At 32.1% G+C, this 102138-nt stretch overlaps 11 protein-coding genes, 3 long non-coding RNA genes and 1 other non-coding gene across 16 annotated transcripts; 6 read left to right on the plus strand and 9 right to left on the minus strand.

The window, feature by feature from the left end:
- Window positions 1–317: 317 nt before the first annotated feature.
- LOC101264677 (mannan endo-1,4-beta-mannosidase 2) lies at window positions 318–5024 on the minus strand. Of its 2 annotated transcripts, XM_004248122.4 has the most exons (6): window positions 4780–5024; window positions 4063–4508; window positions 2934–3131; window positions 2020–2142; window positions 1100–1311; window positions 318–924 (listed from the first exon to the last, which is right to left on the minus strand). In XM_004248122.4, the coding sequence occupies exons 2-6, from the start codon at window positions 4450–4452 to the stop codon at window positions 513–515; spliced, it is 1335 nt and encodes a 444-aa protein (XP_004248170.1). In that variant the 5' UTR covers window positions 4453–4508; window positions 4780–5024; the 3' UTR covers window positions 318–512. The 2 variants fall into 2 exon arrangements, with proteins under 2 accessions (XP_004248170.1, XP_069146203.1); XM_069290102.1 differs by lacking the exon at window positions 4063–4508 and having other exon boundaries at window positions 4780–4975.
- Window positions 5025–13758: 8734 nt separating this feature from the next.
- LOC101264375 (uncharacterized) lies at window positions 13759–15447 on the minus strand. Its single transcript, XM_004248121.5, has one exon. The coding sequence runs from the start codon at window positions 15270–15272 to the stop codon at window positions 14751–14753; it is 522 nt and encodes a 173-aa protein (XP_004248169.1). The 5' UTR covers window positions 15273–15447; the 3' UTR covers window positions 13759–14750.
- Window positions 15448–17200: 1753 nt separating this feature from the next.
- LOC104649465 (uncharacterized) lies at window positions 17201–17827 on the minus strand. Its single transcript, XM_010328771.2, has one exon. It carries the CDS (start codon window positions 17825–17827, stop codon window positions 17201–17203), a length of 627 nt encoding a protein of 208 aa, XP_010327073.1.
- A 1134-nt stretch (window positions 17828–18961) lies between these two features.
- On the minus strand, window positions 18962–20898 carry LOC101264072 (uncharacterized). The gene is made up of 2 exons (XR_011212200.1): window positions 20595–20898; window positions 18962–19712 (listed from the first exon to the last, which is right to left on the minus strand). It is a non-coding gene; the product is annotated as an uncharacterized lncRNA (long non-coding RNA).
- Window positions 20899–22101: 1203 nt separating this feature from the next.
- Window positions 22102–26878, minus strand: LOC101263763 (uncharacterized). Its single transcript, XM_004248119.5, has 3 exons — window positions 26374–26878; window positions 24789–25079; window positions 22102–23564 (listed from the first exon to the last, which is right to left on the minus strand). The coding sequence occupies exons 1-3, from the start codon at window positions 26530–26532 to the stop codon at window positions 22377–22379; spliced, it is 1638 nt and encodes a 545-aa protein (XP_004248167.1). The 5' UTR covers window positions 26533–26878; the 3' UTR covers window positions 22102–22376.
- Window positions 26879–30792: 3914 nt separating this feature from the next.
- TRNAL-AAG (transfer RNA leucine (anticodon AAG)) lies at window positions 30793–30873 on the minus strand. Its single transcript has one exon. It is a non-coding gene; the product is annotated as a tRNA-Leu (tRNA).
- A 4251-nt stretch (window positions 30874–35124) lies between these two features.
- LOC101263470 (uncharacterized) lies at window positions 35125–37582 on the plus strand. The gene is made up of 2 exons (XM_004248118.5): window positions 35125–36925; window positions 37210–37582. Exons 1-2 carry the CDS (start codon window positions 36821–36823, stop codon window positions 37348–37350), a joined length of 246 nt encoding a protein of 81 aa, XP_004248166.1. The 5' UTR covers window positions 35125–36820; the 3' UTR covers window positions 37351–37582.
- LOC101263163 (GPI-anchored protein LLG2) lies at window positions 36763–42781 on the minus strand. Its single transcript, XM_004248117.5, has 3 exons — window positions 42598–42781; window positions 42418–42474; window positions 36763–41476 (listed from the first exon to the last, which is right to left on the minus strand). Exons 1-3 carry the CDS (start codon window positions 42677–42679, stop codon window positions 41106–41108), a joined length of 510 nt encoding a protein of 169 aa, XP_004248165.1. The 5' UTR covers window positions 42680–42781; the 3' UTR covers window positions 36763–41105.
- A 9941-nt stretch (window positions 42782–52722) lies between these two features.
- LOC138339132 (uncharacterized) lies at window positions 52723–55686 on the plus strand. Its single transcript, XM_069290455.1, has one exon. The coding sequence runs from the start codon at window positions 52723–52725 to the stop codon at window positions 55684–55686; it is 2964 nt and encodes a 987-aa protein (XP_069146556.1).
- A 7441-nt stretch (window positions 55687–63127) lies between these two features.
- Window positions 63128–65978, plus strand: LOC138339037 (uncharacterized). The gene is made up of 2 exons (XR_011212059.1): window positions 63128–63770; window positions 64946–65978. It is a non-coding gene; the product is annotated as an uncharacterized lncRNA (long non-coding RNA).
- Window positions 65979–77844: 11866 nt separating this feature from the next.
- Window positions 77845–82223, plus strand: LOC101261858 (uncharacterized). Its single transcript, XM_004248112.5, has 2 exons — window positions 77845–78181; window positions 81775–82223. The coding sequence occupies exons 1-2, from the start codon at window positions 77944–77946 to the stop codon at window positions 82086–82088; spliced, it is 552 nt and encodes a 183-aa protein (XP_004248160.1). The 5' UTR covers window positions 77845–77943; the 3' UTR covers window positions 82089–82223.
- Window positions 82224–86341: 4118 nt separating this feature from the next.
- On the plus strand, window positions 86342–88420 carry LOC101262152 (E3 ubiquitin-protein ligase RMA1H1). The gene is made up of 2 exons (XM_004248113.4): window positions 86342–86651; window positions 87590–88420. Exon 2 carries the CDS (start codon window positions 87614–87616, stop codon window positions 88277–88279), a length of 666 nt encoding a protein of 221 aa, XP_004248161.1. The 5' UTR covers window positions 86342–86651; window positions 87590–87613; the 3' UTR covers window positions 88280–88420.
- Window positions 88421–91442: 3022 nt separating this feature from the next.
- On the plus strand, window positions 91443–92689 carry MKB1 (RING-finger E3 ubiquitin ligase Makibishi 1). The gene is made up of 2 exons (NM_001366012.1): window positions 91443–91482; window positions 92025–92689. Exon 2 carries the CDS (start codon window positions 92039–92041, stop codon window positions 92615–92617), a length of 579 nt encoding a protein of 192 aa, NP_001352941.1. The 5' UTR covers window positions 91443–91482; window positions 92025–92038; the 3' UTR covers window positions 92618–92689.
- A 664-nt stretch (window positions 92690–93353) lies between these two features.
- Window positions 93354–96701, minus strand: LOC101261554 (uncharacterized). The gene is made up of 4 exons (XM_004248111.5): window positions 94760–96701; window positions 94339–94611; window positions 93678–93797; window positions 93354–93597 (listed from the first exon to the last, which is right to left on the minus strand). Exons 1-4 carry the CDS (start codon window positions 95888–95890, stop codon window positions 93541–93543), a joined length of 1581 nt encoding a protein of 526 aa, XP_004248159.1. The 5' UTR covers window positions 95891–96701; the 3' UTR covers window positions 93354–93540.
- A 2736-nt stretch (window positions 96702–99437) lies between these two features.
- On the minus strand, window positions 99438–100249 carry LOC101261367 (uncharacterized). Its single transcript, XR_183153.5, has 2 exons — window positions 100095–100249; window positions 99438–99908 (listed from the first exon to the last, which is right to left on the minus strand). It is a non-coding gene; the product is annotated as an uncharacterized lncRNA (long non-coding RNA).
- Window positions 100250–102138: the final 1889 nt, after the last annotated feature.

The following is a 102138-nucleotide window of genomic DNA, read 5'->3' on the forward strand; positions in this document are numbered from 1 at the left end:
ATATTTTGATCATCATTTTCACTTAATTTTATCACAGAAATTTACACAACTTATCTAGATGTCGATATCAATTAAAAAGACAAAATTATAGAAATAAATCTCTACGAACATGTCTAACGAAACTGACTGGCGAATTACAACACTGCTGAAAAATTAGGTCCGTCAACTGCATTGGACTTGTTCGTTTGACATGTTCCAATCGTTAATTTCCTTCTTCTTCAACAACTTGTTATATATTATTATTGCGTTTCTTTGGCCTTCGATGAGAGGAGGATAGCCCAAAACCCCTAAATATTAAGTTTATCAAATGAAAAAAGTTTAGAAAAAAATTTGCTCTACATTTACTTTATGCAAATTTGTATACATCTATGAAGTAAGAAAAGAAAATACAGTGTAAAACTAACCTGCAGCTCCTCCCTCTATAACAAATCTCAAACAAGAAAAAACACACACAAACAGATTCTTCATTGTATACATCAAATTTCTTTCTTTCTCTAAGATCAATACATGATTTATAACCTCGTCGATGCACAAAAATCCTTCAAATGTTCCATTTGTGTATGCAGTAGCCCGTGTTCTTTAGCGAGCCTACATGAGTGTTCAGTAATTAGCTCGTACGTTGAAGGCCTCTCCCATGGAACAATTCCGAAATCATCATTATACAGTTCCATTCCTTCAACCAAGAACTGCCAGAAGAATGATCCTGCACCTGACCTGTTTCTTTTAGCAGACTTGTATATGAAATCAAGAACCATTTTGTAGAATCTGTCTCGTTGAGCAGGTTCAAAGTCCTCGTTCTCATTTGACAAACCGAATTCAGTGAACATGATTGGTTTTCTCAGTTCCTTGTCACCGTCTTCTATGTGAGAAAGCATCCATTTGGCTGCAAATTTTAGTTTTTCTTCGAAATTTTTATCATGGAACCTACAGAATGGAAGGATGTCAAACAGGACAAATGCTCTGAAGCAGCAGCCTTCAATAAGAAAAGGGGAAGTTCGGTAGTAAAAGAAGTTATAAAATTGTTAGGACTGCACGAAAAAAATTCATCTTTTCATGTTTGTCACAAATGAAGAAAGTTGAGTATGATAAAAAAGCTCACCAATGGTCTGGATATACATGTACAGAGGCAAAATCAATTGTCGAGAGCATGGAGTTGCGTATGAAATCTGATCCAAGATCAGCAGCCCAAAATTCTGGATTGCCAGTTGATCTTTTGGGACTTTTACGGCCATAAAATCCTTCTAGGCCTACCGTAAGCAGATGTTTCCTATCGATCGACTTCACAAATGTTGACATCTCTTCTATCCAGTCCTGCAGAATTCTTTGACATGATTAATTCATATTCAGGTGAAGGTAAAGAGGCATAAGAGAAGTTCCCTTTTTCATAATTAATTAGTCAAACAAAAACAAGATACCATCAGATTAAACACTCCAACTCGACCTCACTGTGTCTCGTGAACACCAACACAGACGTGTCTAAATGATTAATTTTGTAAGTTGGAGCATTCAACTGACTCAATGAAGACAAGTGAGGTGTCTAGACTTGCACTCTCAAAGTTGGAGTGTCTACTTATCAGCTGAAGCAAAGTTTGAGTGTTCGTTTTCGTATTATGCCAATGCTATAATACAACGTTTAGGAGAGATTACTAGTGGATATCTTCTGGTAAGTGTTGCTACAAATCAACATAAAGCAAGCACAAAATTTTGACCTCGTCTTTCATAATTCGTACGAGAAGAAATGTTAGAGGCAAGAATTGCAAATTGGAACACTGGTTTCCATGTGCAAGAAGTATACACAGAAGGACGATGATTTGCTAATGGTAAACGCTTATAATATTACAAACAAAAACTACGCCTCAACTCCGAATTGGACTTCTTTCATTCCACTACTTGCTAAAATATCAAGTGATCGCCCAAACTTCAGAGAGCAGAATAACAGAAATGAACAGCTACTCAAATGAAGACTACTTTTCTGTTGAGTACTATGACATCAAAATGAGATGAGAGTCTAAAACTTACTTGAAGTGTGTCACCAGAAGGATCAGTCATGCAGCGAGGCTCGTTTATTAACTCCCATGCAAAGATAGTAGGATCATCCCTGTACTCAATCCCAGTGTATATGTTTCTCCTAGTTAGCACTGTCTGTGAGTATGAAAAAAGAACGATGACACGGGTCAGAAATTTACAAAAATATAATTTTAGCAATAATAACTGCATAGGAAAAGACAAAACGATGGCTTCAATCATGGCATGGCCTAACGCGAAAGCTATTCATTATCTCCTTAGAACATGTTACGACAGGCAATAATAAAACAACTGAGTAATTATGTACACACAATAAGCTAGCCAAAAATAGGTAAAAGTACAAACCAAGATTTTGCACATATGTTGCTCGGACTCTTCAATAATACCGTTGGGTGTGTGTTGGATCCTCCAAAAGATATGCATTTTTGGAGGGCTGGACACACGTGCAACAACATTTTGGGAGGGTCTGAGTAACAGAACTTTTCACTTCTTTTTATAATGTAATGAAGTTATGATGGGCATAAATATTGGTAATATGTCAATCTTCCTTCCACGCATCCTTCAACATCCATCAAACCAAAAGTATATCTTTATATATCCTCTTCTTTAATTACAACTTTTTTTTCATTTTCATCTCGTATTCTTGCTTTTAGTCTTTTCAGACATAGATCTCCTGATTTCATATTCGGCGAAACTATCAGAGTGGAGGCACTAAATTAGATAATTACATGTGATTCATTGACTCCATATGCAACACTTGTGACAGAAGAAAATAACAAGATTTATCTCGATCAAATGTATATTTGCTTGCTCCCTGTTCAACATTAGAGGTATGCTATATCCGGAAACACACACGTAGAGCAAGACACAAGATTTTCCCCAAGAAACTTCTTTTCAAGGAAAATTACCTTGACATAATTTTTGAAATATCGACGGATGGTAGGGTCATAAAAGAATGAATCGTTGGAAGAGCTTAAAGCAACACCTTCTTTCTCTGCCCACTTCACATACTCTGTCTTCCCCCCGAATGCGTGCAGGTTGTTAACCAAGCTAAGCATCAATCTAATGCCATTCTTTCTTGCTTCTGCAATAACATGATCCAATGCCTGCAACAAAACATATTCGCATCAAGTGAAAACTGCCAGACAAAGATATAAATGCAGATGATTCATACACCATATAAATCTTAGTAGCGGTATGCCTAAATTAAAAGATTAAAGAATCAAGCATTGATGGTTGTGACCAGGTAGGCTGCCTAAAACTCACACCCTTGGAGTGTGGCCCTCACCTAGGTGTGGCCCGCATAAATGCAGGATGCTTCGTAAACCAGGCTACTTCTTTTAAAAGATAGCAAAGTATGCCTAATTTACAAGATAAAACAATCAGCCAATGATGGTAGCGTCAAGGTAGACTGCCTATATCACACCCCTTTGGGATGCAGTCCTTGCTGGACCCCACATAAATGCGGGAAGCTTTGTACACTGGTCCTCCCTATTCCTTCTTAAAATATATTAACATTAGATAAGATCAAATAACTAAATATTTATGTACTTGACAAGAATTTAGAAGTCCTATGACAAAAGTTCCTTTATACAAATATGGTACTACAATTCAAAGTAAATGGTCTTGAGTAGGAGTAGAAATAATTATGGAAAGATTGCTATAAAGGGTTAAACTACTAATATAAAAGAGAGCAGTAATATAACACAAATCGTACTAACAACTTTTACTTACTCTAAACACACTTTCAACAAATTAAGTCATATAGTACACTCACTCCGTTCGAATTTGTTTGTGTTACTTTCCTTTTTTAGTCCGTTCAAAAAAGAATGCATCTTTCCTTTTCTAGCAACTCTTAAATTTCATGTTTAAAACCACGAGATTCAAAAGTCTTGTTTACTTTCTTGAACCCCGTACCAAGTCAAAATCGGGCAAGTTTAATTTACTCTAAACACACTTTCATCAAATCTACCAAAGCAAAAGACACAAGTAACAATTATAGAAATAGTACTTTAAAACAAAACAAGTTTTACTTACTCTAAACACTCTTTCATCAAATCTACCAGGGGAAATCTGCAGAGCATTGTATCCACCATCATTAAAAGCCCAAGTTCTACACACACTGAGCCCCATCTTAGCACCAGCTTGTAAAATCCCTTTAATCCTTGGTCTATTACTATAATCCACAGCATGGTCCATTAACCAGTAAGAATTCCATCCATTTATATAAAAAGCTTTACCATCCACAAAGAATTGAGTTCCATTTCTCTCCACAAAACTTAACTTTATTTCTTCTCTGTTGAAATTGAAACCCCACAAGTTTCCAAATGCCAAATAAAGAAAAGTAACAAACAGTGCAAACCCAATAACTGGATAAAACAGGCCACCATTTCTTACTAGCTTTCTGCTCATAGGTGATTGAACCATTTCAAGAAATGGTAAAAATTGGAGAAGGCTCTTTGGAGATCCAACTTGAGAAAATGCTGAAACCCCATAAACCAAGATTGAAACTTTATGTTATAAATACAAGAAAGTACTGAAAACCCATAAACCAAGATTGAAACTTTTATGATATAAAAATATGAAAAATGCTGAATCCCCATAAACCAAGATTGGAACTTTATACTATAAAAATGAGAAATTTATGACACCCATAAACCAAGATTGAAACTTTATGCTATAAAAATGAAGAATTTAATGTAATACAGAATACCAAGATTGTATTTTTTAGAAAAAAATTTAAAAAAATTGTACCTGGGATCTCCTTAGCTCCCCCAATTTATGGAACTTGTGACTTTCTTTTTCAACAACAGTCAGATCCCTTGTGTGAAATAGTGACAAAACCATTACTTTGAAGCACAGACAAAATTTATCAATTTGAAAAATCAAGAAACCCAACATGAAACTTCATCACATGTGGGTGGGGGGGTGGGTTTGGGGGGCCTAACTTGATTTTTGTTTCTGATAGGCGTTACATACGTGATTTATGGGTATAGTGTAAGATAAAAAGAAAATCTAAACTATATAAAATATTATTCTATCTGTCTCAATTTATGTGACTCATTATTTTCTAACGTTATTTTGAAAAAAAATCAGCATTATTCAATAATAATATATTAAGTGAAATTTTCGTAAGTAAGGTTTGAAGTAGATAGAACATACACAAATCTTATCACAACCTCAAAATATCGTAGCTTTAAAAGTATAGATCGAGTTTCAAATATATTGTACATGTATGTTATATAGTTTGTGTGGTATTCACCTCGGTTTGTGAAAAATACTTGTCATGTTTAAAAATTTTATTTATTTTGAACTAAGAAAAAGATGTTTGAAATTCACTTATTTTGAACGGAAACAAGTATTAATTAATAACAATAAAATTTGAAACCAACTAAAATATCAAAGATATATTTATTTTTTCTTAAATATCAAAGATATTATGATTTGAATTTAGAATTAAAATTCATAAATTTGAAATGGGTGGAGATGTAAGAAAGCGTACCTAACATGTTATAAATCCAACAAAAACTCTCAAAACATTTCTTTACATGCTTATTTATATAGTTTTACCTTCAACATTAAGGGATAATACATAAATATCCATTTAATTTATATCGGAAATTTTAAAAATACGTTTATATTATATTAAGGTCTTATTATTCTCTAAATTTATTTTATTAATAATTATTTGTCCTTTTTCAGCCGACGCGGCACTATTTTGTGGGTCCAACGTTGGTTGACTTTTTTTTCAAGCTAGTGTCACGTAGGCTGAAAAGGAGTAGAAAATTACTTATAAAATAAGTCCAGGAGATAATAGGACCTTAGTATAATATAAGTGTGCCTTTAAAATTTTAGACATAAATTGAGGGGGTACTTGTGCATTTTCCCTAAAGATTAACAATCGATAAACTTCTTTGGAACTTTATAAAAATTTTATACTTTCAAAAGAAATTACATTTTAATGACAAAATGAAATATATCTTTAACTAATTCTTCATTTTGTAAATTGACAAATATTTTTAATAATATAAATGAATAATATGAGATGGAGGATATATATAGTAGTATTAATTTCTTTATTTTATTTGTTTGTTTGTAAATCATTTGCATTTCAAAGGTTTTGATACTTTTGTTTGGTTATAGCTTTTTATGAGATTATAATGAAATGATAAATATTATTATATAATTTATTTAAAAATTTAAGTTTGATCTTCAAATCATTTTTAGTAAAAGTTATTTATATTTTTTAAAAAAAATTACGTGAATCTAAATTAGTCTGAATTTTACTTTTTCTATTTTCGTTTTGGCAAAAAAAATTTGTTGACATTGGTACTTGAAGTCTTGCTTCAATCATGGCCTATTGTAGGCGTTTTTTCTTTCTAGTTATTGAAGCAAATATCTTTTCCACTAAAGAAAATTATACATTTTTTATGGTTTCATATTCTATGAATTTAAAAAAAAAATTATTTCATAATGTATTGTACTCTATTGTACTATATTATATGGTAGATACAATGTTTTGACTAGACTATATAGTTTGTTGTTGTTTAATAATATTTTAATTGTTTGATTTGATCGTATCGTACTGTATCGTAATTTATAAATTTACTAAAATATCCTAATTATTTTAAGGTAGGAGGCTTGACTAAATTCAAATAATTAAGATAAAGGGTAAAATAGTATTTTTAAAATATTATGTAAATATATAATTGAAAAAAGAAATTAAGTGACAATGGGAACACATCAAATTGATTGTGAGTATTTTAAATAATAATCAAAACAAACATTGTAGATATAATAACAATATAATGTAATACAATGGATAACAAAAATTCAAATATGGTGTTAAAGTTATTCAAAATAATAATATTTTTGAAATAACTGAGACAGATAATATGTCTCTTTCACAAAATATGTGAGTATATACTAATTGCCATTCGAAATAACTTTGAGAAGTTTTTTTTTTTTTCATATGTTTTAAATCCTTAGAAATAATCAGCAATTTAAATAATTATTTGTGATAATAAATCCAATATTGAAAACTATAGTCCACCTATATCCATTGTTCAAATGGATTAATCATATTTAAATTTCTAATCATAATGGTTGATTTTGTTTTATTCCAACTCAAAGTATCAAATAAATTCATAATTATTGATTGAAAATCATAAAAAAAAAATCCAGCTTTTGTGGGTCAGATTTTCTTACCACTTTTAAATGGGATATAATATAATTAAGGAGTAATAGTATTTTTAGTCATCAATTAATAATATAACATTTAATTAAGCATATTAAACCTTCTACTGATCATGATCGAGGGAATTTAATTTAATCCCTTTGTGTGAGAATATTTGTAAGTTTATCGTGATTATTTATCATTTCACCACTTAATTATTTTGATAATAATATAATTCTATAAATTATACAATAATTTGGGTGTAATGACACGCTAGGTCATTTTGAGAACTAAAACTATTTCGACTCCTCTCAAAATAAAATTTAAGAGGTATTTTAAACTATTCGGTAAGTAAGAGTATATAGTTGCTAAAAACTTTATTGAATAATTAATATAGTTAATAGTTAGTGGGTCATATCTATAATTCCTTTATTATCTTTTTTTATACTTGACCCATGTAATTAAATTAAGTTAGTGGGATTAGTCACTTTTAATACTTAATTATTATTATTAGAAAAGAAGAGAATAAGGGTTAGAAACTACCACAGCGTGAATGCAAAACGTGAGGGCCAAACGAGAATATGCAGGTAAGCGCGGTTGAAAATTTTCTTGATCTTTATATGATTAATGATGAACGTATATCTACAAACTCGCTTACTTATGAATGTTGTATCATTGGTAGATTAAGAATGTTTCGGAACTTTGCGAAGGGGAAGAAATCATCTTAAGGATTCGTGATACGAGTTCGGCATTTAAGGCATGTTAAGACTTTTTAGACTTGTTGAAGGACGTTTTCCTAATTATAGATTTAAAATGAAATAGACAAAGGGTAAGGGCGAAAGATGGGGGTCTCGTATGAATGGTGTGACAGGCATTGGTACGAGTACTGGGGATATAAAGGGAAAGTTTATTACTATAGAATGCAGGTTAGAACCCGAGAATGCCAAAGAATATGGGCATTAGCTGATTTATTCTTGACTTGAATTCTTTGTGTGATTGCGTTTTTCTTTATTGCACCCATATAGTTGTGATAACTGAGGTGATTATGTATTATTCTGATATAATTGATTGAGGTGCATCATCATCCCCTTTATTGAAATAACATTGTGTACATACATTGACATGAGATTGAGTATAAGTTGGGCACGTGGAGATCGTTCGTGCTGGAGATAGTGAGATGTTAAGATTGTAATTTGGGCACGTTGAGATCGTCCGTGCGGAAATTGTTTGATTTTATGATAATGCGTTGAGATCGTCCGCAAGACACGTGGAGATCGTCTGTCTCAGTATATGGACCTCGCGAGTCCCGCATGGGTCATAAACTCTCGATGTACTTTCGAGGAGTATCATGTATATACGGTTGAGAGAGTACTTGGAATCTGAGGCATATCATTTCATGGTGTCACATTGCATTGCATCTCATTACATCCTTCAAATTTTTTTTTTTGTTGATTATGGATTTTATTAGTGGTTGAAAAGTACGTGATGTTTGATTTCCTCTATTTGATGGAACTTGACTGGTAAATATAATATATACTTGTATACATAAAGAACTGATTTTCTTACATAAACTCCTGTCACTATTTCTTCGTTGTCCGTCAATGAAATATACTGGTAAACATGGTTTCGTACTCATACTATACTTGCTGCACTCTTTTGTGGTGTAGATTGAATTCCAACTTTGGGCACGTTCTTGGAGCTTTGAGTATATTTTGGATTGTCTTGGAGTTGTGGTGTGCTGCTTGGATATTTTGCGGCCCACACCTTCAATTTTACCTCTATTTATTAGGTTATTTTGATATTCTGATAGTATATTTCTTATGTTTAGTTTTTCATATTAGTTTGGACTTGTATCTTATTGTAGAAGCTCTAGTATTTATGACACTAAATCTTGGGGTGATATTTCTATTTTCCGTATTTATTTTTAAATACTTAGTATGTTAGATATTAGTTTGATACTTACCTTTTCATGTTTAAGTTGGATTGGTGAAATTTATTAAATTGGCTTACCTATCGGTTGAAAACATAGGTATTATCACGACTCGTGATTTTAGATCGTGACATTGGGATCAAATCAAAAATAATATTGTCCTTATAATAAATAAAATATTTTTTAAATAGAAATATACTTGCCAAACTAGGTGTGATGCTTCTCCTATACTTGCTATAAAAAGTATCATCATTTCTAACAATAATTTTATCATCATGAATCTTACAGTTGCAACAAAAACATACTTTATTGTTAAATTAAATAGGTTGTATATGCTGCTTCAGCGGACCTACGTGGTGTTCGCCGGGTGCTCGACCACCCATTAACTTCGTTACAGAATATATATATATATATATATGTAGGTATAAAATTAACATAGAGCAACTAATGAATAAATGATTTAGTTGCCTCAATGGCTCTTGGATGGGTACTTAAGACTTTTTTAGTGTTATTGTATCAAGGTTCGAATCTCATTGTTAACATATATTTTTGTCTTTGTTAAAATTTGAATATGAAACCTCATAATATTCAACTTATGTCACTGATTTAGGGGTGAGACTCGACAGTATTAAAAAAAAGACTGCGTCTTAGGCCCCCAAATTTAAAGAGCCACATTTTAAATAATAATAGGTTATAAGTTATTATTTTTAAATAAATGTTGAATATTATCGGTAGAAAAATTAAATTTTTCACGAAAAATGAAGAAATTATAGAAGAAATTTAACATATTTAAAGTACTATATCTCATGAAAAATAATTTATAATAGGAATGATTATATTATCAATTGAAAACTAGAACAAATCAATTATATAAAGTTATTGACGATTCAAGTTTAAGGTCCCATTTAAATTTTTATTTTAGACCACTAATATATTTGAGCCGCTCCTATACTGATTATTAAGTCACGCCCTTAAATGCTAGATTTTATATATATATATATATCTTTTTTGACCAAAAGAAAAAAGGTCTAAAGCCAATGGCCACCGACAGCAAACTTATTGTAATTATTGGTTATTTGATAAATAAATAAGATAGCGGTCTAATATATATATATATATATATATATATATATATATATATATATATATATAATTCATGTGTTTTTTATAATTTTAATGGGTCATCAAATGGTTTATATATTTTGTATGAAATAATAAATAGATTACATGGTAACTAATTTTGTATTATTAATATATGTATAAATTATAACCAATTATCAAATGACTTTTTGTTTTTTTCTTTTTCTCTTCTAAAATAAATGGATAGATTCATATATTTTACCTTTTCTATTTGGTAAATAAATATCTTTTTCATTAAAGAAAATTTTACTTTTTTTTATTGTTTCACATTCTATTTTTTAAAAGTAAGAATTTATTTTTTATTTTTTTAAAAAAAAGGTGAAGGTGGGATGAAAATAGAAGGAAAAAAAATTAAAAAGCGAAAAATAGAGGTGTCAAAAGTGTGGTATGCCAACAAGTAAAGCATATTATATAATAATGATATTTATAAAGTATATTTATTTTCAAAATGAGATATTGGAGTCGGAAGAGTGAAAAATGTTAACAAAAATTTTAAAACGGTATATAAATTTTTTTTATAACTAAAATGGAAAAATTGCTCACTAAGTAGCAATTTTGTCCGTCGAAAAAAGTTAGAAGCGATTTGTTAAATTTGATTTTTTTTAAAAAAAATAAAATAAAATATCTCCCGAAGGAGCACTTTTCAAAATATATATATTTTTTATTATATTTTTGTTATGTTGCTGCTGAGGCAGCGACTTGAGTTCAAATTTTTTTAAAATTATTTTTTGTTTCTTTTTTTAAAAAGTTGAAATAATTCTTTTTTAAAAAAAATCAAATCGCAGCGGTTTTTTATTAATTTTTTTATTTATTTTTTAAAATCAAATCGCTGTCAAGGTAGCGATTTTAAATCAAAATCTTTTTTAGCAATTTGATTTTTAAAAAAAATAATAATTAAAAACCGCTGCGATTTGATTTTTTTTTAAAAAAAAAAATATTTCAACTTAAAAATAATAATAATGATTTTACCGTTTTAGTTAAAAAAAATTTATATACCGTTTTGAAATTTTTATTAACATTTTTCACCCTTTAAAGCTCCAGACTCTAATATATCCCTCACGCAAAGTATGTAATTGCGTACTAATTATAAATTTGAAACAACTTTGAGGAGTAATTATGGCTTTTGATCATACTATAAACATCTATATTTTAAATTCTTAAAAATAATCAGCAGTTTAAATGATTGTTTGTAATAATACATCTTCTTGATTTGACAATACTGAAAACTATAATCTACCTATATTCACTGTTCAAATGGATTAATCATATTTAAATTTCTAATCATAATAGTTATTTTTGTTTTATTCCAACTCAAAGTATCAAATAAATTCATAATTATTGATTCAAAATCATAAGAAAATCCAGCTTTTGTGGACCAGCTTTTCTTAATTAATAAAGAATTAGTATTTTTTTAGTCCTTCAATTAAATGATAAATTTTAATTAATCGATATGATATTTGATCAACTATTTTAAACCTTCAATCAAATGAGTTGTAATCCTTTTGTGTAAAAATATTTATAAATTTATCATAATTATTTATTGTTTTGCCATTTAATTACTTTGATAATAATGTAATTTTATAAATAATCAAATTTAATATATTAATGGGGCCAAAACAACATACTTCATAATTAAACTAAATATTAAATACATTTAGTCATATATCACAAAAAATCAAAACAAAAATTATGTATAACTTGGAAATAAAAAGTAATATTATCCTTATAACGAACAAATAATTCTTTCATAGAAATAAACTTACCAACACAAGGAATGATGATTCTCCAACTTAGTTGGATTTTAATATAGGTATCGAATATTGGATGAAGAAAAAAATATAATACGTAAACATGATTTTTAACTTGGCTTCAGCGGACAACTATATGTCCTTTAACTTTTAATGTGCACTAGTAGACTCGTAAATTTGTATAGAATTGAATGAGTAGACACACTTGTCCTACATGTCATAATACACCTAGTACGCCACGTGGAACACGAAATTATCGTGTAGAGTGCGATGTAGGACGAAAGTATCTATTTATTCAATTTATACAAATTTAAGTGCCTACTTGTGCACATTCAATATTAAAGGTCAGTTATTCGCTATGTCAAATTAATGATCGTATTTATGTATTATGTCTTTTTTTTCTTAGAAATTGTGCATACTCTGTGATGTTTGTTGAAAAACCTATGAACTTTAATCTTAAATTTGTATTTTAAAATTTAAATTTGAAACTTATTTTCAATCTATTTCATTAACTTTAATCATGAGAAGTAATATTTTGTCTTTTAAAATTTAAATTTGAAACTTATTTTCAATCTATTTTATTATGGGTTGTGGACTGTGGTGAATTAAATATAATTCCCATATACTTGCAAAATATTTGTTGTTTGATAAATAAGAAACTTCTTTTTGTGTATGACATTTTAGGAGTGTTTTTTTCCTCAATATTTAATAATCGTATTGAAATTCAATTAATCTCAATTTCCATATTATAGAGTTATCTCTAGACGTAATGTTTTTAATATGATTTTTTTATTTTCAGAACTCGAATTTGAAATCCACGATGCAATTGCATACAAAAGCAGTATCACTTGTATAAAGCTATCTATATTGTAATACAAAGTGTTCGAATATAAGTTAAATCAAAATAGTTTGTACTCCCTTCCTTTTAAACAATTCCGAATCTCATGAAATATGATGAATTGAGACGGTATTTTATAGATACATAGTAATATCTTTAATATATATATATCATTTTTTTTCTTTTTGGATCGCTTAAAAGGGACAAAATAAAGATCTCGTTGCTTTTTTCCTTTTGATTAGGTTTGATTCATCCTTTTCGATCTCGATTGAGGCTATCTCAAAATTCATAATGTTCAAAAAAAATTCTTACTTTTTACTTTTTTTCATTTTATTTCATAACAATTGGTGTTTTACCTAAAACACCATTTATCGTAGGATTTGCCTCGCGAGTAGGGACTAATTATTTATCGTATCGATCTTTCTGACTCATTATGTTTCCGTACCTTTAAAAAAATAAGGCGGAGGAATGACTTATTCCATAACATAGTAGGCTTTTTCTTCGGAATAATGAATTAGATTATCATTATGTGCACGTCTCGAAAAGACTTTGGCGCCTTCCTAGACAGAGCTGACACAAAAGGGACTCGTATGAGAGTCATTGAAAGATTTAGAATTTATAAACTTCAAATCCCGACTTCATCTATCAGAATGACCATACCTCACTACTAATTAAGGAGGCAAAGGAATTTCCAATAAGCTTTTCAAATTCTGGTTTCTGAAGAAGGCATCAGCACCAGAAAAATTTACAATTTCAGCTATTCAAATGTTGCAGAAACATTACATGAACCGATATGAAGTCCCAGATCATGCAACGACGCGTAAATACTCAAAAGGAAGGGTTACATTGTTACCAATAATGTGTGCAAAATATCTCGATACCTTTCATCAACACAAGTATCTGGTAAAATACCATCCGTTTTCCACTATATATTTCATAAACGAACATCACATACATTGCAGAAACATGTACCATTTCTCTACTGTTTACACAAAGCTACCAATTCTAACTTATGCTTATACACCCTTGTAGCTAAATCCATAATCAAGACGAAAAGTAGCTTCAAATTAGCTCAAAGTTTGAATCTTTATCGAATTCTGATCAGTCACCAAATCCCTCAAAAATCAGGCTGTGTCGTCCAGAGATGTCTTGAAAGGGCAATGTGTGGCAAAAACAACCGGACTTCCACACGATTAATTACTTCCCGTCTATCAAAGGCCTCCTCCTCCATATGCTAAGACTAGATTATCAATATCAAGATCATAGTATACAAAGAACGATTACTAGAAACGTAATCATAGCGTTGAAGGAATATACTAGTCGAAGTTTCCAGCAAGCAAACAACTGTCTCTACTAATATCTTTGCAGCAAAAGTCGATAAAACAGTAGAGTGAGGACGGATTTTTTGGCAAAAGCAAGACTAATATGGTGGTAGCTGAAGAATTCCAAATAGGTAAATTGGTCCGGGAAGACGGGGAAAAACATCCATTCCTATAGGTTTCTGAGCAGCGAAAGTTAAAGATAGAATAGCTCATCACATTCTGAGGTGGAACAAGATTCAAACCCCCTCCAATAAAATAAGAACCATGATAAGGGAAGACGGGAAAAAAACATCAATCGTTTAGGTTTCTAAGCAGCTAAAGTTAAAGATAGGCTAGGTCTATCTATCACATCCTGAAACTGAAGAAACACAAATTACCAATCTTTTCTTTCATCTCGAGACGAGCTAATTCGAACCCCTCCAATACAACAAGAACCACTGATTTACAATGGGGTATGGGAAAGTATTACTATATGATGAATCGAACTCTTACCAATAACCTGAAAGTTCAGATAGTCAACCAACTGATCTATTAAGATTTGTGTTGTGATCATCAACTCGATTTTTTGAATTCAATAATCAATACCATCTTCTTTATTCCTTCTAACAAGTGCAAAATACCCAAGAACAGCACAAATCACAGCAACAAGATTCCCTTCTCTAATCAAAACCCTAACAACAAACCCAGAAATCTCAGCCGTTAACTTCTTCCCCTCGATAACCAAATCCCTTCTCCCTTTACCTGCAAATGTCAACAAAACCAAAATAGTTATCCAAGTTACAAGTGTTGCTGGAACCACAACGATCAGAGCTGCTACAATCGATAAAACCCCAAATGCAAGCCCTAATATCATAGATCCGTAGAGAGCTGAAGTGGGTGTCAATTTCATGGTGGATTCGTACCAAGAAAGTACTGAATTGAGGAAATTCCAGGAAATTGAGAGTAAAATTGTGTAAACAGTGAGAAAGAGGAAAACCCATGTTCGTCTTTTGCTCATAAGTTTCTTCAAGAGAAGCATGAAGGAGCAACAAGAGGTTGATGATGGTGGAAACAGGGGAGGTTCTTCTTCTTGTTGTTGTTTAGTTTCAGCCATGGAGATTTGGATTTGAATTTGGATTTTGGATTTTGAATTTTGCTCTTTTGTGGCTCTTGTTTTGTTATTTGATGTATTTTGTGGGATACAAATTGGTGAATTTGAATAGGATTCTGTCTCGTCAAAACGATCAATAATGTTCTCACTTATAATATAATTTCGACACTTAACATATCAATTGATCTTACTTATCAATTTAAAAGGAGATAATATATATTTAACTTCTAATATATGTTATTTTTCAAAACTTAAGTGGGTTTTTCTTTTATGATTCGGTTGTTTTGAAATATTGTTACAATCGAAGAAATCATTATAGTTAAATATACATAACTTTTTAAGTATATTTTTTCAATAAGAACGATCTTGACCCTAGTTCCGTCTCTATCATAGAGGAAGGTGTAGATTACGTAGTTTTGATCAAGACAGATTCAAGATTTTAATTTTTTAAGTTTATGGGTCATAATCTTTTAATACAAATACACGAATACTAAGAGAGAAAATAATGGTATTGTCACTCTTTTGGGAACATTTACTTGTTAGACTCAATGTGTGTTGGTTCATTTCTCTTGTTGTTCCCTAACTTTACACCCTGTTAGATTCCTTGCTTAGCATGCCAAAAGCTAAATATAGAAAACACAAATGAAGAGAATGCATTAAGTTTATATCTATGTAATTTGAAATACATTTTTTTTTTCTTCGAGCATCTCAATATCAAATATAAGGACAAGTCACATAGCCCCTAACTCGAGCAATTACTCACATATCACAAGTTTTCAATAACAACAATCAATTTCACCCCTGAGCCTCCACACACGCTAAACATCATACAAGCTAAACAAAAATGTCTAACACTGAACAACCTCTAAAACATATACTACAACTCATTCCACAATTGACTCCCTAACCATATGAACTCAAAGGCCAAAACTTCACTCAAACAACTCTAACGAAGCACAAAGCTTCACTCAACAACTCCAACGAAGCACTTCTTCAACCACACAATCATCAAAATGATCCGCTCTAAAACATATACTACAACTCATTCCACAATTGACTCCCTAACCATACGAACTCAAAGGCCAAAACTTCACTCAAACTCTAACAAAGCACTTCTTCAACCACACAATCACCAAAATGATCCACTCTAAAACACATACTACAACTCATTCCACAATTGACTCCCTAACCATACGAACTGAAAGGCCAAAACTTCACTCAAACAACTCTAACGAAGCACTTCTTCAACCACACAATCACCAAAACGATCCACTCTAAAACATATACTACAACTCATTCCACAATTGACTCCCTAACCATACGAGCTCAAAGGCCAAAACTCCACTCGAACAACTCTAACAAAACACTTCCTCAACCACAATCACCAAAGCAATCCACAACTATTAAGAATGAAAGGAGTTCATCAAAAAGAGCCCAATGATACTCATATTGTTACAATTATAAACAAGAAAAGTCTAAAAATCTCTTCAAAATCAGAGGATGGAATCAAAAAAATTATTTGAATTACTACAAATTTGATGGCATCTTCTTATGCCTCTGGCTTGAAAAGTTGAAAAATCAAAAAAGCTATAATTTAAGCATGGTTAAAGATTATAAGATTCAGAGAACATCTCAATCTAAGGCTCATTAAAGATCATAAGATTCAAAGAAAATCTTAATCATTAAACACATTTTCAAGATTATAAAATTTCTCCCATTTTTCTTATTATAACATATGATCTACACAAAGAACCATAAACCAAAGACAATCAATTATAAAGCATTCAACAACTGGATTGTTTCAATTTTCATTCAGTTTTTATCAAGATTAGCAACTTACTACAATAATTCAACCTACATTGCAAAGCTAACACACTTATATAACTGTACTATTGAAGGTTTCGTTCATTGACACAAATTATCGAACACCTTCAAGGCAACCGACGTTTCGACAATCTTGGTGAAGTCCTTGCTGCATTTGGTGTCACTGGTACACTCTTCTTCTCAGATCCCTTCACTCCCTTCTTCAATTTTCTACCTCTGGGTTTCAATTTCTCAACTACAGCTTCTTTGTTTCTACCACTCCTTGTTCTTCCCATAACTACCCCATCACTCTTCTCAGCAACTTTATCAAAATCATCATCCAATTTCCTCGCTAGACCCCTTTTTTCCACTCTCCCCTCTACCCCCATTTCTTCATTTTCATCATCAGACTCATCAACCAATCGCATTTTCCTCTTCAAATTCAATGGAGCAGGAGGAGGAGATGGACTTACATGAACCACCCGTGACGACACCGAACCCTTTTTCACCGACTTCTTCTCCATCTTCTCATGCTCAGCTCTGAGTTTCTTGATGTTACCTTCGATCCGTCCCTGAAGACGGAGGCGTTTGAAGCTCAAACCCCCCATTGACCAGTGAGCTTCCTCAGCCCATGACATCAACGGATCCATAACGGACACCGGTGGATCGACCCGTTCTCCATTTGGGTTTTCGTAAAACCTCGGCCTTGGTAAACTGCTGCCGTAGAATTTTCCTGGACCCAATGCTACCACCATGATAACCCTAAAACTTAACAAAAAATTGGAATGAAAACTAAGAATTTGTGAGCGAAGAATCTGAGATTGAGATGAAAAAAATTGGGTTCCGCAAGATTTATATATAGTGCTTCACTGTGAGCTTCAATGGAGGGAAAATATTTAGCGGGAACGTTTGCCGCCAAATATCTACCGCTCTGTTGTAAATTTTGAGTTGAAATTTTTGCGCCAAATTTTAGGTGAGGGAGAAGGTTAAAATTTGGATATTTACACAAATGACCTCTTATGTAGTTCCGGTCCTCATTTAAGCGATCGCGAAACATAATCTACAACATCGATATAAGTCTCAATGGTACTGAATCGCCCTTGATCCCCTCGAGTTTTAATTCATACCGTACTAACAAGTTGACTCTCAAAAACGCTTAAAAATATGGATTGATTTCTTAAATTTGTCTTTTAAGCCTTTCAATATAAGACCATGTTAAAGAACTTTCCCAAGTTCTACGAGTCTCAACCCGAACCATTTGATGAGGTTCAAAAATATAATTGGGCTAATGTTCCCGAGCGCTTCGAGTTTCAACCCGAACCATTTGATGAAGTTCAAAAAGCATAATTGGGCTAATGTTCCCAATGATCATGGGCCGGAAATTGAACATTGCTTCTATAAGCCCATCCATGTCATGATCCACAATTAATATCCAACTAATTAATGTTAATCAAAAATTAATTTGACTAATTACGCAATAATAGGAAACTGAATTAGAAGATGAAATACGAGCAAATTGTTTTTTATGGTTTACTAATTTGAAAACGCGTGATTTATTAGAGCAGTTCAATAGTCAAGAGATTACCATTTGAATCGTAATATTACGCGTTTAAATTTAAAATAATCTAAGCTTATTAACTCAATTTAGTCTATCTTCTTCCTCTATAATTTTGTGAAAACACACTTTGTTTCAAAAGATTAAAAACGAGAATAATATACTTTTTTACATATGAAATTGATGCACCAGAAATTAATGTAAAATGTAAATTTATTCTAATTAGAAGAAATTTTCTTAAGATTAAAGTTTAAATAAAGATATATAAGTGTATATAAATTACAAGTATGATACAATACATACTTAAATGCAATAAAATATTGTAAAATTGAACTCATACACACAATTAATTGGTATTTATATTAGTAGAAGTTACAAGTTCACGTAATCCCAAAATCAAGTATACGTATTAAGAAATTTACCAAATATTTGACTATAAATTCAATCATTTTTATTAACTTGAGATATCTGCAGAAGCTCATGAACTTCACATCATGTATCTATCTCTGCTTATTTAACGAGACCATTTTGGATCGTACATGTAACAAAATGACCTCTTTACTCTTACACACGACATAAATTTCATAAACATACGACATAGAATACATCAAACTCATCTGAACTCAATATAAACCCACACAACAACTTATATACTAAGAACCATAAAGCTTGAACTCGCAACGCTTTAACTTCAGATTTCTCACATGGTCATTCAGTTAACAGTTATTAGCTCATGAAATAATCACCGTTCTTCTGAGATAATAACTCTTAGTTGAGCGACTATCTGAGATATCGAACTCGTTGTTTTTACATAGCATGGTTGTCTATTTTTTCAAATGATTTGAGAAATGATAGTGCAGCATCTCTTGCCTTTTCTGGTGTGGGAATTTTAGGTGTAATTTGCTCATATTCTGCTTTCCATTCTACTACACATTGCTCATTGCTCACATAAATGAAAGAGAAGGTAACTCTGTATGGATTATACATTTTACTTAATTCACCATTAGTCACTTGATATGTCACTGACCTTCCTTCTTCCACCTTCTCTATCTTTTCTATTGATTGTTTGACATACTTACTTAATGCTGCATGAAATAACGCGCAGTGACGGAGTCAGAATTTTTCAAAATATAAAGAGGTAAGAAAAAAAAGCAAAGATATTAAAGGGATTCAACACGTATGGTTGACTGTTGCATAAAATATATTTGTGTTACAAAGGGCATAGCGACAGAATCAGAATTTTTTACTAATGGGGTTTGATATATAAAGAGATAAAACACACGAAGATATCAAACGAATATAACATCTACTGTATATACGTATAAAAATAATTCCAATTGTAATTTTTCGATGACCTGATTTCACCCTTACAGGAGCTAATCTGTATTGTTACTTATGAGTTCACGTCAACCTAGTAATTATTGACCTAGACTTATTATACATATCTTTGATTTAGATGAAATCATTGATAAACTTCAAATCTTGAATCAATTTCTTTTTTTAAAAAAACATACTTCAAAATTAATATCAAATCTAAACCAGACAAATAAATTGAAATTAATTAAGAGTAACTGTTTATCCTAGATTAACTTAGATGATGGGGTAAATAATCAACACTTCACAATTATTTACACCAAATCAAATAATTTATTTGTATCCGTTAGTACAAATTAAAGTAAAAATACATATTATTCAAACCATGATTACATTTAAAAAAAAGTCATACACACGATACATGTCTTTCATTCGGTGGTACTTAGTACAAACATTTAAAAACAAATTCAGAATTTCAAGATTACAGGTTCCTATAACGATCTTTAAGTCAATACTATAATGATCACTGAGTTCACAATCTAATATTTAATGAATATGTAAGATCCGAACAAAAATTACTAAATTCACGTGAATTTATAATCGGACTAAGACGAAGATCACTGAGTTCGATTTAGATTTTATTAAAGACTCACCAGGACCAAGCTTGAAACATCTGAGACTGCCAGGCTCTCCTTTTCCTTTAATATATTCAGCTTTAGCAAGCATTTGTGGATTAATTCTACTAATTTTATCATTATCTCTATACATTTCCCATGCTTTTTCTGCAGAGATGTTGAGAAAAATTTCACCTTTCATTTCTCTCATTTCTCTATCCAACTTATTTTTTTCTCTTTCTTTTGTGTCAAGTTCTATCAATATATAGATGAGATGTAAAATATTTTTAAAAAAGGAATGATAAAAATATATTTGAAGTATCACTTTACCGGGTTTTTAATTATTTTTTTTAAATTTGAATTATCATTAATTATTTATCAAAACACATCTTGAAACTGACTGTATCATGTGTTGGAATACGATCATCGAAAGGCGTGTGCATGTGACAACTTAATTTGCGCATGAAACTTCGTTCACATGGTAATTATCTCATTAATTTCAATCAAGGCATGTTTTGAGAAAATAATTGATGACCCTTTAGAAAAGGAACTTGATATTTTAGGTTAAAAATTCACAAAATAAAAATAAAAATGAATCTTTGAGTGGGTTTTTTTTTTTTAATCATTCTCTTAATTTTAATTATAAAATTCCAATTAATTTCTTTAAACAACCACATGGAGTGCCATTTGGCACCAGTATAAATTTTTTTTAAAAAATGAGTGCAGATCACACATATATCACGTTAAGCGATGCGTGTTTTGATAAACAGTTAATGATAGTTTAGATGAAAAACACAATACATGATAGTACATATAGAGCACTCGTAAAATAGTAATACTTTAAATATATATTTTCGTTACCTCTAATACTAAAGTTTATATTAGTCCAAAGAACAAAATTATGTTCTTATTGAAGAAAAAATTTCAAAATTTTTGCTTGCCTACCAACAACTTTTGGCAAGAATCTTTACATTTTCTGTCCACTATGTTTTATCCTTTGATAGAGCACCAGATGCTAAATCTTCTAAATATTTATTTAATAGGTAACAATATCTTTGAAAAAATGCAGGAAATAATGCATACAATAGACGCAATGTGATCAGATCTTTTAAAAAACTTTAACATATAACGAGAGCTTTAATGCATCGATAAGTTTCCAACTAGGTGCATAGGGCAACTATAAAGAATGTCTCAAAATATTAGTTATAAACTCAGATGCCCTAAAGAATTTATTCCCCAATTACTAGTTGCTAGTGAGAAAGAATAAACTGGAATTTTTCACTTTCTAATAATAGCTAAAGTTTTTATATTATAAGATAAATTTACACAATTCAATAATACTAAAGAAAAAGGTCATACAGCCCTCTGGTGGAGCTTAACTTTTATGTTAATAGTGTTTTCTTACCTTCCTGAGCAAGATCACGTCCTTCATTACGAGCTGTACACATATATGTCGTAAGCATAGGTTCCACCGCGTAGCCAGTTGGCCCAGATCAGACCAACCCTTTTCGCGGTGAACAGAGAAGATTAAATCAAAGGACAAGAATGAGAGAAGATGGTTCAATCTTAAAAAAGAGGTATTCATCAATTCTCCTACATTACAATGTTGAAAACATTTTTGCCTTACAACAAATAAAACTTCAGAAGTAAGACATGGCAAATCTACAATACACAGCATGATAGCGCTGCATACATCATCGTCAACTGCCTACTTATATGACCCTTATTCAGCAAATAGATAGTATTCGAGTCAAATTGTACTTTCACTATTTTCAGAAGACCCTACATGAAAACATGATTAGAAAGGTTATGGATAATGACCTAACCCGACCATCCTCTCTGAGGACCACCTGAAGAATGTCCATTCAGCCTGTCGAGCACAGTATTGAAATCAACTGTCTGACCACTTTCTTCGAGCCTTTGGATAACATTAACCACATGATCACCCCTGTAGCCCATGCTTGCCAGCTTCTCAATTAATTCATTGTAAGGATGAGTGCGCATCAATTGAGGTGGACGAAACATATGATTGGGGCTCGGGGAGGACTGTGCGTTCTGGGGAGGGAAGCTGGAGGGAGGATAACCACTTTGTGGGAAATTTGGTGGTTGTGGTGGATGTCCCCTTGGGCCTTCACTGTCGTACATCAAATATGCATTTCCTGCAGAAAGAGATGGATGAGGCCCACTAGCGGCATACCCATCCCCTGGAGCACCAAAAGAAGGCTTGAGATGCTGGGTTGGAGGCTGTGACTGAAGTGGCCTGCCAGACCTATCATACCCATAGGGTATTGCTTCTGGACGGCTTGAAACTGATTGAGGGATCGTGGAAAATGACACTTGCATTGGCATGCTATTGGGGACAGGTTCAGGAGAAGAATTCGGTTGACTGGGTGGATAAGAAGGATAAACAGCAGGTGATGAGGGTCTAGCTTGCTGTTGCACACTTGGAAGCTGATGCTGCTGGGATGCTTGAACCTGCTGAGGTACCTGTTGCGCCCATTGCTGCTGCTGATATTGGGGCATTGACTGGATTTGTGGGGTCTGATTCCCCGGAGGTGCTGCTGGCTGGGGTGGTAACCTAGAAAGATCTTGCATTTGAGAAGTACGATACTGGGGGTCAGATGAAAGATATTGACCTTGGGACAAGTGAGTTGGAGCTGGTGGATTTGACATCTGCACTGGGGGTAAATAGTAACCTTGCGACTGCGTCATACTTTGAGATGGAATTGGTGGTGGAGGTGCCTGTTGTGGCTGTTCGACGGGTTGGTTAGTAAGAGGAGCCCGGGGTGCTACTTGATGCGGTAGAGCAAGTGCCAGTTGTTGTCCATTCACATCAGTTGAGTTGTCACCTTTATTGGAATCAGATACAGGTTGAGCATTTCTGTCCTCATTCTGCTGAGAATTGTTAGCTGAAGCTGGTTCTTTCGGCGCAAACTGAAGCTTAGCCAGCTCCTTCTGAGTTTCAGCAAGTTCTTGCTTATCTCTCAGAATCTGTACAGATCTGTGGACCTACAGGAATAACAAACAGCAAAGAAATTAGTCATCGAAAATCTATTAAAGTAGGAAAAACAGTGAAGGCATAATTCCAGAGAGCAACTTAACATTGGACAAGAACAAATTCATACTATTGACTAGGAGCATTAGAAGGCTAGAACGTCAATAAGTGTATTTGAAATTCAGGCAAAAATAAAACAAAAGATGTGTGTTTTTGCAGAGAAAGATGGACGTAAACTATACTAGTGAATCCTTATGATAGGCATCCCCAATAATGTGGTGTTAGTTTTTTTTTATTTCCCATCCGGTTTCCGGTACCCACATTGGAGTCCTACTAACTCCAGATTCACGCCAAGAAGTCCCACGCTGGGGTAAAGTGCTCCCTGAGAACGCGACTCCGTACCATGGGGGACTCGAAGGGTGAGATCTCTAGTTAAGAATGAAGGAGTACTTACTACTCCACCACAACCCTTGTTGGTGTGGCGTTAGTTCTAATCACACACATGGACTCCTACTTAAAATAAGGTCTAACTTGATCTGATGAGGTAAACTTTGCCAATTGTCCATACCAGATGAACTGTTAGCATTGAAAACTTCACAAGTCTACTAAACCATATAAAATTCTCCATTAACAGAAAAATATGTTCCACAAATATTAGAACAGACATGAAGCCGTACATAGCATGTAAAAGCCAGAAAATGAGAATAGGAAGTGATAAGTCTCTAATGTCATCAGTTGCGGGAGAGAAATCTTTGAATGGACTTTTAACTTTTAGCTAAAACTTTGTCAAACATAATAGATAATCAAAAAGTCTCATCACATTATAACTTAACTTACTAGAGGACTATCCTACTTAATAGGGCTTGGGATGGTGAGAGTAAAAGGCATATCATCTTTTATTTAAAAGGAAGAGGAACTTAAAAGAATAGGATTATGCATATTATATATACCATGTTACTAGGAGTACCCTACTTTATAGGGCTCAGGATGGTGAGGGTATAAACAGCATATCATCTTTATGAAAAAGGAGGAGGAACATACAACATTATTTCCATGTGAAACATAATATGTAAGCAATGCAATACAACCCATAATTTCAAAGCGGACTTTATCTTAGCACATACCACCGATAAGAGAATAACATTTGACTTGTGTAAGGGGTATATCTAAAAGAACAGCATTTAGCAGCCAGACAAAACCTTTAAATGCATGCCATGCAAGGAAATCAGTGAACGAACCTCTTGAACATGCTTCTCAAGAGCCTTCAGTTTCAAATCTGCCTCACCATGATCTCGAACTAAATCAGACCGCATTTCCCCAATGGACTTATCAAGGTTGTAACAGTACAGTTCCAACTGCGACAAGCGTGAACTGATACCCTCTAGAAATCTCATGAGATTATCCGTATATTTTTTCATGGTCTTCTCAACAGTACATATCATGTCTTGATTGAAGGAAGATTCCTCTGGAGGGCTATACGTCGAAGTGGGAAACATTGATGATCTTGTCATTCTGTTTTTGTGAAACTCCTACTCAATACAAGAGCATAATTTAGTAAGAAGTCAAATAGAAGTTGATTAGGTAAGATTGAATGTAATGAAGTAGAAAGAAAAAGTCTTCCTACAAAGATCTAAAAAGCACTATGGTTGTTTCATTACCGGCATCAAGAAGACGCAAAGAGTACAAAAGAAGATAAGTTAGCTCCATTACATGATAAAAGTTAAGACACGGGAACCAGACACAAAACAAAAAATCTAGAAAAGACTTAACATGAGTTACATGACTATGGATAGTCTAGAATGGTAAGATTCTTAATCAGAAAACTAATACCGCTTGTCTATGACCCCTGAAAGAGCTGCTAATCTGTTATAATTTCTACCAATGAGCTACATCAAAACTATGCCTCCAAACATTTTCCAAAAGGTTTACACCAAATCTAGAATCCAGATGCAAAGCCAGATCTATTGAGGATACTGTGTGAATTGTAAAACATGATTTCCTTATTATTCTACATGCAGATTGACTTTAGCTAACCTGTTTTTGCAATCTCTTGTCTTCGGATTGTTCATTCACAAAAAGAGAGGCAGATATAAAGATAAAGGAGCTTAATACAAAAAAGAAGAGAATGTATAGGAGAGGTCAAGGATCTCCGTCATCATTAGTTTTAGGTTACAACAATGATTTATAACTCCTATTAGTTGCTCAAAATGAGTGAAGATACACTAATATCTTAGGTCCCTCACCCTCTAAGATCAAACTACATAGTTAAACACCACAGTAATTTATGTAAAGCCAAGTGAGCCAGCTCTTTTCAACCTTTAATCACTTTGAAAATCCACACTTACAATAGACTGCATCAGGATAACTCTCATATAGGTCAAAAAAATTGATCAGTGCAGCTGCTAAAACATAGTAAACCATTGATGGACTACTAGATATCTAGCAAATGTAAAGCTAATATTTTAGTAATACTTCTAAAAGAAACAACTTTACTGAGTTCTTCATAAATCATACATATTAAGCGAATTTTTTAAAACTACTAAGAGTTAACAGCTAATAGTCAAGCTGTGAACAAGCTAACCAGACACCACAATTATCCAAGGATTAAAAATCAACAATTTTCAGCAATACCCATCTGCAATTTCTCAAGCTTTATCTCATAACTTCCAAAACCCCTAGTGGGTATCAATCAAAACAACACAATGAACACTTCCACCTTACAATAATTTTCTCATATGACTACCTCAACTTTCCACCACAGAGTTCGATTCCTCATCTTGTAATCCCTCTCCGATTAAAAAATAACAAAAAAAACACAGTTACCTTAGCAGAACTGGTAGCAATCGCAGGATCAGAGAGGGTTCCATTGGAGGCATCTTGATGTGGATAATCTTCATAAGAACAGAGAATATCATCAGACCCAAAATCAAAACCCTTCGAACCCGAAGAATTACTCGGCCTACCAGATGATCCAGACGCCATACTTCACGGATCACAAAACTAGGGTTTTCACTTTTACTGATCAAACAAACGAAGAGAAAAAATTATCTTCTAGGTTTTGTGTGTATAATATATATAGAGAGAGAAACTGGAGAAAAGGATTATGTTGTTTATATAGAGAGAGAAAGGAAAAAAAATTTTGAAAATTATATTATTAATTTTTTTGACATGCAAAATGATTTGTGTTTATTTAAAATGAGATTAATAATAATATTAAGATATGTGAATATAATAAGTAGATGTAAATTCGAAGAAAAGAAATGTGAGTTGAATTTGATAAAAATATTCAACGTAATCAAATAGTTTGATAGTTTGAGGTTTTTGACCCAAAAAAAAAAAATTGATTGCATTAAATATTATATATTGATTAAACTTTTCAAAAGCTGGGATAATAATGTGTAACAAGACAAAATAATTACTTTTTTGCTTAATATTTCATATTTTTAATTGAAAAAAGGTGAAGAAAGGCGAATAAAATTTGTATATACGTCATAAACATATAATTGTATATGTATCGTTTATATATAAGAGAGGAGAGAAGAGATAGTGTATGTAATTATAATTAAAATTAAGTTGTAAGTGGTAATTAATAAAAATTATAGCTATGTTAGTTAATTAAAGTTGTCAAAAAGGGTCGACCCAACACCACCCAGCTCAAGCCTTGCCGGTCAAGAAATTTGAAAGATTAGGGCGAATCAGCCCTTCATTTGGAAGGGCCTACAAAATACTCAACCCAACCCAATCTTAGAAGGCCCAGGTTGCGGGCAAGCTAGCCCTTCTTTTTATTTGTATAAACATAAAATTCTATAGCATCACGAAAATGAGAAGATTTTCAAATCAAATATGGCTAACACTAACAAAAGAATCTAGTTTAATTAGTATGTATATATGATACTAGATATGCAAAATACATGTATTTGGTGGGATGCATCCAGATACACGAGCGAGATAAGAGAGTGGCAAGCAAAATCGTGGGGAGATGAGTAGAGTGTATCTAGAACAAATTAACTTATTTTTGCTTCTGTGTATATAGAAATACATTATTGAACGTATCAAAATATGATAAGATTCATAATACTATAACATAACGTGCATTTAAGTAATTAACTCATATGCTAGCAAGATTATTGCAAGTTATCCTTAAATTATAATTTTGCCACATTGGCCGACCCCGATCAAGCCTCTAGGACCAAGGGCTTATATGGGTTTGATTTATAAGCCTTAATTTTAAATGGATTTGAAAAGTTTTATCCTAACTTTACCCAAATAACAATTTGGGTTTGGCCGGCCCATGGGCAAAATCCATTTTAACGGCTCTAGTTAACAATTTACTTATTTGCATAACTTTTCCTTTAATTAGTTGATAGGACCTTTAGTAACTCGAATTTGAGTCGAGACAACATATACGATATATTATTCAAATAGTGACGATAAACATAATTTAATAGATATTCGTAAGGTAAAGCGCCGCGATTCTCTCCATCCGATCGATAATAAGAGCCAATACCTTCATGTTCCTTTACTGTTCGTCCCGGAGGAGCACCGAAGAACTTTCTTTCATCCCAGCGCATTAAATTGAAAATCTATTAAATAATTTTCTACCTTTCTGATATTTATTTTCTAAATAGAAAGAAATAGTGTTCAATTTGGGTTTGTGTGATATCCTCTCTATTTTACAAGATTTCAAAATGTTAGAATTTTTTTTTTAAAATAATATTATCATCGACTACTCTCTAGGTTTTCAAACTGATTTAATTTAATTATTCAAATGCCAAACTTTTACATGATATTTTATTTGTAAAAATAACTTTAATCATTAATTGAACTTTTTTTTCTCCAACTACCATTAATATATATATATGTTATACAAAAGTCAAATTAACGTATTTATTTATTTTCCAACCGACACCTTTTTTTTAAACGTGAAAATCATGGTATTAGAATGATGAGTTAGCTGGTATGTCACCTTAATTTTTTTTTGTTTTTTCAAAAGAGATTTTATTTTGATTTTTTTTATTCTTTATATTTATATTAAATTCTGATTAATTCAAAATTTGAGTCATGAGGTTCATTCGATGAGTAAGTTGTTACGATGACTATATGTAGAACAAGCAAATAAAGAAAATAAATTTATTTTTAAATTTATCTCGAAAAATTAATTACACGCTCAAATTAATAAGTGACTTATTACATATCTATGCTACTAAATAGTAAATTTTTTTACTCCTAAGACGTGTAACACTACTATCACAATGAGAGGTGTACCACACTTGCGCCACAACAATTCATGTCACTGCCACATCGAATGTCATGTCAAATTTTGACTAAGATTTTTTAAATAATTCAATTGTTTCTTCTTCAATGAACACCACCGTGAAATCACTATCGCTATCGTCAAATTATTACCAAATCTATATATTTCACCAAAAAAATCGTCATAGTCACCATAATTTTCACCACCTACGGTCAAATTCACCATTGAAATCATACTATCACTATTATCCCCTCAAAATTATAAAGATCTCTAACAAAATTCGACACACATAAACAAACTCATCCCCAAAATTACATCATCACCATCAAAATGTACAAACCCACCACCAAATATCACTATCACCATTTCAATATCGATTTTTTTTCCACACCGCCTTCGGTTCCTACTTTTTTGTCACCAACAAATCTATCATTATAATTTATTTTTTAAATTTAATCATCAATTTTATCAACCACCAACAAATTGAAAGAGAGGAATCAAATATAAGAAAAATGATAAAATAGAATAAGATTTATTTTTTTTTGGGAGGGGGGGGGGGGGGGGGGTGAGAGGAAGAGGCAATTTTGGTGGAGGTATAGTGGGGTGGATGAAAACTGGGTATGAAAAAATAAAGAAAAAGAAGAAAAAGAAGGTGTTGAGTGGTAGTGAAGGGTGGAGGGTGGGGGTCGGGTGATAGTAAAAAGAAGAATTTAATTTAGGGCCTGTTTGGATGGACTTAATAAAAGCAGCTTTAAAAAAATACTTTTGAAAGTGCTAAAACTTATTTTTAAAATAAGCAATTATGCGTTTGGATAAAAGTGCTGAAGTTGTTATGCCAAACGTGAAAAGGAAAAAATAGAAGAAAGAGATGATAGGGTTATATGGGTAATTTGGAGATTGTATAAAAATATTAAGGGAAAAAACATAAAAATGTGATCAACTTAAAACAGCTTATAAGCTAAAAAAAAAAAAAACACCCCTACCCCAGCTTTTAACTTTTGGCTTAAAATAAGTTTTTTTTTTAACTTAAAATAAGCTATTTTGAGTATTGCCAAACAGTTAAATAAGTCAAAAACCAGCTTTTAAGTCAGTTTGACCAGCTTTTAAGCTGAGCCAAACAAACTCTAAGCCAAAAACCAGCTTTTAAGTCAGTTTGACCAGTTTTTAAGCTGAGCCAAACAGGCTCTTATTTTCTTACTTTATTTACTGCCAAACATGTTTTTTCTTTACCACGTCAGTTTTAGGGGGTAAAAATTTGTTTTTAGATAGTAAAAGTGCGTAATAGGTTGTCATGATAGTTTTAGCGTGTAACTGACTTTTCGAGACAAATTCAAACATGAATTTACATTGTTTTTAAAATGACTCTGCAATTATCCAAAGCGAATTTAACATCTGATGTTTCTAAGGTTGACACGTATCTCAAATTAAAAAATAAAAAGAAACAAAATGAATGAATATCCTCTCCGTTGCACATGACTCCCATCTATTTACCAATTTTTCAATACAAATATAAAATTTATGCCCAAAAAAAATTGATTTTTTGTGAAACCCCTCAAATGACTTAAAAGTTGCCCCTGAGAACACCACCCCTCCTGGTTACACTATGTTATGTTAATGGGATTTCTTTTTGTTACGGAAACGATTCCTAATATGATTTTATTTTCTTCGAATTTTATAATTTAAATTTGAGATCTTTGATTAAAAATTAAAAAAACGTTATCACATTTTAATCCTTGTTTGTGAATAATTTGGATTTTATTCTTTTTTAAGTCATTCAATCTAGTTTTTTTAACTTATTTTTCAGTATGAGGAGCAAGATACACTGAAAACATGTGTCCAACAAGTATAAGTTTTATTGCAAATACGAATCAATATTTATGTATAATGATGTTGAAAATTCAGAGAATTCTGAAGGTGATAATCTTTTTATTATATCTGAAAACTTAAAAATAAAAATAAATGATGAATTTGTAAAAAAAAAAAATGTGTGTTGAGAGTGGGATTTGAACCCACACCCTTTCGGACCAGAACCTTAATCTGGCGCCTTAGACCAACTCGGCCATCTCAACAATTGATGTATAATACAATAAAATCTAATAAAACTCTTTTTTAATTGCATGATATTGTTATTAGTTTTTGCCTACTTGGAATGACAAAGTTATCTTTATTCGAGAGTGTCATTTAATATGTTCGTTAAAAAGTTATAATTAGTAGATAGGGGAAATTTTTTGTTCTATTTTATGTATAAGCTTCTTATGTACAATTACTTCTTATAATTTGACTTTCTTCAGTAAAAATCTCAATTTCTTTGTTTAGAATGTTTATCGAAAAGTAACTATACTATAGAATGTTTAGAATGATAAGATGACCCGATAATATACACAGGACACCACGTAGGACATACGTCACATAGGACGAGCGTGTCTATTGTTCAATCTTATACAAATTTGAGTGTTTACTCAAAGTTGGAGAGCATAAATGTATAATGAGATAAAAATAAACGTATATTTATATATGATGCCTACATTTTTTAATTATACATATTTTTCACTTCATGTGTTACCAATTGATTGTGTGGTGTTTTAAAAAAATTATCATCCAAGCATCAGGTGATCCATTAGGTGGATTAGGAATCATAAGTTTTAAATTTAAATATTAATAAAGATATATTAAGTGATTTTTTTATTTCGATATATATATATATATACAAATTGATCTCTAACACCATAAATAATATTATTATAAGGAAATTTAAAAATTTATTTTTAGAAAAAATAAATAGTGGTGGTTGAATCTTTGTTTAGAGAAAGGAAGGGTAACAAGAATCTTGTTACGTTGAACTAGTGATTTTCTATTGAAATAAGTTATACTTATCGATAATATACAATTTTTTTAATAATGCCAATAGTATTACAATTTTTTTAATTAAAATAGCCATTAAATATTTTTCTCAGAAAATATCTATTGACAGATTATAATTTTTAATAGTATATATATATATATATATATATATATATATATATATATATATATATATATATATATATATATATATATTATCACTTTTAGAAAGGTGTATATTATGTTTGTAGCACTGAATATAGTAAAGATATTACTTTATATCTTATCCATATTATTGCTACATTTTTTAGAGTCTTTTGACCAGAAATATATATTGTTTTTTTAATGAATGGTTGTAATATGATGATTGATGAGATACAATATTATCGTATATAGTTTTGTTAACCACTGAAATTATATTGTCACCTAAATCAACATTACAAATAAAAAAAAAGAGTTTTACATATATATATATATATATATATATATATATATATATATATAATGATCAATGAGATACAATATTATTGTATATAGTTTCGTCAACTATCACTGAAATTATATTGTCACCTTAATCAATGTTACAAATAAAAAAAGAAGAAAAAAGAGTTATATATATATAATGATCGATGAGATACAATATTATCGTATATAGTTTCGTCAACTATCACTGAAATTATATTGCCACCTAAATCAATATTACAAATAAAAAAAAAGAAAAAGAGTTATATATATATATATATATATATATATGTCTAATTAAATTACTTTACTCGTAATTTAAGTGTGTATTAATCCATCATGTATATAGTAATTTCTTTTTTCTCTTCTTTTTTCTTTCAAATTATTAATATCACTTATTACGGTGATTTGATTTTTTTTTTAAAAAAAACAAGACTTAATTAACATTAAAACATTACAAATAGTCAATTAAATAGTATAACAACGAATTAGACAAATTTGAAAAGATCCACAAGAAGAAGGATGAATAGTGTACAACTTCAACTAATCGAAGGTTAAATATGCTTAGTTAAAACTTAATAAAAGCAAAATCAAATTTTACTTATAATTAACGAACTAAAAATGTAATTATCCCTATTTTTATGTGATTTGATAATATTAAAAATTTTATTTATATGGTCAATAACATATGTGATTTGATAATATTAAAAAATTTATTTATATGGTCAATAACATAGTTTATAGAAAGATAAATTCTGTATAAATAAAAGCTACTATTAAGGGTTATGACAGATCGGTATATCGTCTCCATCTGATGATATATTTTTTAAATTAAAAATTGCTTTGTAAATAGACTTTTTACGATATAAATTTAAATTTATCGATGACAATCGATAATATTCCCCCACCCCCCACACTCTTTTTCATTCCTTTTATATAGGGACCCTTGACTACTACTATTAGGTTTGTTTGTCAACTCTTTCGTAAATTTGGCCGACCAAAAAAAGAAATATTATCTCCATGCCTCAACTACAATATGATTTGATTCGATAAGATTTAAATAAATGGTTGATAATGAAGTCGGTGTGACACGTGGCACATCTCCATGTGTTTTATTTTTATTGGTGGATTAAGTTTACTTTCTCAAATTAAAATATTTCTTTATCACGAGAGGGTTCATATCACTTATTCGATATTTTGATATTTATAATTTTGCTTTATTTCGATATATCATTTAGAATCGAGAAAATGAAATTCTCTTAATTGGGAAAGCAAGTGGAATTGCAAATAAAAATCTCAAATGAAAATGTATCTAGAAGAATTTGAGAATTATTCATAATCTTTAATTATAACTAGCTAGATATATTCTAAAAGAAAAAAAAAAGACCTTGGAATAAGTTGTTAATAAAAATTAATGAGATGGAAGAATCAATACGTTAATTTCAAAGAAAGAAGGTTGATAATTAGTAGCTAGAATTTATATTCTTCAACGCACAAAGGGTTGAGAATAATGTTTAATGCCTATTTAGATTAATATTACGTAGATCATAAATAATATATAGTTGAGTGTACACTTAACAAAATAGTACGTCAAAAATAGTAAAAATAAAGGTAACGTTGTTTTCTAATAGGAAAAATGCACAAGTATTCCTTCAATTTATACACGAAATCTCAGAGACACACTTATACTATAATAAGATCCTATTATCCCCCTGAACTTATTTTATAAATAATTTTTTTTATCCCTTTTGGGCCTACGTGGCACTAGCTTGACAAAAAAAGTCAACCAGCGTTGGACCAACGAGATAGTATCACGTAGGCCAAAAAGGGATAAAAAATTATTATAAAATAAATTCAGGGATAATAAGACCTTATTATACTGTATAGATTGAGGGGATACTTGTGCACGATGAATTATTGGTCATTTTTTTGTTTATTTACTTTAATTGACAAATACATATTACATTTTGGAAAGTTGCGTTAGAAAAATAAAAATTGAGTAGTATTTTTTTTTATAAGCACATGATATAAATACTTTTTTCCCAATGCATGCATCCTCAACTTCATCAAATTTATCTTAATATCCAAAATTTAAAATCCAAAGTTTTAATTATTCATCTAACAATATGGTTAGGGTGCATGTTGCATTATTTAGGTGATTATAAGAGGGTGCAATGAATGAGAATGCACACACTACGTTAACTTTGATTCACAAATTTTGAATTGACAGAAAATAAGATACATTTTTAAAGAACTTTTATTTTTAATATAAATATTTTTACCAATGAAATATATATATATATATATATATATGAAAAATTAAAAAAAACGTCTTTCTCTTTATATAAAACAAACCCTAAATTATTTACGGTGCACAATCCATTTTTGTTGTCATCACCCTTCTTTAAAGTAAAACCAATCAAGACCAAACCAATAATCTCAATTCGTAGAAGAGTTGAGATTTTCATTCTTATATATTTCAATATACAATAAACACTATTCCATAAATTAGATAAAAAATATATAATTCTAATTTACGAGATATGAACATAATAATTTCTCTTCCTCAAACTTTTTTTTTTTTTTACAAATCCTTAGCAAAGTAGGGCATGTAAGTAAGTTTAACATATATACACACTTCATTGACCAATTTATTAACATAATAATATTTAATAGTATTCTCTTGTAATTAATTGCTTTAATAAGTAATTAAAAAATATTAAACCTAATCATTACAAAAAAAAAATTAAAATAGTTTGATTGGGTGTACATGTCAAATGACAAGATCACATGCAAGCCGGTGTTTTTATTAAAAAAGGACAGGCAAAACATGTTTCATGTTTGAAAGAGATATATATTATATAGTTTCTCCGATTATTTTATGCGATTTTTTATTTAAAGTTATTTTTTGTTTATATTAACTTCTTCATATCAATAAATAGGAATGAAATGTACGCATACTTGATCGAACTATAATCAAGTCAAATAAAATAAAACGAATAAAGCGTAACATTTTTTTTTGCTATAATTTTGGACAAGTCAACTTGTTATAAGTCATTTCTACAAATGAACAATTTTCCACAAAACATGTGAAACACAGCAAAGCTGTCGTGGACAAATTAGATCCATACACGTGTAAGATTTGATTTTTTTTCATCAAATCAAACTATCACCACATATTAAACATATAAATTTAAAAAATATTATCCGAAAATATATTAAATCTTGAAAGCTTATATAAAAATTCTATCCAATTTCAAAAGTTTGATTTTATAGTCTTCTCTCACATTGATTTTTAGTCGTGTGTTATTTTTATATGTACCAATCTGAAGAGGAAAAAAATCACTTTTTTATTCAATTTATAAATGATCATACGTATTTTCATCCCTAATTCTTCACGGTTATAACTATATATATATAAAACTTAAATATATTTACCCTTCTAGAAGAAATTATCACGGACTTACCATTACAAAGTACCAATGTTAGTATTTTGTTTGGTTATTTAATTTTTTTAGATTAATAAAAGACAAAAAAAAGAAAAAAACTTGTGGATGGGGTTTTTTGTTTATATATAGTACATAGAAAGGGAATTTGAAGAAAAAAAGAGGTTAATAATAGTACTTTTGGATTTTTTTAATTATGATATTTAATTTCTGACATTATAATGACTAAATATGTTTAAATTTTAATTATTTAAAACATCATTCTTGATTTTTTAGTTTTTACATATTTTTTAGTTTGATTTGTTAATAATTTTATTCGTGCATCTCAAAATATTTATCACTCATATTAAATTATTGCAAAATACTTAGTCCTTATTATATATTTGTGGCAAATATTTTTCAATTTAAAAGTTCAAAACAAATCTTACGTGGGCTGATCTATTTTAATCCTATCCTCTTTACGCTATCAAAATGCTTATGGTAATTAATTAATTTTTTAACCTTTTATAGTAATTAATTAATTTTTATAGGCTCTCAAATTATGTTATACTCCATAATAGAGTAGATATTTTGGTAAAAACAAATATTATCTTAAATTATAAATAAAGATGAAATAGTCAAACATTTTAATTTATTGTTTTTACCTTTTATAGTAATTATCTTTATCTTAATTATGATATATAATAGAGTAAATATTTTAGCGAAAAGAAATATTATCCTAAAAATAGATAAAGATTAAATTGTCAAACATCTTTCTAATATTGTTTTGTCCTAAAATGGTTAGTCACTATTTGAACAGTCAAAGAATATTTTTAAAAAAATAAAAAAAATCTATTTTCACATCCCTAGACTAAAATATATCTGCTTCCGGACTTGACGAGATATAACGAACATAACCAATACAGAGCATAACGAGATATTGAATCATAATCTCACTCAAATTACGAAAAACTACATTATATACCAAATGCTCGACCACAACTACACACGCAAATTTTTTAACGTGTGGCTTGTTCGTGCATCTCGATGCATTATAATACGACACGAGAGGGACACAGAAGTCAATAAAAGGCCAAGTAATATAAACCAAAGATCGCGCGAAAAGATAATAGTTGCCGCGTATTTAAAATGTGAATACATGCCAGCATGTCATGGGTCCAATTCATTCAACTTACCTATAAATATCTCGAATAATTTTTCATTCTCAACACATAAAAAAAATAAAAAAAAATAAAACTTTTTTTTTTTTTACTTTTGCTCCAAAAAAATGAAGAAATCAAATATTTTTGCAGCTTCCATAACTGCAGCTTCTTCTGCAGTTGCTATTTCTTCTTCAAATTCTTCATCCAGAGTTCGAATTTCTCATCATCAGGTAAATAATTTCTTCCCTTTTTTATGAGTTTTTTTTTTTTTTTGAAAAAAACGATTTCGAAGTTTTTAATGATTGAATTCTAAATCTAATATTAGTTCATATCTTTTGTGGATCTGTAACTTTACCTACTCAATTTTTTTTATTTGGTGATTTTCTGTTAAAATTTGAAAACAGATCTGGAATTTCAAAGTAGATGAATAATTTAGTTCCAATTGTTTAAAACTGAATATATATGAGCTTGCGTAGAAAAAAAGCTGTTATAATTTTTTTTTTGGTTAATTCAGGATGAAAGTTCAATGAAGAAGAAGAAGAATGAAGAAAATTCATTGAAGAAAAATGGAGAATCAAAATCTTCTTCAGACAAATTTGCACCAAAATTTGATGGATTGAGATTTATTGAGACTTTGATTACAGCTCACAGATAAGTTAACAAGAGGGGAAAAAAAAAGAAAGTAATTTTTGACAGCTTTATTAGTGAAAATATTATCTGAGGAAAAAATGGAATATATGAAGGTGAAATTGTATGATATTAATTTTGTTTATGGGTTTTGTTTTTGCTTAATTGGTGTTTAATTAGGCAATTTGATGACTGTTTTTTTTTTTTTTTAATTTTAGTTTATGAGTACTATGAATGAATGAAGAGATTGAAGGAACAAAGAGGGATTTTGCTTTACTTATTTGTTGTATATGAAATTGATTGGTGGGATTATAATTTTTTTTCCATTTTTTAGAAAAATATTTGATTTAATTTTATTTGTCTATAATTGATTATATATATATATATGGGTAAAATATCGTTTAATTTTATAATTTTAAATTTCTTAGATATAAATTTGAGATAAAAAAATTATAAAAAAATTGAGACATTTTTGTTGAAACAAACAGTAAAAGTAAAGGAAAACAAACTTTTCACCTGGATAAACTTTTAAAAGTATGTTTATTTTGATAAATATTTTCTATTAGAATTTTTTTAAAAATATATATATGTGTTTAGAAAATAATAATTGTGATTAGCTAATCAATTCAATATTGAAGCATCAAATGTATAAATTTGGTCATATATTTACTCATGATGTCTTTGTCTTTTCTGACATATAAACTCTAATCTCCTATATATGTTTAAACTTTCACCTATTTTAATATTTTCTCTGTTTTATTTTATGTGATATTATTTAATTCGATAAGAAATTTAATAAATAAATGAAGATTTTGAATTGGTTTTTAAAATGAACTTATTTTTCTCTTTCCTCATAAGTGTATTAGATTATTGTTTTAAAATTAAGTGGGACAACGAGGGTAAAAGAGGAATTATATCTTTAAATACTTGTTATATAAGAAAATATGAAATTTTTTTTGGGACTGATAAAAAAGAAAATTATGTCACATAAAATGAAACGGAGGTAGTAATGTTAGATTGATATAATACACTCTCAACATTTCATAGTTTTTTATTTTGATTTTTGATTTGATATTCGAAGCCCATGTTGAAGTTATTCTACAATTTCCCTTTTGTTATTAGTTATTACATTTCAAAGTTTTTTGTTTTGGTTTCCGATTTGATATTCAAAGCTTACATGAAGTTCTGATTAATCTGAGTCGCGCACTGTAAGGCTTGTTTGAGGATTACACTCTCAACATGATTTTTTTTCATACTCAATGCTCGAACCCAAACCCCTCTAATTAAAAGTGAAACAGTCTCACCACTATATTTCTACCCATGTTGATTACACTCTATAATTGTAAACCTTTGGATATTTTGATCGATTAAATTAAAACCGATATGACATTATATTTCATATCTTATAATAGGGATAATAATATTAATTATCATACATAATTGGTGGATTGTTATAATATTCTTTACCTTTAATTTTGTAATAAAATAATTGGGAGAAATAGCATAATCAATTACCAGAAATACAAAAGAAAAAGATGTAGCAGATTTTGTTGAATTTGGTGTAATAAATTATTATTGTGACTTGTTTTCCAAGTCAAAATGGCGGCGACGTCACCCCTAAAAGCATAATATTTTGAAAAATAAAAATGTCAATTTTATATCTCAATTTTATCTAAATTTAATATTTTGACATAAAAAATAAAGTTATATGATTTTTTTTCTTTTCAATTCATAATTTTTAAAATATTTCAAATAACAATAAAAATATAAAAGATTAATTTATAAAATTTTTAATATTGAATCCGACTCGATTCGAGTATAAACTAGCTCATCGAATATTCTGCATATTCTCAAATCTCAATCTTTATAATGCATTTCTCATCTGTTTTCCAATAACTTTATCTTTGGGTGAAGTTTTTTCCACTCCTCTTTTTGTATTGTAATGGGAATTTTATTTAAACTCCGCATTCGATGATCAATAAAACAGATTGAAAATTATGAAAAATTAGAATTTAAAAATACGCGTAAATTTATTATTTATTGTTATTAAAATGATTATTTCTTATACTTAAATTAATATTTTTTTCGTTCGAAACTGTTTGTCATGTTACGCTTTTCGAAAGTCAATTTGATTAATTTTCAAAGTTAAATTAGATCATATTAATTCGATATTTTAAATAAAAAATTAAATATTCTAAACCTATATGAAAAGTACTATAAATTGTAATTTTTTGCATATTAATATGATGAAAAATACATCTTAAATGTTAGTCAAAATTTTTATAGTTTGACTCTAAAATTAAAAACTATGACAAATAATACCAGACGGAACGAGTATATTATTTTGTTATAATTACTATTCTGAATGATTTGACATAATTCCATAGTATGGATCATAGTTTCGTCACTTCAAACGTTGTCTTATGTTAGGACTTTTTTTCTTGAGTCGAGAATTTATTAAAAACAAATTCTCTATCTTTAAGATAGGAGGAAAAAGTTTAGTAAACACTCCTTTTTTTTTATTACTCAAATTTTATTTTGTGAAATTATACTGTATATTAATTATATCTAATAATAAATTATCAAATTCTAAAAATAATTGTGACGATAGAGTACACTACTTCACAAAAAAGAGGATGACATAATTAATTAAAAAAATTACAATTACATTTATATGGATATCGAGTCAACCCAATCCGACTCGACATTGATTCATAGTTGAGAGGGATTAACAATCTCTCCATTTACTTAAATGTTAATTATCTACATATAATGACATAATTTTCTCATAAAATAATTTGATTTCGAAGAATTTTATATAGCTAAAATCCATTTGCATATGTAATCAATCTCTCCAGGATTCATTAGTCACGCTTCAATATCAATATCAAACGTAAAGTACGAAACAAAAAAAATATGTGATCTTAAGGGTGGACAGCTAGATTAAAGTCACACTATAATTATGAGATAATAGTTATTATCTTAAAACTATGCTATCAGTTAAAAGTTTGACTCATTTATGTTATTATCATTAAAAAATAGACTTATTTTTTAACAATGGTTTTGCAAAATCATTTTTGACATGTGGCCAATTATAATTTGGCCACGTCAATTTTTTTAATAAAAAAAAATCATAATTCTGAAATTGACTTAATTTTTTTTAAATTTTTTTATTAAATAAATTAATGACGTGGCCGAATTATAATTGGCCACGTCATCAATTTTTAAATAAAAAAATCAAAATTCTGAATAAAAATTGATTTTTTTTGATTTTTTTATTAAAGAAATTTGATGACGTGGTCGAATTAGAATTGATCACGTGTCAAAAATGGTTTTGCGAAATCACCATTAAAAAATAATAGCATGAATGAGTCTTCTTTAACGGCAATGACATAAATGAACTAAACTTTTAACTGATGACATAAATAAACTTTCTCTAAAAGTTCGATAGCATATTTGAGCCTTTTAATCACTATAAACTCCCATAAGAACAATAAATAAAAGGAAGCAAGAAATTGAATTAAATGAAACTACACCCTAATAACCCTACCTTGAAAATTGGTGTTCTTCAATTTTCGCACCGCTTGCCCCACGGGACAAACGAGGTCAAACGTTCAAAACCATCCACCTCTAAAACTATTTTTATAAATTACCCGTTAATAAAAAGAATTATTACATATCCCAAATATAATGTTATATTTGAAGTAAATAAGAGTATTACATATATATATAAAAAAAAGAACCAAAATGAAAATTAAAAAGACTTATCCATCATCATTCATTTCATATATTCAACATTAATATAACTAAAAAAGTGGTTATCACCATTAGAATCATTGAACATTTAGTACCTTTTGAAGAATTCCTCTTTTGTTCATCACTTTTGGCTTCTGGCTGAATAACATCTTTGCAATTTAGGCCTTCTTTGTCCTCTTTGCACATATTTGCAAATAGGCCAGGTGGATATTTGCCATATAGATTAATGTAATTAAACATAGTTGTAGCACATCCATTTTGCACATCATTTATTTCTTGTGTATGTTTGCATGCTAATTGTTTGAATGCATTGCAACATATTGATGAATTGTAGTGAGGTCCTTTGCATTGGCTTGTTATGATGGTGTAGTTTTCCCTTTCAAAATCAATGGGACAATCTTTGAGAAAAAAAAAAGAGAAGAAAAAGAAAGAAGAGAAAAAGTCAAGATCGTGACAAGTCAGAGTTTTCACTGAGAAATCAGATTTAAAATATAATGAAGTAAATACAGAAAAAAGCTATATGTAGACTCAAGCAGGGATGTTAAGCTTAGTCCATAAAAATACAACTCATTCAACTTGAGCCGGTTAATTGTATTGAATATGTACTTATTTAGGGGCTAGTGCACCAATCATTGATTCGAGGATCGTTATGTAAAACACATTCAAAAGTTATAAAATACTTAATGTGAACATATTTTAGAATAAATATTAGATCTACGAAATTGAAGTTGAAAATTCTAGTCTGAACTTCAAAAGAAACTTCAAATTGCGTGTATAATTAAAACCTCGAACAAGTAAAAGAGGTCAAAACAAAAATTGATTGTGTTTATAGGTAACATCATTTAATAAAAAGCCAACAACTACAATTTTTCGCGTCAAATAACTTCTAACCTTTACTACAGGTTAAATACTTCAAACTTTTTTAAATATAATTTGAACAATAAATATAGAATCGACTATCAATGCAATTTTTATATTTATTCATGGGTTAATTAGGGTTACGAATCAAACCATTTTGACTTGAACAAACATTAGGTGCATTATGACTCAAACTATTTATCAATTCGAATCATTGTATCCAAATATAGTTCATACCATGTAACTCGTTCATTTGACATCTTCTCTCAATTTCATAGGAGCAATAAATCTCAAAAATTAATCAATTTTTCGAGCTTTCAAGAACGAACGTTTTAATATATATTTTAAAAGAAAAAACAAGCCTAAAACTTATAAAATCATAAAATTAATTGCATTAACATAAAATTTTTTAAGAACACATAAGAATTAAACAAGATATATAACAATAATAACAATAAAAAGGGATTAAATTGATACTAACTTCCTTGTTGTTGAAGAAGGGCACGTCCCGTATGAACACGAGCCTCAAGCACATCATCTGTTCGAACAACAATAATAATTACGTTTCAGTCTTTAATAAATAAAAAAAAAAGAACAATTTTTTTTTATTAATAACCAAATTTGAATATAAAAAATAATTTTAAAAAATGTAGGAATTTACGTTTGATATATAATGGAGAAGAATATGACAAGCCAACAAGAAGGAAGAAGAGGAACAAAAAGAAGAATTTTTGGAAGCCCATTAAAGCTTCTCTTCTTCTTTTGGCAAATAATTATGAATTTTTTTTCTTAATTAACCTATTTTTTTTTATTTTTGCCAGAATTTTCTTCAAATAATTATTTTTTTGAATTTGTTTTTTTTAGAGAGAGAAATGTTAAATGAATAAAGAGCGGAAGCTAATGAAAATAAAAGAGAAATACTAGGAGAAAATAAAGGGCTTTTAAAGGCTCTTTAATTTCTCTATTTACAAGAATTAAATGTTATTTTAGTTAGTCAAACGATTCAAACCTGTCTCTGAACTATAGTATTATTTAAGTTAGATAATGTTGTGTATATATAATAAAAATTTGAAATCTTAATTATATCGAATAAATTGTTTTTTGTTTTTCCAAAAAAATCTTGTTTTATCTTCGTTTGTTATTAAAATTGCTTGATTCTCTCTTATTTTATTTTTCCCTTTAGTTAATTTAAAAAAGAACGATATATTTTTATATGTTTAACAATTTAATTTTAAATGCTCATTTTCACTTGTATATTTATAATTTATTTTAGATTTCAAAATTTCAAATAAAATAATTTAAAAATTATGTTAAATTAAATTAATCACATAAATTAAAATGAATGTACATAATTTATTTGCAAACTTTAAAGGTAAATTCATTTAACTTTAACTAAAGGTAATTAAGTATCAATAATTACTATAATAACTTTCAAAAGTCGATAAACGTATGTCAATCTAATTAATTCAACTCTATAATTTTCTCCTCTGTTGACCTACGTTACTAATTTATCTCAACTAAATTTAAATTAGTTAAAAATACCCTCCATTTACATTTAATAGTTATTCATTTCAAAAATAAATTTTCATTTATTTAAAAATTTCGTAATAATGCACGGTTACTATAATTTCTATCATATCTTCTGCTGTTAGGATAATTACTTTGTGCGTAGTGGATAAATCTCCACTATATAATACTTGCAACCCACTCGATACACGAAATATAAACTGTATTAGACAAGAAATTTTTCTTTTTTACTTTTCACTTTTAACATATAAAGAAAAAAATATATTTTTTAATATTTTACTAAGATTAAACATTAAATAGTAAAAATAGTGTGATAAAATATTTATATTCATAATTATTTTTTTTGATGAATATATAATATTAAACTGTTATAAGTAAAACTGTTAGTGAAAAAACTTACAAGATAATAAAATTGCAAGATTACAATTGAAAATAAAATGAAGAAAGTAATCTGAGGCGCGGATATTTCGCTCTCTTTAAAGAGATTCAAGCCCACTGCAGCAAATGTTTTCACCGGTCCAGCAGTAGTCCTCTTTAACTTGTCCCCTCCAGGATACAACAGCCTTTACAAAGTATAACTCAACAACTCTGGACAAGAGTTGAGTCCAAAGCTCCACAAAAAAAGAACACCTCCATTCAACTAATAAGAACTCTCTTTAGACTAACTCTTTCACTCTTTGTTTTCTCTTATGAATTGTGTGTATCTAAAACCAAATGAAGACTACCACTATTTATACTACAAGAAGTCTTTCTAGCAATGAATAGGAAGATAATGGAGGTAGTAAATAGTGAAGATAATGGCCTTAGGAGTTACATAGGTTACAATGGGAGTTACATAGGTTACATAAGTTACAATGGGAGTTACATAGGTTACATATGTTACAAAGGGAGTTACATATGTTATATAGGTTACAAAGGGAGTAATGGAGGAATTAAGAATGAAATACATTGATGGATAACCAATGCTAATGGATGATGTAGAAGTCATCCATTTTTATAACTCCAAAATAAAGCAATTTAATATGTTAAATATTAATATTAAAATGCTAATAACCTAACAATCCCCCACTCATTTTAATATTTAGATAAGAGAGTATATCAGCTGAAGGAAGACTACTATGCATAATGAAGGTGTGCTCTGCATTGAATCTCCACTTAGTGAAACAGTAACTTTTACTCCAGAGTCGTAGTGGTCTCAGACTTGAACTATGACTGCTTAAGGGAAATAAAATATCACTGCTCACACATAATAATCAAGGTGTTGACATGAGCTTTAACAGCCAGCACGTTATGGCCATGTGCTATCCCGGTTTCATGAGTGCATTTGAGAATAAGCCCCATTCTCATAGGAAGCGACCTACTTCCACACATCACATAGGTATCTGTCGAGAGTGCTCCTGTAAGATTAACATTCCACCCATACGGGCTACTGATACTCATTAAGAGTTTTATCAACTCAATCTTCACAAACTACAGGAAATAATGCACTCACATCATAGGGAGGGGAAAAATAGTGCATTTTTCACAACAAGTCATCATATGATTAGTTTTTCCCTTTGAACCTGGTTATAAGATCTCTAGTCCCCAAGTTGGGTTTCCTCATATATGACTCAAGAATTTGTAGGCTTCAATCCCATCCCCCTCGATGTGCTCCAAACCTTTTCTCTTGTTAAGGCCTTTGTAAGAGGATCTGCAAGATTATCACAAGATTTGACATAATCAACATTAATGGTACCATTTGTCAAATACGATCTTACATTACTGTGTTTCCTCCTTATAGGTCTGGATTTACCATTGTAATAACGGTTTTGAACTCTACTAATTGCAGCGGTGCTATCACAATGAATTAAAATAGGAGGAATTGATTTTTCAAAATAAGGAATTTGAAACAATAAATCTCTTAACCAATTCGCTTCCTCACTAGCTGAAGCTAAAGCAATTAGTTCAGCTTCCATGGTAGAGTTGGCAATTATAGTTTGCTTTTTTTGATCTCCAAGAAACAGCACCACCACCTAAAGTAAAGACATAACCAGTTGTAGAAGAGGAATCACCTGACAAAGTGTTCCAATCCGCATCACAAAAGCCTTCAAGTACAACAGGATATTTTTTATAGAACAAACCACAATTTTTCGTTCCAATTAAATATCTCATAACTCTTGTTATAGCATGCCAATGTTCATTACCTGGCTTGCTTGTAAACCTGCCAAGTACTCCTACTGCATATGCAATATCAGGCCTAGTGCAATCAGTCACATATCTCAAACTTCCGATTATACTAGCATATTCCTTTTGATTTATTACATCATTTTCATTTTCAACAGGAAATAAATGAACACTTGAATCAAAAGGAGTAGCAACATGCTTGCAATCATGAAAGTCATATTTTTTCAAAATTTTCTCAACATAATGTGACTGGTCAAGGAAAATCCCCTCACATGTTCTTGTTATTTTTATTCCAAGAATAAAATTTGCCTCACCAAGATCTTTCATATCAAAATGGCTTCTAAGAACATTTTTAGCTTCATCAATAACATTCATGTTAGAGCCAAAGATCAACAAGTCATCAACATATAGGCAAAGGATCACATGTGAATTATTCCAAGACTTATGATATATGCACTTATCACACTCATTTGTCTTAAAACCATTTTCAATCATGCAGGAATCAAACTTTTCATGCCATTGCTTTGGTGCCTGTTTTAAGCCATATAGGGATTTAGTAAGTTTACATACTTTGCTTTCTTGGCCTGCTTCAACAAAACACTGTTGACACCCAATTTTGACCGACCTTTGAACTTTTTAGAAATACTATTCGATTAAATACGTATTTTAAATTTTAGAATTTTTAATCGACTTTGCTTGAAAGTCACATATTTTAGTATGTTTTATTCTATAAAATTATCGTAAATATTATTAAAATATTTTAAAATTATTAATGAATTTCAAATGTTAAAATTTAAATGATTTTCAATTACATAAAAAATATTTAATATATGTAGTATTTTAATTAAATAGTAATTCCTACACTTTCCTTAAATTTTAAATTCTAGCCTATTTATTCAAATTTCTTTCAATTCTAGCCACATGAATTAGAGTTTTATTACAATCATAGCCTCTCTTTCATTCCAATTCTAGCCAAATGTTATTGCAATTTTAGCCATTCCGTATCTAACTCATCTAATTTCAAGAAATCATCTTTTGATCTCATCCGTCCATCTTAATTAATTCCTAGATCTAATCCTAACCCTCCATCTCTATCTAATCGACGGTTGTGATTAAATTCCCTTTTCTTCTTGATTCCAACACACTAAAAAAAAAAAAAAACAAAAAACAACAAAATCAAAACCTAAAATTTCTACTCCCCCCTCTCTCCATCCGTCTCCCCTCTCCCTTCTCTCTTCCTCTCCTCCATTTTTTTCGGCAAAAGCCATCATCGTCGGTGAGCTCTCCCTCTCGCTCCTTCTTCGTTTTTCTTTTCTCCCTTCTTCCCCCTCCTCTCCTCCCCTCTTCTTCTCCTTTTATCCTCATCTGACCAGCAGCCTGCGAGCCCCGCCAGCAGCAGCCGGCAACGCAAGGCCACAGCGAACAGCAGCCGCCTCTTCTTTCTCCTCTCCGACGCACGCAGCAGCAGCAACCCACCAGCAGCCTGCGCAGCAGCAGCACCTGGAGCGGCGCACGACAGCAGTCAGGCCACTCCGGCCAGCAGCTGCGACCAACAGCAGCAACTGGCGCCCCTCTCTTCTCTCTCCCTTCTCCAGCGCTACTCTCTCCCCCCCTCCCGTCTCTTCTCTTCCCTTCTTCTTCTATTTTTATGCAGGCACCAGCGCCTCCCGCCAGCAAGCAGCTCACTCGCCCTTTCCTCTTCCGGTGACACAACGGGCAACAATTCAGGCTATGGTCAGCAATGGCGTGAAATCCGAACTTAGTGTTTGAGAAATGGCGGATCTGGACAGATCCGTCTAGGTTTGTTCTAGTCAATTAATTGTTATTCATCTCTTAATATTCTTAGTTGTTGGTCCTTGGCATGCTCTGGATTTCTATACATCTACTTTATGTGAGTAAAAATGTTTTGAACTGCATTGTAGAAGGAGCCATGAGTTTTTCTTTTTTTTTATCTTAAGCATGTTTCGTTGTAAGTTGCTGATGTTTGAATGCTCTTATATCTATATAATTGGCTTCATTATAATTTGATGATATGCAGAAAGAAATAATATGTTCTTGATTTAGAATTGTGGACCCTTGGTTTTAAATTGATTAACTTCTTAAACTAATATGATGCAAATTTTCCCTCAACTTTGATGCCTACGGATTTGTTTTTGATATCAACTTAGTAATTTTGTATGATCCTTTTGTTGAACTACGTGACTGATGCACATGATGAAATTGTAGGTTCTGTGATCTTTGTAATATTGATACCTCTCCCTTAATTAATTACTCTTGCCCGACGAATTTGTAATTGATAGCTTATTAATCAATTTCTTGTTTTATTCGGTTGTGTATATTTTTGACATGTTAATTTTGGTTTTAGTATTTTTGAATTTGACTCATATTTGGCTCTTCATTATTTAAGGAAAAATTATATATCTCTTCCCAATTTTATATTTTACTTGCTTACATGGTAAAGTAATATTATTTTTTGGCTCTTCTTTGGGAAAATATATTCTCTTATTTATTTATATTTGGTAAAATATATAAAAGATAAAGGATAATTTCTTATTTGTTTATATATGGTCAAAAATAATTAATTATTTTCTGATTTTGGATTCATCTTCATTTGTGAAAATATTACTCTATTAATTTATTCTTACTTGTTTATATTTGGTAATGAAATATTTTAACATATTTTCTGATTTGGATATCCTTTAAAATAAGGAAAATTGTATTATGATTGATTCCTTGAAATATTTATTTCCCTTATTTGTTCCCCCTCCTCTACTATATAAAGAGACTCCTTTTATTCATTCAAAATATACCCATTCACTCTCAACCAAAAATTCTCTCATCACTCTCCCTTCTCTCATTGCTCTCTTGCTACTTTAAACAATATATTAATATTTCGGCAAATATTCAAGTGCTTTTCTCCGCTATTTTCCTGCTTTGTTCGAGTACAAGGTGAATCATTTTGTTTTGTTTAACAGGTTTCATATTTGAAGTTCAAGTTGAAGATTAACTGAAGAAGGATTTGTTTATTTGTTTGAATGTATATATGTCTATATATTTTATTTTTTCCGCTATTTTATTTATTCGAATGTTGTAACAATTGTAACCCTAAGATCATATAATAAAGTTATTTGGGGGTCGTCTAGGGGAGGGGGATTTATATGCTTACTTGCTCATTATTTTTTTTTTTAGAAATCATGCCTATAGGTTTGTCTTTAACCACCTAGATTTGATATTTGTAGGTGTTATAATCTAATCAATTTTCAATTTGCTTGACGTTTTTGTTAACAAGCCTTAAAAAAATAAGAACTAGAGTCCATTAATTTTTAAATGTTAAAATCAAATCCTAATAAATCTAGTAGGTTGTTAGATGTTAAAATATTATAAATTCTCATTTGTCTTATCATGTAGAAACCATGTCTAAGGTTTAATTTGTTCATACCATTTACGAAATCATGCATATATATGTTACTTTTTTTGAACACCTAGAAATCATGTCTATAGGTTTGTAAATAAGAGAATAAAATTTGTTTGTGCATATTTGAGTCCTCCCCTAAAATTAATTAATATTATTTAACTAGTAATCCCATTTGTTTTCCACATTCGTGATGCAATATTTTTTTCTTTTTTCTTAATACTAACTTAGAATCATTTCATGCATTTAACTTGGCTTTAAAAAATATTTCAAAACCTTGTAACATAAATTTTTTTTTTAAAAAAAGTCATTATTCAATCTTTCTTTAAATTTTGGATTGATTATGACTCTACTTTATTTTGAAATAAATTATAAAATACTATCTCCTAACCTATCGTTAGTGGGAAAGTCAAAGGAACTACGAGGTCTAGTTCCAATTTTTTAAAACCGATGCGTCCCCGGAAGTACCACTTCCCATGAATTTCAAAAAGAATTATGTGCATTTATATGTAATTGTTTATGTGCCTACGTGTGAACTAAATATTTTAAATCATTTTTCAAAACATAACTATTTTTAGACCGACCTCAAATCAAAATTGTTTCTATGGTGGAGGAGCACGATCAATAATATCGTGGCATCATCCCTATAAAGAAACAAACATTTTTTAAAAAAAAAAAAATAAAAAAAAATTAAAAAATTCCTATTCAAAACTTATCAATTTTCAAACTTTATTTTCGCACATATTAATTGCTTAATATTTGCCAATTTTGTTTATAACATAGTGTCGTATGTCAAAATAAATATTTATTGCCATCACCTAGCTTTACATATCTAAATAAGAATAATAGTCTTAATTGTTTCGTATTTGTTATCACTTAGTAAGATTAAATAAATTAATAAACGACCTTGATTGCTATTTGTACCCCCACATAGATTGCATGAGATACGGCCGGGACCCACACTTGTGGACCTCGAGGGATGCCTAACACCTTCCCCTCGAGGTAATTTGAACCCTTACCCTAATCTCTGGCCCGTTGACCTTAGTTAGACTTAGTTAGGTTAGATAGGCGCCCTAACGCGCCTTAATTCGTTAGGTGGCGACTCCAAAACTCAAAAATCCCAAAAGAGTTGTTAGGTCGTGCACAAAACCCGTTTTCCGCGAAAATGGGGCGCGACAGAATGGCGACTCCGCTGGGGATGTTAGGTTCTTACCATTACGTGTTAACTGCTTATTTATGTGGGGTTTATTTTATTCATTAGGTGCTTACTATGTTTTGTTGCCCTATTTATTATCTCATCTTCATGTTCCTCCCTTTCCCTTTCCCTTAATTGTTTATTATCATGTTTCACCTCTTCCCTCTCCCCTTATTTGTTTACATGTTTAATCTCGTATCCTCTTGCTTTATTTGCGTAGTTTTCATATCTTTATATGTCTACTTTCCTTTATTTATGCTTATTTATTTATTGTTTATAAACTGCCTATATGTTACCGTTTTCCAATTTAAATGCTAAATGTTTACTGCTTTAATAAATTGGCATCCCGCTCATACTTTCCCCAATTGGGACCCTCTTCCTTTTTATTTTGTTCTCGTGATGTTGTGCCTTTGCACCTCTCACAACTACTCCAATCTTATACAAATACCCATTATAGAGAGTCGGCATATGCGTGGACGTAGTGGATAGTTTTACTACCGCGAAGCCACGAGCCTCTCGCATAGAATCCCTTTCAAGTCCGTGTCAAGCCAACTCTTAGAAGTCCTGGTTAAGTCATACATGCTGCATAAGCCCTAGGAGGTTTGACCCTTGGTGTCAATCCATGTAATTAGTAGCCACTTTCTCGTCTGAAGGGCCCCAACACCCTTAGACAAATTGCATATTTATGTGTCAACGTGATCATAATAATTAAATCAAGCCAACATTGCCAAAATGGAGTTTAGAAGTTGTTTGTTACTTTGTTTGCAGAGTCATGGCTCACCCCCACTTTCCAAACACGCAAATGATGGTCAAAGCTAATCCCATTTTGAAGACTTGGTGGAAAGATATACAAAAAAATCGAGAGTTAGAAGCGAATGAATTGTTAGGCGGCCTCACTGCTTTGATCTCCGTAGAGTCAGATCGTCACTTAATCAAGGCATTGTTGAAATTCTGGGACACTGAGAGGTTAGTCTTCAAGTTCAGGGATTTTGAGCTAACTCCAACAATAGAAGAAGTTGGAGGATTCATGGGTCTCGCATACAAAGAGTTGGAAATGATTGTTCCACACAAGCCAAGTCCAAGATCTTTTTTGAAGCAAATGGGCATGTGTCATAATCCAAATCTACTTTGTCTGAAAGAAGGCTGGATTTCTTTAGAGTTCTTATATTCACGCTTTGGGGATGAGGAAGGTCATCAAAACTTTCATAGGGAATTTGCTTGCTCTTCTGCAAAATGGGAAAGGTATCGTCTTAATGCATTCGCTGTCGCCCTATTAGGCTCATTGGTTTTTCCTAGAGAAGGAGGAAAGATCCACACCGGCTTATGTTATGTGGTTCGTATGTTGGCTCGAGGTGGGAAAACCTTGGTCCCTATGATACTCGCAGAAATTCTAAGAGCTTTGACTGCATGCAACAAAGGCAAAAGATACTTTGAAGGGTGCAACTTTCTGCTGCAACTTTGGGCCGTCGAACATTTCTACCAAAGAGTTAATAAAGTAGACATCGTCAGAGGGACTATGGGGAACAAAATTATCAACCATCCCCTAAGGATGAAACATTTTATCTCCCCTGTGGGAACAGAGGACTGGTTCACATACCTAAAGGAGCGGTCAGCCGTTGAAATCCAATGGAAGTATTATTGGTTGAAGCCACGACGTGCCATCATAAGAGGAAATGAACTTTACTTCATTGAGCTTATCGGTTTGAACGGTGTGCAACCTTATGCACCACTTCGAGTCCTTCGACAATTCGGACAGATCCAAATGATACCTCTACGATCCCACATGAGCCACTATGGATATGACTTTGGGTCAGAATTACCGCAAGTGAACACCATACTGCGAAGATGGAAGAATGTGATAACTATCGATGTTCAAGAGCACCGACCCTTCTGCATACCTGAATATTATGTATGGCTTTTAGAAGATGCAGAGCATAGAGATTTAAGCGAAGGAGGCCTTCCTGGTTTTGGCGACGAAAAAGAGAGAAGATGGGCTCGCAACCTCCTCAACACTGATTATGACATTACCCTAGAAATGAAGAAGCAGATTGTGCCTATCATTGGAGAGCAACACGATTAAAGCTTTTATTATTATTTATTTCTCTTTACTCCCCATATGTTATCCCTAGCCCTTTAGTTATCTTTAGATTGATGTAATAAACAGAAATTATTTCAATAATCGAAAGTTGTTCTATTATCTAACTCTAAACTCCAAATTGGCAAATAAGGCTTGAATTAATTATTATGCATCACTTATGTGTCGCTTAGGCCTACCTCTGGCTCAACGAGGTTCCTTGCATTTAGGGCGTTTATTTCAAAACAACGTGTTGATATTGTGATATTATCTTAACCCCTAACTCTTTTCTTTTGATTCTATTGTTTTCCCATTTCCTAAGGTTGATCTATCCTTCATCCTGGCACATACACGATCAAAAGGGACCCCCCCTTCTCCTTCTTCTCAAAGAGCAAGCTCAAAAGACAAAGGAAAAATGGTTGACGACAACAGCACCACTGAAAGGGTAGAAGCTTCTGAGGGAGGACAACTTCATAGTAATCTTATCCTAAGACTCGAGCGCAAGATTTCACAGTTGGAAGAAGAGGTAGCCAACATGCGTGATTTGGCCAAGTTGTCTATCTCTCTTGGAACCCAATTTGGAGAAAACACAGACAATCCTCCTAATCAAACAGCCACGCCAGACAATCCTCCGATCCATATATCCCCACCTGAACCCATTCGTCCAAATGCCTTTCCACCACCCCACGCACAAAATACCCAATTTCCATTTCACCACTATTACCAACATACCAAACCAACTGTCCCAGAAACAACCCCAAACACAAATATCCCACATACTTTTGGGAACAACAATCCCAATCCCATATACGTTGAAACTGCCCCTCTGACTCATGACCTCCATGAGTCAGAATCCCATCAGAAAGACATCTTAATAAAAACCCTGACTGAGAGATTAGACAACTTGACCAACAGGGTACAACACGTGGTAGGAAACAAAAGGTTGGGAGGATTGGGCTATGAGGATCTGTGCATGCATCCTGATGTGGAACTGCCCGAAGGATACAAGCTTCCGAAGTTTGAGACGTTCAATGGCATTGGGGATCCCAAAGCCCACCTACGAATGTATTGCGACAAACTTGTAGGGGTGGGGAGAGATGAGAAGATACTCATGAAGTTGTTCATGAGGAGTCTTACTGGGGAGGCCCTATCATGGTACATTGAGCAAGACTCGCGGAAATGGATAAAATGGGTTGATATGGCAACTGACTTCATGAATAGGTTTGGTTTCAATATTGAAAATGCGCCTGATTGGTTTTACATTCAGAACCTAAAGAAGAAACCGAGTGAATCCTTCAGAGAATATGCCATAAGATGGAGGTCTGAGGCGGCTAGGGCCAGACCCCCTATGGAAGAATCTCAAATGAAAGACTATTTCATCCGTGCCCAAGAACCACAATACTATGACCGAATGATGCTGGTGGCTGAAAAGAGTTTCGCTGAAATCATCAAACTAGGCGAAAGAATTGAAGAAGGCATAAAGAATGGGACTATCATCAACTTGGAGGCTTTACAAGCAACCAACAAGGCTCTGCAATCTGGTGGAATGACAGAGAGTCGAAAGAAAACAGGTTCTGTAATGATGGCTCATGGAACTAGGACCCCTTTGAGGCACAAGACAACAAACCCACCACCATCCCCATACCCTCACACCCCATACCTTCACACCCCATACCCTCAACATCCCTCAGCTCCACCCCCTATATCTCCCCAACCCATGCCAATATATTACCAAAATGCTCCTCCTCAATATTTGCATGCCTCATATCCTGTCTATAATGTTCAACCAACACACTTCCAAACTCCACCACCCACTCAAACACCAAATTACCGAAACAGACCTTCCTATGAAAGAAGACCTACAAAAACCTATACCCCTTTGGCTGAACCCATAGCACAACTTTATGAGAGACTGAAACAAGCTGGGTACGTCTCTCCAATTCCTGCATTACCTGTGGACGTTCGCGCGAAATGGTACGACCCTAACAAGGTCTGCGCCTACCATTCTGGGATGAAGGGCCACACCACCGAAGTTTGCAGAGCCCTTAAGGATAAGGTTCAAATGTTGATTGATACAAAGACCATCCAACTGAAGGATCCTACACCGAATGTTGCGAATAATCCTCTCCCTAACCATCAAGTCAACATGGTGGAAGCTGGTGATGTCTGGGATTGGGAAGAATCTATCTGGGCCGTCGAAACAGAGGAAGCCATGCCTACCACTGCCCAGGCACCACTAATAGTGCAAGGACTCGCCCCATTTGAAGTAGAAGTTGCTGCACCCAGACCACCATTCGCTGTCTATAAGGCATCCTCCCTAACACAATGTGACACACATGCTGTACCTTGGGATTACAACAAAAGAGAAACAAATGTGGAAGAGACAGATGTTGCAACAAGGGTCACCAGATCTGGAAGAATTTACACTTCTGAAAATTTGGTTCAGGGAAGCTCTAGCAAATCCAAAGCGCCAATCGTAGAGCTCGAGGATCAAAGTATTTGGAAAAAGGTTAAAGCTAAAGAATACTCTGTCATTGAGCAGCTGAGTAAAACCCCTTCCCAAATATCAATTCTGGAGTTACTACAATCTTCCGAAACTCATCGAGATGCCCTTCTAAAGATCCTTGGTGAAGCTTATGTCCCGTCCAACATCACTCATGGAGAGGTATCCCAAATGGTGGGGCAGGTGTTTGAGGCTTACAAAATATCTTTTCACAAAGATGAACTGCCAATCGAAGGAACAACTCACAATAAAGCTTTGTACATTTCGGTTCAGTATCAGGATAAGGTGATAAACAAAGCATTAGTTGATGCAGGTTCAGGTTTAAACATTTGCCCTCTGAGCACACTGACGAGGCTGGGTGTGGATAGTGCAAAAATTCAGACATGGAAGATGAATGTGAGGGCATTTGACGGCTCTCAGAGAGGCACTATTGGGGAGATAACCTTGGACATGCTCATTGGTCCTGTCACTTTCCCCATAGCTTTCCAAATTTTGGACATCCCTTCATCGTTCAACTTATTATTGGGTCGTCCATGGATTCATATGGCTGGAGCGGTTCCATCTACTCTTCACCAATGCCTGAAGTTTGAATGGGATTATGAAGAGGTTGTGGTCCATGGGGAAAAAGGGCATCCTGTATACACGATTGAAGGAAGAGAGAATAGGGATGGCGAAATGTACCATACAGTGGAGCTTGTTGGTAATATTGAGTTGCAACCTTGGTTCAGCCAAAAAATCATAGATATGATGGCCTGGTTCGGTTTCGAGCTTGGGAAAGGTTTGGGGGCTAAATTACAAGGGATAGTCGAACCTATACAGCCTGTTCGACATTCCACCACTTTTGGTTTGGGTTATAAATACACCACCGAAGAATAGCTCGATTGGCGACCACCTAGAGATGGGTACTACTATCCATTGAAGAAACCCATACCGCCATTGTATCAATCATTTCGATCAGCAGGTTTCATGGGAGACAATATTGATGAGATCTCAGACGACTTGAAGGGGTTATCGCTAACCAAAGAAGAAGGGAAAGTTTGCAACGTCGTGATCAACGAGGAGGAGAAAGGGGGCCCTAGTGGAAGCAAGGAGGCAAAGATCAGCGTCAGCAACTGGACCTCGACTCCATCCAGACCTCGTCGAGCATCTGGGTAGCCTTGGAAGATGTTTTTCTATCAAATTTTAATTCAAATAAAGGAGTTTTAATAAACGTTTTAATTCCCGTCCCATGTATTGCTTTCAAATGAGGACTTATGAAATTTTCGAATCTTTATCAATAAAGTTCTTTTCCCATTTTTTTTGTCTTGTATTTAATTTTTACTATTTTTTTTCTTTCTTCTCACCAGCAAATTTCATTATAAAAATGTCGAATCTGAGATTGTGGCATACAATGAGACTGCTTAGCTTAACCTTAATGACTTAGAAGAAGTCGAAGACAATGAGGTTCCCGAGGAGTTAATCAAAAGGGTTGAGGAATTCGAGGAAAAACCCAATCCAAATTTGGTAGAGACAGAAGTGGTGAATTTGGGAAATGCAGAGGTGATACAAGAAACCCGAGTAAGCATCCATATGACAAAAGAAGACAAGAAAGAGTATACCGAGTTTCTCATAGAGAATAAGGATATTTTCGCGTGGTCCTACGCAGACATGACAGGGCTAAGTACTGCAATCGTAGCCCATCGACTACCCACTGATCCAGCATATCCTCCGGTAAAACAGAAGCTGAGAAAATACAAGCCCGAGATGAGTTTGAAAATCAAAGAAGAAGTATCAAAGCAATTAGATGTTGGGATACTCCAAGTGACAGAATACCCAACTTGGCTTGCAAATGTCGTTCCAGTGCCCAAGAAAGACGGCAAGGTCAGAGTTTGCGTGGATTACCGAGATCTCAATAAAGCTAGCCCTAAAGATAACTTTCCATTACCAAACATACACATACTGATTGATAATTGTGCTAAGCACGAAACTCAGTCATTTGTGGATTGCTTTGCCGGCTATCATCAAATTGAGATGCACAAAGACGACGCTGAGAAAACCGCTTTCATCACGCCGTGGGGCGTCTATAACTATAGGGTGATGCCTTTTGGACTAAAGAACGCTGGAGCTACGTACATGAGAGCGATGACTACTTTGTTCCACGACATGATCCATAAGGAAATTGAGGTTTATGTGGATGATGTCATCATCAAATCAAAGGAAAGTTTAAATCATTTGGAGGATTTACGGAAATTCTTTGCCAGGCTACGCAAGTACAATCTGAAACTGAATCCGGCAAAATGTGTCTTCGGTGTGCCTGCTGGAAAGCTTTTAGGTTTCATTGTCAGTCGTCGAGGTATAGAATTGGACCTGTCAAAGATCAAAGCCATTCGTGATCTTCCCCCACCAAAGAACAAGAAGGAGGTAATGAGTTTCTTGGGGCGACTTAACTACATCAGTCGTTTCATTGCTCAGTCTACTGTCATCTGTGAACCTATCTTCAAGCTGTTAAAAAAGGATGCTGCAGTGAAATGGACAAGTGAATGTCAACAGGCATTTGACAAGATCAAAGATTATCTATCCAATCCTCCTGTATTGGTGCCACCAGAGTCAGGTAGACCATTACTTTTGTATATTTCAGTATTGGATAATGCTTTCAGTTGCATCTTGGGACAACACGATGAAACAGGGAGGAAGGAGCAAGCAATATATTATATGAGCAAGAAGTTCACATCGTGCGAAGCCCGATACTCTCTATTAGAGCGTACCTGTTGTGCTCTAACATGGGTTGCCCAAAAGTTAGGACATTACCTCTCATCGCATACCACTTATCTGATTTCAAGGATGGATCCTTTGAAGTATATCTTTCAAAAGCCTATGCCCACAGGTAAACTGGCAAAATGGCAGATACTGTTGAGTGAGTTTGACATAGTGTATGTCACGCAAAAAGCAGTGAAAGCACAGGCATTAGCAGACCATATGGCAGAGAATCCCGTGGACGATGATTACAGACCGCTGAAGACCTACTTCCCAGATGAAGAGGTGGCGTTTGTGGGAGAAGACATTTCTGAAGAATATGATGGATGGAGAATGTTTTTTGATGGAGCTAAAAATCTGAATGGATGCGGCATTGGGGCTGTTTTGATCTCACCCACCGGGCAACATTATCCAGTATCAGCAAAACTCAGATTCCTTTGCTCAAATAATATGGCCGAATACGAAGCCTGCATACTAGGTCTCCGACGGGCGATCGACTTGGATGTCCAGGAAATGATAATAATAGGGGATTCAGACCTATTGATCCATCAGGTTCGAGGTGATTGGGCAACAAAAAATCGAAAGCTGTTACCATATTTGGAGTGCGTGCACAAGCTATGTAAAAGGTTTGTCAAAACAGAATTTAGACATGTACCAAGGGTCCAAAATGAATTTGCAGACGCCTTAGCCACTCTGTCTTCTATGATTCGACACCCTGATCACAATTACATCGATCCTATTCACATTCATATACATGAACAACCAGCTTATTGTTTCCATGTTGAGGAAGAGCCTGATGGAAAGCCCTGGTATGATGACATTAGAAGATATTTGAAGAGTGGTGAATACACAGAAGATGCAACAAGTGTACAAAAGCGTACAATTCGAAGGTTAGCAACCCAATTCTTCTTAAGTGGGGAAATACTCTATAAGAGAACTCCCGATTTGGGACTGTTAAGATGCGTCGAAGCAAGAGAGGCTCGCAGGCTGGTCGAAGAGATACATGCAGGCACCTGTGGCCCTCACATGAACGGTTTTACATTAGCAAAGAAGATTCTGAGATCAGGATATTATTGGCTAACTATGGAGACAGACTGCATTCGCTACGTCCAGAAATGCCATCAATGTCAGACTCACGCAGATATGATTCGAGTACCTCCCAACGAACTCCATGTCACTAGTTCACCTTGGCCGTTTGCAGCATGGGGCATGGATGTCATTGGTCCAATCGAACCAACAGCATCCAACGGGCACAGATTCATTCTTGTTGCAATTGACTATTTCACCAAGTGGGTTGAGGTCACCTCCCATAAATCAGTGACAAAGAAAGTTGTGGATGACTTTGTCAAAAACAACATTATTTGTAGGTTTGGAATTCCTGAGTCAATCATCACCGATAACGGCACTAACCTAAACAGTGACCTGATGAGATCAATGTGTGAGAAGTTCAAGATCAGTCATCGAAACTCTACAGCATACAGGCCACAGATGAATGGGGCTGTTGAGGCGGCAAACAAAAACATCAAAAGGATATTGCGCAAGATGATCGATAATCACAAACACTGGCAGGAAAAGCTACCTTTCGCATTGCTGGGGTATCGTACCACAATCAGAACTTCCACAGGGGCCACACCTTACTTCTTAGTATACGGCACCGAAGCTGTGATACCCGCCGAAGTTGAGATACCTTCCCTAAGGATCATCCAAGAAGCAAAGTTGAGTGATGCTGATTGGATACGAGGTCGGGCAGAGAATTTGGCATTAATAGATGGAAGAAGAATTAACGCCATTTGTCATGGTCAGCTCTATCAGAATAGAATGGCCAGAGCTTTCAACAAGAAGGTTAAACCCAGACATTTCTCACCTGGGCAACTGGTTTTGAAGCGGATTTTTCCAAATCAAGACGAGGCAAAGGGTAAATTTTCACCAAATTGGCAAGGTCCATACATAGTCTCTCGAGTACTGACAGGCGGAGCCCTCATACTTGCAGAAATGGATGGAGAAGTTTGGCCAAAACCTATCAATTCAGATTCTGTGAAAAAATATTACATCTAGAGATTTATTCATGCTCTTTTGTAATTTGGAACTACGTCAGACCTGATTCCCATTTAAGAGGGGATACGTAGGCGCTCCTATGGGGTTCGGTCTTATTATAAATAAAACTTTCATTTCCCCCCCTTTCTACCGATAACTGGGGCAGAATTTTTGAGAGGATCTCAAAAATTCCATCAAGACTTCTCCTGGCACATCTTCATACTGGGGCAGAAATTTTGAGTTTACTCAAAATTTCACCAAAAGTTTCTTCTCAACAAGCAGTCAGATTACAACGAAGATTAAAAGATAGCTCCACTTTTGAGTCAGACGTTGTAAAGTCTCAACCTATGCCATGGTCAAAGATTCGACATCAGCTTTTATTAAATAATAATTTCAAAATCTTTGAAAGTTTTTGTTTTTATTATTATTATTTTTCTCTCCTTTTCCCTTTTTTTTTATGAAAAAAAAAAACAGACGCTCGAAGAGGTGTGGATGGCAAGTCAAAGGAGCACGCTGCGTCAAAGCATGGATACAGATCAACCTTCCCCCCTTTAAACTAACTATTTCTCTTTGAATGTAGAAAATACAGGTACATATACGAAGGCAACTGCAACAATCAACATCACCACATTTGAGCCGAAACATGACACTCGGTCCTTCCAATAAGGCGAACGCCCAAGCTACTATGCTCGATACTATGCCTGATATCACACTATGCTCAAAGAACTACATCATTATGTTATGCACGAGAATGCCAAGATGCATTATTGCATGCGCTCGATATTTTATGTGCCCGAAGAAACACATTATTGCATGTGCTCGATATTTCATGTGCCCGAGGAAATACATCATCGCATATGCCCAATATTGACTTATGCTCGAAGAATTGCATTATCGCATGCGCTCGATATTTTATGTGCCCGAAGAAATACATTATTGCATGTGCTCGATATTTCATGTGCCCGAGGAAATACATCATCGCATATGCCCAATAATTGACTTATGATCGAAGAATCACATTATTACATGCTCTCGATATTTTATGTGCTCGAAGAAATGCACCATTACATATGCTCGATACTGCATGTGCCCGATATTATATTGTGCTTGAAGAAGTGCATCATTGCAATATGCTCGATATTGCATGTGCCCGAAGAAATGCATTATCGCATTGTGCCTGAGACTTCATTGTGCCCGAAGTTTGCATAAGCTCAAGATTGCATCGTGCTCGAAGTTTACATGTGCCCGAATCAAATCAAGTCATAAGTATCAACAGATGTCAAAAACAGATACGCTCTCTTTACTCATTACTGATATCCCAAAGGCGTCATCCTCCAAAGGCATCATCTTTCATAGCCTGCGGACTTCATGTCATGGCCTGAGGACTTATTTTATGCATATCATGTTCCTAAGGCGTCATAGTCTAAAGGCATCATCCTCATGGCCTGCGGACATCATATCATGGCCTAAGGGTTTAATTTCTTCCTATCATAATCCGAAGGTGTCATAGTCTAAAGGCGTCATCTTCATGGCCTGCAGACAACATTTCATGACCTGAGGATACATTTCACGTATCATGGCCCTAGACACCATAGCCTAAGACATCATCTTGCATGGTCTTAAGGCAAACATTCATGGTCTATATGGGAAATTGCATCATGTTTACATTCACCGCTTATTTTGCTCTAATTACTCTACTACAAGTTACAGTTATGCAGATTACAGACAAAGTCGCCTTCTGAACGGCTGTTCCTTTGCTTACACACAAAGGCTACAACAAATTCTTGGCTACTCGAACTATTGTTTCGCTATCATTCAGGCTACCATGAAGATATCTTCGGATTCAACTCGCCACTGTGACTTTCTATGTCTTCAGCTAGGCTCGTCTGCCTTACAATGCGACATCTAGGCTCGTCCGCCTTACAATGTGACATCTAGGCTCGTCCGCCTTACAATGCGACATCTAGGCTCGTCCGCCTTACAATGCGACATCTAGGCTCGTCCGCCTTACAATGCGACATCTAGGCTCGTCCGCCTTACAATGCGACATCTAGGCTCGTCCGCCTTACAATGCGACATCTAGGCTCGTCCGCCTTACAATGCGACATCTAGGCTCGTCCGCCTTACAATGCGACATCTAGGCTCGTCCGCCTTACAATGTGACATCTAGGCTCGTCCGCCTTACAATGCGACATTTAGGCTCGTCCGCATTAAAACGACATTTAGGTTAGTCCATCTTATAGGACATTTAGGTCGTCCACCTTAAAAAGGACATCTAGGCTTGTCCGCCTCATAATACATTTATGTTCGTCCGCTTTATAAGATATTTAGGTTGTCCGCCTTAAAACGACACTTAGGCTCGTCTGCCTTAAAATGACGTTTAGACTTTCCTTACAACTAGATATTTTCGTCTATACTGTTATATCTTTATAGTATCAAATCTATTGGAGTTTGACGTCATTCTTCAGAGATGGGTTCAATCCTTCAAGAAGTTACAGACAATCAAGGCTTGCAAATTTGCAGATATGATCGATCGCCCTTGATTACAATTATCACGCTATCCTCTATCACAACAATGACCCTATCAATTCTTCGTTTTTCATACTCCGAACCCTCGCTCAAAGGCTGATAGCCTTACTCTATCATGCTCTTCTCGATTCTCTGTCATACTCTTTCAGCCTCTCAATCTCTCTTTTCTCGTTACTCTATTCTTATCCATTCAAGCCGATATCGTGCCTTTCAAATACCTTAGCGCTCTTTCAATTTTTAAGAGTTTCATTTGCTCTTGAATCTAGAACTACACACGACCTGATTCTCGTATAACCAGAGATATGTAGGCGACTTAAAACCAAAGTCTCGGTCGTACCTTTTTTCAATTCTATATCGTTTTAATTGATCCAACTGACATCTCTCGTCGGTCGGACAAAATCGGCTACTAAGTCAACGTTGGTTGCCTGACAATTCATTCTTCATTCTCAATCAACCAAGGGGCAGCTGTTGACACCCAATTTTGACCGACCTTTGAACTTTTTAGAAATACTATTCGATTAAATACGTATTTTAAATTTTAGAATTTTTAATCGACTTTGCTTGAAAGTCACATATTTTAGTATGTTTTATTCTATAAAATTATCGTAAATATTATTAAAATATTTTAAAATTATTAATGAATTTCAAATGTTAAAATTTAAATGATTTTCAATTACATAAAAAATATTTAATATATGTAGTATTTTAATTAAATAGTAATTCCTACACTTTCCTTAAATTTTAAATTCTAGCCTATTTATTCCAATTTCTTTCAATTCTAGCCACATGAATTAGAGTTTTATTACAATCATAGCCTCTCTTTCATTCCAATTCTAGCCAAATGTTATTGCAATTTTAGCCATTCCGTATCTAACTCATCTAATTTCAAGAAATCATCTTTTGATCTCATCCGTCCATCTTAATTAATTCCTAGATCTAATCCTAACCCTCCATCTCTATCTAATCGACGGTTGTGATTAAATTCCCTTTTCTTCTTGATTCCAACACACTAAAAAAAAAAAAACAAAAAACAACAAAATCAAAACCTAAAATTTCTACTCCCCCCCTCTCTCCATCCGTCTCCCCTCTCCCTTCTCTCTTCCTCTCCTCCATTTTTTTCGGCAAAAGCCATCATCGTCGGTGAGCTCTCCCTCTCGCTCCTTCTTCGTTTTTCTTTTCTCCCTTCTTCCCCCTCCTCTCCTCCCCTCTTCTTCTCCTTTTATCCTCATCTGACCAGCAGCCTGCGAGCCCCGCCAGCAGCAGCCGGCAACGCGAGGCCACAACGAACAGCAGCCGCCTCTTCTTTCTCCTCTCCGACGCACGCAGCAGCAGCAACCCACCAGCAGCCTGCGCAGCAGCAGCACCTGGAGCGGCGCACGACAGCAGTCAGGCCACTCCGGCCAGCAGCTGCGACCAACAGCAGCAACTGGCGCCCCTCTCTTCTCTCTCCCTTCTCCAGCGCTACTCTCTCTCCCCCTCCCGTCTCTTCTCTTCCCTTCTTCTTCTATTTTTATGCAGGCACCAGCGCCTCCCGCCAGCAAGCAGCTCACTCGCCCTTTCCTCTTCCGGTGACACAACGGGCAACAATTCAGGCTATGGTCAGCAATGGCGTGAAATCCGAACTTAGTGTTTGAGAAATGACGGATCTGGACAGATCCGTCTAGGTTTGTTCTAGTCAATTAATTGTTATTCATCTCTTAATATTCTTAGTTGTTGGTCCTTGGCATGCTCTGGATTTCTATACATCTACTTTATGTGAGTAAAAATGTTTTGAACTGCATTGTAGAAGGAGCCATGAGTTTTTCTTTTTTTTTATCTTAAGCATGTTTCGTTGTAAGTTGCTGATGTTTGAATGCTCTTATATCTATATAATTGGCTTCATTATAATTTGATGATATGCAGAAAGAAATAATATGTTCTTGATTTAGAATTGTGGACCCTTGGTTTTAAATTGATTAACTTCTTAAACTAATATGATGCAAATTTTCCCTCAACTTTGATGCCTACGGATTTGTTTTTGATATCAACTTAGTAATTTTGTATGATCCTTTTGTTGAACTACGTGACTGATGCACATGATGAAATTGTAGGTTCTGTGATCTTTGTAATATTGATACCTCTCCCTTAATTAATTACTCTTGCCCGACGAATTTGTAATTGATAGCTTATTAATCAATTTCTTGTTTTATTCGGTTGTGTATATTTTTGACATGTTAATTTTGGTTTTAGTATTTTTGAATTTGACTCATATTTGGCTCTTCATTATTTAAGGAAAAATTATATATCTCTTCCCAATTTTATATTTTACTTGCTTACATGGTAAAGTAATATTATTTTTTGGCTCTTCTTTGGGAAAATATATTCTCTTATTTATTTATATTTGGTAAAATATATAAAAGATAAAGGATAATTTCTTATTTGTTTATATATGGTCAAAAATAATTAATTATTTTCTGATTTTGGATTCTTCTTCATTTGTGAAAATATTACTCTATTAATTTATTCTTACTTGTTTATATTTGGTAATGAAATATTTTAACATATTTTCTGATTTGGATATCCTTTAAAATAAGGAAAATTGTATTATGATTGATTCCTTGAAATATTTATTTCCCTTATTTGTTCCCCCTCCTCTACTATATAAAGAGACTCCTTTTATTCATTCAAAATATACCCATTCACTCTCAACCAAAAATTCTCTCATCACTCTCCCTTCTCTCATTGCTCTCTTGCTACTTTAAACAATATATTAATATTTCGGCAAATATTCAAGTGCTTTTCTCCGCTATTTTCCTGCTTTGTTCGAGTACAAGGTGAATCATTTTGTTTTGTTTAACAGGTTTCATATTTGAAGTTCAAGTTGAAGATTAACTGAAGAAGGATTTGTTTATTTGTTTGAATGTATATATGTCTATATATTTTATTTTTTCCGCTATTTTATTTATTCGAATGTTGTAACAATTGTAACCCTAAGATCATATAATAAAGTTATTTGGGGGTCGTCTAGGGGAGGGGGATTTATATGCTTACTTGCTCATTATTTTTTTTTTTAGAAATCATGCCTATAGGTTTGTCTTTAACCACCTAGATTTGATATTTGTAGGTGTTATAATCTAATCAATTTTCAATTTGCTTGACGTTTTTGTTAACAAGCCTTAAAAAAATAAGAACTAGAGTCCATTAATTTTTAAATGTTAAAATCAAATCCTAATAAATCTAGTAGGTTGTTAGATGTTAAAATATTATAAATTCTCATTTGTCTTATCATGTAGAAACCATGTCTAAGGTTTAATTTGTTCATACCATTTACGAAATCATGCATATATATGTTACTTTTTTTGAACACCTAGAAATCATGTCTATAGGTTTGTAAATAAGAGAATAAAATTTGTTTGTGCATATTTGAGTCCTCCCCTAAAATTAATTAATATTATTTAACTAGTAATCCCATTTGTTTTCCACATTCGTGATGCAATATTTTTTTCTTTTTTCTTAATACTAACTTAGAATCATTTCATGCATTTAACTTGGCTTTAAAAAACATTTCAAAACCTTGTAACATAAATTTTTTTTAAAAAAAAAGTCATTATTCAATCTTTCTTTAAATTTTGGATTGATTATGACTCTACTTTATTTTGAAATAAATTATAAAGTACTATCTCCTAACCTATCGTTAGTGGGAAAGTCAAAGGAACTACGAGGTCTAGTTCCAATTTTTTAAAACCGATGCGTCCCCGGAAGTACCACTTCCCATGAATTTCAAAAAGAATTATGTGCATTTATATGTAATTGTTTATGTGCCTACGTGTGAACTAAATATTTTAAATCATTTTTCAAAACATAACTATTTTTAGACCGACCTCAAATCAAAATTGTTTCTATGGTGGAGGAGCACGATCAATAATATCGTGGCATCATCCCTATAAAGAAACAAACATTTTTTTAAAAAAAAAAAATAAATAAATAAAAAATTCCTATTCAAAACTTATCAATTTTCAAACTTTATTTTCGCACATATTAATTGCTTAATATTTGCCAATTTTGTTTATAACATAGTGTCGTATGTCAAAATAAATATTTATTGCCATCACCTAGCTTTACATATCTAAATAAGAATAATAGTCTTAATTGTTTCGTATTTGTTATCACTTAGTAAGATTAAATAAATTAATAAACGACCTTGATTGCTATTTGTACCCCCACATAGATTGCATGAGATACGGCCGGGACCCACACTTGTGGACCTCGAGGGATGCCTAACACCTTCCCCTCGAGGTAATTTGAACCCTTACCCTAATCTCTGGCCCGTTGACCTTAGTTAGACTTAGTTAGGTTAGATAGGCGCCCTAACGCGCCTTAATTCGTTAGGTGGCGACTCCAAAACTCAAAAATCCCAAAAGAGTTGTTAGGTCGTGCACAAAACCCGTTTTCCGCGAAAATGGGGCGCGACAAACACTCGGGTTGGTCCATATAAATTTCTTCGTTTAGGTCTCCATTTAGAAAAGCAGTTTTTACATCCATTTGATGAATTTGCAAATCAAAAATTGCAGCCATAGCAACTAAAAGTCTAATGGATGTAATTCTCGTTACCGGAGAAAAAGTATCAAAAAATTCTAGGCCTTCTAGTTATTTAAAACCTTTTGCAACTAGCCTAGCCTTGTATTTGTCAATAGAACCATCCGGTTTCAACTTTTTCCTTAAGACCCGGGTATTTGCAACCAATTGTTTTACAACCCGGTGGTAAATCAACTAACTTCCAAATTTTATTAGAAATTAGAGATTCCATTTCATCATTTACAGCCTCTTTCCAAAAAATAGAATCATGTGAAGATAATGCTTCTTTCAAAGTTAGAGGGTCGTTTTCAACATTAAACACATAAAAATCAGGACCAAAATCTTTTTCTACTCTAGCTCTTTTACTTCTTCTTAACTCAAAATCAACAACATCTTTATTTTTTAAAGTTGAAGTAGAAGAACTAGGTAGTGACAAAATATTTTGTTTAATCCTTTGACCCCCACTATTTTTAGTATTAAAAGGAAATTTATTTTCATGAAAAATAGCATCACCAGATTCTACTACAATATTATCTTCAAGATTAAAAAATCTATAGGCTGTACTATTTGAAGCATAACCAAGAAAAGCACAAGTAGTAACTTTCTTACCCAACTTTGTTATCTTGGGATCCATTAGCCTCACAAAGGCTAGACAACCCCAAACTCTTAGATATCCCAAACTTGGCTTGTAACCTTTCCACAATTCAAAAGGTGTCAATTTAGACTTTTTATGAGGCACACGATTCAACACATAACAAGCAGTTAAGATAGCTTCACCCCAAAAATTTAAAGGTGCATGTGACTCAATTAGCATGACATTAGTCAATTCAACTAAAGTTCTATTTTTCCTTTCTGCTACTCCATTAGACGAAGGAGAGTAAGGAGGAGTAGTTTCATGAATTATTCCCAATGATCGAACAAAAGAATTAAACTCATTTGATTCATATTCACGGCCTCTATCACTTCTAATTCTTTTTATTTTTCTTCCAAACTGATTTTCAACCTCATTGAGATAAATTTTGAAATTTTCAAAAGCATCACTTTTATTTTTCATCAAGTAAACATATGTAAACTTAGAAAAATCATCAATGAAAGTGATAAAATATCTATTACCTCCACGAGTTAGAATTCCACCAAATTCACAAATATCAGTATGAACTAATTCTAACAAATCAGTTTTTCTTTCAACTTGAAAATGAGGCCTTTTAGTGATCTTGACTTTACTACAAGTCTCACACTTTTCAAAAAAAATTTTAACCATTGGGATTAATCCTAAACTACTCATGATTCCAACATAACGATCATTAATATGACACAAACGAGCATGCCAAAAATTAGTAGAAGAAAGCATATAAACAGAAGTAGAAGTTTTATTCATTTCAACATTCAACTTAAACATCCCATCACATGCATACCTCTTCCCCACAAAAATACCTTTCTTCACTATTACCTATTGATCAGATTCAATAATTTGTTTAAAGCCTGCTTTATTAAGAAGAAAACTAGACATCAAATTTTTTCTCATAGAAGGAGTATAAAGTACATCTTTCAATGTTAATATCCTTCCAGAAGTAAAACACAATTCAACATCTCCCTTTCCAAGCACTTGAGTAGTGTGAGCATCACCAAGCATGATAGTTTTGGGGCTCCTCAAAATGAGTATATTTTTTAAACCATTTTTTGTCATAACAGACATGCCGGTTTGCACCAGAATCAGCCCATCATCCATCAACATTCTCAACCATGTTTATGTCGGTAATCACCGCCACAAAAGGTTCTTCGGTAACGTTTGCCTGAGGGTTAGGACCACGTTTTTGGAATCTGCAAAATCGAGCAATATGCCCACTCTTGCCACAAACAAAGCATGGTCCCTTTTATTGAACTTGTTGATTTTGTGCTTGGTGATTTTCACCATTATTTTTCTTGAATTTTTTCTTCTTAGGCTTTAAAGAAGTATTTTTATGAGTTTCAGAAGTAGCATTATTCGAAGTAATTAAATTTACCTTCGATGTGATGTTGTTCTCTTCTGTTTGTAAAAGTGCATCTTGACCTCTTACTTCTTCTTCCATGTAGATTTTCATTATCAAGCTTTCAAGAGAGGTTTCCTTTTGTTTGTGACGCATAGTTTTTTGAAATTCCTTCCAAGAAGGTGGAAGTTTATCCACTATGCCATAAACAATAAGGTTATCTCCAATTTTAACCTCTTCGGACCTAAGCTCTCCGACAATCATGATGAAGTCTTGAGCTTGATCTACCACTGATTTGTTGTCCACCATTTGGAAACAAAAAAATCTACTAGCTGCATATTTTTCACTCCAGCCTCTTCGGTATCATACTTACTCTGCAATGCCTTCCAAATTTTCTTTGCACTAGAGTAAGTTCTATTATAATAATCATAAAAATTATCAGATAGACAATAAAGAAGATAATACAGACACTTATAGGAATCACCATCGTACTTTTCCACTTTCTCTAGATGAGAAATAGTTTCATCATAATTCATAGTGGTGATGTCTTCTTTATTTGGATTTCTCGGTTAAAACGTAAGAAACATTGAGAAGACTTAAGTAAAAAAGTACTTTACCCTTTCATCTTTTGAAATGGTTACCATTGAACCGAAATGGCTTGTTAAGATCTCCCATCTTGACATCCGCGGTTTTTTTCAATTGTAGCCATCTTTGAATCTCCTTAAAATTGTTAGTGAAAAAACTTACAAGATAATAAAATTTCAAGATTACAATTGAAAATAAAATGAAGAAAGTAATCTCTTTAGGCTGAGGCGCGGATATTTCGCTCTCTTTAAGGAGATTCAAGCCCACTGCAGCAAATGTTTTCACCGGTCCAGCAGTAGTCCTCTTTGACTTGTCCCCTCCAGGATACAACAGCCTTTACAAAGTATAACTCAACAACTCTGGACAAGAGTTGAGTCCAAAGCTCCACAAAAAAAGAACACCTCCATTCAACTAATAAGAACTCTCTTTAGACTAACTCTTTCACTCTTTGTTTTCTCTTATGAATTGTGTGTATCTAAAACCAAATGAAGACTACCACTATTTATACTACAAGAAGTCTTTCTAGCAATGAATAGGAAGATAATGGAGGTAGTAAATAGTGAAGATAATGGCCTTAGGAGTTACATAGGTTACAATGGGAGTTACATAGGTTACATAAGTTACAATGGGAGTTACATATGTTACATATGTTACAAAGGGAGTTACATATGTTACATAGAGGTTACAAAGGGAGTAATGGAGGAATTAAGAATGAAATACATTGATGGATAACCAATGCTAATGGATGATGTAGAAGTCATCCATTCTTATAACTCCAAAATAAAGCAATTTAATATGTTAAATATTAATATTAAAATGCTAATAACTTTGTCCACCAAAGGAAGAGCATGAAGGAAGAATTCACTTAGTGTTTTTGTCACAACTCTGCTTTGAACATGAGACGTCATGGTGCTCAACCCACTTCATTGACCACGCATTCTCCTTATTGCTATCCTGTTATGCTCTACATAATATTTACTCTCTCTTACTTCATGTAGCATGCATTTATAACTGTTGCATACATTCGTCTTTCTTTCGATGACTAAAAAAATTCATATCTTAGTGGTGATAGGTCTGTCTTTTGTTATTACCACGCTATAATATTTGACGCTATAAAATAGTCTACAAAAGCAGTTCCATAATAACATGATGTTTAGGTACTGTCAACCCATTTACAACAAGAAGAAGCAACAACAATGACGGATTCATGATTTTAAGAAGTGGATACAGATTGCACCAAACTAGTCCTTAGAGGGGTTTGGATTCTGTTGCAGATAATAGTGAGTTAACTAACACACAATCACAAAAAATTAACACAAAGAATAACGAGGTTAGATATAAATCTACATAGTAAACCATCACAACCCGAAAATTCAAGAAAAGATCATATCTTGTGAAAAATCTAATACTCCCCCATCCCATTTTTTTAATCTTGCACCTCAACTAATTCCACAAGATACCTGTCACCTCTCCCCAACAACATGTACCACATAACTCTTAACTCTGTCTACCAAAGCTAGAACAAATAGAAAGAAGTCGGTTAGTATTTTTGTATGGATTTGTACCTGACACCTCACGGTGCTCAAACTACTTCGTTAACCACTAAGTCACATCTTTGTCACCTTCCTCCGTCCTATTTTATGTGTCATTTTTATCACTTCACTTGTGGAATGTCAATTCGATTACTATTCAAACCTAAATTCAATCAAATCACCTATGACATTTCAAAATTAAATTTAATTATTTTGAAACTACACGCAATTCTTCTCATATCAATATAACGAAACAAATATTACATTTTAAAATGTTCCCTAGTTTGAATCTCAAGAAGCGAAATATAGAAACGCATGGTGTAGTAAAAAAAAAGCTTTTAAAAGGGGGAAAATGAGAACGAACCATCGAAGACTACATCGGAAGCTTCGCCGGAGACGCTATTTGTGCGGCGACAAATCCTTGAAGAAGATGCAAGTGAAACTTGATTATTAAAAGGGGTATAGGATATAGAAAAGCCGGTGAATTTCAGAGGGGCACGGCGGTCCCATGCGGCGGAGGGATGGGTGGAGATCAGAGGAAAAAATTGAAGAGATGGCGACTGAATCGAGAATTGTCGACATAGGAGGGAAACTGTGCGACTAGGTGACGATTTCTATGTTTTATATATAATGCAAATGTGAAAAAGACACATTTATACAGCCAAACTAGGCTCCATCTTTTTTCTTTCGTATTTATATCGGAGTCGAACTAATTTAAATATTTTTAATTTCGATTTGGTATCGCAATCTGATTTCGACTCGAGACTTGACCTTGAGTTTGGGTTGAGTCGGGTTGCATTCCAAGTTAGGGTTAAGTCTTGAGTCATTATCAAAATTGGGAGTTAAACTTTTGGTCGGAATTGATAGTCAAGGCCCAGGTTGGGATCAGTTTTGGAATTTGTGTTATTGTTAGATCGGTAGAAGGGTTTTTGTTTGTGCCCGAGTTTGAGTTTGATGTTATAGTATTTGATTAGATACTTAAATACTTTAAGGATAACATTTTCTTCTTACTAATCAAACGCGAAAAAATAAATACCCATTAAAAAAAGTCGTTTAAAAAAAATATTCATACCAAATACACTCTTAGGGCTGTTTGATCGTGCGATATAAAATCATGAGTTGAAGTTGTAATTTTGTTTGGACATGCAATTTGAACGTTTTATGTTGTATATTTTTTCAAAAACATAAAAACATAATAAGTTGAAAAACTATTAAAATTATGCCAATATTTTTATATAATCTTACAAAATTAATTAAAGTTTATAAAATCGCATAGTACAATATCACAAAGCTATTCTTTAAAAAAATATTTATTAATCAAATATTAATTTAATAGAAAGATTAAACATTTATTGTTCAAGCTAAGAAAATTATTTTTTACCAATTAATGCCATAGTGGTCTGTCAACTTGTCCGCTTAATATAACGATAAAAAACTATTTTTTTACTAAATGTTAGATTTGAATGAATAAGTAATAAATTTGGTTGATAAATTAATTTAATAAAAAATATAATGAACAATATAAATAGTAAAGTAAGAATTGATTTGAAGTAATAATTAATTTTATATTAGTGATAATGATCGCTATATGATATACAAATAAATTTGAGACGTAATGATATAAATTGTAATTTTTTTCTCTTTTATTTTTTACATATAAAATAAATAGTTATCAGATATAAATATTAGTTTTTTTTATACAACATACAAACTTGTGGATCAATTTTTATATTTGTAAAATCCTAAATCATGATTTGAAATTCTCAAATCATGTTTTTTAAAAAAAAAATTGAAATGTTATATCTCAATATGAAATTATGTTAGTGAAAAAACTTACAAGATAATAAAATTGCAAGATTACAATTGAAAATAAAATGAAGAAAGTAATCTCTTCAGGCTGAGGCGCGGATATCTCGCTCTCTTTAAGGAGATTCAAGCCCACTGCAGCAAATGTTTTCACCGGTCCAGCAGTAGTCCTCTTTGACTTGTCCCCTCCAGGATACAACAGCCTTTACAAAGTATAACTTAACAACTCTGGACAAGAGTTGAGTCCAAAGCTCCACAAAAAAAGAACACCTCCCTTCAACTAATAAGAACTCTCTTTAGACTAACTCTTTTACTCTTTGTTTTCTCTTATGAATTGTATGTCTCTAAAACCAAATGAAGACTACCACTATTTATACTACAAGAAGTCTTCCTAGCAATGAATAGGAAGATAATGGAGGTAGTAAATAGTGAAGATAATGGCCTTAGGAGTTACATAGGTTACAATGGGAGTTACATAGGTTACATAAGTTACAATGGGAGTTACATAGGTTACATATGTTACAAAGGGAGTTACATATGTTACATAGGTTACAAAGGGAGTAATGGAGGAATTAAGAATGAAATACATTGATGGATAACCAATGCTAATGGATGATGTAGAAGTCATCCATTCTTATAACTCCAAAATAAAGCAATTTAATATGTTAAATATTAATATTAAAATGCTAATAACCTAACAAATTACATATCCAATCACCTTCTTTTCAAGTAACATAACTTCTAACTTAAGTTGATCCACCAGCTACGACATCCTATCGGACATGTAGTTAGGAATAAGGAGACTGCTACTAGAGGCTCAACCTTTATTAACGGGAGAGCCTCCGACTCAACGTCCTCCGTGTTTAGTAAACTTCCACATAATAGTCATTAATAATAATATTTATTTCTTCATTCATGTAAAAACACACTTAAGCTACCAATCCAAGTTAAAAGTCATTTAGAACAGCTCTCAAAATTTTGATTCAACTTGGGTGAAAAAATATTTCATCCTTGTGAATCCCTAGATAAGAAAATCTTACACAATTGCGTTGATACTTTCATCTAAAAGCATCCTTTAGTCATTTACATCAATTCTATAAAAACATGTGTATCTTCATAAATAAGTTCATATTAATTTAACTAAAAAATATGTAGTTAATTCAATTCATGTCATATATATATATATATATATATATATATATATATATATATATATATATATATATATATGATACACAATAGGTAATTGAATCATAGTTGAAAAAAATTAATGAATATTATATAAAATCCTAACTTTGAATTGATAATATGAACTTATAAAATTGGAAGATTTTGAAACCCAAGGGAGGAAAAATTCCATTGATGAATACCAACATACCTTAATAATTAAATTTCAAAAATTTTGAAACCCAAGGTAAGAAAGACTCCATTGATGTGTGGGGTCCATCTCCATGTAGCAAACTTTGAATAACTCTCTGTCAATTTCAAAGTTTGACAGATTTGGTGCTGAATTATTTTTCAGCTTTACTTAATTTTCAACTAAAATCTTACCAAAAAATCTGCATAGGTGAAAAGATTGAAATTTTGTGTTTTTTGTGAGGTCACTGGTGACATCATTAGGAGTAGATTTTTCCTATAAATACAGAGCTCTTGCTCATTTAAAAAATGCACCAAAAAAGAATTACAAAGGAGAGAAAAAAGAGTGAGGCATCACAGAAGAAAATAATTTGTGAGGAAAAATAGAGAGTGTGAGCGGTATTGTAGTGAGGTGGAAAAATCAAAAGAGTGTTATTTCTTTTGAATGTGTAGTGGTCTTTGGAGTTTTACTTAGACATACAAGTGTAAAATCCTTACTATAGTGATATTCGTTGCTCCTCTCTAGTCGTGATTTTCCCCTTATTTAGGAGGGTTTCCACGTAAAATCTTGGTGTCATTATTTCTCTTTTATTCTCGTTGATTAACCGTATTATTGTGTTCCGCATTTATTGCCTTTATTACCGCAAATATTATTTCTGTTACGAATTTATTCCCAACATGATGAATATCACCTTAATAATTACGTCTCAAAAGTTAGGGTGAATTGGAGATCTTGAAGTAAAACAGGACTTAAATATTTATACATGGCTTAGAATGTGGATTAAAACGACATAGCTATGGATAGGAAACTAAAATAGTCTAACTTAAAAAATTTGACCATATTTAATTGTTCCCTCCATGTTTAACCCTTCACGGGGATCGTCAAATAGGGGAGGGGCACAATACACGTAGGACATCATGTAGGACAAAAAATGACATGTAAGACATAAATGTGATCCAAATTAAAGAGCATATTTATACACTATTTTATTAAGTAAACAAAATTTTTGCCATGTTTTTATAATACACGTGGATCTTATTATAAATAATTTTATTTACATTATACAAAAATTTAAATAATTTAATTAAATATTTTAAAATATTAGACAATGTTCTCTAGATATTAGAAATATAAGCAGCTAAACATTATATTAACATAAAGACATTAAAAAACCTTATTACACATTTAATTAATTAAAATGATATACCATGAGTCCGTGTCATGTATTTATCCTTTTATATTGTTATCGCTTGCCTATACAGAAATAGAAGAGTCTTTTTACATTTAATTAATTAAAATGATCTGTGGCATGTATTTATCTTTTTATATTGTTATTGCTAGCCTATACAAAAATAAAAGAGTCTTTTTGATATATTTTCTTCCTTTATTTTATTTATAACAGTTTAATATTATACATTCATCAAGAAAATAATTATATATATAAATATTTTTATTACATTATTTTTACTATTTAATGTTTAATATTAGTAAAACATTAAAAAATATATTTTTCTTTATATGTTGAAAGTGAAAAGTAAAAAAAAATAAAAAATCTTGCCTTATACAATTTACATTTCGTGTATCGAGTGGAGATTTACCCAAGTTAAAGAGCATATTTATATATTATGCCATTATTTTATTAAGTAAACGAAATTTTAGCCATGTTTTTATAATACACTTTGTGGATCTTCTTATAAATAATTTTATTTATATTATACAAAAATTTAAATAATTTAATTAAATATTTTAAAATATTAGACAATGTTCTCTACATATTAGAAATATAAGCAGCTAAACACTATATTAACATAAAGACATTAAAAACCCTTATAACACATTTAATTAATTAAAATGATATACCACGAGTCTGTGACATGTATTTATGTAATTATCCTCTTTAATAGATTATTCATAAATAGTGATACTTAATTACCTTCCGTTGAATTTCAGTAAATTTATTTAAAATTTGAAAATAATCCATTTTTGTCTTTGAACTTACAAATGACTAAATTTACCTTTTATATTGTTATCGCTAGCCTATACAGAAATAAAAGAATCTTTTTGATATATTTTTTCTCTTCGTTTTTGTTAGGTTATTAGCATTTTAATATTAATATTTAACATATTAAATTGCTTTATTTTGGAGTTATAAGAATGGATGACTTCTACATCATCCATTAGCATTGGTTATCCATCAATGTATTTCATTCTTAATTCCTCCATTACTCCCTTTGTAACCTATGTAACATATGTAACTCCCTTTGTAACATATGTAACATATGTAACTCCCATTGTAACTTATGTAACCTATGTAACTCCCATTGTAACCTATGTAACTCCTAAGGTCATTATCTTCACTATTTACTACCTCCATTATCTTCCTATTCATCTTCACTATTTACTACCTCCATTATCTTCCTATTCATTGCTAGGAAGACTTCTTGTAGTATAAATAGTGGTAGTCTTCATTTGGTTTTAGAGACATACAATTCATAAGAGAAAACAAAGAGTAAAAGAGTTAGTCTAAAGAGAGTTCTTATTAGTTGAAGGGAGGTGTTCTTTTTTTGTGGAGCTTTGGACTCAACTCTTGTCCAGAGTTGTTGAGTTATACTTTGTAAAGTCTGTTGTATCCTGGAGGGGACAAGTCAAAGAGGACTACTGCTGGACCGGTGAAAACATTTGCTGCAGTGGGTTTGAATCTCCTTAAAGAGAGCGAAATATCCGCGCCTCAGATTACTTTCTTCATTTTATTTTCAATTGTAATCTTGCAATTTTATTATCTTGTAAGTTTTTTCACTAACATAATTTCATATTGAGATATAACATTTCAATTTTTTTTAAAAAAAAACATGATTTGAGAATTTCAAATCATGATTTAGGATTTTACAAATATAAAAATTGATCCACAAGTTTGTATGTTGTATAAAAAAAACTAATATTTATATCTGATAACTATTTATTTTATATGTAAAAAATAAAAGAGAAAAAATTTACTATTTATATCATTACGTCTCAAATTTATTTGTATATCATATAGCGATCATTATCACTAATATAAAATTAATTATTACTTCAAATCAATTCTTACTTTACTATTTATATTGTTTATTATATTTTTTATTAAATTAATTTATCAACCAAATTTATTACTTATTCATTCAAATCTAACATTTAGTAAAAAAATAATTTTTTATCGTTATATTAAGCGGACAAGTTGACAGACCACTATGGCGTTAATTGGTAAAAACAATTTTCTTAGCTTGAACAATAAATGTTTAATCTTTCTATTAAATTAATGTTTGATTAATAAATATTTTTTTTAAAGAATAGCTTTGTGATATTGTACTATGCGATTTTATAAATTTTTATTAATTTTGTAAGATTATATAAAAATATTGGCACAATTTTAATAGTTTTTCAACTTATTATGTTTTTATGTTTTTGAAAAAATACACAACATAAAACGTTCAAATTGCATGTCCAAACAAAATTACAACTTCAACTCATGATTTTATATCGCACGATCAAACAGCCCTAAGAGTGTATTTGGTATGAATATTTTTTTTAAACGACTTTTTTAATGGGTATTTATTTTTTCGCGTTTGATTAGTAAGAAGAAAATGTTATCCTTAAAGTATTTAAGTATCTAATCAAATACTATAACATCAAACTCAAACTCGGGCACAAACAAAAACCCTTCTACCGATCTAACAATAACACAAATTCCAAAACTGATCCCAACCTGGGCCTTGACTGTCAACTCCGATCAAAAGTCTAACTCCCAATTTTGATAATGACTCGAGACTTAACCCTAACTTGGAATGCAACCCGACTCAACCCAAACTCAAGGTCAAGTCTCGAGTCGAAGTCAGTTTGCAGTATCAAATCGAAGTTAAAAATATTTGAATTAGTTCGACTCCGATATAAATACGAAAGAAAAAGATGGAGCCTAGTGTGGCTGTATAAATGTGTGTTTTTCACATTTGCATTATAATAAAACGTAGAAATCGTCACCTAGTCGCACAGTTTCCCTCCTATGTCGACAATTCTCGATTCAGTCGCCATCTCTTCAATTTTTTCCTCTAATCTCCGCCGATCCCTCCGCCCCTCGCCGCCGTTCTCCGCCGCATGGGACCGCCGTGCCCCTCTGAAATTCACCGGCTTTTCTATATCCTATAACCCTTTTGATAATCAAGTTTCACTTACATCTTCTTCAAGGATTTGTCGCCGCACAAATAGCGTCTCCGGCGAAGCTTCCGATGTAGTCTTCGATGGTTCGTTCTCATTTTCCCCCTTTTAAAAGCTTTTTTTTTTACTACACCATGCGTTTCTATATTTCGCTTCTTGAGATTCAAACTAGGGAACATTTTAAAATGTAATATTTGTTTCGTTATATTGATATGAGAAGAATTGCGTGTAGTTTCAAAATAATTAAATTTAATTTTGAAATGTCATAGGTGATTTGATTGAATTTAGGTTTGAATAGTAATCGAATTGACATTCCACAAGTGAAGTGATAAAAATGACACATAAAATAGGACGGAGGAAGGTGACAAAGATGTGACTTAGTGGTTAACGAAGTAGTTTAAGCACCGTGAGGTATCAGGTTCAAATCCATACAAAAATACTTATCGACTTCTTTCTATTTGTTCTAGCTTTGGTAGACAGAGTTAAGAGTTATGTGGTACATGTTGTTGGGGAGAGGTGACAGATATCTTGTGGAATTAGTTGAGGTGCAAGATTAAAAAAAATGGGATGGAGGGAGTATTAGATTTTTCACAAGATATGATCTTTTCTTGAATTTCCGGGTTGTGATGGTTTACTATGTAGATTTATATCTAACCTCGTTATTCTTTGTGTTAATTTTTTGTGATTGTGTGTTAGTTAACTCACTATTATCTGCAACAGAATCCAAACCCCTCTAAGGACTAGTTTGGTGCAATCTGTATCCACTTCTTAAAATCATGAATCCGCCATTGTTGTTGCTTCTTCTCGTTGTAAATGGGTTGACAGTACCTAAACATCATGTTATTATGGAACTGCTTTTGTAGACTATTTTATAGCGACAAATATTATAGCGTGGTAATAACAAAAGACAGACCTATCACCGCTAAGATATGAATTTTTTTAGTCATCGAAAGAAAGACGAATGTATGCAACAGTTATAAATACATGCTACATGAAGTAAGAGAGAGTAAATATTATGTAGAGCATAACAGGATAGCAATAAGGAGAATGCGTGGTCAATGAAGTGGGTTGAGCACCATGACGTCTCATGTTCAAAGCAGAGTAGTGACAAAAACACTAGGTGAATTCTTCCTTCATGCTCTTCCTTTGGTGGACAAAGTTACTAGGTACCTGTTGCGGGTAGGAGGTGACACATATCCTGTGGAATTAGTCGAGTTGTACGGAAGTTGGCCAGGACATTAAAGTTATGAGTTATCCCAAAAATACAAAGAAGAGGATATGTTAGTTTAAGTTTCAGCTACTAGCATATTGCATTTTGAAGATGTTTGCTTACTCCCTCTGTTCCCAAAATCAGCTGCATATATTGGATGTATCTCTGGCTGTTAGGAAGGTTGAATAATACAACCAGTTTACTCGTGTAAGGGTTTCAACATTCTGTACAATATAAGCATGTTCTTCTCTCTTTTCTGATGACATGACTTCCTTTTCCTATAAGCTGCGAAAATGTGGATTGGACCTACTTTTAATGCGAGGGAAGAAGTAGAATCCTTTTTTTTTTTTTTTTTTTTTTAAACTGGTAACATGGAAGAAGTAGAATCCTAGATACAAGACATCATGAAAAATTTCATGCTAGTTGTAATATGCTGACGTTGAGCTAATGTGCGTTGTTGCTAATTGCTGTGGGTAGTTTATTAAGGTTTCAGGGGCAGAGGCAGGTTCTGGATCTCATCGTCACTGAGATATCGTAGATTAGGGGTGAATTTATTAGTATGTCATAGGAAAAGTCCTGCAATTTAACAATGGTCACATCTTCTTGATTATCAAGATGGCATGAAGGATCAAGAGCTCCCAACATGGTATTAGTATTCATCTATTGAAATCCTAAGAACTGCTTAGCTGATTTCAAATATGCTCAATTGAAGGGATGGACAAAGACTTCTGAAAAAATTTCAGTACTATGAGAAACGCATCTAGGTACTGAGGAAAAAGTTAGGTAGTCTGAGCTGGAGAAGTCAAATATCTGATGATAAACATGATTTAGCGTAAAATGCTATAGAGCACTATCTGAGTTGAGTGTTTTCTATGAGAGGAATTATGATAAAAATATCAGCTAGATTAGTGTATAGGGAGAGATGTGTAGGGGGGTAGTGGTTCGTTCAGCTTACACAATCTCTCTTCTTGGAGATACCGTGATGTGACTATTGAATGGGAGTGTTTTTCTAGGTTAGTGCTTGTTAAGATATATACTTGAAAGAAAGTGATGTGGTTATTTTGCATGTACCCACAGTTGAGGAGTATGCACGTTGGTTATGATTGATATAAAAATCATGAGACCTTAAAGCCATGGAAATAATGTCAATTGATAACAAGTGATTTTCATGGAAGGAGATCAAAGGAGAAGAGTGACTGGTGTTGGAGCGAAGGACTTTTCATAGTAAACAAGATCTAGTACGAGCTTAAGAAAGGAACGTCTTTCCGATGGTTTTTTGGTAAACAAGTTTTATTCCACGTGTTACAAAGGATAAGAGTGATTTAGCAATACTTCTCCATAACTGGCAAACAAGTTCTTGTTCGTGTACTTAATATTTCTTCTTGTAAAATTATCTTCTTCTAACTTTCTTGGGGCCAAAGAACATCCTTTCAGAGTGACCTGGGATGCATTGTAGCCAACGAGAGTACTACCCATAGCGAAGGCTTTTTTTTAATAAAAAATTTGGTGGTGTATGTTACTGTGCATTTTTTATAAGAAGAGTGCACACTCTCCGTCCTATTTTGGGAGTTGAGTCGTCATCACACTCTTGGGAGTTTCGAGTTCTTTCTTCATTGAACTAACAAAACTGAAAGGGTTTGCTACAAATTTTCTTCCAACAAGTAAGCATTACTGTAAAAATTGTTGCTTTGCCTGGCGCATGTTGAGAGGTTGTGCAGTGAAAATTACTATTGATCAGTTAGCGTTGATGTCCTTGGATGCAAGATCATGAAATTGTCTTGGAGGAAAAAAGAAGGGAAATCATGGAAGAGAACTTTTGAGCTATCCATTTATTTTGTAGTTTTTTTTCATTCAACGATTGCACAATTTTTCAGTTTTACTTTCTTCAAAGGAAGACGTAAAACTTTGTTAGTATTAGGTTCCTGAGACTTTTTACCGACATTATTGCTTCCTCACATTTAAAGTGAATTCTCAAGCACATAGAGAAAACCTTAGCAATTGATCCCATGGTTTGGCACCGTAATTCCAAAAAGAATTTAGGGTATATCTATTTTGTTGAAAGCTTGGACTAGAACGATTTGTCAATATCATTCTATAACTTACACTTCCCATAACACAGCCAAAGGTGTGGCCTAGTAGTCGATAAAGTAGGTGATTTATTCCCATTTGTCTAAGCCGTGATGAACAAACTTATCTGGTATTGTCGGAAGATTGCCTGTACCTGGTAAATAGTCGTGGTACGACCAAACTGGCTTAGGTACCAATGTCGTAATAAAAGAAACTTACACTTCCTTTATGTCTGGCCAATATATATATCCGGTATTGGTGGAAGATAACCAGTACCTGGTAAAGTAGATGTATATCGAGCAACTATGCATTTGGAGGAGGTTCATCACTGGTTGAAAGTTTTAGCTTCGCAGACAAATTTGCCTAATCTTCTTCTATGGTTCATTTTCTGTTCTTTTTCAGTTCCCAGCGTGACAGAGGAAACATGGGATTCACTTGTTCTCAACGCTACTGAACCTGTGGTGGTTGAGTTTTGGGCTCCCTGGTGTGGACCATGTCGCATGTTCCATCCAGTAATCAGTGATCTTGCAAAGCAATACACAGGAAGGGTGAAGTGCTTCAAGTTGAATACCGATGACAGCCCTTCTGTAGCATCTAGATATGGAATCCGAAGCATCCCAACGATAATGATCTTCGTTAACGGAGAGAAGAAAGATGCTATCATTGGTGCTGTACCCAAAACAAGTCTAACTGCCAGCATAGACAAATTCTTGTAGAAGCTGCTGAATGGTAAAAGCTAAAAGCTACATTTGCTTTGTTTTGTCTTCTTTTTTCTTTCTTTTGAATGGTAAAACCAAAGCTACACTTAGTTTTGAGCTTTTTCACTTATATGAAGTTCATTTTTACCAGAATTAGAGGTGTTAATATTGATCCATGGAAGTATATTCAACCCTAATATTCGAATTTGAGTTGGCGCTATTGGATTAAACTCATCGTTTGATCCGTTTTGACTCAAAGCAAACTTTAGGCGGGTTGATTCGTGATCTATTTTATACTTTTGCTTCACTTTGTTTGTCTTTATTTTTTAGTCTATTTGAAAAAAGAACGTCTCTTTCTTTTTTGACCACTCTTAAGGTCTCAATTTTTACGTTTCATGTTTAAGACTATGGCTATCTAAAGAGTATCTTTTTGATATATTTTTATAAATTTGTGGTTTATAAACCCACTCAACCATTTGTCTTGTTTAGGGAAAGCACATAAGGATTTTGGGAGAGGGTAAGTTAAAAGTTTAACTAATTATGGCTTTAAATTTAACTCAACTTCGAAAGCTAGCTCATAAGAAAGACTTGTCCAAGTTCGTATAACAATACGAAACTTTTAACACCCCTTACATCCCCCAAACGGTAAATTGGAGCGCAGACAATATAACTATCATGTATTATATGGAGTGTGGACATGAAGCCTAACTTAATTCTAAAAACTAGTTTACAAGACGATATTTGTTTGAGTTCATAATATATAGACTTTAAATACAACATTAAATAAAATCAATCAAACAAATTGAGACGGAATATTCTTTAATTGACAAATGACAAATCACATAGACTCTTCGAGAAGCAAAGCTTTGAATAATAGCAATAAGGAAGCTTTCATCATTCTTACGAACCAATGATAATATCAACACACCATGCTCTCATTTTCTAGTCGAAAACAAACAAATTAATGTTTTTATTATTAATATTTATATAAACATAATATATTTGGTATTTTTTTTTTTGAAATCCCACATAATGACTACAATCTTTGTCATAATCTTTGTCTTTTGGATGAGCACGCTAAGATAAACATTGTATCATCTTTTATTGAAAGTAATAGAAGTTGTCGATTGATCGTGTCTTTAAAAATTTTTCACATAAAATTATGTGATCTTCCTTTTCATTATTATTGCTTTTGTTAATATTGTCTCACAACAATTTTATATTACGAAGTCAAGATTTTTACAAAAAAATAAAATATAATTATAGTTATAAAAAAAAAAACTTTTATTACACAAAAAATAATTTTATTTTATTATATAGTACAACGGAAAAGATGTTAAATTTCGTTAAAAAGAATATCATTTTTTCATCTGAATTCAAAAATGCCCTCGATGTTATTTTGAAGTTACTAAAATCCAAAATTAGTACCAAAAATTTTAGAAGCCACTAGGAACACAGATTTTCAAGAACATAGTTTTGAAGTTGTAATTTAATTAACTTTGATAAATTATAATATTTACTAATTAATTTAGATCAACCGCGTAGTACTAATCAAGGTATTAATTAGTCAAATCGAGAAAGTTTAAAAGTGTATAGTACGATACTCGTCTATGTTAATTAATTAATCAAATTAATTAATTAATAACAGTACTGGTTTATTTATTATATAGTCAGAGTATGTCTACTAATGATTAAGAAAATGTTAATTGGCCTCTAGTGTGAAAATAAAAAAGAAAGCTCTAAATTAGAATAATTAAATTGGGTGATAATATAAATACTATAATAACTTGGACTTTAATATTATATACTAATTGCCAGGGTAGATAAGGCCTTAACTTAACTATCAAGGTATGACTTTGCTCTTGAAATTAAAGTCTTCGATGAGGAGGTGTGAGAGATCAAAGATCGATTATAGTGGATCTGAGGTAGATCGAGAAAAGTTGATTAGATAAGATTTGATATATTTTTAGCTTAGTAAAGATATAATTTTAATAGCAGAATATTTTATAGAATCACGGATTATGATAGAAGATTAATAGTTAATCGAATATTGTTGTTGTCTTATGGATTAAGCTTATGGTATATCGTATTGGGGTTTTATGCGATAAGAATGTATAGCTCTACGTCATAAAAACAAGAATAATATTTATATATATCTTTTCTTATTTTTTCAGATCTAACTTGCAAAATTACACTAATATATTATTGTTGTCATACAACATTATCCTAATTATTACTTCTAATTGACATAATATTCAATCAAGGATTTACTTTTAGAACTCTTTGACTTTTTTAAGTTTACATTTTAATCTCTAATTCTTGAACGGAATTAAATTAAAATGAAAATATATGATGTCTCCATTGGTATATACTTTTGAAAATGTTGCAAATATATTTTATTTGTGTGCATATAGAATTTAATCTTAATTAAAATCGCGCATATAATCTATTTAATTATAATAATATGTATATGTATGTGTGATCAATTAAACATAATATATATGTTATATGACAATTCACATAAAATAAATTCGTATAAAATCAAACAAACAAATATGTCTTTAATTACATGACAATTCACGTAAATAACTTGTTCTGATTTGTTTCATGCCACATAGAACACATATGTTGTCATATAAAACCTCGTGTGTTTACTTATTCAATTTTTCTTTAATATATGTATATTTAATTGTCTACGTATGAATATCTAAAATTAAAGAATATATATATATATCAATTTAAATCAAATTAAATAACACATTTATATATAATGTGTCGTTTATTTGTTCTTAGATACCCAACATACAATTTTCATAGATATATACAAAACGTTGATTGCTTTCTAATTTTTTAATTAATCATAGAATTAGCACAAAATATTTTTTTAAATTAAGGCGGCTTCTTAAATATTGGAAGCCACTAGGAACTTAGTTTTTTTTTAGAACATAGTTTTGATGTTGCAATTTAATTCACGCGTAATTATTGATCTTAATATAATTAGTCAAAATCAAGAAAGTAAATGTAAAGTAGGATACTCATTTATTTTTTAATTTTTTGTATAGTAGTGTTTATAATTATTAATTAGTGTATAATAAACGATTAGGAAATTGCTAAATTGCATATTATATTAATATATTATACACCTACCAATGTGAAAAGAAAAAAAAAGGTCCCACAAAACTAAAAACAGTTTATAAAAAAAAATCTAAATTAAAATAAAGAAAGTGAGTGAAAAAAAAGACTAATAAATTGACTTTAATATTAAGGATTTTTGAAATATAGTATGACTTTGATTTTGATATTTAAGGCCTTTAAGAGGTTGGTGATGATAAATTCAAATAGTAAAGGCAATCTTTTTTTAAATAAATATTGGGCAAAAGTGAGCAACAATTATATAGGTTATAATATATTTATACATATTAAGAACATAATTTTAAATAGAAGAATTTAAATATTACGAATTAAAATAAAATAGCAATAGCTATCGTTTGTTTTTATTATTTCTAATACATTGATGTCGTTATTGTTTTTCTATATATACTTATGGTGCTTTTTCTAGTGTTTGTTATATTTCTTTCATATGTATGTTTTTTTAATATGTATTATTTTAGTTAGAATTTTTTCGAAATAATTTATCTATCTAATAGTGAAATTATAATTTTTTTAAAAAAAGAGTCTCAAATATGAATAAGAGTCTGTTTAGATTGACTTAAAAAAAAGTTACTTTTAAATCAAAAATGTAAAGTCAAATTAAAATGATTTTTATTGGAAAAAAAAAAGTAGGAAGAGACATACTTTTAGTTTTTAGCTTATTTTAAGTTATCTTTTACCTTACAACTTATTTTAAGTTATTTTTTATACTTATTTTAAGTTATTTTTTTATATTTGTCAAAGACTTTTAGAAGTCAAAAACTGACTTAAAAATATGTTTGATAGACTTTTAAGCCAATCTAGACCCACTCGAAGCATATATATAAAGAAATTTCGATATTTACTATATATACACATAAAAAAAATTGCGTGAATCATATATATCAAAAATAGATCCAACAACAAGTTACGTATAAACTCTACACTCTTCGATTTACTCGTAAAAATATATTGAGTATGTGACTATGACTATTTGATCCTTATCCCGAACAGGAATCACTAATTACTATTTTTGCCATTTTATAAATTTTATTATAAAATAAAATCCAAAAATAGGCAACAAAAAAGTGGAAAAATACAAAAAAAAAAAGTGTAATAGACATTGTTTGTCATTACCACGTAGGCCAATAAAGTTCTCTTATCCAAAAAAACAAATTTGATAACTTTGCTATTTAATTTTTTTTTTTAATTTTTATTTTATTACGCGCTAAAAATTATTATTTTTCTATACATACAAAAAAAACTCTGCATCTATAGGTGCATCTTTTTGTATATATATATATTAAAGCCCAACCCCTAATTTGCTTCATTCTATCTCCACTTTGCTTCTTTATATCACTCACTATAACATTGAAGAGTTTTTTTTCCTTTTTTTTTGATTGGGAGTTGTGAAAATCATCAGTTAAAAGGACAATCTTGATCTGTATTCAGGTAATTATATTCAAAAAAGATTAGACCCTTTTTGTGTTTTCTTTGTTGTTTGGGGCTTATCGAAAATAATCTCTCTTGCTTTAAACACTTTTCACACCCCATTTGTGAGATATGTTGTTGTTGGTGTTTTTTGGGAAGTTTTGTGGTTTTGTTTATGTATTTTGATTGAAAAGATTGGAGCTTTTTGTGGTTTAGTTGGTGTTTTGAAAAGTGTTTTGAGGTTTTATGTATGTATTTTGATTGAAAAGATTAGAGCTTTTTGTGGTTTTGAAAAGTTTTGAGGTTTTTCTTGATGTATTTTGATTGAAAAGATTGGAGCTTTTTGTGGTTTTGAAAAGTTTTGAGGTTTTCTTGATATATTTTGATTGAAAAGATTAGAGCTTTTTGTGGTTTTCTTGATGTATTTTGATTGAAAAGATTAGAGCTTTTTTGTAGTTTTGTTGGTGTTTTGAGGTTTTCTTGATGTATTTTGATTGAAAAGATTAGAGCTTTTTTGTGGTTTTGTTGGTGTTTTGAGGTTTTCTTGATGTATTTTGATTGAAAAGATTAGAGCTTTTTTGTGGTTTTGTTGGTGTTTTGAGGTTTTCTTGATGTATTTTGATTGAAAAGATTAGAGCTTTTTTGTGGTTTTGTTGGTGTTTTGAGGTTTTCTTGATGTATTTTGATTGAAAAGATTAGAGCTTTTTGTGGTTCAATTGGTGTTTGATAAGTTTTATACAGAGTTTGGAATTGGGATTTTTTGTTTTCAATAGTTCAGTTTTTGTACATTGTAGTTATGCAGACTTACACTGCAATGTCTCTTGGGATTGAGTGTCTTTGTAGGTGAAATGACGATAGTTGTGTGACTTTTTGACATAAAGTTGTTATAGTTGAGTGACTCGTAGTTGTATCTAGTTAAGATCATGAGTTTCTAATCGTTTGGCATTCGTTTTCTATAGGCACTAGAAATCAAGAAACAAGATATGGCGTTGGATCTTCATTTTGAAGAACAGATAGCAGAGAGTACCTTTAACAAATGTCGTGGTAGCCCCTTACAGAAATGGAAGACGCTTGATGATGAGCGTGATGATGACAATCGCGCTAGTGGTTTTGACTGTAACATATGTTTGGACGTTGTAAAAGATCCCGTGGTTACATTTTGCGGTCACCTTTATTGTTGGCCTTGTATCTACAAGTGGATTCAATTCCAGGGCGCCTCGGATCACCAAAAGCCACAATGTCCTGTTTGCAAAGCTAAAGTTTCACAAAAGGAGTTGATTCCGCTCTATGGCCCTGGCCAAGCAACAAAATCATCTGCAGACGGCGTTACAAGTAAAGGCATGGTCATACCACAAAGGCCTCTGAGGCCAACATGTAGTGGGGATATAGCAACTACGACAAATTCACTTCCATCGCAACAACTTAACCATCGACAACAGCCACATTCAGGGAGCTACACGGCCTCACCAACCGTGATTGGTGAAGTGGTTTATGCAAGAGTCTTTGGAAACGCATGTCCAAACTCGTATAACCTTGAAATAAACACGAGTTTGAGAATGAGAAGGCAGCTGTTACACGCGGATAGATCACTTGGAAGATTATATTTCTTCCTCTTCTGTTGTGTATTGGTATGCCTTCTCTTGTTTTGATCACTTTTCGCGCTACATTGTGTGTAATTTGTACATATGTTTACCTTATTAGATGCTGAATATACGAGCTTCGCTCAATGTAACATGTCTTCGAAGCTTTTTCTGTTCTTCATGCTGGCTAATACACAATTTTATTCTTAACCTAAAGTGTGCCATTAACAACCAAATGATGCTACCTTTCTTTGTTCTTTGTTCTTTTGTACTATTACCGTTATAATAACATATCCAGTATAATCTCATCTATCGAAGATAGGCTGTACGCAATAATGCAAACCTTACTCAGGTGATGGAGAGGTTTGTTACAAATAGATCGCGGCTCAAGTACAAGTATATCAAAACTACGGAAGTGAAGAAACCATGACAATATACTAAAGATAGCATACTAAAACATTTTGAAAGAAAAAAAAAAGAATAACTACTACAAACATGATAATACTATAGTTGAAGTAAAAGAAACAACCGATAGTAACAGAAACAAAAAGAATGAGCAAATAATTTGTGTCTTTCGTAGCCTGCTATCCAAGGTCATGTCCTTAGTAAGTCAAAATTGTGTTATCTCCTGTCTAATTACCTCTCCCGAATACTTCCTTGGCCTACTTTCACCTTTCGTAAAACTATTCAAAGCCGACCTCCGCGTTGGGACATTAGTATATCTCCTATTCACATGTCCAAACCGTCTCAGTTACAATCACTTCAACAGTTTGTGTAGTTATCTAAAATGTCAAAGGATGTTAATTTTGAGTTTCTTGGTTTGACATGAATACTCTGCTTCGATTGCATAAATCTGTGTCTCAGTCTAAAGAAACAAAGGATTAAAAAAAAAGAATTACTATGTTCGTTTTTATTTGTTTGTCCTATTTTAACTTGATTCTAAATTTAAGAAAGTAAAATAATTTTTGAATTTTGTGATCTTCAATTAAAAAAAATGTGAAATGTATCAAATTGTCAATTAAGTTTTTAATTTTAAACTTGTCGGGTTAAAAGTTAGAATTAACAATTTGTTAAAAAAGAAACGTTAAAGGAAGAATAAGATGATTCAGATATGCAAAGAAGAGGTAGTGAATACGCCAATTAGGAGGTTGGCCAAAAAAACATTAATCGCTTTCTTGTTTGTAGCTACTTAGTAATTTTAAAAATGATAGAATTATCAACAAAGAACACAGATTTTCTAGAACACAGTTTTGAAGTTGCAATTTAATTACAGATCTTAGTAATTGTAGTATTTATTAGACAAAAATACAAAAAAGTAATTACAAGTGTAAAGTACAATACTTAGTAGTTAATTATTAGAGAAAGTCAGAGTATGTCTCTTAACGATTAGGAAACTGCTGAGTAGCCCCAAAAAACTAAAAGGCGGTGAGAAAACCCTAAATTAATATTGAAGAAAGGAAAAAAAATTAGATGTATCCCGAATTATCGTAAATGGTATGCAGATATTCTTCGTCATACTTTGGAGGATATTGGTGCCCTAGCTGTCCAGAAATTACAGCATACATACCCTTTATACTAACGGACATACACATGTCATAATTTTATCCACCGATATGACATTTATCGACGGATAAAACTGCACCACGTGAGCATATTTAGTCTTTCGTTAGAGTAAAGGGCATACATGTTCTAGTTTATGGATGACAGAGATACTAATATCCCGAAAATATGACGAAAGATGCTTACATACCATTTATGATAGTTTGATGTATATTTATATTTTTCCCCTTAAAGAAATTGGGTGATAAAGACTAATAACTTTGACTTTAATACTTAATTACATACTAATTGTCAGGTTGGATAAGGTCTTAGCTGAAAAATTAAGGTAAGACTTCAATTACTGGACACCTGACATCATGGGCGGATTAAAATATAACAACGGATTTGAGCTTTGAAAATAATCTCTCGTAGTGTTCAATCCAACCTACGTCTTCATGTTCATAAACATGATTAGTGTCGAATGACATTATCGGAATAATATCTAAGATGAATGAAGGAGGATCCTCCATAAACATATCAAAATTTTGATTTTCTTTTTTTAAAAAAATTATGAGCAAAGTAATGAAATAGAAATAATAATACCAAGAAGGAATGTGAAATTCTTTGATCGGAGAGATAAATAAAATTCAAATTCAAAATTAGAATGATAAGATATGAGAGGAAAAATATGGCGTGATTTCTGAAATATTGGAGAGAGAAACATGGGTTGGGTTAGAAGATGGGAGGTTATGTATCTGGGAGTTAGGTTTAAGAGGTAAAAAAGAGATTTTAGTAATATTTTAAAAAAGAAGAGAATAATAGAAAATAAATAAATTAATGATTTGTATATAAGTAATTTTTTCAAAATAAATTCTTGTGATTCGATTTTTAATAATTGAATAAGTCTCCTTGTATATATCCAATTATTTGAACAATTCATTTATTTAAAATTTAAATTTAATATTTATATTTTTTTAAATAAAAAGTTTTGTCTATTCAAAAAGGAAGCAACAAAAGTTTTGTTGAGTAACTGAAGGTTGCATAGGTAAATTATATTGAAAGACATATTATATGATTTGACTGATTAACCTACATATTCAAAAATTAAAAAAAAAAACTTAAAAATTATTGAGAAGATTTCCTCATAAACAAACTCTTTAAAAACTACATTATGGGTGCGTTGTTTGGATTGAGAAAATAAGTCTTTAATTTATATTAGTTCTAATTTTTCCTCCAACAAAGGATTAACTCAAATTGGAAGAAAATTACTAAAAACATTTATGATATACTTTGACTTTCTTTTAAGAGAAAAATAAAAATCAAATAAAGTAAGAAAATTAGGGCTAAACGCTAACAGATCTTTCATGCCTCAAAATTTTAATTTCTTCTAATATAAATCATTTCATTAAAGATAAAATGAATATTTTTTAAAATTAAATTATCAGTAAACATATAAATATATTGTTAAAATATATTATTTATTTAAATTGACTAAAAAGAATATATCACATAAATTAAGACAGTTAAGTTGACGTATAACACCGGCTTTAGTCATATTTAACACATGACCTAATGGCTTGTATATACTTACCAAAGTGTCATACTCAATAGCACACCATTCACTTTATGACTATTTTTAGCCCCTCCATCTTTTTGGGACTTTATATTAATCAACATATTGATTAGAAATGTTCTTTTTTAGTGGGATATTCTGATGCTTGTATCCAATTGAGGTATTTTCCTTTTTCCTTCTTTGTGTCTATATTTCTAATTCACTTATATCGAAAAAGATTTTGATCTTTTTGTAATTCAATTGGTATTTTGAAACGTTTCTAACTATATTGTTTTAATTTTTTAAAAATGTAGATAGATGCATGTCGAATTTCTCAAAAGTAGCGTATCTTTGAGGGATGCAACATGAGTATATAATATTTTTTTAAAGTCCGATTAACATAGTGACTGAAGTATCGTATTTTAGGTTTTTGTTTTCTTGGAAATTGGAGGGATGGTTTTTGTTGTTGTTGTTGTTTCTAATGACTAATTTGTTTTAGGTCATGATTTTCGCCAAAACGTGTCACACTATTAAGAATATGGTCCTTTAACTTGGCTTCAATTAGTCTTTTTATGCTCCAACTTTCTGTGTCTCAAGTAAACACTTAAATTTGCAGTAGTTTTTCTTATAGTCGGTGTTTTATGATATAAGTTAAGTTGTAAGAAGCGCGTTTTAGAAGAGTTGGAGGAAACATATAAACTTATTTCAACATATTTCTAACAGGGCATTAGCAATCAATGGCCCTGGATTTCATTTGCAACAAGCAAATAGAAGAAGGTAAGCCCATAGAGAAGTTGAAAATGGTTGATGATGAACATGAAGGCGGCAATCTCTCTCGTGGTTTTGAGTGTAACATTTGCCTAGATCTTGCACATGATCCAGTGGTTACCTACTGTGGTCACTTGTATTGTTGGCCTTGTATCTACAAATGGATTCACTTACATAGCATCCCTTGTGAAAATCCAGCTCAACGCCACCCACAATGCCCGGTTTGCAAGGCTCATGTTTCACAAACAACCATGGTTCCACTCTATGGACGCGACCAAGCTACAAAAACATCTCAAGATGATGGCATGGCCATACCAGAAAGACCTCAACAATTCCATCATCGGTCTAGTACAAGCACGATTGGTGAAACAGCTCATGCAGAACGCGTTGATGGGAACTCATTTGTTCCATATCCAAACGCGCATCATCTAGCAGGGACCGCTAGTTTGAGGATGAGAAGGCAACAACTGCAAGCTGATGATAAATCACTTCGCAGAGTGCATTTTTTTCTCTTCTGTTGTGTGGTGTTGTGTCTTATCTTGTTATGATAACAAACTTCTTTCCCTGCTGTAACTTTGTAAGAAATATGAATAATAATGTACTACACCAATTTGGCTCAATGTCATATGTTACGAAAACTATTTGTATCTGGATCTTCAATAAGAAACCAATGGAAGACAATACTCATCACTTGAAATATAAAATTTCTTACTGTACTGAATTATTGGTCTGTGCTTTTTCCCTTATGCATAAAGTGTTCGAGATTACATGGCAATGACGCAGCGAAAGTATAGAGAGATCGACATACCTCCGGTCATTGCTAGCGATATAGTCGGAGTCTACAATTCTTTTTTTCTTCAAAGATTTTTCTAAGCACTCAAAACCTCACTCTTAGATGATATACTCTTAAATGGTATGAAGCTTTTAGAAATAATGTGCTTAGGGACCTCTGAACCAAATGACATATTTATAATTGTGCTTCCATCAAGAATGGTTAAGAGGTTATAGGAAGTAACCAACCACTTAGTAGGCTAGTGGATTCATGTAGTGCGGATAATGAATAGTTAACCATATCCCATTAGTGGGATACTGAGTAATTGACCACTTTTACATTAGTGGGATAATAGATAGTTAACCACCTTCCCGTTAGTGAAATAATGCGTCCATGAAGTGGGACAATAGACCCATCTAATACGGACCATATCAGCATTAACGAAAATGAAAATCATTTTTACACCGTCTCAGCGTGATATAAAAGCATTTTTTACCTAACAGGAGTACATCTGAAATGAAAATCATGTCTTCTCATATTACACATTCATCTCTAAAGTCTGTACACACTACTATAGTAACCAATAGTTTCATCAGACCCATGATGACATTTACAAAAGGTTAATATCAACGGAAAGACTAAGTTCTACACATAACAGTAGTAAAGACTCGTTCCACACGTCACAGTTGTGAATACTCGTCAGTGTGAAACATTGGCGCGATAAAAGTGCAGCAATTTGAGTGGTGATACATATTCCTGCAGAAGGAAAAGCATAGTAAGATCCCTAAGATCAATCCCCCTTTATATATATAGACAATAACCTCAAATATTCCAACCTGGAGAAGATCGTCATGCTCAGGGGGTAAATCAAAACCTGTTGAGCAATTTTGCAACACCTCAGGATTCTTCATCCATGCTTTTCGTGCATCACTAAGTTTAATTTTGAGCCTGTACACCTGAAAATCAAGCTAAAGATGTAAGCTAACAAGTACTAATAACTTCAGTCACATCACTCACAGTCAAAACACAGCACTCAAATGAGTCTAATATGGCAACGCGACATGTTCAAGTCTAAATGACCCTTTAGGCCCCACATCATCTGTTGGGTCGATGAGCCAACAGAATTCTCTTAAATGGGCACTTGGAGATATTAGATATTACTAGCATATCTGAGGATTACAGCCAAGATATAAACTGGCACTACTTCCCAATTCACATTAACGAATACAGGAACAGGGAGTATATTCTGTTAGAGTTCATCTACGAAGAATTAGCACATGGAAGAAACAAAAAATGTATATGAATTAAATAGCACAGCTTTGGTGATCAACAGGTATCCATCCAATCAAGTGGGAAAAAACGCATATTAACGGGGTGATCAACAGATACCAAAGCAAGAAAGACGTCTATTTTGGTTTCCCTTTTTAATTTTTGTGTGTGATGATGGGTGGGCAATGTGGAAAAAGAGGAATGGAAACTTGCACGTTGTTTGCAAACCTCAGAAAGTGAGACAGGAGGCTTCTCCAGCTCATCTCCCTCGATGCAGATACCAGTGCCCTGGCATTCCGGACAGAACACTGAGTTGATCCGTCTCGCTGATTTTGTCTCATCTTCCTTCTCTTTTGCATTGTGTTTGGTTCCAGTCTTCTTCTTAGATCTTCGTTTTGCTTTTGGTTCCATTTTTGGTTCGTCAACAGGTTTCACAGAGGTTTGCAATTCACATTGAAGTATCCAATGAATGAGGCAAGATACGTGAAACAAATGAAATGCCTGTATTGACACAGGATTTGTATGAGGATGAATTGTAGTAACAAGTAATGGATCTCTGTTAAGGCTCCAAAAGTGGAGAAACAAGTCTACAACACAATAATAACCAAATATCATATGGAAAAAAACACCAAAACAGAGCAGTGGTTACCCCAGACATATTTCTACTGCTGCACATAAGTTTTCCAGATTTCCAGCTCAGAAGTGTTGCCACATCCTTACCAGGAAGCATTTTCTGTTGACAGATATCACACATTCTCTCGGAAGCCACTCGCTGCTGTTTCCTCAACTCTCTCCTCATAGTTTTGCTGGATATAATTCTTGAACTCACTAGTTGATCATCACATGTTCCCAAGATCAGTTTCATATTTGAGTTATTTGTTGATTGAGATTCTTCCCCAGACGAATCACAATGATTACTAAGAGACTCGCTGAAATCCTCGGGGTCTGAAAATGACTTCCTCTTCCTCTTTCCAGTAACACTGGTCTCCTCAGATTCTGAATAAGGACTGGAAGGGAGCAAAAATCTGTCATCAAGTAACGGGGACCTACCCAAATTATAGTTATAAGGAAATGTAACAACCGCAAAATCATGATCTGGAACCACAGAGGTATCCATATCATCAGAATCCTTCTTTGCCAACCATTCACACCATATTCTACGAATACTTTTTGAGTCAATGCCACGTACACTAATACGAGCGGCAATTTTTCCAATACCAATATGTTTCACTTCTAGATCAGATAATTCGTCTTTACACAACACACCCGGAATAACCAAGTAATCACTCTCTTCATTACCAATTAACTCACTATCAAGCAGGCCGTACTCATACTCGGAAACATATGTATCCTCATTATGTCTCAAGTTGTCATCATACTCAACAATAGCAACGCTACTTTCATCTTCAAGACAAGTGTCAACCAGTCTGCTTTTCCCAACATTCACATTAGGTGATTGCTTATCTTGCTTATCTTGCTCCGGATCATTAAAGAAAAGTACACCATCATTGAAGGGCCAAGGATTAGGTTTCAACAATGTGGCTTTAGCAGCAGCAAGCATTTCAGTATGGAGATTGCCTTTCAAATGATTAAACAGAACAGAATCGCTATAACATGGAGAATGACATAACGTGCAGAAAAAGATCAGCCTCTTCCCATCCTCTCTAAGCTCAACATATATGTGCCCTTGAGACCTCACATTCTGCAAAGTTCTCCTCACTAATTGCTCTTTCAAGTTACCACCACTTGTCCTCGGGACATCTAATTGCTTACCCGCCATTCAATTAATTTTCCAGTTTCAACTCAGATAACAACTTCTTTAAAATGATCAACAGAAACAAGCCTTTTAAAGTCTCTTAAATCTTTCAAGCAGTACTCTGAACAACAAAAGCCAACAGATCTCTAACCAGATTTCAAAATTGTCCATACAATCACAGAAATCACCAAATGCGGCTAAAATTTTTCAGAATTTTCGCATGAAATATAACAACGCAATAACCACTTTTCTCGAACAACGCAGAATTATCAAACAGAGAATTCAGAATTCGGTACTTCCGAACGAACAATTTCCTTCAAAATCACAAAATTCACAACAACCTTTACGAAATTCCACACCAAATTCTTCAAATTCAGCTTCAGTCAGTACGAAACAAAACAGATAAAACGTAAAATGTAATATCAACCCTAACAGAAGATTTAACAAACCCTAAACTTACAACTTCGAGGCGTACTCGGTATTATAGGTTTCTTCGCAAACCGCGTAACTCTACGATTTTTAGCAGCGCATCTTCCAGAAGAAACCTCACAAATCAACGAAAGCAAACACGAATCCTCCATTTTCATCTCCATTACAAAAAATCGAAAATCAAAAAAAAAAAACGGAGAAGGGCACCGAATCAACACCAACAACTAGAAATCAGAATCACAGTAGATGAAACAGAGATTGCATATACAGAGTGTATGTATAGGTAGAGAGAGAAACCGAAACAAAAGAAGGTTCTAGAGAGAGAGAGGAGGGAAGAAGAAGAGGGAATTGTGAAAACAAAATATTTTTTTTAACGAATTTTTGGTGGATATATCTGTATTTAAATGGTTAAAAAAAGGAACCGAAAATACTTTTTAAAAAAGTGGGTTGTAATCCTGTACTTTACGGTGCACAGTAAAAGTATGCTCCAGCTCTTATAACCATCGATTTATTCACTTGTTTTCGATAACCACGTGATGATCATCTTAAGTGATTGCAAGCAGTGTGGAGTCAGAATTTTCAATAAGAAGATTTAAAATATTTAGAAACAGACATACGAAGTAATCGAAGAAATTCAATATCTACTATATATACATAAAAAAAAATTTAATCACATATAAATGATATAATTTTCTACCAAATGGAATTCTGATGAACCCCCTCGTACAAGGTGGCTCCGCCCTACAAGCAAGGATGGACCTATTTGTAGGGCAAAGGGGTTGAATGGTTTTAAACATGCGATTTCATGATATAAACTGAAGTTGATATTCATCACTACACAAATCAAACATCGTCAATAAAAGTCAACTAATTAGCATATATACAATTTCATTAGTTTTATAGTTTTATATTAATAAAATTATCGCACGAAGTGATATTGCATGACATATTTTAACCAACGTCATGCATTAGTTAGAACTTTATGGTTAATCTGTCATCTTCAAATTTTAGATTTGCCCTTAATATCAAAAATACAAGTAGAAACATTTAATAAGAAAAACAAACCAAAACCTACAGAAAGAGAAAAGACGATAAAAGAGTATGATAGCAGTCTAAATACGATAAACAACCGATAATGATAAATATGAAAAATAAGAACTTTGTTAGTATGATGATGAACGGTTATGATTGTTAGTTGTAGATATAGGATTAAAATGTTATGTGTAGTTGTTTTTGTCAAGGGAAGGAAGATTCTTTGGGATATGTATATAAACATGGCAAATAAATTAATTCCTTTTTATTTTTGTTGTTATATTTAAATATATATGTATTTTGTATAACAATTTCACACCTAAGCTAATTGAAAACTGGCTAAATCTCGTGTTATTTTATTTTTATAATTAGATATTACAAAAGGAAAAAAAAAAAACTACCAATCGTATGATGTGATTGATATGATTAGGGAACCGACTAATAAATTGTATTGAAAAAAATGTTAATCTTGATCGTATTTTTAATGCTTTTATAAAAAATTATTGAGGTATCAATTTTTAGTATTTGGTAATTTGATAACCCATTAAGATGATAATTAAGTTACTATTATATCTTTTATAATTATTAAATATTAATAATTTAACATAACTAATCAATACTTTTTATACTACAGTCTAAACACTTCACACATCATAATTCTTCTATTCACATCAGTAGTTTCCTATTCTGTTTTGATTTCATATTACATCTACTTTTATAGATGCAATTTTTCGTTATATATCTTGTTTAACAATATCAAAGCATTTACATCTATTTGTTTGTCTCACTGTATCGTGTCAAATTATTAGAAAAGTGAGAAATCATATATATTTTTATGAGTATTTTCTTATTAGATAGAAATCGAATCGCTAATGACCAAAAATTGATAAATCGATAAAGAATATCTTATTGATTTGTTCTTGATTTAGCGTATTTAAAAATAAAAAATCAATAGTAATCCTTTTTACGTACACGTTGCTATAATGGCTGGAACAAAAGAACATCATCAACAAATGAAAACATTTTAAATTTATAAATTTCTATAATGATCTCTAATTAATATAACAATAATATTATTAGATTGATATGTTCATGGGCTTGGTAGGATTAGTAGTTGAATTCGTTCTCGAATTGTACAAAGATAAAAGAAATAGCATGATAGAAGTTATAAAATGCAACTTAATAAAGATGATATTAAAATAATACGATTATAAAAATTTTATTTGCGTTTTTATATAGGTATAATACATAATTGTACTTTTTAACTTGGCTTCGAATTATATTTACGCCCTTCAACTTTTGGTATGCACAAATAGACGCTTAAACTTGTATAAAGTTGAACAATAAATACATGTATCCTACATGTCATTTTTTGTCCTACGTAATGTTCTACATGCATTGTGTCATGTAAGACTCATTTCGCCCTAACATATCGTGCATTATTATACGATTTGTCAAAAGTAAGCATTTTCTTTTACCGTAAAAATGTTTTACATACCGTGTTAGATTGGATAAGAATTGTGAAGAAATTTTTTTTTTAGGGGAACTCACATTTGAAAGTGCAATTTTAATAGTTTTTTTTTTTTAAAAAAAAAGCTATTTCTGGTCTAATTTCAGTGTTTGGTGTAGTTTCTTAAGGTGCATTTTGCTATTTTCAATCTATTTTTTAAAGTTCAAATGCAATTTTTTTTTTAAAAAAAACTGATTCAAATCGAATCACGAATATTGTTATACCTTTGATCTATACAATACTTTAGATTGAAGTTGTTTTGTCCTCAAGTTACTTGAACATGTAGAAAGAGGCTCATAATAAGTTTCTTGCTTTTCGCCATTACGTGCTATTTGAAATTTATGATTCTAAAATTTTTCATTAAAATCTAAATATATATAGCTTATTTTATTACTGAATTCATAATTAAATATTTTTAAAAATATTTTACTAAAATTTTCAATAGATATATAAGATTTAAGTAAAAGTTATTGAAATTAGTTCGAATCATACTTAATATTATAGTTTTTTACTTATACGCTAGCAAACTTATAATATCCACGTTAATTAATTAAACCCCACAATGTAAGCGATTTTTCAAAATTAAAAAGGAATAAGAAGAATCAAAAAATTTAAGATGATCAATAAATTCAAAAACTCATACAATCATACAAAATATTTAATTATACATAAAATCACTGTTTTCTTTTTAAAACTTTATATTCAATCAAACTACGACGAACAAAATCCATCATAGTAAACCCTAACATAGAGAGTTCAAAACCAAATTTGTTGCATAGAATTAAACACTACAAAAAAAATATATCAAAAGCCTCTTTAGATTTCTATGTTTTCAAGAACCAAGCTTGCAAATTAAACCAAAATATACACCTAGTGACATAAAAATAAAATCAAAACTTCTCAAATTAAAAAACATAAAAAAAAAATATTTCAATTCTTCATGTTCTTCATCTTGTACCAACCCTTCTTGCAAGAATCTCCCACAATCTTTACTCCCTTCATCAAAATGATCTTCAATTCTTGTGTTCTCTCCTTCACTTGCTTCTCAAAACTTCCCATATTTAACTTTCCCTATAAAAAATATTTTAACATTTTAATTAACATTTCAAATGAGAAAAATAATTAAATATGAGAGAGTTTTTTCTTTTTTTCATCAAGATAACTTTTTTTAAAAAAAAAAAAGTGAATCACAATTAGATAAAAATTCAAGACAAAACTATAATAGTTATAAACTTTGCAATAACTATAAATTCTTACCGATATCTTAGCAACTTTTATGCAATATAACAATTTTATTGGCTTACGATACGAGTAATTTAAAATAGAAATCAAGAACTTATATAAGTACAAATATTTCTTAAATGTGAAGAGAATATTCAGTTAAAAAGCAAAAGTTTTAAAAGGAGAAGGGCTTCGTGGGATCCAACTCATAAGGTATATTATGAGTATTTTTTTTTTAAAAAAAAAAAAGATATAGACGTGAAGAAAGTGTCTATATTATTTCTTTGGCTTTGTATATTATTTTATTATACTTTTATCGATTTAAAAGAATGACATTTGGCCTTTAAAGGTTTACGAGCTATTGTACGAAAGTAGATTTATTCATTGCATATTCATTTTCGAATGATAGTAATTGCGGGTTTTCTTGATGTTTCAAATTCTGCTTTATTTGTATAGTAAGATGACGATTATTTAATTTAATAAGCGTTTGTGTGAAATTTAAAAAAAAATAGTTTTTTTTTTGAAATGAAAAATGATATTTTATAATTAGAGTTGTGTTTAGCCATGAATACATATTGAAATTATTTTTTGATTTTTTGTGAATAATTTGGAGTCAAAAGATGAAAACATCTTTATTGTTATCTTACAAATTCTAAGAAAATTCAATTTCTAAATTTTATTGTCAAACGCCTCTTTAACTTTTGTACAAAACATTTGGAAAAGAAATGATTTATTTGAATTTTATGCCCATGAAGACTTTATTAATTTGTGCTTTACTTTCCCCTTTAGATAAAGTTGTTGCATAATAAAACATAACAAAGACTCAAAAATTAACGATGAATGTAGTGGAGCAGTAAGTACTAATTTTTCATTTTTAATCAAGAGGCCTAACTCATATTCGAGTTACTTTGGGTATGGAGTCGCCTTTGTTAGGAAGCGTTTTACTCCTAATGTGAGACTTTTCAACGCGAATCTAGATTTAGATCGAAAAACCAAAAGAAATACAAAGGGTCTAGAAAAGGTAAAAGAAATAAATAGAGGATAAACCCAGAAAAAATAAAATTTAAGTAGTTCATATGTATTTGGTAGACATTTTTTTAACGTAACAATAAATACGTTTACTAAAAAAATTAATGACGTGGCCAAATTATAATTAGTTTCGTGTCAAAAATGGTTTTGCAAAACCACGTTAGAAAAATAATGACACAAATGAGCTTTTTCTTTAACGCTAATGACATAAATGAGCCAAACTTTTAACTGATGACATATTTAAGCCTTTTCTCTAAAAAAAAATATAAATTTCATCAAACCCGAATCTACTATTAATCTATACAACTTTATTTTGATGGAAGGAAACAAATTCCTTGAAAACTTGAAAAAAAGAAACATATCATTTTCTTTTGAATCAAATCCCACCAGCCAAGTAAGTACCAACTTCAATTATTCTCTTATGATTTTATTCACATGATGTCACATGGAAAATTTTAGTACAAAAGTCTTCAAAATCTCAATAATTTAAAAAGAGAATGCCATAAGACTCTAGCATGATGGAATATAAAACTTCATTATTATAACCCCATCTATTCCCATCCAAATTTGCCAAAATAATTTAATAAGGACGATAAAATTAGTCGACGAAAATATGATGATTTTGCGACCAATAAAATGATTCGTGGATAGACTTTCAAGGTTAAAAGTTCAAACGTTAGGGTCAAATTTTATTAAAATTTAAGGTTTGCTAATGGGGAAAGTGAGGGCGAAAATTCAAGACACCACACACTTCTAACGCCATTCTTATAAATCACCTAAACTGCAATCAATCCGCTCATTTGACACTTTTATGATCAATCATATAAGTGAATCGATTATAAGATGGTGGAACACGCTCATTTGATACCTCAATAACTAACCATACAAGTGAATCGATTATAAGATGGTGGAACGCGCTCATTTGATACCTCTATGAACAACCATACAAGTGAGTCAATTATAAGATGGTGGAACGTGCTTATGTGACACTTCTATGACCAACCATACAAGTGAATCGATTATAAGATGGTGGAACGCACTCATTTGATAC

The sequence above is a fragment of the Solanum lycopersicum genome, chromosome 10 (assembly GCF_036512215.1).
Source record: "Solanum lycopersicum chromosome 10, SLM_r2.1".
In the NCBI taxonomy this organism is placed as follows: Eukaryota; Viridiplantae; Streptophyta; class Magnoliopsida; order Solanales; family Solanaceae; genus Solanum; species Solanum lycopersicum.

What these genes read in the sequence shown, in the direction of transcription:
- LOC101264677 (XM_004248122.4), bottom strand. Translation starts at nt 4,452, where the DNA reads ATGGTTCAATCACCTATGAGCAGAAAGCTAGTAAGAAATGGTGGCCTG. An exon ending in CTTCTGGTGACACACTTCAA is followed by an intron (nt 1,312 to 2,019) that starts GTAAGTTTTAGA and finishes AGAATTCTGCAG; the next exon opens with GACTGGATAGAAGAGATGTC. An exon ending in CATGTATATCCAGACCATTG is followed by an intron (nt 925 to 1,099) that starts GTGAGCTTTTTT and finishes TCCATTCTGTAG; the next exon opens with GTTCCATGATAAAAATTTCG.
- LOC101264375 (XM_004248121.5), bottom strand. Translation starts at nt 15,272, where the DNA reads ATGGCTGAAACTAAACAACAACAAGAAGAAGAACCTCCCCTGTTTCCA.
- LOC104649465 (XM_010328771.2), bottom strand. Translation starts at nt 17,827, where the DNA reads ATGGTGGTAGCATTGGGTCCAGGAAAATTCTACGGCAGCAGTTTACCA.
- LOC101263763 (XM_004248119.5), bottom strand. Translation starts at nt 26,532, where the DNA reads ATGGCGTCTGGATCATCTGGTAGGCCGAGTAATTCTTCGGGTTCGAAG. An exon ending in TTGCTACCAGTTCTGCTAAG is followed by an intron (nt 25,080 to 26,373) that starts GTAACTGTGTTT and finishes TGTATTGAGTAG; the next exon opens with GAGTTTCACAAAAACAGAAT. An exon ending in TTGAGAAGCATGTTCAAGAG is followed by an intron (nt 23,565 to 24,788) that starts GTTCGTTCACTG and finishes TTATTCCTGTAG; the next exon opens with GTCCACAGATCTGTACAGAT.
- LOC101263470 (XM_004248118.5), top strand. Translation starts at nt 36,821, where the DNA reads ATGAAGAAATCAAATATTTTTGCAGCTTCCATAACTGCAGCTTCTTCT. An exon ending in TTCGAATTTCTCATCATCAG is followed by an intron (nt 36,926 to 37,209) that starts GTAAATAATTTC and finishes TGGTTAATTCAG; the next exon opens with GATGAAAGTTCAATGAAGAA.
- LOC101263163 (XM_004248117.5), bottom strand. Translation starts at nt 42,679, where the DNA reads ATGGGCTTCCAAAAATTCTTCTTTTTGTTCCTCTTCTTCCTTCTTGTT. An exon ending in TTCTCCATTATATATCAAAC is followed by an intron (nt 42,475 to 42,597) that starts GTAAATTCCTAC and finishes TTGTTCGAACAG; the next exon opens with ATGATGTGCTTGAGGCTCGT. An exon ending in CCTTCTTCAACAACAAGGAA is followed by an intron (nt 41,477 to 42,417) that starts GTTAGTATCAAT and finishes TTTTTCTCAAAG; the next exon opens with ATTGTCCCATTGATTTTGAA.
- LOC138339132 (XM_069290455.1), top strand. Translation starts at nt 52,723, where the DNA reads ATGGTTGACGACAACAGCACCACTGAAAGGGTAGAAGCTTCTGAGGGA.
- LOC101261858 (XM_004248112.5), top strand. Translation starts at nt 77,944, where the DNA reads ATGTCGACAATTCTCGATTCAGTCGCCATCTCTTCAATTTTTTCCTCT. An exon ending in TTCCGATGTAGTCTTCGATG is followed by an intron (nt 78,182 to 81,774) that starts GTTCGTTCTCAT and finishes GTTCTTTTTCAG; the next exon opens with TTCCCAGCGTGACAGAGGAA.
- LOC101262152 (XM_004248113.4), top strand. Translation starts at nt 87,614, where the DNA reads ATGGCGTTGGATCTTCATTTTGAAGAACAGATAGCAGAGAGTACCTTT.
- MKB1 (NM_001366012.1), top strand. Translation starts at nt 92,039, where the DNA reads ATGGCCCTGGATTTCATTTGCAACAAGCAAATAGAAGAAGGTAAGCCC.
- LOC101261554 (XM_004248111.5), bottom strand. Translation starts at nt 95,890, where the DNA reads ATGGCGGGTAAGCAATTAGATGTCCCGAGGACAAGTGGTGGTAACTTG. An exon ending in GCAGTAGAAATATGTCTGGG is followed by an intron (nt 94,612 to 94,759) that starts GTAACCACTGCT and finishes GTGTCAATACAG; the next exon opens with GCATTTCATTTGTTTCACGT. An exon ending in CTCCTGTCTCACTTTCTGAG is followed by an intron (nt 93,798 to 94,338) that starts GTTTGCAAACAA and finishes CTTGATTTTCAG; the next exon opens with GTGTACAGGCTCAAAATTAA.